Source organism: Plecotus auritus (genome assembly GCF_963455305.1).
Source record: "Plecotus auritus genome assembly, chromosome: 3".
Taxonomy (NCBI): domain Eukaryota; kingdom Metazoa; phylum Chordata; class Mammalia; order Chiroptera; family Vespertilionidae; genus Plecotus; species Plecotus auritus.
Genome location: NC_137772.1, coordinates 91691943 through 91836121, shown reverse-complemented (window position 1 = coordinate 91836121; position 144179 = coordinate 91691943). Strand labels below are relative to the sequence as shown.

The 144179-nt window shown below is 43.7% G+C and overlaps 1 protein-coding gene across 1 annotated transcript; it reads left to right on the top strand.

Annotated features, from left to right (window-relative positions):
- Positions 1 to 49306: 49306 nt before the first annotated feature.
- Positions 49307 to 133558, top strand: SIAH3 (siah E3 ubiquitin protein ligase family member 3). The gene is made up of 2 exons (XM_080659288.1): positions 49307 to 49571; positions 132701 to 133558. The coding sequence occupies exons 1-2, from the start codon at positions 49437 to 49439 to the stop codon at positions 133367 to 133369; spliced, it is 804 nt and encodes a 267-aa protein (XP_080515414.1). The 5' UTR covers positions 49307 to 49436; the 3' UTR covers positions 133370 to 133558.
- The last annotated feature ends 10621 nt before the right edge of the window (positions 133559 to 144179 follow it).

Sequence of the window (144179 nt, the reverse complement as noted above, 5' to 3'; positions counted from 1 at the left end):
ATTGCTGCTGTTGGCCCTGTTGATGGTTGCCATGGGAGAATGCTGGCATGGGATGGCTAGTCTCCTCATTTGTTTATAAGAAGGCAGAAATTCAGATTTTGATGTGAAAGCTCCATTTTAAAAAAATTTTAAATAATTTTTGTTGATTTCAGAGAGGAAGGGAGAGGAAGAGAGATATAGAAACATCAATGATCAGAGAGAATCAGTGATTGGCAGCCTCCTGCACGTCCTCCGACTAGGGATGGAGCTCACAGCCCAGGCATGTGCCCCTACCGAGAACTGAACCATGACCTCCTGTTCATAGGTCAATGCTCAATCACTAAGCCACACCGGCCAGCTGAAACCTCCATTTTTAAAATGTTGGAAATAAATTAATTTTTTAAAAAATACAGCTAGTGCCAAACCAAACTATATGTTCCTATGGCTGCTAGTTTGAAACCTCGAGTTTTACTTCACACCTTAAGAGATGGCAATGTATGTTACGTCTAAATATGTATTTTATGTTTAAATGCCCTAGCCAATAGACTCTTGAGCATCAAGAATATTTCGCCTGAAGAAAAGGATAGTGGCTTCTTCCTAATTAGATTTTTGGGTCATACCTGTAAGAGGTTTGCAGGGTTTATAAAGCCTTCTTTGTCGCTGTTTACTAGTACCCCACCTGAATCAGACGTGTTCCCAACGATTTTTTTCCTCCTTTTGTTGTAATATTCTTAATGACGCATTCTGATTTTTCCCTCTGTTTTGTGCACATGCAATTATGACACTTTAAAAATAGGAGAGCATGGGGTTTCAAAAAAAAAAATCTTTTGGGAGGGTGAACAAATGGAAAGGCCGCCTTTAATTTTGTTAACATCCCAGTTACATGGTGGCAACCCTTGTGATGATTTCAATGCCTTGCAGTGCAAAACCTGGTTTTTGTTCCAGGGACAGGGACCAAGCCTGACTGACTCAATCCTTGCTCAACGGAGGAAGAGTTGATCTGAAAGCTCATGTTTTCCACTGGCCAGCAGAGGTCACTATTTCAAGGTCATTAGAGGGAAAATGTCTACAGTTCACAGGACTTCTCTGTCTGGAGGTTTTATTCATGGTACTGGTGGGAGATTTTTTTATTCATACCTTTTGGTATTTTCCAATGTTCTCTAAAAATCAGTTATTTTTATAGATTATGTTTAGAAGTGTTGATGGCTTCAGTGGGCTTCTGTAGATCATTGCTTATGGAAAGATAACACAGCCATTTACTGAGCTCCCAAGAGGTGCTGGGCTCTGCGCTCCACACTCTACACACATCATCTTTAATAGCCACCTGTCTTCCAGGCTGTTGTGAAGTTTACCTCAGTTTTCTGGAAGAGGAGCCGGAGGCGAGAAGTGAGATGCTAGTGGAGATGGGAGTCAGATGCAGGGAGATCTATCTTCAGAGCTGGCTCTTAAGTTTTTGCAGAGCTATATGTTTTCTCAAATAAAAAATATTTTAGCAGTTTGAAACAACAATCACTTGAAATGTAGAGAGACTTATGTAAAAATTACATATAATTTTTAAAATCCTCACCTGAGGATGTGTGTGTGTGTGTGTGTGTGTTTATTTTAGAGAGAGAGAGAGGGAAAGAAAGAGAAACATCGATGTGAGAGAGAAACATCAATCAGTTGCCTCCCACACATGCCCCAATGGGGGGATCAAACCGCAACCTAGGTATGTGCCCTGAGCAGAAATCAAACCTGTAACCTTTTGGTGTATGGGACGACGCTCCAACCAACTGAGCCACCAGACCAGGGCAAGGGAAGTATATATTTTTGAATGAAATCTTAGAACTAGCTTGCTGGTTTTCCTTTTTACAAATTTCAGCCTGTTATTTGCTAGAAGAAGATAGACTTGACTTCTTGGTCTTCTTTGAAAATGGGAACTGTAATGTTCTCTCAGGCTTTGCTCCTTCTCCACATGCAAACAAATATTAATAATACAGTATTTCCAAAATGTGTCAAGATTAAGACCTATTTATGCAAAAGTTTACTGAAAAGGTTTCTTATTTAAGTTTACTTGTCCAACTGAGAACTTCCTAACTTTGAAAAGAAATAGACTGTCTGCAAATGAAAAGATAAACCTGTTTTAGTGCACTTTTATTTGTTCACTAGAGGCCTGGTGCACGGAAATTCGTGCACTTGGGGGGATCCCTCAGCCTGGCCTCCCTCTGTGAGAGGCAACCCACAGGCTGATCAGGGGACAACACCAGCTGGTGAGTGGCCTGACCTGCCCCTCCTCCCCCCCCATAGCCCCTCCGCCACCACTGGTTGCCGCCACCCCTTTGATCCCCAATCGCTGTCTCCTCCCTCTGCCTACTGACACCCGCCTTGGCTGGCCTGGCACTGCCTGCTTGCTGGCCCCACCCCCTGCTGTTGGGTCATTTGCATATTAGGCTTTTATTATATAGGATGTTTTAAATAGCCAGAATGTTTCATAAAGCTGGAGCGTTCTGAGAGGACAGCTGTGTTCAGCACTAGGCAATCAGTGATGAGTTTGGCACCCTCCACCAACCTGGGTTCTCACTAAAGGGGTCATGTGAGAAGAGTAAGAAAAGGCTTTGTCTCTTTTGGGTTGCTATGAAAGGACATTTGGTTCTTACAAATTGGCATGGCATAGTGACGTCTATCATTCTTTTGAATTTTTCAAACTTCTGTGGTTGCTATTAGCTATACCCCATATTACCCTTTTAGATCTTCTTAATGAACTATAAGACAAAGCTGGTTTATTGTTGTTATCAACACATATTTAACTCATGTTCACAGGGATTGTAAGTAGCTCAGAGTAGTAAAACTACCTCTAGTGGGGAGAGAGACAGTGAATCTAAGTACACATTATGTGATGGTAAGTACTCTGAAGAAGTAGATAAGCAGGTGGGACTCTATTGTAGAGAGGGTGGTCAGGAAAGACCTTCCTGATAAGGTGAGGTTTGGCCAGAGGCTGGAATGAGGTAAGGGAGAGAATATGTGGATATTTGGGGAAGAATTCCAAAAAAGCAGGACTCTGAGACCAGAGGGAGCATGTCTGCTGGTGTCAAGGGATAGCAAAGTGGACAAAGTGGCTGGGAACAATGGGTGGCGGGGAATACTGAGTGGTAGCAGTGAAGGTGGTGAGAAATGGACAGTCGTCATTATTAAAGGACGACTTGATGAGAATTACAGGTGGGATGGTTGTGGGGTCTGAAAGAAAACAAGTCATTAATATTGACTCCAATTTGGCCTGAGCAGTTGGTGGAATGAAGTTGCCATTTACTGAGATAGGAAAGGAATGGTAATATGGGAGTGGGGTTGGGTAGTGAGATGAGTTAGTTATGTTTGGCTGAATATAACTGAAAAATACAAAATAATAATGGCCTAAGTAATGTAGAAATTTATTTGTTTATTTATATTTTATTTAAAAAAAGATTAAAATATGAACTGTCTCGCCCTCACCAGTTTGGCTCAGTGGACTGAAGGTCAGCCCACAGACTGAAGAGTCCCAGGTTTGATTCCAGTCAAGGGCATGTACTTGGGTTGCAGGCTTGATCCCCGGCCTCCATCCCCTAACTGGGCACATGCAGGAGGCAACCAATCGATGTGTCTCTCTCTCTATCTCTCTCCCTCCCTTCCACTTTCTCTAAAAATCAATGGGAAAATATCCTCAGGTGAGGATTAACAAAAACAAAACAAAACAAAACAAAACACACAAACAAAATGTTGTCTCAAGGTGACTCCCTGAGGTTATCAGGGATTCAGGCTCAGTCTAGCCCCTCAGGACCTTTTCTGGTCTTTATCCTCAGGACCCACCTGGGTACCTGAACTGGAGCCATCATATTTGCATTCCAGGTGACAAAAGGAAGAAAAAAAAGGAGAATAGAGTACCCATTTCCTTTTAGGGAGACTTCCTAAAAGTCCACACACTTAATTACCCTTGCATCTCACTGGCTGAAGTGTAGTTATATGGCCACATCTGGCTGCAAGGAAGTCTGAGAAATGGCTTTTCAAGGTTGTGTGTAACTCCTAAATAAAATTGGGGTTCTGTTACAAAGGTTTTGAATGAATATTAAAATAAGCCACCAGCTCTGTTCCTGAGAGTTTGGAGTTTAATTTTGGAAGAAGAACGTTCTAATCTTATCTCCGGCACTATCTAGCTGTGTGACCGAGCTGACATTCCACATCACTAAACTTCTATTTCAACAGCAATTTAAAAGAATTGGACCGAAATATTTTTAGGTCCCCTTCTAACTGTAACATTCCATGAGTCTTTGAGTTTGTCATATAGTAAGGTAAGTATAAGTCTTAGAAAAAATAAAAAAGTATTAGTAGAAAATATTATGTAAAAGGATGACTATCAAATGTCTTAAAGTTGTTTTTTTGTAATTGAAAGATTAATTTCAAATTTATTCATGAATGCAGTTCCTTTCTTCAATTTTCAGAATGCTTTCTGCATATGGGTATTGATGATTTTAATATGTGCCTGAAAAGAAGCATATGAATTTCATAATACTAATATGTATTGGATAAACTTGATACTTATTTTATAGTAAGAAAATTTTAATAAAAATGTGAATAATCAACTATTCCATTACTTAACTCTATATATACATTTGTGATGTTACAGAAGAAATGATGCTTACAGAAGACCAGAGAAAAACCAAGCAATGCCCAGAGAAATGGAGTTTTACCATTTATAACACCAGCGGGCCCAGAGGGAGATGTCTCCCAAGAGCAAAAACATGGAGGAAGCTTTTCCTATTTATATCTTTCCACACTCTTTGTCTCCCAAATAAGGGTTTTTCTGGACCTTATTTTAGATGACTAGCCTACAAGGTCAGACAGCCAAGTTTATCTTCCCTATTATTCAAGCAGCTAGAAAGCAAAGTTAATTTACAGAGTAAGGGGCCATCTAAAAATAATAGAGTTGACTCACAGAATAAGGAATCATCTAATAGCAGAGAATTTCAAACAGTAGTTTTTGCAAAAATAGGGATTAGCCTTCTGATTCTCCGCCCTCCCCCCCCTCCCCACACACACAATTCCACAAGATTTTTAGCCTTGTGGTATAACAACTATGGGATGTTATCGTGAACAGGGGTGGTGACCACTTTGTAACTGCTTCCTGCTGATAAGGGGAGATGACTAAGGGGTTAGCATCCCGTTTTCTTCCTCTCAGAGGGGTTTATGGGGAATTCTTCTGGTTTTCAGGACTATTTGAAGTTTAAAGGCATCTAGGCAAGACGAGATAAAGTGAGTCAAAAGATTTAGAAGACATGGTCTTAAGGTTATGGCTATGAGTAGTATTAACAGTGGTCCTGTCAATGGGAGAAGCCATTTTCAGACCCCCCCACCCCCATGTAGTCCAGGACTTGGATAACTTCTGTCCCCTTTTTTGAAGTTTGATTAGCTAGTTTCTTAGCCCCATCCCTTACAATACTAGACTGGTTGGCATAAAAACAGTACTCTTCTTCAAGGAACAGGCACAGCCCTTCTTTCTCTGCTGTGAGAAGGTCTCCTTAGCCTTATTTTGTTTCTTTGCTGTGTAAGAAGCAGTAAATTTATGGTGCTTTTGTGTCCCAGCAAGGGCAGATGAGTTCTTCTGGCACTAGTCTTGGGTCCCGGCGGCACTCATAAAAAATAAAATAAAAATTATTAGAAAGATAAAAACAATGATTATCCAGAAATATCAGAGCATATTGCCTTTAGGTGAAGATAAGAAAGAAAGATTAATGTAAAGGAGAATTCAGCAGGGTGTTATCTCAATTCCTTGGAGCAGGTTCATCAGCCAGATCCAGTGTCTTCTTGAGGGTGATCCGCAGAGGGTGATTCTGGTCAGAGGTCACCTTCTACTCAGGCTGGGCATCACTAGGCTGGTGGGCTGTCCTTACCTGGGCGTGGTAGATCCAGGTGTTCAGTCCTACAACCTTGAGAGCTGTGGGTGTGATTAGTATGACTGGATAGGGTCCCTTCTAAATTGGCTTAAGGGGCTCCTTTTTCTAATCTTTTGTCCAAACCTGGTCTCCAGGTTTATAAGGATGTTCCTAGAGAGATGTGTAACCGGTTAGTAACCCATCTGTGGACCTCAAAGACAGTTTGTCCAAGTCTTTGTAGTTGCTTCTGGATTTCTAAGTTTCCTATTTCCCTCAAATCTCCCTTTGGCTGAATTAAGGAAGGGGGTCTGGTATATAGAATTTCAAAGGGAGATAAAAACTACCCTGGCCCTTGGGGAATAGCATACCCGCAGTACAAGAGGCAAGGTATCTGTCCACGGTAAGGTTGTCTCTTGGCATAACTTTGCTGTAGCCTGCTTTAGAGTCCGGTTCATGCGCTCTACTTTCCCTGAACTCTGAGGCCTGTAAGCTGTATGTAGGTTCTATTTAATTCCTAAAGCCTTAGCTACCTGTTGTACTATTTCTGCTACAAAGGCTGGGCCATTATCGGACCCTATGGTCAGAGGCATTCCATACTGCAGAATTGTCCTTCAGCAATGCCTCTGTGATTTCTCTTGCCTTTTCCGTGAGAGTGGGATATGCCTTAACCTATCCTGAAAAGGTACAAATAAAGACTAGTAGGTATCTATTTCCTGTGGTAGGCCCTATTTCTGTAAAATCTACTTCTAAGTCTTCAAAGTGAGCTTGCCCACAGTGCTGAACTCCTATCGGTCCTACAGGACCCTGTTTAACGTTGTTCTGCTGAGAAACTGAAGCACACAAGGAGGGAAGACTGGCAATCTCCATAGTATCTGCCTAACAAAGCTTCTAGGGCAGTCTTCCCTAAATGAGTAAGTTCATGCTACTGGAGAACTACTTATGGGCTAACTGTTCTGGGACATAGACCCTATGATCTGGGAGTATCTACTAACCTTCCTTAGTTCTCTTGCTCCCTTCTTGCTGGGCTCATTCCTCTTCCTGAGGAGTGTATTTTGGAGGTTCAGGTAATTCAGGGGCCAACATGATCCATGATGGTGCTACTTGTTCTTTAGCAGCCAGCTTGGCCGCAACGTCAGCACATTGGTTTCCTTCTGACACTGAGTCTTGCCCTTTCTGGTGATCTTTGCAATGGATGTCGGCTATTTCCTTGGGCTCCCAAACTGCTTCTAGTAACTTTGAGATCTCATTCTGATTTTTAATTCCTTTTCCTCCAGCTTCCGTTGTAGCTTCTATTAGGGGAACAACAGAATGAGGTACTTTTACATTTAAATTTTGTCCCAGGGTAAGCTTATCTGCTTCTTTGACTAATAATGCCATGGCTGCAAGGGCCCTGAGACACGGGGGCCACCCGGAGGCAACCGGGTCAATCAGCTTGGAGAGATAGGCTACTGGTCTTTGCCAGGGACCAAGCCCCTGGGTTAGAACTCCTAGGGCTACCCTGCTGTTCTCGTGAAAGAAGAGGTTAAAGTCCCGTGTCACATCTGGTAGCCTACTGCTGGGGCCTCAGTGAGCTTTGCCTTTATGGTGATGAAGGCTTTTTCCTGCTCAGGACCCCAGTTGATGGGTGTCTTTTCTTTCCCTTTTATTTTTTTTAAATTTTTTTTGTGTAGTTTTTTTTTTAATAAATCTTTATTATTCAGATTATTACAGGTGTTCCTCTTTTTTTTCCCCCATAGCTCCCCTCCACCCGATTCCCCACCCCAACCCATGCCCTTACCCGCTGCCACTGTCTTCATCCATAGGTGTAAGATTTTTGTCCAATCTCTTCCTGCACCCCTCACACCACCTTCCCCCTGAGAATTGTCAGTCCACTCCCTTTCTATGTCCCTGATTCTATTATATTCACCAGTCCATTCTGTTCTTCAGATTTTTTATTCACTTGATTTTTAGATTCACTTGTTGGTAGGTATGTATTTGATGTCATTTTGTTGTTCATAATTTTTATCTTTACCTTTTTCTTCTTCTTCCTCTTCTTAAAGAATACCCTTCAGCATTTCATGTAATCCTGGTTTGGTGGTGATGAACTCCTTTAGCTTTTTTTTGTCTGTGAAGCTCTTTATCTGACTTTCAACTCTGAATGATAGCTTTGCTGGGTAGAGCAATCTTGGTTGTAGGTTCTTGCTGTTCATCACTTTGAATATTTCTTGCCACTCCCGTCTGGCCTGCATAGTTTCTGCCGAGAAATCAGCTGACAGTCGTATGGGTACTCCCTTGTAGGTAACTAACCGTTTTTCTCTTGCTGCTTTCAAGATTCTCTCTTTGTCTTTTGCCCTTGGCATTTTAATTATGATGTGTCTTGGTGTGGTCCTCTTTGGATTCCTCTTGTACAGGGTTCTGTGTGCTTCCTGAACTTGTAAGTCTATTTCTTTCACCAGGTAGGGAAAGTTTTCTGTCATTATTTCTTCTAATAGGTTTTCAATATTTTGTTCTCTCTCTTCTTCTGGCACCCCAAAAATTCAGATGTTGTTACGCTTAAAGTTGTCCCAGAGGCTCCTTACATTATCTTCATATTTTTGGATTCTTTTTTCTTTTTGTTTTTCTGGTTGGGTGTTTTTTGTTTCCTCATATTTCAGATCTTTGGTTTGATTCTTGGGGTATGTTGATCTACAGTTGAGTTTCTGTATATTCTTTATTTTAGACAGTGTATGCTTAATTTCTGACTGGTCCTTTTCCATTTTTTTTTTTTTTTGGCATTCTCATTAAGGTCCTTGAAGGTCTCACTAAGCTCCTCAGAGGTCTCATCAAGTTTCTTGGTGTTTTTTAGAAGATTCTTGAGTAACATTATAAATGTGGTTCTGAACTCTATGTCATCCAGTAGTTTGCTTTCCTCTATTTCTTTCATTCGTGACATGTTTCTTTGTCTCCACATTTTGCTGCTTCCCTGTGTTGATGGAGTGGCTTTGTGTGGTAGGTGACCAATAGGGGCCAGTAGCTCAGCCTCCCCAATCATCTGAGGTGGACGTTCTTGGTACACCCTTTTGTGGGCTGATTGCAGTCTTGGTGTAGTTAAGCCTTGATTGCTGTTGGTACACTGGGAGGAAATGACCTCCAGGCCAATTGGCTGTGAGGACCCGCTGTGTCTATAATGGAAGAACTGCTGCTCTGGAGACACGCTTATGGTGCAGGACTTGTTTCAGTGGGGCTTTGGTGCTCACTGAGTCTGCCTCTTGAATGTGTCACTTATGGATGTGAGGAGTTGAAATCTGGTGTCTCACACTGACCACTAGGTACACTGGTTTCTGGATCTCGAATGGGGTGCAGGTCAGCTACTGTCTGGGGTGACCCAGCAGGAGCTACAGCGAGAACTACAGTTTTCTCCTCTTTGCTTGGGGTTTGGAGGTTTTGGAGCTGTCTGACCTGGGCTGCAAGTTTGCTAGGTTAAGCTGCGATAGGGCAGGCCATTCACATGCTAAAGCTGCTGCTTGGAGCTTGTGTGGGTTTGTAGATTGTGCAGGGCGGGGTCTCAGGGCATCACTAGGCTAGGGCATGGCAAACAGCGATGGCTGCCAGTTAACCAGCTCTGCGTCTCTGACCGCATCCCTGCGTCCCGCGCCCCAGCACAGTAAACAATTATTCCTGCACTCAGTCCTGCAAGCAAGTCACCCTCACTTTCTGACCCGATGGCAGACAGTCCAGCTTCTCTCCATAGGAGTTTGGGTCCCCTGCGTATCCCCAGAAACTGGAGTTCGGAGTAATCGGGAGCTTGTCTCCATTCGGGTTGAAAAAAGCAGCGCTCCCAGTTGCCCATTGCCAGCCCGATTCGCGCGCCTCCGTACCTCAGCTTTTCAGCGCTTGTGCACCTCTCAATGCTGTTTTCTTTTTCCTTCTAGTTGTAGAACTTCCACTCAGCCATCTTTCCTGTGGTTCTGGGTGATAGACGTTTTTTCTTTTAGTTGTAGTTTTGAAATTGTTGTGCGAGGCAGCAGTTTAGGTGTTTACCTATGCCGCCATCTTAAACCCTCTCATTCTTTTCTTCCCCTTTTAAAGCTTCATAGAGAGGCCTAGCCAGGTCTGAAAACCCTGGGATCCAGATTCGACAAAACTCTGCCACCCCAGGAATTCCAGAATTTTCTGCTGGGTGCTAGGGACTGGGATGGCACATACTGCCTGCTTTCTTTCAGTCCCTAGCCTTCATTTCCCCGTGGGTGATTTGGAAGCCTAGATACTTGACTTCTTTCTGATAAATCTGTGCCTCTTTCTTAGACACCCTGTAATCTGTTTCAGTTAATAGTCTCAGGAGGGCTTGTGTTCCTGCAAATCCTTCTAGCTTCTGTAATTTTCTCCTTATATCAGGCTGGGCTTGGCCTATAAAAGCTGTATTTCCATAGTTTGAATTTCTGGGGCCTCAGGGTTAAAGGGGGTGTAGATCTGGTATGCCTCACATAGTCTCTTATAGAATGCCACTGGACCTTCATTAGGCTTCTGGAAAACCTCGGAGATTTTAGCCATATTGGTGGGCTTCTTTGCTCCGGCCCTGACCCCCTGGAGGAAAGCCAGCTGGTATCCTTCTAGCCTGATCCTTCCATCTTCTGAGTTCGGGGACCAATTGGGTTCCTCATCAGGGAAGGCTTCCCTTGCCCATCTGTCTGTATCTAATATCCCTGCCGGGGCCTGGGTCTGGAGCCACTTCTAAGCCTCTGTTACTATTCTCATGTGCTCCTCAGTGTTACAGAATGCAAATAGGAGCTGCTTACAATCCACCCAGGTGGGCTTCTGGATCTGGAAGATCGTTTCTAGGAGGTCTACCATGGCCTGAGGTTTTTCAGAATAAGCTGGGGTGTGATGTTTCCAATTCAGGATGTCACTTGTGGTAAAGGGCTGATAATAATAGACTGGCCTTCCCTCCTGCAAGGTCCCATCTTCACCAAGTACTTGGGTACCCTGAATCTCCCTGAGAGGCATCTGATGTGCCAGTTGTGGTTTGGGCCCTTGATTAGCTGAACGCAAGCGCTGTCCAACTGGCTCTGGAGAGCCCAGTTGAGGAGAGATGGAGGGGTGCGGTGTTTCCAGACTTTCTGGACCTTCCAGGTCAGATTGGGGGAGGGGGGCACTTGGTGCTGCCTGTGGCACATATGGAGGTGGTAAAACTGGCGGGACTTCCTCAGGGGTTTCCTGTAGAATAGGGGGCTGAGCTTCCTTTTGAGGGACCTGCTTCCTTTCTCCTGCCTGCTTCTGCAGTGCTACTAAAACCTTACTCTGTCCCTTCTTACACATGCAGAACTGAGCCCAAGGTAGCAAGGTTTGAGCAATTTCTAACCAGCTGTCTATGTAGCGAAACTGATCTGGTTGTCCGAGGTCTCCTGTGGCTACATTCTAGACTGCCTTTATAAGCCCCCGATCAAAAGACCCTGTGTCTGGCCAGCCCACTCTGAATTTGGGCCACTCTGACTCACATGAAGTCCTTAACCTTCCTTTTGAGAACTTTATGCCATATATATTATCTGAGAAACCCTCCTGTAATGCCTCAGCATACATTTTAAGGGCTTCTCAGCCATGCTGAGTCCCCCTCCAGCAGAGGGAAACAACCCCCACTGTGAGGAGGAATAGAAACATCAGGAACTTCAGAGAAAACTACAGACTGCCACCATATTAGTCCTCCCTCCTGGAGGCTGGGGTATGACCTGTGGAGAAAAATGACTCTAGTCAGACAGAGAAAGAAGACAAAGGAGGAGAAAGGTGTACAGGGAAATTTCTAGTGGATCGAAGTCCTGGAGGGTGCCCTAAAGGAAAATATGTTCAATCTAGTCACAGATGCCATCAGGGGTGAATGAGGAGGGGTGGAACCAAGTTATGTCCTCCAGGAGGAGCCCTAATAAACAACTGAAAATGGCAAGCCAAACAAGACATACAACCGGGTCAGCAGGGTCCATGAATAGATAATTAAAATAACACTAGTTGGATTTCCTTTTCTTTGATGTCCAGCAATTTTATTTTGCTAGGCTCAGAGCCAGAAACCTTTTGCTGCAGCCTTAGTTCCGCCTCGGCTGGCCTGAGTGGGATTGTGATTTCACAGGCAGGGGCAGGGTTTTGTAAATTTCTCCACCCTGCAGAGTTTGGCAAGTACTGCCTCTCTTTCTGCCCTTGGAAACCTCCATGCTTTTGTTCAGTGTGAAATCTCCTCTTTTAGTTTTTATCTTTCTCCCTCTCCCCCTCCCCTTGTATATTAACCATTCCCTTCATCCTTGGCAGGGAGGAGATAAGAAACCTGTAAATAACAGGTTCTTTGTTCCTTGAGACTTTTATAACTTTTTATAACTCTGTTGCAAATAGTTAACTTGAAAGACTTTTCTCTCGCTTTTCCTTACAAGCAATCTTGGAACTTAGCCAGCCTTTGTTTTAAAATTCTCTGGGCTACAACCTTCACAAACTTATACCTTTAAATCAATCCCAGAATTCCAAAATTTTAACCTAATACAGCAAAATCACAAATCAGGGAAGAGCAAACCAAAGCCCTCACTGTACAAATATAGACAGAAATTTTATTAGCTAAGCAGGATGATTCCCTCTTTGACAGAGAGCAAAAGACTCTGAGGAAAAAAAAAAAATCTCAATAGCTGCTTGAGACTCTTGCAGTCTGTCAGGATGTCCAGCCTTAAATAAATCAAATGTTTTAGCTAGACAGATGAGTTAACAAAGGTGCAGGATAACACAAAGTAGCTTTCACTTTTACACAGGCTCTCACACTTACATTTATATACCAGTCAATGAACAGATAATTATGCAGAGACAAACGAGGGCAGGGGTGGGGGATCTACTTTCATAGATCGACTTAGATACCTGCCTGCACCATACAATGGATAGGAGAGCGCATGCCCTCTCCTTCCTTACTCACACACTTCCACCCACTGTCTTCTGCCCCTAAAGGCAGGCTTGACCTTGGACTGGTCCCCTGGGGGAAAATTCAGATGTCTGGTCCAGAAAAGAGCTTTCTTACACTCACGTTCATACACTAGCCAGTCCAAGTTTTTTGCTTCTACCAAATATTTACTCAGAGTTTAAACAGTCCACCTGATTCCTGATTAATTTGCCTGAGGAAGTCATATGACTTCCAGGGAGGTGATCAAGCTCCCCCTTCCACTCACTCAGAGTGGGCCTGACTAATAGGGGCCCCTACCTTACCGATTCTGTCGACAGGTACAGAAGTGTCCATCCACTCTCTCCAGATGCCGGCCAGGTCCTGGGCTGAGGTCCGGGAGTGCCCAGAGTCCCCCCATTCAATTCTGCTAAATCAGCAGAGTGGTGCCTCCCAGGGGCCTATCTGGCACCCCCAGGCCCCAAACCCAGTCCACTCACTAGAGGCCAAAAGGCCAGCGTGTTTGGCCTTGTTCACAGTCAGGGAACCAGTGGTGTTATGGAAGAAATGATGCTTACAGAAGACTGGAGAAAAAACAAGCAACACCCAGAGAAATGGAGTTACACCGTTATTACACCAGCAAGCCCAGAGGGAGATGTCTCCCAAGAACAAAAACATGGAGGAAGCTTTTCCTATTTATATCTTTCCACCCCCTTTGTCTCCCAAATAAGGGTTTTTCCGGACCTTATGTTAGATGACTAGCCTGCAAGGTCAAACAGCTAAGTTTATCTTCCCTACTATTCAAGCAGCTAGAAAGCAAAGTTAATTTACAGAGTAAGGGGCCATCTAAAAATAATAGAGTTGACTCACAGTATAAGGAATCATCCAATAGCAGAGAATTTCAAACAGTAGTTTTTACAAAAATAGGGATTAGCCTTCTCACTGTTAGCCTCACTTACCAACTTTTGACCTGTTCAACCAATTTAGTACATGTATTCAAATCACAAACTACAGAATATCTTTATGCACATAGAAAATCTATGGCCTTCAAGAAGTCTGCATTTTATTAATTGGGAATATAATAAGTACACAAATAGGCCTGTACAAAGGCAGAAAACAGTTTTCTGAGGGGGCGTCATGTGTTTTCTGTTTGGGAGGGAAGCAGGCTATACAGAAAAGGGGTCATTTGTGGTGGCCTTGGAAATCTGGATGGGCCTGCCTGGGTGTGGTCAGCTACAAAGGCATTCTAGATAAAAGGAAATGAAGCATCAACCTATAGGGAATGTTCCAGTTCAAGAGAGAAGGATGTGGGGCCATGATGGAAAGATCATGGTATTTAGGTCAAGTAGACCTGGTGCTAAATCCTGAATGTACCACTTGCTAGCTGAGACCTTGGGCAAGTCACTTAAGCTTTTAGGGTCTCATATTCCTCATCTGTAATAGGAGACAAGACTACCCTCTTCATAGGGTTATTGTCTTATTGAATGTACATATGTAGTATCATCTGCAATAATTTATATACAGGAACCTGCCACAGGGCATGATACTCTGTGCTTCCATAAATAATAGGCCCCTTCTCCTATATTGGTAACTGCTATTGTCCCTCATCGCTTTTTACACTGTCAAATATTAATGCTTTTATGAGCAACAATTTTATCTGCATTTTATATTGTCTGATTCTGTTTCCCTACAAATACAGTGATATGCTGAAAAACAACTAAAGTTTCTATGGAAAAGCAATTGAGTAGTATAGAGAATGAGGTAAAGGTATAACTTAGTGACGGGGTAATTGTGGCATATTTGCTTCCAGGAGCCACCATGAAGGATGAGAAATGCCTTGGTCCATCCAGGGGAAGTTACAAACTCTAAACTGCTATTCTTGCAGACATACAGCCTTTCTCTTCCCCTCCCCTTCCTCCCCACCTTCCCCACCCCAGTACTCAGGCTTGTCACCTTTACTTCCTAAGGAAAGCTGCACTTCAGCCTCTTCTCTCCATTGCCAGCAACCTTGGCTCCTCAGCACCTTTCTTCAGCACTTCGGACTGAAGTTCAGCTTTACTTAGAAAGTAGGAGGGAGGGGTCAGACAGGAGTCAGGGAGACCCAGATGGGAAGGAAACTGGCCCAGTGATTCAGACAAGAGATGATGAGGCGTGGCGAGGAACATGGCTATGAAGAGGAGAGAAGCACTCACACAATGTACTTAGGAAGTAGGAAGCATAGGCCTTGGAGTCAGAAGGTGAATGGAGGGAGAGAAAGAAGCCTAGGACAACCCCAGCTTGGTGGTGTCATCATTCATGTAAGAGAAAACACAGGATAAGGAGGGGAGAAAGGAGGAGAAGGAAAAAATTAGTTTAGTAGAACTTGGCTTCCCAAGCCACTTAACAGTTTCTATTTCTAAAGAAGGTCTGATTAACCAGAAGCTTCATTTAGAAGATACTCTACTTTTAAGAATAATCAATCTCTCCCAATCCTTTACTCCTGGCAGCTATTAATCTATTCTCTAAGTTCTGTCTTTTTTTTACTGAATGTCACAGAAATGGGATCATACAGTACGTAGTCTTCTGAGTCTGGCTTCTTGTATTTAGCTTAATGTATTTGATTCATTTATGTTGTTATATATATCCATAGTTCATTCTATATTATTACTGAGTGGATTTACCAGACTATTCATTCTGCAGTTGAGGGACTTTGGGTTTATTATTTTGGAGGATTACAGATAATTCTTAATTTTTGATGAAGTCCAGTTTAACAAATTTTTTCTCTTATGGGTTGTGTTTTTTGCATCATATCTAATTTCTCTTTGCCTAACCTGAAGTCACAAAGATTTTCTTCTGGAAGTTGTAGCTTGGCATATTGATCCATTTTGAGTTAATTTTTGTAGCGTGTGTGCAGTATAACTGAGTTTCATTTTTTATATACATATGTGCAGTTGTTCCAGCATCTCTCATTTTCTGGTTGGTTTGATCTTTTTCCACCTTCTCATTGAGTCTCCATGAATTGCTTTTGTACCTATGACAAAATGTATTGGCCATATGTGGGTTCCATAGAATGTGGAATATTTTATTTCACTGAAGTTCCTTTCTATTCCTAGTTCAAGCTGGTTTTTATTCTCTAATCATACAGTGTTTTATCTAAAACACTTTAGTTGGCCCTTTTTGACTGTGTTCCATATTGGAATAGAAAGGCACTCTCTTCACTAGAAAAGGGACATCTACAAAAACAAAAACAAAACAAAACCTACAGCTAACATTACACATTTATACTACACTTAGTGGTAAAGATTGAATGCTTTCCCCATAAGATCAATAGCAAAGCAAGAATATCTGTTTTCACTCTTCCAATTCAACGTCTTAACTAGAAGTCTTAACAAGTGCAGTAAGATAAGAAAAGAAAGGCATACTGGATGGAAAGGAAGAAATAAAAACTCTCCTGACATGAAAACATGATCATCTATGTAGAAAATCCATGGAATCTACCAAAAAAGAAAAAAAGAGCCTCCTAGACCTTATAAACGAGTTTATCATTTGTTGTAGGCAACAAGATTAATATACAAAATCCACTGTTTATACTTTCTAGCTATAAACACGCTCTCCTCTCATGGAGAGACCAGCACAGCAGGTAACGACGGTGGGGGGGGGGGGAATTATAAAATGATACAGTAATTACTTTACAAAGCAGAGGGGTCTCTGGGCTAAGGCCAGAGGATGAGAGAAGCCCTTGCCTGCTGGACAAGATGCAGAAGAACTAGGATTGCCAAGGCTCACAGCCTGATGTAAAAGGGTGAGTGTAAGACAAGGGTGGACGTGCAAAAAGTGACCAAGGTGGATGTTGTCCTGCTGGCTCACTAACAACCAGCTTCCTCTGCCTACATCTTTTTCTCAGTTAAAGGATAAAGAATTGAGCACAGGACCCAGGAGGCAGACACTCCACAGGGCAATGGCTGGCTTGCTAATGTGCCTGCCTCACTGTCTGGTTCCTGTGGGCTCAACAAATATTTGTTGTTTGAACTCATATCTGTCCCTCTGGTTGCTACCTGCCCGGCCTGGAGCAGGCCACTTTTCCTTGATGTCTGCTTCTTTTCATTGCAGAGACCCCCGTTGGAGTCCCCTTGTCACTTCCCCAGACCTCTGCTGGAAGCGTGGCAGAAGTGATGTTTGCACAGCCTCATCTCTCAGAAGCACGACTCTCTGTAAATACAGTTTTATTATTAGAAGACGATGAATTTTTAAAAAGTCAATTCTGGCCTTTTCCTCATGACAGAGTGTAACTCATGTCTGCTCTTTCTTCATCAGAAACCTTGCAGGCCTCAGCTCTGTGCTGAGGATATGCCTTTAGGTAGCAGTTAAGGCCACAGATGCCCAAGGGGAGCCAGGGAGGTCCAGTGATGATGGAACACAGCCGCCCAACTCCTGGGGATGTTCAGGAATATAGGACAAGCATGGCTTCTCAAGAGAAGACAGAAATCTGTATTTTATGTAAAGTCTCCTGGTTTTAAATATTGTCCCCAAATTCAAAAATTGAAAAAAAGAACACTGTGAAGGTGTAACATGACGCTTCTGTTATCTGAGTTTACCTCCACCCCCTGCCCGCCACCTGGCTTCTGACCTATGGTAGCTTTGTCCTAACGTCCGCTTTCAGCAGCTGAACCCTATTGCCAGGAGGAGCCCAGATCTCAAGGAAGTGAGCCTGGGTCACCCGGGGAGGTGACGATATCTGTGCTGGGCAAGATATTTTAAACTATGGGTCCTTAACATTTTCAGCTTTACACTGAGCTTTCCCTTAATGTTTCCAGTCAGAGGGCTTGCCCTGATAAGGTGTATGCTCTACAGCACTGACCTAGCCAAACATGAAGGCTATGCTATCACATAGGTCTTGGTTCAAACCCAGATTCTGTTGCCTATTGGCTGTGTGATGTGGGCAAGTCACTGAACCTCTCTGGACTTCATCTGCAAGAGAGAAATGGTCATAAATCCTATTTCAGAGGATGACTGTGAGAGATTGCAAGAAAAACATCAAGCGCTCTCTCTGACAGAGTGAAATGCAGACACAGCGTTTCCTTCCCATCCATGTCTCCCACCCCCAACATATAACTCAGGGGATGTGGAAAACCCTGTGGGCAACTGCTGGGGACAGGAAAATAAGGAAAAAGACCAGAGTCAGCCAGCATTTGGGGCATGTCCTCCATTCTCAGCAGGTTGCTGATCTAAGTGGGAAACACACACCTAATTGGCCTCCTTTACTGATGGGATGAAATAAGCTTGCCAGGACAGGGGTTGGGGCATGGAGAACTCAACCCTTGGCATTTATCCTCGGAATCTGCATGAGTATAACGTGATTCTTTCTCTTAAACAGAATTTATTTTCCTTCCTCCTCCTGGGCTTGTACTGGAGAGCTTGGCGTGACTCTCTCCAAGGCACTTATTACTCCATCCCATCTCTCAGTTTTCTGTGAGAGGCTCTTCCCTCTCCCATGTCAGCTGGTGGAGGTGGGTTGGGCTGTAGACACAGTCTTCATCTCACTTGTAGCTCCCGTTTCCCCCATCAACTTGTCAGGTACCTGCCAAATGTTGCTAAAACAAACTGAAAACCCTGTTGATTCAGAGGTGGGCCAAGGAGCCAGGTATGCAAATTCTCTGCTAATTCCATTCTAGCTCTTGTCCATGGCTAGTTTTTACATTATTTTCCACTTTGAAATTCCAATGATATCAACTATTGACTTCATCATAAGATTGTTGTCTGTCTCATCCATAACATTGCAGAGCAGAGCCTGTGCCACCACATAGGCCATTACAGATTCGTACAACTTCAGACATGGACTGTGAGGAATAGGAACTGGGCCTTTTTTTTTTTAATTGAAGTAAAATGTACATAACATAAAATTAACCATTTTAAAGTGTACATTTAGTATGCTCACATTGTTATGCAACCACCGCTTGTATTTAGTTACATTTTCATCATCCAAAAGAAAATCCTGTATCCATCAAACTATACTTCCTTTCTCCCCAGACCCTAGCAACCACCATTCTGCATTCGGTCTCTATAGATTTACTTATTCTGGATATTTCATGTAAGTGGAATCATATAATATGTGACTGTTTGTATCTGGCTGCTTTATTTAACACAGTGTTTTCAAGGTTCATCTATATTGCAGTGTATATCAAAACTTTAGTCCTTTTTGTAGTTGAATAATATTCTACATTTTGTCTATCCATTGAAGAACATTTGATTTGTTTCCAATTTTGGCTATGGTGAATAATGCCACTATGAACATTTGTGGGGGACTGGGTCTATTTCACCATTGTATTGTCAGTTCAGTAGGCCTATAATGAATATTTATTAAATAGTTGAGTTAATGGTAAATAAAAAATGCTTGTGAAAAAATATGCCTTTGTAATACATTTGTGCTTGACAAATGTCATGGGTGCTGACAGTGATGAGAATATGGACAATAATAATGCAGAAGAAACTGAGCATGTTCCGCTGGTGCTGGTTCTGGTAGTAACATCGTGCTTCACAGATTCGGAGATGAATTTGTTATGGCAAGATGAGCTACCTTAAAGACAAAAGGCCTGTGTTTTTGATGTGTCTCAGCTCCTGCAAAAGTCCAGAAAAAGAAAAGGAAAATGGTCTAAGATTTAAAAAGAACTTTGCATTTGCCTCATGCCTGCGCCCAAGGTGTAGTGGAATACTGCCCAGAGAGCAGAGCTGTGACATGCTGGGAGGCTGGGGGGTAGAGACAGGCCTAATGCCAGGTGATGGGCATCGGGCTGCTCTTCTGAAGGAAGGCAGCAAGCTGACCTGGAGCTGAAGAGAAGAAGCTGTGAAGAGAATACTGACAGGCCCTGGAAAAAAGACTGTGGTTGCACATCAAAGAACAATCACACTGTGGGAAGACAAATTAGTCATACATTGGCCTTTCCAATGACACATGAACAAATTGTTAGTAACTATTTTCAAGGTGTTTGTGTGAATATGAAGTATGTCTTGGTTTATGACACATTTTGAACTGTTATGAATTACACAGTTGTGTTGTTACAGTGCCACTTTTTAGTTGTGGGGTATGGGGAGTTTGAACTAACCAATGATCCCTAATTCATGCATCATTCATTTATTCATTTACTAGAGGCCCGGTGCACGAAATTCATGTGTGTGTGTGTGTGTGTGTGTGTGTGTGTGTGTGTGTGTGTCCCTCAGCCCAGCCTGCACCCTCTCCAATCTGGGATCCCTCAAGGGATGTCCGACTGCCCGTTTAGGCCCCATCCTGGTAGGATCAGGCCTAAACGGGCAGTTGGACATCTCTCTCACAATCCAGGACTGCTGGCTCCCAACTGCTCAACTGCCTGCCTTCCTGATTGCCCCTAACTGCTTCTGCCTGCCAGCCTAATCACCCTCTAACCACTCCCCTGCCAGCCTGATTGATGCCTAACTACTCCCCTGCCAGCCTGATTGCCCCTAACTGCCCTCCCCTGCAGGCCTGGTTCCTCCCAACTGCCCTCCCCTGCAGACCTGGTCCCCCCCAACTGCCCTTCCCTGCAGGCCCAGTCACCCCCAACTTCCCTCCTCTGCAGGCCTGGTCACCCCTAACTGCCCTCCCTTGCAGGCCTGGTCCCTCCCAACTGCCCTCCCCTGCTGGCCATCTTGTGTCCAAATGGGGGCATCCATCTTTGACCATGTGGGGGCAGCGATCGTGTGTGTTGGAGTGATGATCAATTTGCATATTACTCTTTTATTATAGGATAGAGGCCTGGTGCACGGGTGGGGGCCAGCTGGTTTGCCCTGAAGGGTGTCCCGGATCAGGGTGGGGGTTCCCTTGGGGCATGGGGCAGCCTGGGTGAGGGGTCTGTGGTGGTTTGAAAGCCAGCCACATCCCCCAGCAACCCAAGTGGAGGCCCTGGTATCTGGGATTTATTTATCTTCTATAATTGAAACTTTGTAGCCTTGAGCAGAGGCCAGGGCAGGCCAGGCTGGGCGGGAAGCTTGGCTTCCTCCATCACCGGGGGCAATCCAAGCCTCTTGCTTGCTCCAGCTTTGTGGCCGCCGCCATATTTGTTGGGTTAATTTGCATACTCGCTCCTGATTGGCTGGTGGGCGTGACTTGTGGGCATAGCGGAGGTATGGTCAATTTGCATGTTTCTCTTTTATTAGATAGGACGGGATAATGACTAAGTGCAAGGCACTATGCTTGGTAGTGCAGGATGACTAAGAGGAGCTCATAGTCAATGGAGAGGTACAAATTGGTCTTAAAGATTGAATAGGAATTTACCAGGATAGGCATGGGCTGGGGAGGGGAAGGCATAGGACTGAAAATCAAACTTTGAGGAACATGAAAAAATATAACACAGGGACAAGGTTTTTTAAAGTTCAGATAATTTAAAATTTTATTTTCTATAGGCAGGAATTTTAGAGGAGGTCCTAGGGGAGGATCTCAACAGAATATTCTTTAGATTTCCAGGTGTGCTATTTAGTATGCTGGTGTATAAAAATGAGCGTATAGTGGAGTTAGGAGTCAATTGCTGCTTAGTTTCACCTTTATCTTGGATCAGTCTTGCTCTAATTGTTTTTTGTTGTTGTTGTCTATCTCCCTGAGTAAGGTGATTTAAGCCACCTGCTCTTAGGTGTCTTTGGTTAGGGAGGGTAGATAGAGTCTTGTGATTTATCAGCTGGCTATAAATTGCTCAGCCAGTCAGGATGTTTGTTCAGTCATTTGTCTCAATTTTCTCATTCCACTTTCCAGGGAATTTTCTTAGTAAATTACTAACCTGCATCAAAATTATACATTCCAAATCTCATGGTTGTTTACATTTGTATTCAGAGAGAGAGAGAGAGAGAGAGAGAGAAAAGAAAAAGAAGGGAGGGAGGGGGGGTGAGGGGAGGGAAAAGAGGAAGAAAGAAAAACACACATGCAATCATTGAGACCTCTTGAATATTATCTTAATCCTTTATTAAAACCCAATTCCAGTTTTCACACTTTGAAATGTTCTATCTTCTTTTATTTCCCTTTATTGAGCCCGTTACCTCTTCCCTAACTTTCATGTTAAGGACTTTTCTATGAGAAATAAATCTGCTTTTAAGTGTTTGACCTTGAGCCCAGAAGATGGAGGAAGGACAGAGGAAAATAAGCACAGCCTGATAAAAAAACAAACAACAACAAAAACAAACAAACAAACAAAAAACAAACACAAACCTACATCTGAGGCTGGGAGAGACACCTCATTACATCTTTGCTACCTTTGAGTTTTCTTGCTGGACTTTCATCGCCTAGGCCAGCGTCATCAGATAGGCACCCAAAGCAAAACCCAGTGTCAGTCTGTGGCTGAAAGTGGCCACACCAATTTGGAATTCTCTTTTAAGGATTTTATCCTGCCTGTATATGATCAGGGTTGCCATGGTAACGCTCCAGGGGCATTTTCAACTAGACAGAGACATTCCAACACTTGGAGAGAGTTGGTTAAGAAAATCTATCTTGACAAATAGTTGGCATTTTAATTTGCCAGAGTTAGAAACTCTGCCAGCAGCTCTGAGTGACCCTTTGAGCAGCAGAATGCAAGTGATGAAAGTAATCTGTAACGTCTGTAATCAGACGCACAAGGGGAGGGCAGGCCTGGGAGGTCTCTCCCCAAGAAAGAGGCCTAGCCAGCTAAAACCCTGTAAGTGCCCTTAAGATCAGAAGTCAGTGGGGTTGATACCTCCTGAAAAGGGAGACCAGCATTGTCTTTTATCACTCTCACACTCATTTACCCTCTCCATCTTCCCCCCAAATCTTCCTGCCATTCAGGTTCTCTTCCTCTTGGGCGATAGATCCTAATGGATTTTGGATTCATTTGAACATGGAGCTGAATCCCAGCTGTGTGACCTTGTTACTTAACCACTCTGGGCCACAATCTCCTAATCTGGTAAACAGAGATAGCATGGTGGAGGCTACTTGTAAACAGTAAATGGAATGATATCATAAACAGCTTAGCACAAAAGAGCACAGAGCTATCCCGTAAACGCTGGTTCCTTCCCCTCATAACTTTTTTTTTCTTTAGATTTCTGTGGATGTTTGGCTAAAGTTAAAGAGTTTGATGGTAGTCACTGTTCAAATGGAGGAGAGACTCTCACAGGATAAAGGCACAATATCCCAAGAGAGTTAGAATGGGACAAACAGAAATACCAATTAGTCAACAAAATCTTGCTATGACCACTTCTAGTGAGTCCTGCGGCAGGGGTAGGAGCAAGTGCAAAAGCATCCCCAACAGCACTACAGTGTAATGTACTTAATGCCACTGCACTATCACTAAAAGTGCTTCAATTAAGATGGTAAATTTCATGCTACGTGTATTTTGCCACAATTTATTTTAAATGTTTTAAGTGATTTCTTGCTTTTATTCCAGTTAGAAAACAATACAATTAGTCCATTAAACTAAGAAATAAATCCGTTTAGTATTTTTTCTTTTTTATTACTCACAACAATTACATTCTTAACCCAGATAAACTCTGTAAAGAGAAAAGGTGCCATAAATTTCAAAAAGCCAATGAGAGAACAAGAAGCTATTAAATCCCTAAGATCACAAACCTCTTTTCAAATCCCCTTGAACTAGGATCTTAGGCACACACAGCACAGGCTACCTTTACAACTTAGCATTTGGGTTTCCATCTCAATGTCTGCATGTGTTACTCCTGAATGTAATTTCATCTGCATGGAATTGCAGTCATTAAACAACTGTGTCACTGATGCAGTAGGATTTTGTCAGAGCTGGAGAACATTGAGGGCGTTTGCCTTCCCATGCTACCCAGGCACCCATTGCAGGGGCCACAGATCCCTCCAAAGAAGGTTGCTTCTCATCCACAGGGCGGGCTCCTGTGAAGTGCGGGGCGGGGCAAAGTCCTGTTGTAAAGGTGGCTCCAAGGGTGGCTGCATTCCATCACCACGTAAAATGGCCAGTGCAGTAAATTATTTAATGAGTCTTCCACTGCAGGGTTCCGGCTTTTGTTTTCTTCAAATGAAGAGCGCGCGAGAGATGCAATGTCGGTGAAACTCTGCTTGATGTTTTTCAAGTGGAGTTTCATTCCCAGCTCTACCCCCGGAGAAAAGCACGCAGTCCTAGAACTTGGGAGCTGAAGAAGAGCTTTCCAGGGAGCTGGCAGTCACAGAGGGGCTGCTGCTGTTCTGGGAATGGGGGACCAGAACCGTGGTCGGCAAACTGCGGCTCGCGAGCCACATGCGGCTCTTTGGCCCCTTGAGTGTGGCTCTTCCACAAAATACCACGGCCTGGTGGAGTCTATTTTGAAGAAGTGGCGTTAGAAGAAGTTTAAGTTTAAAAAATTTGGCTCTCAAAAGAAATTTCAATCATTGTACTGTTGATATTTGGCTCTGGTGACTAATGAGTTTGCCAACCACTGGACCAGAAGTGTGAGGCCAAACTCACGCGGCAGGAAGGGACAGTAAACACAGACCCTGAGTGGGCAAGGATGAGCCTGCTCCTGCCCACTGGCTCGCAGACTCCCTGAACGAGGGGAAGGAAATAGTATTTCTCGAAGTCTTTACACCCGTTTTCTAAGAGTCTGGCGTCCTTGGCCACGTGCTTCCCAGTCCCTTACTGCAGTGGTCCACACGGTTCCAGTTCTGGGGTCAGACTGTGATGATGGGAGAGATCAGCCGAAAGGATAGAAGACGGAGGCACATGGACTCTTTTGGTGTCTTCCAGGGTGGTGACAGCCAACGAAAATAACCATGTGACAGTTTTTACAAACAGAAAGGCGAGTGCTTGATGAGCTTGATCTTTCTGAGCCCTCACATCAACCCTGTGCAGTAAGTACCGCTCTGCCCATCTCACACAAATGGAAAATGGCTCCGAGCGAGTAAACAACTTAAGGTAAGTTAACCCAGATGGTAAAATGCGAAGCCAGGACTCCAGATCCCTCCCCGCTCCCATCAACCCGCAAGCTCCATTCGGGAACCTCCGGAGAAGGGACCACAGCACCACCGGGGACAGAGGGTTTTAGTTCAGGTGGAGCAAGGGGGCTGGGAAGCAGCAGGAAATGCAGCGCTGCCAGGAATCCTCAGTGGAGGCCACGTCCTGGGGGCTTTGACTACTCGGGTGAGACTTACTGCCTGTGTTTAATCATTAACAGGGAGACACTGCGGGTGTATAGCGCTCTGCTACAGCCATTGTTGTCATTGTATTAGGAATAGATAGTAGCGCTTTGCTTTATCAATACAAGCAGGTCTGACCAGAATCAAAACTGTGAAGTGAAATTAATCCTTGGTCACCTTTTATTTCTACCCTCCATGCCCAAAAACTCATTTGGTGGGAAAACCTGATAGGAAGTCAAGGGAACTTAATGAAGGACTTTATCTTAGTATGAAGGCTCCTCCATTTTCTACTCAAGTTCACATGTTTAATGATGCAGGTCCGGCTATGGTGCAGTGCTGTTGGTCAAACACTAGTAGAGAACTTGCTGTGAAGGTATTTTGAAGATGTAATTAACGCCTGCAACCAGCTGACTTTAAATAAAGGCCATTACCCTCAGTTGTGTGTGTGTGCCTCAGTATTAGTCTGCTAGGGCTGCCATAACAAAATATCACAGACTGGGCGGCTTCAACAGCAGAAATGCATTCCCTACACCTCCGGAGGCTGAAAGTCCAAGGTTAAGGCACCAACAGGTTTGGTTCCTCCTGAGGCTTCTCTCCTTGGCCTGCAGATAGATGCCTTCTCTTGTCCTTTCCTGGCCTTTTCTCTGTGTACCCTCCCTGGTGTCACTTCCTCCAGTTGGATTAGGATCCTACCTTGTGACTTCATTTTACCTTAAATACCTCCTTAGAGATCCTATCTCCAAAAACAGTCATACTGGGGGTTAGGACATGAACATATGCATTTTGAGAGAATACAGTTTATTCCATCATAGCCTCATCCAATCATTTGAAAGCCTTCAGAGCAAAACCAGGTTTCTCGGAGATCAAGGAATTCTGACTCAAGATGGTGACAGAAATCCTGCCTGAGTTTCTAGCCTACTGTCCTACTCTACAGGTTTTGGACTTGTTAGCCTCCACATCATGTAAGCCAATTCCTTAAATCAAATCGCGGTATATAATAAAGTACACATATTCTAGTCAGTACCATGCACACCTATCTTTTGGACTCTGCATCAGGGCTCTAAAGAGTGAGAGACTGTGAGAGACAAGGCAAAGTCAATGAGTGGGAAGAGACATCTAAGCATGGTCAGGGGTGGAAAGCATAAGTGAGGTGGAAGGCTGTGAAGGTCCCAGCATCTGGTGCCTGGGTGGGAGGCAAGGATCTGCCCAGAAGGAGGCAAAGGGCACTGTCCAGAAGACGTGGTCCTGGAATGAATTGTGCCTCCCTCATAGTGATGTCAGTGCAGCTGTGGGCCAAGGCCAAGGGCCAAGGAGGCAGAGGAGCACAGCCTGGAGATGCAGGGGCATGAGGAAGAACACCTGAACTGGGAAAGAATGGTCAGGCTTCCCAGACACACAGGTCCGCTTCAAATTCTAACTTCAGCATGTTGCTTGCTATAGGACTCTAGATGTGTTCTTTATTTTCTCTGACCTTCACCTCATCATTAAGTGGGAGTAATCACATCTCATAAGGCTAATGTGAAGATTCAGGAGACAATACTAGTACATGTAATGCAGAAAGCACTGAGCTCTGTGCATGGCAGATAACAAGTGCTCAACAAATGTGAGCATCCTTTCATCCTTTCTTCTGCTCCAGGTTGCTTGGAGCCCCCCACCCCCATACACACACCCACACACACTCACTCACACACACACACACACACACACACACACACACACACTTACACACACATAGCAATGAGAAAATCCTCAGTTTTATAAAAGTACCATCTTTTTAAAAAATATATTTTTATTGATTTCAGAGAGGAAGGGAGAGGGAGAGAGATAAAAACATCAATGATGAGAGAGAATCATTGATTGGCTGCCTCCTGCATGCTCCCTACTGGGGATTGAGCCTGCAGCTTGGGCATGTGCCCTGACCAGGAATTGAACATTACCTTGTAGGTCACCGCTCAGCCACCGAGCCACACCAGCCAGGCAATACCATTCTGATCTTACAAGTCCTTAGACTAGTATTTTTCAACTTTTTCAATCACAACCCACAATAAAAAATACATTTGAACAAAATCACATGTGGGATGGAGGAAATGGGTGCAAGCATTGGGCTCCATCTCATCAGGCTGAACGTGAAGGAACAACCTCAAACCCAACATCCTTCCCATGAGTATTCCGAGAAACTCCTTGGCAGGCATGCCAAGGAAATGAGGGAGAAGGTTCGCGGCAGCACTGTTTATAAACACCAAACTGGAACCATCCCCATCCCCACCAGCCCTGGGGCAGTTCAGATACTGTGCTGGGGTCAGAGAAAGAAAGCCACACAGCATTGAAAATGAATGAACCACAGCTGTACACCCAACAGGAATAAATCTCACAAACAAAACACTGTGGAGAGGAATAGCCTGAGGGAAAGAAGCAAATCCTGGAAGAACTGTTATAAAGAGCTCAAAGGCAGGCCAAACTAAGCTCTACTTTCCTGATATATGGGGGGGCGGGGGGCTGGGTGGAATTATAAAGAAAGCAAGAGGTGATAATCGTAACAGTCAGGAGAGTGGTTGCCTCTCGAGGGAGGAAGATAATGAGGTGAGGCAGGTCTCACAGATGGTTTCTAAGGTATGAGCTCTGTTGTCCACTGTAGTTGTGGGAATTCAGGTTTGGGCTTTATTAGTCTTTGAAATATATGAATTGAATATATGCTTCTGGGAGTTTAAATTATTTCACAATAAAAATAAAGGTTAAAAAATAAGCAGAAGTACATTTTATGCCCCACCCCAGCACACACATTTATATGTGTGTGTGTGTGTACACTAAAACAAAATTTCACCTTTATTACATGAGGTGCACTTGTATGTTTATTCTATTCTATTTGGTTCAATTCTAGCTTTTAAATATAGTTGTTAGCTACTAAACTGATTTCAGAACCCATTGATGGATCGTGACCTATAGTTTAAGAGTGCTGACTCCACCTTGCCTAGATCAGAAAGGCTATTTGAAATATTTGGCAAAGCCCAATAAGGCAGAGATAGCCCTTATTCTTGGAAGGGATTAACCACGTTTGATAAGCCATTTGCATTTCAACGGCAGAGCTTTCCTCCAGGAAGCATGATCAGTAAGTGATTGCTGGTTACTGTACTGTAGAATCAGGCACCCGGAGGAAGGCCAGATGCAACCGTTTGGGAGCTGTGTTTCGGGGGTGAAATAAGTGTTTTCAAGAGACAAACCAGAAGGCAGGGATGGGTGAGTGGGTGGGTGGAGAGAGATTAACCAAAGAATTTATATGCATAACCTATGGACACAGACAACAGTGTGGTGAAGGCCTCGGGGGACGGGGTGAGGGGTGGAGGAGGTCAACGATAAAGATAAATTTCATAAAAAAAGAGAAGAAGATGCAATGGGAACTATTCACAGGGCAGCAGGGAGTGAGAATTGTAGGGGGAGGAGTGCTGAGATGAAAATGGAGCTGGAACAGAGTACCCCATGGAAGAGTAATTTGTTCAGGGGCTGTCCCGTTGTGGGCAAACTGCATGGAGAGAGCGCCCTGTCACTGGCCAGATTACAGAGAGGCAGCAGAAACAATCACTAGACAACCAGCGAACACTCCTTTGGTGTCTAAGTTACTTAGACCCTTCTTCTCCAGGGCCTCAAGCATTAGTGCCGCTTTTAAAGTTGAGCGTGATGCGGGAAGAAATTCCCATCCGTGTGAATCACACATTTTCACTAAGGAGACCAGGTCTCTGTGCTGCCCTCTGTCTTTCCTGTAGGCACCCAAGTTCAGCAACTGGTGACTCCCAGACAGGCCAGAGCAGAAGCTTATGGGACGCTACCTCCAGGGTCCCCAGCCCATTTAGCAAAAACCCATATGGGGACTTCAGATGGCCTCTCTCTTGGGCTGGTCCAAGAGAATGACCAGAGGGCAGGCTCTGGCTGCTTTGAGAAGTTTGGGACTCACTCCATTCAATCTTAGAAAAAAAAGTAGACGGAGCATCCAGATGTTGCCTCCGAGAGAGGTCAGAGCTAAGTGCTGCCCTGTTCCCACACTGGACCACAAAAAGGTAGAGCAGAGCTTCTGACAATACCTGGCTGGTAGTCAGAACTTCGGCATGAGCTGCCAGGAGTCTAAGAAATCATTTGGGCTCCAGGTGATCTCAGCAGCGATACCGGGACAGCCGGAGTCCCACCTAATTATAGGGGTTGGGATTGTTGTAGAACAAGGGCAACCAGAAAAATGAAAAAGAATAAATGACAGAACTCTTGCATTCCTCTGTGGGGTTTTTATTTACAATCAATGAAATTTTATAGCCAGAATAATAAAACTTAGGTGCCCAGGTCCCTTTTCATTCCCAGGTAGGGAGGAGGGTTGTTCTGCAACAGCATGGGTGCTCTAACCTTTGTCTCCTATGTGCACAGGACAAGACTGTCCCCAGGTGCAGTTGCTTCGTACGTCCCAGGGCCCCCCTTTCCCATCAGGGGAAGTAGCATCGCAGGACACGAGGACCCTTCGAGCCTCTGAAAGAGTCCACAAAAACAGATCTGCTGAGATGACATGAAATGTCTCCTCTTTGTCCCCAGGAAACGGTCAATGCTTCTTTATGTTATAAATAGGTGGCTACAATATTGCAGCTCTGTGTGTGTGTCTGTGTGCCTCTGCTTGTGTGCACATGTGTATGTCCACAAAGTGAAGAGAGAAAGCAAGCTTCTGAGAAAGACCAGAAAGGAAAAGGAAGCGTCTGTTAAGCAAATGTTGACATATAATCAGGAGCCAAGTCTCACCTTGCAGAGGTCAGGTTTTCCCTAAGGGGTCCTTTCCCCAACAGCTGGGGCTCTTGGCTACTAGCCCAGTCCCTTACTACTAACCTACTTTATATAGAAGACTTATGTGTACATTTTTAGGTAGCCTCTAAAAAGAAAACCAGGGTTTGAGAAGATAAATATGCCATAAGAGTTTTATGAAACAAAGGCAATGTTTCACACTAAGTATGCACTTCTTGATAATAACAGAAATTAAGCTGCTGTAGAGTTTTCCTACCCTATTTGTAAATGTGCCCCGAGGGTAAGAAGGCATGAGCACAACCAATAAGTCTAATAATTGAATAATAAATAAGCATTGAATCAGGACTGTGTGAGGGAGTAATGCCAACAGGCTGGAGCAGCGCCTCCCTGAGCGACACAAAGGCAGGTTGAGACAGATCAAAGAGGAATTATTAGGACAACACTCTATAGATTTTCCGACCTTGGCATTTGTCCAGGACATGCGGCCGCAAACAAACACACTCCTGAATGCACACACCTCATACACACCACCGACCTGCTTGCAGCTCTAAATGAGCCTGCTGAAACGTGGTGGTTTGAGTGTGGGCTTAAGACAGCCACTGGCAGCTGCTGGGCAATTGCCTGGAGTACTTAGATGATCACAAAATTGGATGGCTCCTGATTTCAGCATCAATCAGCTTCTTTCCCAGGGGGTAAAAAAATGTGTGTGGTGGGGGGCAGGGAATTAGGTTATTGAGTTGGAAGAATTAGCATAATGGAAGGAAATGAGGAGCTACATAGAGTGTATGAATTCATTGCCATATATAATTCACTCCTAGAAATATTTTTTTTTCTTTATGATTCCTGGCAGATTTGGCCCAATGATTTGGAGCATGTCTGAGGCTCCATTTAAGTCTGAAGTAAGGGAAAGTAGTTGCTTCAGGGAAGAGACTTATGGACATGACTAGGGAAGAAATGGCTGATGTGTATGATGAAATATGTAGTTCATACTTTTTGCCAGAACTCAAGGAAGGAGTGCTACCTAATTGGAGGGTAGCTCCCTCTCTCAGGAACTTCCATCAGGGACACCATTGCCACCTTTAGTAAAAACACTCAGAGCTTGCCCCTGGCCAGGCCCCTTTGGACCATGGGAGAGGGAAAGGGGCATGGGGACAGCAAACTGTTGTATATTCCATTAATATTGTTAGCCTGTCCTTCAAAGTAATCACAAAATACTAGGATAACATTAGAAATGGAAGCTATGCCCTAACCGGTTTGGCTCAATGGATAGAGCGTTGGCCTGCGGACTGAAGGGTCCTAGGTTCGATTCCGGTCATGGGCATGTACCTTGGTTGCGGGCACATCCCCAGTAGGAGGTGTGCAGGAGGCAGCTGATGGATGTTTCTAACTCTCTATCCCTCTCCCTTCCTCTCTGTAAAAAAATCAATGAAATATATCTTTTTTTAAAAAAAGAAATGGAAGCTATAACCTCTGTTTCAGTCTACAATGTAAAACTAAATAATGAAAAAACAGTTCTGTGGATGTGCATATATTGATCTAACAATTCTCTGTGTTCATTTTACACACTTGGCACAGTGTCCTGTATACAGGGTGTTTGGTAAAGGTTGTGGCTGATGATTGGAGGAGGAGGAGGAGGAGAAAGAGGAAAAGAGAGAGGAGGAGGAGGAAGAGGATGATAATGTGGCCTTGGAATGGTTTGGTTCACTCTCTTGTGTAAAAGGGATGGATTAAATGATCTATACTAGTCCTTGTAATCTATGAAAAAACACATTACTTTCCCATTCAATCCAAAAGTCTATAAATAAGAGTACTATATTTCTCAGTGTTGTGTACCTAATAGTTAAATAATAAATACCCATGGACTGACCCATTTAATAGATTGTAAATGGAAAGACTAAGCCTGTTTCACCATCAGACAGCTTGTTAACAGTGGAGTGCAAAGAGAAATTGAGCAGGCAGCATCCCAGATGGAGAGCAGCAACTTGAATAATGAGCCCTTCAGATTTCATGGCTAAGTTCACTTTTTCTGCTGGCAAGAGAAGAGTAAGAGAGCATCAAAGTGGTTATGTCAGGGATATCAGAGCCAGCTCCTTTCTTGAGAACGGAAAATCACATACATCCATTGAACCATTAGGAGCTTGAAAAATTGGCTTTTGTTTTTCTTTAAGAGAACTTGTTCTCTCTGTCACTAGTGCTTGCTATTCATTCATTCCCTCATCCAATGATTTTTTTTTCTTTACTGAACATCTGCTAAGTACTGTATATTGTCAATGCCATGCCAATTGGAAAACTGTCAGTGCCCTCAGGGAGCTTGCAATCTAGTAAGAGTCTAAGAAGTATTTGTGTATTACTACCTACCATACAAGCAGGATAAGGTAAATGCCCTGAGAGAGTTGCAGGTAAAGACCAGCAGTGCTCCAAGGTGGCAGAGCTGTGGCAAGAGAAGGACCTACATCTCCATTGTTGCATGAGCATGGGGAGAGGAAAAAACTCAATCAAAATGCCAGCTACCTAGTCTCCTAAAGACGATCTGATGTTGCAAATACAGGGGCAGCATGGTGGCCTTCCTACCCTCAGTCCTTCTCCCCACATCGTGACTATTTGCTGGCTCTTTGGCCTTCTACTTTGTGTTTCAGGATCTAGAAGCCTGAGACTTCCTCACATGGTTTTAACCTTTGTGCAGCCAGGAGACTAAATCTCTGATTATAGGTCAGCAGTCCAAGAGAAGAAGAGGCTACACCATTAGATGCTTACATTTCTGCAGTATCCAATCTGAAAAGTGCTGGCTGTTATCTGCACTATGAGCACTCAGGGTGAAACATCTCAGCATTATCAAGAAATAGCATCATTTCAAGCCCTGCCATTACATTCACTAAAAATAACAGATCTCATGGTCTGCCAAGAGGAAGAAAAATAACCCTACTCACGGAAACACACACACACACACACACACACACACACACACACACACACCTGTCAGGTTTCTCAGTGCTGCTTTTGTTTATATTACTGATTCTGGTTTTCACCATTAACCCCAGAATCTTCTTGATGAATTTAGGTTGACAAACCTCAATGAGATACAGTCTTTATGATAATCTGGGGCCCAGGGCCTCTTACGGAACTAAATGTCTGCTTTACCTTGCTCTGGTTCATGATCTAGACTCTTCAGAAAGAGCTATCTACTGTTGACATCTGCTAGGATTTTCTTTTTTACAGGAGAGAGAAAATCAATCTCAGCAGTTATGATCAACATTGATGTTAAAATACCAGTGGAGAGAGAAAATAACAGTGATAATGCTTAGAACAATTTTTCTCCCCAGGTATCCTGATGGGCCTCAAGAATACACAGCACCCACCCTTCTAATCAAAGTTGGGAAGATTATAAAATAACAAATAATAACTGAGAAAGGTATTTTTCTCCTTATTTTTAAAATTATACAGGTAATCTTATGCTCAATGTAGAAAAATATAAAACACAGATAAGTAACAAGAGATAAAACAAACAACCAAAATTTTCCTGCCCAGAGAAAATCACTGTAAATATTTTGGTGTATATGCATTGCTAGAGATTGAATATTTGGGTCCCCCAACACCCACTCAAATTCGTATGTTAATTAACCTTTAATATGATGGTATTTGGAGGTGAGGTCTTTAGGAGGTGATTGGGCCCTGCTCTCATGAATGGACTTGTGCCATAAAAGAGGCTCCAGGAGATAGTGAAAAACTGCCATCTCTGAATCAGGAAGTGGGTCCTCACCAGACACCAATATGCCCACACCTTGATTTTGGACTTTTCAACCTCCAGAACTATCCTATATAATAAAAGCTTAGTATGCTAAGTGTCTGGTCGTCTGGTCATCCGTTCAACCAATCAAAGCGTAACATGCACTGACCACCAGGGGGCAGACAGCCTACCAGTCGCTATGACGTGCACTGACCACCAGGGGGCAGACGCTCCAAACGGTAGGTTAGCTTGCTGCTGAGGTCCAGCGGATCGGGACTGAGCGAGCAGGGCTGGACATGCCCTGGAGCCCTCCCGCAGTCCGTCCCTAGGTGGCCAACCTCCCGCGTCCCTTCCCACCCCAATCGTGCACAGGTGGGGTCCCTTGGCCTGGCCTGCACCCTCTCATAATCCGAGACGCCTCAGGGGATGTCGGAGAGCTGGTTTCGGCCTGATCCCACAGGCCAGGCGGAGGGACACTACTGGTGCACAAATTAGTGCATCGGGCCTTTAGTGAGAAATAAATTTCTGTTGTTTAGAAGCCACCTTGTCTATAGAATGCTATTATAGAGACCAAACCAGACTAAAAATATTTCACTAATATGTGCTTATTCTTTAATGGAATTAATACTATATTTAATATTTTGTAACCTACTTTTCCCCTTAATATATCATGATTATCTTTATATATTTATTTGTACATACACACACATACATTATTATTTTTAATGGTTAAATAATGTTCTATCAAATTAAAATGACAATGAGGTATCACCTCACACCTGCCAGAATGGCTACCATTAGCAAATCAACAAACAAGTGCTGGCGAAGATGTGGGGAAAAGGCAACCCTAGTACACTGCTGGTGGGAATGCAGACTGGTGCAGCCACTATAGAAAACATTATGGAGTTTCCTCAAAAAATTAAAAATGGAACTCCCATTTGACCCAGTCATCTCACGTCTAGAAATATATACTAAGAAACCTGAAATACCAATCAGAAAGTATGTATGCACCGCTATGTTCATAGCAGCACAATTTACAATAGCTAAGATCTGGAAACAGCTCACATGCCCATCAGTAGATGAGTGGATAAAAAAGCTGTGGTTCATTTACACCATGAAATACTATGCAGCAGCAAAAGAGAAGACTCTCTCACACTTTGAGACGGAGTGAAGGGACCTAGAGAATATTATGCTAAGTGAAATAAGCCAGTCAGAGAAAGGTAAGTATCCCATGATTTCACTCATATGTGGGATCTAATGAACAAAAACTGATGAACAAAATAGATCCAAAGACATAGAAGCATGGAACAGACTGTGCAATCTCAAAGGGAAGGAAGAGATGGGTGGGTGGGATGAGATCAAACAAAATCTTGCCTAACCCATGGACATAGACAATAGTGTAGACAAGGCCTGGGGTGGGAGTGCGGGCTAGAAGGGGTCAATGGGGAAAAAAAAGGGGGACATCTGAAATACTTTCAACAATAAAGATTAATAATAATAATAATAATAATAATAATATTCTAGTCTCAAAACAGGCTACAATTTATTCAATCCTGTACATCTTTTAGGACATTCAGGTTGCTTGCAGCTTTTCATTATTAAAAGTAGACCCTAATGAATATCCTTATACCTGCATTTTGCATACTTATCTTTGTTAGGATAAACTCTTTATAGTGGAATTGCTAGGTACATATACAGCTTTGTGGCATTTGTTATACATTTCCAAACTGTACTATAGGACACTGTACTGATTTACACCTTTAGCAACAGTGTCTAAGCCTCTTCCCGAAACCCAAGAGAGGCGCCTTTTCAAATCCTGTGATCATCTTTGCCTCTGGACTCCCTTCCAGGACATGCTCCTTCCCTGACAGCCACACTAGAAAGAGCTCGGTACCACGTGTGTGCACCAAAGAAAGAAAGATGGGCAGGCAGCCATAAACGGGAGAAATCACTGAGATGGGCTGTCAAGACATAGTGAATTTTTGCTGAAGAGAAAGAAAGAGAGAAAAGAGCAAAGTGTCAGCCTCAAAGATAGACAGCCCATTTTTCTTATTCCTTCCTTTCTATTTAAAAAACAGCAATATTTTCTGTTTATACTGCATTGTTCTTCTAAACAAGTTAGATTACCCCAACAAGGTTTCGGCTTTCAATCCTTTTCCAGATTTGAGTATAATAGATACCTCTGCGCTTTCACATAGATTGCTGTAGCACATCCTCTGCACTCCGTTGTTTGCACAGGTATGATGATCTACTTCTCTGCAGGTTAGGACACTTGCCTAAATGGCAGGGTAGCATGCTGAACCTCTGGTCCTCAGTCTAATGTGCCCTTTAAATATTTTCCTCTTTCTCATAATATTGAAAAAAATTAGAATAAAGATATTTTAGCCACAGGATCTGTGATAGAAATTGCTTTTTTGACAAATTACGTTGTGCTTTTTCTTTTTCTTTTTCTTTTTTAAAATATATTTTATTGATTTTTTACAGAGAGGAAGGGAGAGGGATGGAGAGCTAGAAACATCGATGAGAGAGAAACATCGATCAGCTGCCTCCTGCACGCCCCCTACTGGGGATGTGCCCGCAACCAAGGTACATGCCCTTGGCTGGAATCGAACCTGGGACCCTTCAGTCCGCAGGCCAATGCTCTGTCCACTGAGCCGAACCGGCCAGGACGGTTGTGCTTTCTCTTACTTTCTCCTATACAAGGGTGCAGCACAAATAAAACAAAACTGAAATCTGGTCCCAGCGACTCCACAGATGTGGTGCCAGTAACTGCATTAGTAGAAACCAATTGGCTGTGTGGGTGACTCCGTGGGGTCACCGTGACTGACTTGTGAAGAAGGACCAATGTTTGGGCAGTGCTCCAAGGGGCCCTGTAAAAATTAATTGTATCTTTCAACTGGGCTAGGCCACAGTACTCAGTACTTGGCTAGGTCATGGTACTAGATATTTCTATGAAAACATTTTTTTCTGATGAGCTTAACATTTAAATGAGCAGACTTGAGTGATGCAAATTACCCTGCATATTGTAGACCTCATCTAATCAGTTAGAGGCAATAATAGAAAAAGACTAATATCTCCTGAGGGAGAGGAAATTCTGCCTCCAGACTGCCATGGACTTGAACTGTAGCATAAACTCTCTCTGGAGGCCCCCAGCCTGCTGGCCTGCCCTCCAGATTTTGAACTTTCCAGCCCCCATAATTATATGAGTCAATTTCTTAAAATAAATTCCCTCTCTCTCTTTGCTCCCTCCACCCTCTCTGTTTCTACCTTATCTGGTGTAATTTTCAAGTCCAAGAAGCAAGCACAGGTAAATTCCATTTTTCCCATTTTTCAAAAACATCTTCAAATACCAGTCATGTTCTAGGTGCTTGCCAAATTCACAACCCAGCATTCGGAGCTTGGCTTTAGCACCCCCCTTGACAGAGGAGGAGCTCAGGCCTGGGACAACTGGCTACCTGCCTCCAGCCTTGCAAATGTGGCTCCAGCTCAATAGGATGAGAAACTCTAGGTGGTAAGCCTGAGCTTTAGCTCCGGGTCCACCTGACTTGCCTGACTCCCAAGTTCAGGCCTTTGACCTCTGTGCCATCCGGCCTTGTTGTAAAAGTGGTTTGGCATTTGGAAAACAAAATTCAAATTAGGGACAAGCAGGGCTCTAAATTCTCTTTACTTCTAAGCAGGTGGAAACTACCCAGAAACTGTTTGAGCTTCTGAACACATGAAAAGAGGTTTGATGGGGGAAGGGGTCTTTCCCTGAGTCAGTGTGTCGGAGCTCTTAATTTCTCCAGATTGAGAATGATTTGGATGCTTAACATCTCCCACTGGTTAGTTCCATATCTCTGTCTTCATCTTCAGCTCCCATCCCTTTCCAAGACCTGTTAGACATGGAGCTGGGCGCCAGCTCTGATTAAGCAGCCCCTGACTTAATTCTCCCCAGGCTCCCTGTGGTCCTAAGAGGCTGCCTTCTGGGCAGGTAGTCTGTTGGCTCTGCCCCTTAAGCGAAAATATCTCTAGCACACTCTCTGCTCTTCCCCTTCCCTCCTCGATGCCACATTCCCCTCCTTTCATCACCTTCCTTTGCAGATAAAAAGGTCTGGAGGCTGGAGCCACGGGGAGGGAAGGAGGAGGAGGAAGACCAATCCTGTCCCTTTCCTCTCATCCTCCCACTCAAGTCCAGGCACAGTACAAACATAAGCATCTTTCAGCCATGTGAATGGGTGAGGGGCTGCAGTAACTGTCACAAGAAAGCATCCATGTGTTTTGACACTCAGGGATTGAAGCTATCAGAAAGATCTCCTCACTGCTGTTTGGAGCCATGGAAGGGAAAGTGACCACATGACACGAGGCCCTGAGCTCCTATTTGGTTCTAGGTGGATATAATATGAAAAACACCATTTGCCTTTCATTGATGACACTTCAAGTGTTATGGAAGTATGTACACTCAGACAATATCTGATACTTTAGTATTCTTTCCTATTTTCCTAGGAAATATTTACAGAATCATTCTGCCTCTTTATTTCTACTGGTTCCCCCTCCCCCTACCCTCTATAATGCCAGAAGCAGCTGCTGTTGCCTTGGCAACATTACAGAATAAACTTGTTGCTCTTGGACCATCTGTACCCAACCTGGGCTATGTTGAGGCTGTTTGTTTCCTTTTCCTGTTTTCATCCACCAAAGTCAGACTTCATTATTCAGATGCATGAGGGTTAATAGAATTTGTCTACCCATCACAGAGTCAGAAGGGCTGGGTCATGCCTTTGGGTTCTGGTCTTTCTTGTAGAATCCTTAGTAAAATATATGCCTGTTACTAGAGAGATGGGACACACAATCCAATGAAATCAGTCAGTGTTCTTGTAGGAAACAAAATGTCAATGGACAGAAGCACAGGGCCACCATGTGAAAAACAACAGCAGTTTTTAAATAATCTGCTTTTTCATGACTATAGACATATTTTTACTAATTTATCTATTTACTCTTATTCCAAAAGGGATATAATGCAGTGAATATAAAAATAATATTTGCATATTAAAACAGGTTTGGGAAATATAAAATATATTAAAATTACCAATAATTCTGCTGTCTATAGATAGACATTGTTATTATTTTTGTATTTTTTTCTTTTATGCTGTATGTTTCTTTAAAAATAAGGTGGATTTGTTTTATAAATACAATTTTTAAAATATGTTTTTACTGATTTTAGAGAGAGAGGAAGGAAAACAGAGAGAGCGAGAAACATTGATATGAGAGAGAAACATCAATCAGTTGCCTTCTACATGCTCTCAAACCAGGGATCAAACTGGAAACCTTTTGGTGCATGGGAAGATGCTCAACCAACTGAGTCACACTGATCAGGGCTATAAATACAATTATATATCCCTATTTTCCTAATTTAATATACACTGGACATGTTTGCATGCTATAAAAATTATTTGAAACATGATTTTTCCCTCTCACTTTCTCTCTCTTCTCTCCCCCATCCTCCCGTCTCTCTTTCCAATGTATTTATTTATTGAAGAACCTGATCATTTTTCCTGTAGAATTTCTTATAACCAGGCTTTTTCTAATGAATCTCCATGTTGTCATTTATCATGTTCCCCTGTCTCCTATATTTCCTAAAAATTGGTAGCTAAATCTAGAAGTTTGATCTGACTTCATGTTTGTTACTTTAGCAAGAATGCTTTGTAAACACTGTTGTAGACTTCCCAGGATGTACACAATACCAATTATACCGAGGTACAGTTCATGAAGAAAAGTAGAATAAGTGCCCAATTTATTCCCTTTATTTGCCAGTATCAACATGATGAATTAAGTGCCAAGCATGATCCAAAGTGGACTAATTAGTTTTTCTAGCACCATTATGAATGCATGGGTTTAATATTAGATGTGTTTTAATCCATTGCAGTTTGTTGGGGAGTAAGTTTATCCTTGACCCTACTTGCTGCACCAATTGTTGGAGTATTCACTCCTTGAATACAGCTCCACTACACAACTGTTGGGTCCGAGTCCCTCTGCCAGGGGCTGGACCTCCTTGGACACTGGGTAAGGGACAGAGAAGACATAAGAAGTCGTAGATGTATAAGAGAGTCTTTATTGTAGTCCAAGTAACCATGCTACCAAGTAGCCATCAGACAAAGCACTCTAGTCCAGTGGTCGGCAAACTGCGGCTCGCGAGCTGCTGTTTGCTGCTTTCTTGACTAACGACTTTGCCGACCACTGGTCTAGTGCTTGCTAATACAGTAGCAAACACAAGAACCATCCTAGCAAAAACAGCCAGCACCAGCTGGTCAGTAATACAACTTCCCTACAACACAGCTCCCAAAATAGGAGCTATACAAACATAGTAGCAGCAGCGCACCAGCTGGTCAGCAACATACCTTATACTAACTTAGACAAGAGAGACTCTATGCCAAATAGTGACCTCAGTATTTGGGCTACGGAAAGGCACACCTGCACAGTGTATAGATTGCTGCGTCCTTGCCTTTGCACCTGCGTATAGCAAATTAGCCTTAAAACACACTGATTAGGATTCCTACACTCAGAGTGGCCTTGAACATCAGGTGTACTCTATACAGGGCCACCACACAGTTGTTATTCTTTTTTAAAAATATATATTTTTTTATTTACTTCAGAGAGGAAGTGAGAGGGAGAGAGAGATAGAAACATCAATGATGAGAGAGAATCATGGATTGGCTGCCTCCTGCACACCCCACACTGGGGATCAAGCCCGCAACCTGGGCATGTGCCCTGACCTAGAATCGAACCATGACCTTCTGGTTCATAGGTCGCTGTGCAACCACTGAGCCATGCTGGCCAGGCAGTTGTTATTCTTAATCATGCTCCAATTGCCCTGTCTTCAGCCAGTGAGAGCCTCTTCACATTGCTTTCAATTCCTTTCTAGTATTCTATTTATTGCATCCTTACTTTCTGGTGTGATGAGGTATTCCAGATTCATCTTAAACATTTTCTGCTCCAGACCTAGAACTAGTCATTTCTTCAAGGAGATCTAGTTTGTTTTTTTATATAGAAACCACAATCTCTGTTTTAAGGTACTTATGTTTCAAGGTCTTTCCTGTCTGTGAACAGAATTAAGAAACTGCTTTTGCACTCCTCCTCCTCCTCTTCATAGTCATCCTCCTTCTCTTCCTCCTCTGCCTGCTCCCTAAAATGAAATACACCATTGCAATTATTGCCATTTGCATTCACCAATGCAATACCTGAGGTTCCTTTTTCTTTTCTTTTTTTAAAATATATTTTTATTGATTTTTTACAGAGAGGAAAGGAGAGGGATAAAGAGTTAGAAACATCGATGAGAGAGAAACATTGATCAGCTGCCTCCTGCACACTCCCTACTGGGGATGTGCTTGCAACCAAGGCACATGCCCTTGACTGGAATAGAACCTGGGACCCTTCAGTCTGCAGGCCAACGCTCTATCCACTGAGCAAAACTGGTTAGGGCTAGGCTCCTTTTTTCTTACATCAATTACACCAACATAATTACTCATTTTCTTCATCAACAATACACATATATCAAATTTCCCTAAAAGTTAATGGTTTAAAGAAATGAAAAACACTAATTACATCACAGTTTCTCAGGATCAGGAAATCAGAAGCCGCTTAGTTGTGCAGTTCTGGGTCAGAGTGTCCCATGAGATTGCAGACAATATGTCAGCTAGGGCGGTAGTCATGTGAAGGTATGACTGGGGCTGGAGATCTGCTTCCAAGGAGGCCTACTTACCTGGCTACCAAGTTGATGCTTGATGTTGACAGAAGACTTCAGTTGCTCTTAGAGGATTGTGTGAGGGTCCTTGAAATGTGGTTTCTAGCTTTTAACAAAGTAAGTAACTCAAGAGAGCAAGGTATAAATGGCAGTATTTTTATCTAGCCTCAAAAACCACACATTGTCATGTCTATCAGGTTCTGTTATTATAAGCAATTCACTTTGTCTGGGAGGAGAATTAGCCTCCATCCATTTAAAGGGGAATGTCAAAGAATGTCAAGCTTATTTATTTCCACTCTCTGGCTGCAACTTATTTATATTGCAAATGTGAAATAAACTCATCCCTTCCAAAGAATCCCCCAAAATCTCATTCTTTAATGGCATCAGCTTGAAGTCCAGGATCTTCGTTACCTACATCAGGTTACGATGTGGAGGAGACTCCTCTGATGTCTTAGAATAGAGCTCCTTGAGTGTAGTTCCTCACAATCTGAACACCTATGGTTTAAAGAGAAAAGTTATGTGTTACCTGCACACACACTTAACATACAATGGTGGGACAAGCATAGGGTAACTACTATAAACCACCCCCACCCCATTCAAAAGAGGAAAACTGAAGACACAAAGGAGCCTCCAACCATAGTAAAACCCATCAGGGCAAATGCTGAAGATTCCTTGACTAAAACACAAGGCCTAAAAATGAGTCTTCATAGCTCTCAGCTTCAGCCTCTGAGCTCTTGGTCATTCTTTCTTTTTCTTTTTTGTGAAAGGCAACCCTTGTTTTTTGCTGAATAGTTTTCTTAACTTGCTTCTTGCCTACAGAAGCTTTATGATCCAAAGGCCTCTTGTCATTTTATATTGACTCCGCCCCTTCCAATTCAAACATGTGGCATTTCTGCCTATTTAATTCTCTTAAAAACTTCATGGATCTTCTGTAATTCTTGTTAAGCCCACTGAGATGAAACCATATTCAACAAACTCTTTCAAAATAAGCCTTTATTTACCTTGGGCTTCTACTAGCAGTCTTTTCAACCTCATCAAAATTACAACTAAAATATAGAACAACCATCATTCAGAACCATCTGAAATCGGGCTGAATGGAAGTCCTACAACTAGAGAAGTAAAGAAGAAAGTACATAGGTAAGAGGGGCAGAGGCACAGAATGGGCTGGTTGACACTCATGTGTGGTGTGTTTTTTTTCTCAATCCTAAGGGATATCTCTGCTGCAGAGGCCTCTTGTGAGAAGCAAGGGGTCACAGCCCCACACCAGACCCCCAGCCTAAGATTCTAGAGATGGGAAGAGAAATAACCATAATTTCGAGTTGTAAAAACCAGCGGGGATTGTGGCTGAGTGATTTGGAAGCTGCTGTAGACCCAGGCAGTTCTTCCTAAAGGGCCAGTGCACCGACATAACAGGACTCATTCCCTCTGAGCACCAGTGCTGGGGTAGCTGCTTGGGGTGGGGTTGGGGGGATCCAAGGACATACAGAAAGGAACTGGATTGTCTGGCATTAAAGTAGGAACTTGGGGGTGGTTTTGTTGCAGATAGGGGTGCTCACATGGGTCATTGTTCCTATGCTGAGACCTCCCTTGTAGCAGAGCTGGCAGCCATATCTGAGTCTCCATCAGCCTGGCTCACACTGTTTGTTACACCCTGGTGATTCCCTGAGACCCCAACTCATCCAATTTGCAGTCCCACCCAAGCTGTTTGCAGCATTTTTTTCCATATGAATGGCCTGTCCCAGCTCAGGCTTCAGACTTTCCTAAAATCTCTCAAACAAGCAGCAGCTAGCACCAGCATGCCCCATACCTATCAATAAGAGGCCCAAGACCCAGCACTAGTACCAGCATGCCTTGCTTCACAGCTTGGCCTCTCCAAGGCACTTCTAAGCCCAATAAAAGTAGCAGCCATCTACAGATCTCTCTGTAACTCCTGCTGGGTGGTCCCAGGCAGTGGCTGACTTTGCACCTCTTGGGAGGCCCCAGAGCCAGTGCACCCAGTGGATAACTTCAGACCATACCAGATTACAAATCTACACATCCACAAGTGACACACTCAAGGAGAAGACTCAGTGAGCACCAAAGCCCCACTGAAGCAAGTCCTGCTCCATAGGGGTGTCTTCTGCACAGCAGCTTTTCCATTGTATTTCAGCTGTTCCTCACAGCCAATTAACCTAGAGGTCATTTCCTTTCAGTGACACTAACAATAATCAAGGCTCAACTACAACAAGACTGTACACACAGGAGTGCACCTAGAGTGCCCAGCTCAGGTGACTGGAAAGGCTGAGCCACTGGGCCCTACAGGACACCTACTACACAAGGCCACTCTACCAATTCCAGGAAACATAGCAGCTCTACCTAATACATAGAAACAAACACAGTGAAGCAGCCAAAATGTGAAGACAAAGAAACATGTCACAAATGAAAAAACAGAAGAAAACTCCAGAAAAATAACTGAATGAAATGGAAGCAAGCAAACTACTAGATACAGAGTTCAAAAGAATGTTTATAAGGTAGCTTAAGGATATTAATGAGATCTTCAAGAGACATAGTGAGACTTTCAAGGATCTTAGTGAGAATTTCAAGTACTGTAGTGAGAACATCAAAGATATGAAAAAGGACTAGTCAGAAATTAAGCATACACTAAGTGAAATAAAGGATAATTTACAGGGATTCAACAATAAAGTAGAGGGTGCTGAGAATCAAATCAGTGATATAGAATATGAGGAAGCAAAAAACACCCAATCAGAAGAGCAAAAAGAAAAAAAAATCCAAAAATATGAAGATAGTGTAAGGAGTCTCTGGGGCAACTTCAAGCGTACCAACATCCACATTATGGGAGTGCCAGAAGGAGAAGAGAGAGTGCAAAATATTGAAAACCTATTTGAAGAAATAATTACAGAAAACTCTCCCTACTGGTGAAAGAAATAGATTTACAAGTCCAGGAAGCTCAGAGAGTCCCAAACAAGAGGAACCCAAAGAGGCCCACACCAAGACACATCATAATTAAAATGCCAAGAGTTAAAGACAAAGAGAGAATCTTAAAAGCAGCAAGAGAAAAGCAGTTAGTTATCTACAAGGGAGTGTCCATAATGTTATCAGCTGATTTCTTAGCAAAAACACTTCAGACCAGGAGAGATTGGCATGCAATATTCAATGTAATAAAAAGCCAGGACCAACAACCAAGAGTACTTTATCCAACAGGGCTATCATTTAAATTGAAGGTGAAATAAAGAACTTCCCAGACCAAAAAAAATCTAAAGGAGTTCATTACCACCAAACCAGTATTGAAAGAAATGCTAAAGGGCTTGCTTTAAGAAGAGAGAGAGAGAGAGAGAGAGAGAGAGAGAGAGAGAGAGAGAGAGAGAGAAGGGGAGAGGAACATAGGTATAAAGAATAAAATGTCAATTAATAAGTACCTACAAATAATAGTCTTAAATGTAAACAAATTAAATGGTCTAATCAAAAGACATAGGGGAGCTAAATGGATAATAAAACATGACCCATATATATGCTGTCTACAAGAGAACCACCTCAGAACAAAAAGACATACACAGAATGAAAGTAAAGTGATGAAAAAATATTTCATGCAAATGGAAGCAAACAAAAAAGAACCTGGGGTAGCAATATTTATACCTGACAAAATAGACTTGAAAACAAAGGACATAAAAGAGACAAAGAAGGTCACTACATAATAATAAAGAAATCAATCCAACAAGAGGATATAACCTTTTCCCTTGACAGTGTGGCTCAGTTGATTGGAGTGTTGTCCCATACACCAAAGATGGCAGATTCAATTCCTGGTCAGGGCACATACTCTGTTTGGGGGTTCAATCCCCAGTTTGGGTGCATGTAGGTGGCAGCTTATTGATGTTTCTTTCTCACATCAGGTATGTATCTATCTATCTATCCATCCATCATCTATCTACTTACCTATCTATCTATTATCTCCCTTCCTCTCTTTAAAATCAATATTTTTTTAAAAAAGAGGATATAACCCTTGTAAATATCTATGTATCCAACACAGGAGCACCTAAGTATATAAAGAAAATCTTTTCTTCCCCCATGCCAATTATCAGTCTTTTTATTTTTATTTTATTTTTTATTCTGGTGTTTTAGGTGTTGTTTTTTTTTAATCTTTATTGTTTAAAGTATTATATAGGTCCTCCTTTTCCCCCATTAACCTCTTCCAGCTCACTCCTGTCCTCACCCCCCTCACCCCCAGGCCCTCACCACCCCATTGTCCGTGTCCACAGGTTATGCATATATGCATACAAGTTCATTGGTCTCTTCCCACCCATCCTCCCCTGCCTTCCCTCTGAGGTTCAACAGTCTGTTCATGCTTCTATGGTGTTGGAAAAATTGGACAGATACAACCAAAAAAGGAAACTAGGCCATCAACTTACACCTTACACAAGAATAAAAACCACAAAAATCCTAGAAGAAAACATAGGCAGTAAAAACTGAGACATCTATCATAGCAATATTTTTGCTCATATTTCCTCAGGCAAGGGAAACAAAAAAAAAAGTAAACAAATGAGACTAAATCAAACTAAAAAGCTTTTGCACAGCAAAGGATACATCAACAAAATGAAAAGGGAATCGCCCTAACCGGTTTGGCTCAGTGGATAGAGCGTCAGCCTGAGGACTCAGGGGTCCCAGGTTCGATTCCAGTCAAGGGCATGTACCCTGGTTGTGGGCACATCCCCAGTAGGGGGTGTGCAGGAGGCAGCTGATCGATGTTTCTCTCTCATTGATGTTTCTAACTCTCTATCCCTCTCTCTTCCTCTGTGTAAAAAAATCAATAAAATATATTTAAAAAAAAAAAAATGAAAAGGGAATCACCAATGAATGGGAGAACATATTTGCCTACGGTACATCTGATAAGGGATTTATCTCCAAAATACGTAAATAACTTATGCAATGCAACACCAGGAAGACAAACAACCCAATTAAAAAATGGGCAAAAGACCTGAATAGACACTTCTCCAAAGAGGACATACAGATGGCCAATAGACATATGAAAAAAATGCTCAGCATCGCTAATCATTAGAGAGATACAAATTAAAAGGACAATGAGGTATCACCTCACACCTGCCAGAAAGGCTATCATCAACAAATCAACAAACAACAAGTGCTGGCGAGGATGTGGAGGGAAGGGAACACTAGTGCACTACTGGTGGGAATACAGACTAATGCAGCCACTGTGGAAAACAGTATCGAGTTTCCTCAAAAAATTAAATATGGAACTGCCATCTGACCCAGTGATCCCACTTCTGGGAATACATCCTACAAATCCTGAAACATCAATCAGAAAGAATATATGCACCCCTACGTTCACAGCAGCATAATTTACAATAGCTAAGATCTGGAAACATCCCAAGTGCCCATCAGTAGATGAGTGAATGAAAAAACTGTTGTACATTTACACAATACTACTTGGCTGTAAAAATGAAGGAAATCTTACCCTTTGGGACAACATGGATGGAACTGGAGATTATTATACTAATTATTATACTAAGTAAAATAAGCCAGTCAGAGAAAGACAAATACCATATGATCTCACTTATATATGGAATTTAATGAACAAAATAAACTGATGAACAAAATAGAAACAGAGCCATGGATACATGGAACAGACTGACTGCTATCAGAGGGCAGGAATGTGGGAGGACTGGATGAAAGAAAGTGAAGGGAGTAGCCAAAAAGCATATGTATAAGACATAGACAGAGACAACAGTATGGTGATAGCCCGAGGGAAAAGGGTAGGGGCTCAGTAGAGGTGGGCAAAGGGGTGAGGAATGGGGGCTGAAAGAGACTTTGCTTGGGGTTAATGGGTACAGGATGCAGCATGCAGTTGATGTTTTATTGAGTTGTACACTTGAAACTTGTATGGTTTTTTAAACCAGTGTCATCCCATTAAATTCAATTAATAAAATATTTTTTAAAAGAGACTGACATAGAGCAGTTTTGAATACAGAGTTAGAGCAAGGAGTCAAGTCTGAGACCAAGGTAACAAAACCACAATAGCAGGTCTGTGGCATTATTCTCACCACTGATGTCAAAATACACTCCTTAGCCCTTTGACCCTCACTCCCAGGCCAGGTCACTAGGTGATATCAGGAACACTAACCTTTAAGAACATAGCAGGAGCCAAGTTCACTCTTGTCATGCCCTCTGCTTCCATGACCCTGGATGACAGCATGAATATCAGTGGGAGGAAATATTTCATGGAGCAAAAAGAAAAAACATACTGCCAAATAATCACCCTTCCACCAAGGTGCTCATTGGACTCAAGTTATTTCAAGGCACTGTGCTGGGTATTTCTAGATACATCGTCTTAGTCTTCACAATGACCTTGGAAAAAACAAATTTCTATTATTCTCTTGTGATACGTGTGGAAACCAAGCTTTAAAAGGGTTAAGAAACCTGTCTAAGGCTGCACAAAGGGAGAAACAAAAACACAATAGTTCCATTCTAACAAAGGATGGAGAAGAGGGAAGTTTGGACCTTTATGAATTATTAGATATGTTTTTAAGAAATCTATGAAGTTGCAATCTTACTTGTATCTTTTAAAAAAAGTAAGGCAATTAAAAAACGTTGAATTTTTTTTTCAGCTGAACACTAAAATACTGATTGTTCTGGAAAATAAAAGCTTTAGAGAGAGATGCTGGTATTGTGGGCCAGCAACCTTGTTTACAAACTGTTTAATGACTAGGTGCAGGGACTCATATCCTATAAATGTATCATATTGATCAGATCCTAATCAGTTAAAAAATTGTCATCTTCTAGGTTTGTGCCAGTGCAATTATTTTAGAAAGTACCAGGTTTCCATTTTAATTGGTGCCTGGCTTATTTGTCTCTTAAGACATTTGGTTTGGTTTAAAATTAAATTAAAACTAATACCTGGGCTTCGAGCTGGTTTCAGTAAACCCGTTCATTTTTTTTCCCTATATCTTAATGTGTTGTTGATTTAATTGCCTGACCAGGTCACAGAATAGGTGTCCCACATGTATGTACTAGTACACTTTCATATATTACAACCCAAGCTCTATAGCCAGAGCAGAGTGAGAGCCATTCTGGAAGGAGCAATGGGCTCACAACTCTGGATGCAATTCAGGCGCAAGGCCCATGCTCACCCAGGCACACTGGATTTGGGCTGACTTTTAATAGAAAAACAACCAAAGAAGAGGGGAGACACAACACTCAACCCTCCTGCTGTAGTCGGGAAGGCTGCCTATTCCCTGAAACTATAACTCCTCCAGTGCTGCTAGGAGCCTTTCTTCCAGAACATGCGAGTGGGCTTACTCCCCCTCCCCCAGCCCCAGTCGGAAGAGAGAGCAGTGCAGTCTGAGGACTAGAATGCCCTCTGCCTGCTCGGCCCAGAAACGTGCTGCTGGCATTCGCAGGCACACGCAAATGATGTGGTATGTGTGCTCTTACTTTCTATTTTAACGTATCCAGCAATTTAGTGGTTAATTAGCAATTGGCTGCCCACCAATATGCAAATGAATGACAAGCAAAGTCCCTCTGCATCTGTAATTATTTTGCTGATTTACAAGCCACTTTCCTCTCTGTGTAGGTTTTCTGTGGTGTGCATTCATGCATCAGGGATTTCATTATTTTTAGAAGCATACTCAGTGCATTTTTATGCTTTAATATCTTCAGGCTTCAGTAATTACAGTATTATGGATATATATATATATATATATATATATATATATATAGTCTGTTTTCCTTGTGTGGAATTCTTTTTTTCTTTCCTTTTTATAAAGAGTGGAGAGTAAGATTTTTTCAAGGGGCTGAAACTCGAATTGCAGAGAGGGTCAGAACGCAAGATTAAAAGATGTATGTTTCTTCCCCTGCCAAATCCTTATCTGGAATCAGAGGAGTCTTGTAATATTTGATTTTTTTCCCAAGCAGCTCTGGTGAGTCGAGCCACGATCAGCGTTATCCATCTGCCTACTTTGGAACAGGCTGTTTTACTATTTAGAGGTTGAAACGCTTTACGTTTTTGCCAGCCCATTAAGAAAGGCTCTTATGTTAAATTAAGTCAATTAATAAATGGAGACACATTAAGCAATCAATTTTGTCAGCCGATCTCCCCAGCATTATGTATGGTTGGCTGTAATCACAAGATAAATGCAATGTGCTGATCTATGGTAATGTTCAATAATACATTCTCCGCCAGGCTCAATTCATCAGGGAGTTTCAGTAGGGGAGGCATTTGTTATTGGCTGTCTCTGCACCTCAAGGATAACACTTCTGTCCTTTTGATTGGCCGCCTCACTGCTGCAAGATTCTAACCATCTTGTTTTGATGATGAATATGAAGGCTCGCTAAGCCGGTCTGGAGCGGAGTGTCTCAGCGGCTGCGCTCCTTCCAGAGCCCAAGGACTTACAGCTGCGTCGCTGCCTTCCTGTGCCAACGACCCCCCAAAAGTTGTGATGCTTTTCTTTACCCAGTGCTTTGGAGCTGTGTTAGATCTCATTCACCTCCGCTTTCAGCACTACAAGGCTAAACGGGTGTTCTCCGCCGCTGGCCAACTTGTCTGCGTCGTAAACCCCACGCACAACCTGAAGGTGAGCTGCTCTCTATGGTTCAATATTCACGCCGCTAGGGTTCAAGTCCTTTCTCCTCCCGCGCGTGCACGGAGTGACCCTCCCGCGCGTGCACGGAGCTCCTGGCTAAGGCTCTTTCGCTGGTGCCAGGACCGTGTTTGGGACTCAGAGGTTGACTCGCTCATTCTGTGCTGTCGTGGCGGTTTGCTTTCCCGCCTGACTGGCCAGGACAGCTGGAGTGATGGTCTAGTTTCCTTCCCCCAAGCGTCAGCCCAAGAGTTTGATGGGGGTCAGAAGTGGAGGTGGCGGAGGGATTAGGGGGCGTCCCCGCCCCCCTCTCTCAGATATTTGTAGGCAAATGTTCAGCAGACAGGGTTGAAAAGTTACCCAAATTGCAGCCTGTCCCATGTGTTTGCAAAAGCAGGCAAGCACATGGATTTTGGAAGCCCCCTCGGGCTGCCACGGAAGTAACAGGGCAGAAACACCCAGCCAAGGACCTGGGGGTCGGCAAGGGAGGCTCTATGTTCCTTGTGCTCAGACTCGGCTTGAGTGAGTGAGCATATGTGTGAATGAGAGGGGCGGGGGGGAGTGTCAGGAGTTTGTGTTTGCTTCCTGCGAGCTAGATACCTCACCCCAACCCCCCTCCCCGCCCCCTTGCACCGAGGACAGGAGGAGGCAGACTTGCTTCAGTTGTACAATAATGAGACTGCTCCGAGCTGCTGTCTGAGTCACCGCAGGCGGCTGCGGGTGCTGTGCTGCCTGCGGCCGCCCGGCTGCGCGTCTGGCGCCACTGCCTCTGCATTTGTGCCTTCAGGTCAATGCTCTTTAGAAGAACAGCCAAAATATGGGATCCTGGAGGACCGCACCACATCCCGGCCAAGAATGATGGGGAAATGAATCAAGAGCCACTAGCTAGGAAGATGGGAAAGCAGGGCAGTAGTGGAGGAGCAGAGCGGGGTGAGGGGCGGGGGGTAGCTGAACTCCCGAAATATGAAACAGCCATCATGACTCTGTGCTAAAATAAATGATGGACTCATTGGGAGTTGCTTTCCTGTCCTCACTATGCCCAGGGCTGAGAGATAGGGGGAAGGGCACCTCTGTAGGAAGAATGTGCTGGAATAAACTCTATGGGGATAGAGCTGTTATTCTGACCACTGACTGATCTTGGGCAGGAAGGGAGTTGCTTGTTGCTCATCACTTTATAAACTCCTAGAAAGAGTTAGACTCTTCTCGGTCGGATCACTGCAAGTCAATGCTGGTGGGTGCCTCCAACACCCCCCCCCCCCCCCCCCGCCGCCCCAATTTCTGCAAGTCCCTAGAAGGGACAGCTGCCTGGAGCCCCTGGGGCCATTGTCACGGCCACTCCTGGGTGGAGGGGTGATGGCTTGCTCTGGACCCTATGATGAACTGGCATTCTGCGGTACCCAAGCTGTGGCTAACACTGTCTCACGCAACCTCTCCCTCTCTTGTCCCCCTGCTCTCTCTTGCTTTCTATCTCTCTCTTTCTCCTCATTTCACTATTTCTTTTATGGCTTAGTTTTATAAATGAGAATTCACCACTAGTCATCCCTGGCAAAGCAAGTGTATGGTGTACATATTAAAATATGATTCTGAATTCCATTTCATGGCCACTTTTGAGACTACATTCAAAACTCCCATTATTTTGTCACTTTACATTGGTTTGTTCCCTGTGGCAAGACATTTTGTTTACTCCTGTTTTGCATTTCAATATATCTGAAAATTTTTTATGAGATTTAGCATTCCCAAAGTTTGGATTTCTATGGCTCATTGCCTACTGCTGATGGTGGAGGAGCAGAGGGGCGCTCAGATCTTGGTGTGGGGTGGGTGCAATGCATTTGCGTATATTTTTCAGTGATGTGTGCCTGGATATTGACAAGTAGTTCTGCTGCCTGAGTCCAGGAGTACAGAGTCAGGAGGTCATGGGTCAGCTCTGATGAGCTGTGTGACCTCAGGTCTCATCCTCTCTGAGCCTTTCAAAATGAACATACAAATACCTATGCTGCCTCCTCCATGGCTCTGTGAGGCTGAAAAGAGATACTAGAGGTGGATGTGCTTTATAACACTCTCCTTAAAAAAAAAATTATGTTATTGCACATAATATGTAAGGATTCATTAGGAACTTCAAAAGTTGTCACTTAAAGCCTTTAGCCAACTTAGAAACGCTATAAGCAGTAACATAAAAATAGGTGACATATGCTTTTAGAGGCTATTTTCCATGGCTCATTTTTTCAAATACATTCTCATTTGGCTTTCCACTTTCCATAAAAAACTACTTAAGAGATTGGCTCAGATGAGCTTCACTGCAGGTAAGCAAAGCAAGTTGAGTGCCGCTAATGCAACCAGAGGGTGCAGCAGAACAAACGAGATTCACAGAGGCTGTGCCAGGCAGAGGCACCTCTGCAGCCCAGGCAGCCTCCGTGGAGATGCAGATAACACCTTGTGCTCCTCCACCATCCAGGTGGTGCATCAGGTAAATCTTACCTGCTTCTCAAACCTGAGGGCTAACAGTCATTTGCAGAGCTTTTAAAGGACCAATTCCACAGGAGCATTGCGGCTCCCATCACTTATATTAAAAAATACATAAAACCTCAAAAGAAAAGTGCTCCTTGTAAGCATTAATTTCCATAGACAGACCACAGAAATATGCCTAGGATATAATAAGCTGCAACCCATATGGGGAAAAATTCTTTCAAAGAAAAAAAAAAGCTGTGGCAATGTTCACCCAGAATAGCTATTGATCTGTGGTGCTTCCCACACTCTGTAGGACACTGGTACCTGGGTTGGTGACTAAGGGCACAGAGACTGCAACCTTACTTTCAGGTGGCATGCAGCTACCTAAGAGGGCTGGGAAGACTGTGTTTTTTGCTTTGTTTTCTTTTGTGGAAACATTTTTGCACTTCGTCCTTCCCTGGGATTTCCTGATAATGCTGACAGTATTTTAGGACCTGAGGCAAGTGCTGAGTTATAATAAAAATTCACTTTCTGAGCAGAGAAAAATGTGCTTGTATAGGTCACCTTCATTCTCAATCTTATTATGGCAATTACTTAGTAACCTGGGATTCCTTCAAAGCTGGTATCTTTCCTTCTAAATGGAAGGCAGAAGACTTCCCAGGAATGCAGACACCCTAGTTAAAGTCATTAAGCCCCTTCATCCCACCTAATTAAAAGAGATGTTTAGTGTAGCTGACCTAGAATATGAGGGGCCTCTGCTTTAAGCAAGTCCTAGGCAGGGCAAGGATCTATAGCAGAGCTGCCTCTGTAGAGTGCAAACGACACTGTCTGTCTGTCTGTCTGTCTGTCTGTCTGTCTGTCTGTTTGTCTCTGCCTGTAAGGAGGGCTCTTTGCACAGACGATGCCTCCACTTCTCCTTCCTACGCTATGAAAGTGACCAGTGCCAAGAAGCCAGTGTTCTTGGCTGGCGGCCCCCTGCTTCTTCATTCACAGAGATTACTGAAGTGCAGCCAGCGAGCCCAGGCTGGCACCAGTGAGGGCTCTGACTCTTGGTCTAGATTCAGCACTCCTTTCTCCCTCATGTCTTTTTCTTGTTTCCAAATCCAAAGTGCCTTTCTCTCCTAGCTCCTCTCCCGTCCACCCTAGCTGCTTCTATAATGCCTGCCCTGGGCAGCCCTCCCTCTTCCTCCCCATCTCCAGAGGTGCCCTTGGAGGGGTGGACTGGACGCAGGCTTCCTGAGTTCCTGAACCTAGGCTTCTCCAGGGAAGGATCTGTAGTGGCGGCACAGCCCCTCTGGGGTGGGTCCACAGCCCTTCCCAAGCAGATAGAAGCTGAGCTGAGGCCGGCTGGGCAACTTCCTCCTCTTAACCACAGCCGCTGATAAACCAGTTCCTGAAAGAAGACTAGTTAGACACTTTCTGAGAAACTTGCAAGAGGCCCTTGTTAGTGTCAGTATCATTGCTGAGACCCCTCCCCACCGCCCCCCATTCCCTCCCAGCATCCAGAAGTGAGGGCTTAACCCCCTCACCTCTACTGGGAGGCAATTCACGCCTCTATTCAGCCTCCCCAGAGTTCTTCTCTATTGTATGTAACCAGTTAACCTTGGGTTTACCCAAAGGCACACACAATGGTGGGAGGGGCATATGGGACAATAATGACTTTTAAGTGCCTGACAGATACTAAATAGAAAACTAGGGCATTTTTAGTACCATAACTTGAAGCAATCACACGACTTTTATTCTAAGACCAACCTATGTGGATGAAGTATGTTGAGTGATGTGGGGGATGGATGGGGGGTTGGGGGTGGGGGGTGCATGGAGGAGGAGGAGGATCATCGAAGGAGGGAGCCAAGAAGAAAAGTGTGGCAAAGCCAAACATTGCCCCTACTTTTATGGAATAATCTTTGGAAGTCCCATGGGCCTTAGGGCTTTCACTAACTCTGCTTGATACAGCACACCAGGCAGCCAAATGAGAGCTAAAGACCTGGGCATTGTTTTTAGAAATTTAGAGGCGGCCTTTGGAGTGTGCAGCCTGAATATCTTATTAAAGCAGTTAAAGGCTCTGACAAGATTGTTTAATCCTGTAGTTACTCAGTTCTTATTGATATAGCCACCTCGGAGAGCCCCATTCTGAGTTCTTTAGAAATAATACCACCTTCCTTCTGCTGTCCAGGCTTGAGCCTCCTCACAGCTCATTAGCACCTTCCAGGCAGGAAGGATAAGGGAGGGGCTGGAGCTAGTGGTGCTCACTCCAGGAGCTTAACTCTAAAGGCTTCCCCTGCAGCCTCTTCCAGCCCTTTGGTTTCTGTGAATATTGTATGATATTCTACTCTGTGGGCACAGAGCAATCATGGGGCTTTTCTGGTTAATAGTAATTGCAAATGAGACTCTTGAGTCACATAACTGGATGCCCTGAGTCCCACACAGTCATTTGAACTGCTAGTAAAGGCGTTGCAGAGAAAGCTGAAGCTGGCACTAAGATGAGGTAAGTCAATAACCTCTGTACCACATTTACCCAGCAGCCCCAAAGCAAAATATTTTTTAAATTCAGTTCATTGGGGTGACATTGGTCAGCATGAACACATAGGTTTCAGGTATAGGTTCCTATATTACAAGATCTGTATATTGTACCATGTGCCCACGACCCAAAGTCAAATGTTCTCCTGTCACCTTATACTAGAACCCCCTTCTCCCCCACCCTCTTCCCGCTGGCGTCACCACACTGCAGTTTGTGTTCATGAATTTCAGTTTTATATGAGTGAAATCATATAGTTCTTTGCTTGTTCTGACTGACTTATTTCACTTAACATAATGTTCTCAAGGTGCATCCATGTTGTTGCAAATGGCATTATTTCATCCTTTCTTATGGCTGAGTAGTATCCCATTGTGTAAATACTAGAGGTCTGTTGCACAAAATTCGTGCACAGGGTGTGTGTGTGTCCCTCAGCCTAGCCTGCACCCTCTCCGATCTGGGACCCCTCAGGGATCGGGCCTAAATGGGCAGCCGGACATCCCTCTCACAATCCAGGACTGCTGGCTCCCAACTGCTCGCCTGCCTGCCTGCCTGATTGCCCCTAACTGCTTCTGCCTGCCAGCCTGATCACCCCCTAATCACTCCCCTGCCAGCCTGATGGACACCTAACTGCTCCCCTGCTGGCCCAAATACCCCTAACTGCCCTCCCCTGCAGGCCTGGTTGCCTCCCACTGCCCTCCCCTGCTGGCCATCTTGTGGCAGCCATCTTGTGTCCACATGGGGGGTGGCCATCTTTGACCACATGGGGGTGGCCATCTTGTGTGTTGGAGTGATGGTCAATTTGCATATTACCTCTTTATTATATAGGATACCACATCTTCTTTATCCAGTCCTCTATCTTGGGACACTTTCTTTGTTTTCATGGCTTGGCCACCATGAATAATGCTGCAATGAACATAGAGATATATATATAATTGGGAATACATGATTTTGAGTTTTTTTGGGGGGGTATATATCCAGAAGAGAAATTGCTGGCTCATATGGTAACTCTATTCTTAATTTTTTGAGGAATCACCAGACTGCTTTCCATAGTGGTTGTTCCAGTCTACATTCCCACCAGTGAATGAGGGTTCCCTTTTTTCCACAACCTCTCCAACACTTGTTGTTGCTTGTCTTGTTGATAATGGCCACTCTACCAGGTGTGAGGTGGTATCTCATTGTGGTTTTATTTATTTATTTACGTATTTATTTATTTATTTATTTAAACAGCTTTATTGAGACATATTTACATACAAAAAAATCACCATTTAAAGTGTACAATCAGTGGTTTTTAACGTATTCACAGATATGACAATGTTCTAGTTTCAGAACATTTTCATCACCGCCAAAAAGAAAGCTCTTACCCTTTAGCAGTCAATCCTTGTTTTTCCTGTCATTCTGCCCCATGCACCACCATTCTACTTTCTGTCTCTGTGGATTTGCCTATTCAGAGTATGTCATATAAATGGAATTATACAATATGTGGCCCTTTTATGTTTGGCTTTTTCACTTATCATTTTTTTTATTTATTGTTTAAAGTATTACATATGTCTCTTTTCCCCCCCCCATTGACCCCTCCCTGGCCACTCCCACCCCCTAGCACATACCTCCAGTCCCCCAGTGTCTGTGTCCATTGGTTATGCTTATATGCATGCATATAAGTCCTTTAGTTGATCTCTTACCCCCTCCCCCCCACACACACAACCTCCCCTGCATTCCCTCTGAGGTTTGACGGTCTGTTTGATGCTTCCCTGTCTCTGGATCTATTTTTGTTCATCAATTTATGTTGTTCATTATATTCCAGAAATGAGTGAGATCCTGTGATATTTATCTTTCTCCAACTGGCTTATTTCACTCAGCATAATGCTCTCCAGCTCTATCCATGTTGTTGCAAATGGTAGGAGTTCCTTTTTACAGCAGCATAGTATTCCATTGTGTAGATATACCATAATTTTTTAATACACTCATCTGCTGATGGGCACTTAGGCTGTTTCCAAATCTTAGCTATTGTCAATTGTGCTGCTGTGAACATAGGGGTGCATATATCCTTTCTGATTGGTGTTTCTAGTTTCTTGGGATATATTCCTAGAAGTGGGATTGCTGGGTCAAATGGGAGTTCCATTTTTAGTTTTTTGAGGAAACTCCATACTGTTCACAGTGGCTGCACCAGTCTGCATTCCCACCAGCAGTGCACGAGGGTTCCTTTTTCTCCGCATTCTCGCCAGCACTTGTTTTTTGTTAATTTGTTGATGGTAGCCATTCTGAGAGGTGTGAGATGGTCATTGTTGATTTGCATCTCTTGGATGATTAGTGACTTTGAGCATGTTTTCACATGTCTCTTGGCCTTCTGAATGTCCTCTTTCAAAAAGTGTCTATTTAGGTCCTTTGCCCATTTTTTATTGGATTGTTTATCTTCCTTTTGTTAAGTTGTGTGAGTTCCCTATAAATTTTGAAGATTAAACCCTTATCAGAGATAGCATTGGCAAATATGTTCTCCCATGCAGTGGGCTTTCTTGTTGTTTTGTTGATGGTTTCTTTTGCTGTGCAGAAGCTTTTTATTTTGTCATTGTAGTTTTGATTTGCATTTCCCTAATCGCCAGTGAGGTTGAACATCTTTTTATATATCTGTTGGCTGTTATTATGTCTTCTTGGGAGAGGTGTATTTTCAGGTCCTCTGCCCACTTTTTTTTTTTTTGCAGTTTTTTTTTATTATTATTATTAAGGTATTACATATGTGTCCTTATCCCCCTCCCCCACCCCCTCCTGCCCACTTTTTGATTGGGTTGTTTGTTTGTTTGTTGTTGAGTTTTATGAGTTCTTATACATTCTGGTAATTAAGCCTTTGTCAGAGCTACTGTTTGCAAATATCATCTCCCATCTGGTTGGCTGCTTCTTTGTTTTGTTGTCAGTTTCTTTTGCTGTGCAGAAAGAAACTTTTTAGTTTGGTATAGTTCCATTCATTTATTTTTGACTTTACTTCCCTTATCTTTGGTGTCAAATTCCTAAAAGTTCTCTGCAACCAAGGCCCATAAGTTTGGTACCTATATTTTCTTCTATGTAACTTACTGTTTTGAGTCTTATTTTCAGGTCTTTGATCCATTTTGAATTAATTTTTGTACATTGGGGATAAACTGTAATCCAGTTTCATTCATTTGCATGTGGCTTTCCAGTTTTTCTAGTACCATGTATTGAAGAGACTATCTTTACTTCATTGTGTGTTTCTGGCTCCTTTGTTGAAAATATCTGTCCATATAAATATGGTTTTACATCTGGGCCTTCTATTCTGTTCCATTGCTCTGTGTGTCTGTTTCTCTGCCAAAACCATGCTTTTTTGATTATCATAGCTCTGTAGTATAATTTGAAGTCAAGTAACATGATAACTCCAACATCGTTCTTTTTTTCTCAGGATTGCTTTGGCTATTTGGGGTCTTTTGTGGTTCCATAGAAATCTGATGATTTCTCATTCTATTTCTTTAAAAAATGACATTGGGATTTTGATGGGGATTACATTCCCAAAGCAAATTTTATGGAATTCCTTTAACCATGGTTCCTCAAGCTTCAGGGACTGTTTGGAAGAAATTAGAAAGCAGATACTGAGAGCTTTCTTTGAAATGCACAGAGAGGTCAGAGTTATTTGAGTGGCTTCTTTGGGGGTAAGGCTGAATACTTTTCTAGCAATTAACAGTAAGAAAAAAAATTAACTGTCTGTGAACATATTTTACTCTTAGCAAAGTCATCTTGACTCGACCAGCTCTGTTCCCTAAGGGAAAATTTGACCTGTTTAGACACTGATGTCACATGGAAGGGGTCAATCTAGAGAATGGAGACCTGTCCCCCCACGAGGGTCTGTGGCTGAGGGAATGATGGGGAGAATGTCAGAACTGGGGGGTTAAATCTTATTTTACAGTCGAGGGAATTGAGTCCAGAGAGGGGAAGTGACTTGTGTCAGTCTCCTATGGCTGCTATAACAAATTACCACACACTGAGTTGCTTCAAACCAGAGAAACATATTTTCCCACAGTCCAGGAGGCTAGCAGTCCAAAATCAAGGTGACAACAGGGCCACGCTCCCTCCAAGGCTCTAGGGAAGAATCTGCTCCTTGCCTCATCCAGCTTCTGGTGGCTCCATGTGTTCTTTGTCTTGTAGACACATCACACCAGTCTCTGTCTCTGTGGTCTCTTCTTTTCTCTGTGCATCTATCTCATAAGAATACACTAGAGGCCCAGTGCACGAAATTCATGCATGGGGGTGGGGAGAGTGTCCCTCAGCCCAGCCTGCACCCTCTCCAATCTGGGACCCCTCGAGGGATGTCCGACTGCCCGTTTAGGGCAGTGGGATCGGGCCTAAATGGGCAGTCGGACATACCTCTCACAATCCAGGACTGCTGGCTCTCAACTGCTCATCTGCCTGCCTTCCTGATTGCCCCTACCCGCTTCTGCCTGCAAGCCTGATCACCCCCTAACCACTCCCCTGCCAGCCTGATTGATGCCTAACTTTTTTGCCCCTAACTGCCCTCCCCTGCAGGCCTGGTCACCCCCAACTGCCCTCCCCTGCTGGCCTGGTCCCTTCCCAACTGCCCTCCCCTGCAGGCCTGCTCGCCCCCAACTTCCCTCCTTTGCCAGCTTGGTCACCCCTAACTGCCCTCCCCTGCAGGCTTGATCACCCCCAACTGCCCTCCCTTGGAGACCTGGTCCCTCCCAACTGCCCTCCCTTGCTGGCCATCTTGTGGTGGCCATCTTGTGTCCACATGGGGGCAGGATCTTTGACCACATGGGGGCAGCCATCTTGTGTGTTGGAGGGATGGTCAATCTGCATATTAATCTTTTATTAGATAGGATGTGAATGCATTTAGGGCCCACCTGGATAATCCAAGATAAACTCCTCCTCTCAAGGATCTTAATGTAGTAACACCTTTAGTCATATAAAATAATATTCACTCTTGCCATACAAGGTAATATGCACATGTTCCAGACATTAAGATATGATCCATTGTTTTGGAGGGCCACCATTCAACCCAGGACTTTTGCAAAGTTATTTCCTGACGGAATTGGAACCAAAATTTAGGCCTTCTAGTGACAGACCTACATTCCCTGCACTGTCCTCGGATGCCTTCAGATCAGCCCTAACTAGATGGCCCCTGCATTGGTACATTCTGTGGGAGCAAAAAAAAATCACAGGAACTCTTCTGGTGTCCCATCAGTCTGCCCTGGGCCAGCAGGATGACCCCATGGGCTGTACCCCACACTCAACCATTTCCTTTTCACCAGACCCACATTTTCTTAGCAAATTGGAACCTCTACATTACCATTCCCCATTATTTCTCCACCTCTCTCATAAATCTTCTTTCCTTTTTTTTCAAACTCTTTTAAAAATAATACAATTTACATGGATGCATACACATCATATATTGAAAATCAGATGATAACAAGATACATAGTGTCAAAAGCATAGTGCTTTATATTTGCCCCTGGTGTATATTTTATTTTATTTATTTATTTTAATTTTATTTTTCAATTACAGTTGACATTCAATGTTATTTATATTAGTTTCAGCTGTCTTGGTGCATATTTTCTAAATCCACCAGCTCAACCGGGAGGGAAGCAGTGGGTGCAGGGGAAAACTGGGGCTCTGGGAGAGACTGTCCTGAATTCCAGTCCAGGCTGTGCCACCTGCTGACGTGTGACTTTGAACAAATGACTGGGCCTCTCAGAGGCTCCATGTCCTCATCTATAAAAAGGAGACAATAATGCCCACATTTTATGGTGGCTGTGAGGATTAAATGAGCTCACACAAGGAAAATGTCTGCCGTAGAGGAGAGTCTGTAAAGAGCAGTTATTGTCAACAAGGTCATTACAATGAAAGTGGCTCCTCAGAAGCTGGTGTCCACTCCTCAGGATCCCCTCTGGCTGTCTTTCTCTACCGCCTGCCTCCTTCTCTGCGAGCCCAGTGCTTGCTGTTCCTTGGTATGTAAATTGCCCTTGGCCTTGAAAAGAATTTTGAATAGAACAATGTCTTACTTTATATAAAAGTCGGATTTGTCCTTAAAAAACCCTAAACTCTGCTTGGGTTCTGAGCCCAGCAGCCCATTGGGTCTCAGGAGAACAGGGTGTCTGTGTTGGGACAGCAGCTGAAGAGTGGGGTCCCCTGTCATTCACAGGCAGGAGCCAGCCATGCAGATCAGTCCCTTTCCCCACCCAGCCTGAAACTTGTCCCTCATGACTTATGCATGATTTCTTTTCATTAGCAGCAGCTGAGTGAGCACACGGGTAGGACTCTGTGAGGGGGCTCTGATCCGGAGGCTGTGGATCTGAGGCCCAGTGACACCACTGAGATTCAGCAGGGAGGGTGGATGTTGGTGGATTAAAACCACATGCTTCCTGGAAGACTGGATATTTCTTTCTGCCCTTCAGTTCTTTCTACCTTGAAAAGTAGCTTTGATCTGAGTGGGGTAGAGATGAAGTGAGCGCCAGTGCTCAATGGAGGCTGCAGTCCTTGGAATCGAAGGAGGGTGAGAGAGACACCCTGACCTTTCTAAGCCAAGAAAATTCCTGGATCCCACTATCATCAGAGAATTTTACAAAGTACCAGGCTAGGCCATGGGCCTGAGTCCCCTGCTCTCTAATCTGAGTTGTTTCTACATTCACACACACACACACACACACACACACACACACACACACACACACACACACTTTATGGTAATTCTGAGAAGCCAACCTCTTTGGACCCTAAGTGATCTCTGAATAGCAGTGCAAGATCACAGGATGCTAAGCCCAGTGGAGGGGGGAGCCTGATCCCCAGCACTGAGGAAGGAAGACTGGAAATGAACAAGAAGACCCTTCTCCTCCACCCAGTCTGTGATGGGTCACTCCAGTCTCAGGACAGAGGCAAGGGAGGAAGTAGGCCTGGAAAAAAAGAGCACCATTCTAGTTGAAGTTCGAGTATGGGTTTTGGAGTCAGACAGATCTGGGTTTGAATCCAATGCTGTCATGTTCCTTGAGTAATGCCTTTGACCTCCCTGAGCCTGCACTTCTTCAACTGTATAATGATTGTTGTGAAGATGAAATACTATGTGAAGTCACCAAAGTCAAATGCTTAGCATAGCACCTAGCACATAATAAATACTCCATAAATGGTAGTCACCAGTACTATTAAGTGGAGCCCCTTAGAGATATTACCTGATGCACAAGATGTGGCCAAGGTTCTTTGGACCAGGTTGTATGGGTGACGAAATATTTCTATTCTAATTGGATGTTGGGGACAAGGGAGGGAACAGACCAGTTATTGAATGACCATGATTTTGAAGCATATATGTTCAAGCTAAGATAACCAGAGTGATGCTCTAGTTCTAGGTTGTGTTCTAACAGATGAGGTCCAAAGGGATGAATCGACTTGCCCAAGGTCACAGGGATGAGGGGCAGAATCCATTGCTTCATCTGTATCACCACTCTGCTGGGGGCTGGGGCATTGGTTAGGGACACTGCCTTTATAGCATGACCCATGGCAGTTCTGGACATCTTCACTGGGGGCCCTTGTGCTCAGGAACTTGCCAGAGTGTAAACCATTGGGGCAACAGTGGGCATTCAAAGGACAAATATTCCTTGAGTCTCTAGTGCTGGCAAAGACTGGGATGAGGCTCCAAGTGAAGTCACCAAAGCCACAAAGTTAAAACCCCAGACTTTTGAATAACAGGATGGATCAAGTTCTGCTACAAAATACTACGTTTTTATCTTGACCATGGGCCCAGGATGAAAGAGCCATCAGAAAATGGATTTGAAACTATCCTACCATTTTTAGCCAAAGAACAAGGTCCTTGTGCGTAATTTAGAAGTGTGGTCTACTGGAAATGTCAGTTTTCCTTGCAAGATGCTGTATCTCAATCATTTATCGGTCCTGTAATGTATATTTAATCACAAATCTATGATTAGTAGGGAGCTGTGTGTTGCAGGGCTGTCTCCAGCTGCAGCATCAGGAACTCCAGCCAGGAAAGAGTGGCCTGTGGACAGGATAGGGCGGGCCTCCCAGGACAAAACCAGAGGGTGTCCTCTGTGGATGAAAAAAGCCATTGCAAATGGTATTTGGAGAAAGAAGATGGGGTTAGCTTGGCATTTGCAAGGTCCCACAGAGATGGAACCATTGCAGATCAATAACAGATTTTACAAAAAGCTGGCCAGCAAGTCTAGCCATCTGCCCAGCTTTGTAGTCAGCCCCTCAGCCCCTCAGCTCTAACTCCTACAACCTGGTCAAGGATGTGCTGGGAAGTCTGAGGCAAGAAGCTACTCTAACCTCAGGTTCCCTTTTTATAAATAGGCGTATATTGGGACTTATACTAAGGTAAGCTGACTACACATCTTGAAACCTTCCAACAATAGTTTTCTAATGTCTCAGTTATGCACACAATAATAATAATGATGATAAGAACAACTGCAAAATGACTACCCTTTACTGAAAGGCATGCTATGTGCAGGAACTGTGTTAAATGCTATGCACTTGACTCCCTCTAGGAAGTGGTATATTATTATCATTCCCATTATACAGAATATCAAAGCAGCTCAATGTCACACAGCTCTTTGTGGCAGAATCTTTTAAATTAAAATTCTGTGCCTTTAAGCACGTATTGGTATGTCATCCCTTAGTGTTCTCTTCTCACAACAAACAAGTGAGCCAACTTGCTTGGCTGTAGGTCTAATACTGAGTGTATTATATTTCATTTAAAAATACTGATCTGGGATTCTGTCTTATTCACCTTTGTGTATATATACATCAAATACTAGATGCTCTAGCTGCTGGTGGATGACCCTGGGAGGCATGTTCTAGGCTTCTCTGAGCTGCCTGTGAAATCAAGCCCTGTGGTCTACAGCAGGGACGCTGTTCTCTCCTCCTGCTTCCTGGAATCACCTCACAAATAAACTCCTACATCCAAGTCCTTATCTCAGGCTCTACCTGAGGGAAACCAATGAAGACTACATATGTGTATGTTTTTCATTAGCTAATGTTTATTGAGAACTTGCTAAGTGCTAAGTGCCAAGTGCTGTGCTAAGTAATTTACCTCATTTAATTGCCTGTTTAAAAAATCCTCAGAACCATGCCATCAGTGTATCCCCACATTGCCCAGGAGGAAGCTGAGGCACAGAGAGATTAAGTAATTTCTGTAAGGATACGTTCAGTGAGTGGTGGCGTTTCCCTGGTGTTTTTAACCTCTGTGTTATGCTGTCTCTCCCTCTTCATCACAGGATTGGTTGTCTAGAAGCTTCTACAAAGAGCCCAACTGTCCAAATTCAGGCTCAATAAAAATTATGATTTGCATACAATACTTGACAGAAATCTTTGCAACAACTTTACCTAAATGCCCAACTCAAAATTATCCTGCAGAAAAGGAAATTTGTGACCTATGACTTTTTTAAAAAGTGGGTTACATGGTTTGACAAGTGGACAGACCCTCTGAAACTAGCAGTGACCTCTAAATCTGAGACATGTGATTGGCTTGTTTCTCAATGACAATGGGAGCTAGTTGAGGATATCAGAAATGCAAATGCTCTCTAAGCATTGGAACAGCATTAAACAGGTCACTTTTTCTTTGAGAAAAGAAAAAAAGAAAGAAATCTTTTTATACTAAAGCAAAAATGTCCTTTAAGAGAACATGGCTCTTACCATGTCACACCTGTTCTCTGAGAGATGCATAGGCGTTTGAAATTTCCCTTCTCATTAGCAGCCATACTTTTGTGTAAATTAATTTTTTTAAAGCAAAGGGGAAAATTTTTTGATGACTATTTTCTACCTAATTTAATTCAGCCTCTACCTTGATTTCTAGTAAACCCTTCCCCTAATGCCCTTCAAACATTTTCTTTTCCCAAAACTGCTGTGGGAAGAACTGAGTGAGGGAGGCGTCAAGGGGAGAGGGGAGCTTATTGGAGGGAAGTGGAATGATGTTTGTGAGGTTTGTTTCTGGTGCGCAAGCTGGAGAAACTCGGGCCAGGGTTTATACTGACATCAGAGAATGTCTGAACACTCAGCCAGGAGCTGTGGCGGGAAGTCACCAAAGTAAAGCCTGGAGTTAAGACTCATCCAGCAGTCCTAACATCTGGAAAACCTCACACAGAGCTGCAGAGGGCTCACAGGGGACACTGAAGTGGAAGGAATGAGAGGAATTCTGTGAGGGAAGTACCTCAGACATGGGTAATGTGCCATCACCATCATTCCCAGTCTCCCATGACACCTGCTCATCCCAGTGCCCCTGGGTGCTGGCATGGAGAGCAACAGGGCAGGTGCTCGCACCATGGGCACCTCTGCTGTGCCCGTGCTCTGCCTGGCATTCCCACAAGCAGGAGAGCTGAAGAGCACATTAAGTAGCTGCCTCATTGAAGCCAAAGTGATATATCTGTTTATGGTAATTAAGTAAATGCCAATTGGACTCTTCTCAGTGTGCTTACTGAAGCAAGTGCCAGATACACAAGGCTCTCCAAGAATCTGAGGGAAATTAGAAGCAGAAAGGAGAGCTCCCAGGCACTTACTAACCAAACACTGAAAATACTTGGCTGAGGAAGTTTTCTCAGAACCACGAGGCTAAGCTTTTATCTGCAGTCTGGCACAGTCCTGTGGGGTCTGGAACAGTCATTTAACCTTGGCTTGTCTGTCAGATGAGAAGGTGACTGCTTTCTGCCTCTCTCTGAGGTGACCTTGGTGTGCAGCGATGGGTCTGTTTACCTACGTGCTGCCTCTTTTCAAAATGGATTTGAGGCAGTTTGCCACAAATGATGGAGTGAAAAGGTAAACAAAATGGAAGTAAAATGGAGTATGCAAGTAGATTAATTGTATAGGCTTAACCCATTTATCATGGGTGACAGAAATTTAGCAAAAAAGTGAAACTCCATGTATGTGCTTTAAACACCCCTCAATGTACTGGGAAGATCATGACCTTTGGGCTGAAATGTGGCTTCTAATTTAGTTGTATTTATAAGTCTGTGACCCTTGACAAGTTACTTAACCACTCTGAGTTTCATTTTCTTTGTCTATAATAAATAGATAATGTGAAGTTAAGGAGGCATAAATGAGACAAATATATGCAAAAGCTCCTAGACCAGAGCCAGGCACATAGTAGGGCCCTTGTAAATACTGATTTCTTTTCTTTTTTAAATCACTCTTTCCCTTCTTCTCTCTGCTTTCATTTTTTTTTTTTCATTTGTTTTCCATCTCAAATAAGAAAGTCTTCAGGAAACACTGCTGGCATTATTTGATTAGTGGGTTAAAGGGGAATCTCTGGGTATAAGAAAGACTTTGAAATTATGAAAGAAAGAGAACCCTGTCTTTCAGAGAAGGGACACATTTTTTCAGATGGGGAATGACTTATCCAAAGCCAGCAGATGAGTCTGAAATTTGCTGCATCTTTTTTTGTTGTTGTTCTCTGGGTGTGGATTTAATAAGATAGATTCCTTCATATACCTCAAATCTCCCAAAGGGATCTGGGAGGAGAAAGGGGAAAGTTGGGAGGACAGGGCCACTGTTATGGAGGGCCAGGGCACAACACCAAACAGATGTGATGCTTTTCAACAACAGCAGGAGGGCGGGCTAATCTAGGAGGTGCTAGAACCTGCATTCTCTAACCATTAGAAAATAAATATGACAAGGACCCAAGATGGCAGCCTGGTAGATGGAAGGTATGCTCTCCTCCTCTCAGGACCAAAATGGAATTACAACTAAAATATAGAATAATCAAGCCGAATAATCAACCAAAGACTAGCATAACAGAAGTCTTATAACCAAGGATTTACAGAAGAATACACAGTGAGAACAGTAGGAGGGCAGAGACACAAAAACAGCTGCCTCACTCTCATGGGTAGCAGCTGAGATCCTGGAGGGATAGTTTAGCTGCAAAGGTTCCCCTGAGGAGTGTGGTATCTCAGCCCCACGGTAGGCTTCGTAGACCAGAGCACCAGAGCCAGGAAGAGGCACCCACATAACATCTGGCTGTGAAAATCAGCAGGGATTCTGTCAGCCAGAGAGAGACAGGAGTCTGCTAGAGACACAGGACCACACACAAAATCTCCTTTGAGCCTAACAGGCAGCTGGCAGGAGGAGGCAGGCAGAGGTGAATCTCAGGTGAGTAGGGCCTTTTGCTGATCTGCCCCTGGAATCAGTGCTGGTGGAAGCCAGCCTTGTAGCCACTCATCCTGGGCTCCCAGGGAGGGAAGGTAGAGTGGACTGGAGTTGTGTGAGGAGAGACTGAGGTTTGTGGCTCTGGGGAGAGAGCTGAAGGGACAGCTGCCAGGATCCCATGCTGAATCCCTATCATACACCACAGATGCCATCTTTCTTAGATGGAACACTTCCTTCCTGACAGCATCAGCCTGGAGGAATGCAATAGCCCCACCCTCTGGAGTCCTTGTTGCCCCACCTTGAGGAGTTCATAACCTGCAGAGGAGTCAGCTGCCTGAGCAGCGGTGTGGAGGTCCGGGAAGACTCATGGGTAGTCAGTGACTGAGTTGTGTAGCTCTGGGGTGAGGCCACTTCTCCTTCTTTCTCTATAACCTGACTGGCCCTCCTCCTCACAGGTCCAGTATTCCCTACCCTCCTGACTCCTGGAAGCCCCATCCTGCTGAGCTTGGGCTCCTGGTAGAATCTGGACAGACTGAGTTGTGTGGCTCTAGGATGAGGGTAACTTTTCCCTGATTGGTGCATAGCCTTCCCTTCAAATGGACAAATCCTGGTTTGCGGACATCTGGCAGGTAGCAGCTAGAGTTGGTATATACAGGGATTTTGGCTAAGTGGTCACAGACCCAGCACTGAGATTGAACCTGTATCAATCTGGGGAATATCACTTGCCCCCTACTTGATGACTCACTAAGAACCTTCCTCATGCACCTCAAGTACTGCTAGAGACTCTTTCATTGATTGAGCCTAACATGCAGCTGGCAAGAGGAGGCAGGCACAGGTAAATCTCAGGTGAGTAGGGCCTTTTGCTGACCTGCCCCCAGAATCGGTGCTGGTGGAAGCCAGCCTTGGTGCACAGCTTAGTCCTTCCCACATGCACCCAGGCCCAGCAGAGACAGACACAAACTATGGTTCTCTTTATAGGTCCAAACATGTTGCCCAGGGCCAGACACACTGATGTCTGATACTGACCTTCATCAGAGTCAAGCAATTTACCAGTTATAGATTTCCAAAAAATTGTTATAAGGATACTCAAGGAAAATAGTGGAAACTACAACAGCATGAAAAAGTACATAGACAGCATAAAAGAAACAGTCAGAAATGAAGAACACAAAATCTGAAATGAAGAATGCACTAGAAGGCCCTGGCTGGGTGTTTCAGTTGGTTGGAGCATTGTCCCATACACCAAAAGTTTGTGTGCTTGATTCCCAGTCAAGGCACATACCTAGGTGGAGGGTTTAAGCCCAGGTTGGAACATGTATGAGAGACAACCAATCAGTGTTTCTCTCTCACATCAATGTGTTCCTCTCCCCCTCTCCCCCTTTCTCTATCTAAACATATCCTCAGATGAGGATTAAAAAAGAATACACTAGAAGGAATAAGCAGTAGGTTGGATGAAGTAGAAAATCAAATCAGTGATTTGGAAGATAAGGTAGCAGAAAACATCCAATCAGAGCAGCAAAAATAAAAAATAATTTTTTAAAAATGAGGATAGTTTAAGGAATTTTGGAACAACATGAAGCATAACAACATCTGCATCATAGGAGTACCAGAAAGAGAAGAGAAAGAGCAAGAGTTTGAAAACCTATTTGAAGATATAATGACTGAAAACTTCCCTAACCTGGTGAAGGAAAAAGACACACAAGTCCAGGAAGTGCAGAGAGTCACAAAAAAGATGAACCCAAAGAGGCTCACACCAAGACACATCATAATTAACATTGCAAAGGTTAAAGACAAAGAGAGAGTCTTAAAAAGCAGCAAGAGAAAGATAGTTACCTACAAGGGAGCTCCCATATGACCAGCTGATTTCTCAACAGAAACACTTCAGGCCAGATGGGAATGGCATGAAATATTCAAAGTGATGAAAAGCATGGATGTATAACCAAAACCACTTTACCCAGCAAGGCTATAGTTTAAAATGGTAAGAGAAATAAAGAGCTTCCAGACAAGAAAAAGCTAAAAGAGTTCATTACAAACAAACCAGTATTACAAGAAATGTTAAGGGGTCTTCTTGAAGAAGAGGAAAGTAAAAAGGAGGAGGAAGAGGAGGAGGAGCAAGAAGAAGAAGAGGAGATAGAGGAATATAATAATGAATAATAAAATGGCAATAAATACATACCTATCAATAATCACATTAAATGTAAATGTCTTAAATGTGCCAATCAAAAGATATAGGTTAGATAAATGGATAAGAAAACAAGACCCATATATATGCTATCTACAAGAGACCTACCTCAGAATGAAAGACACATAGATTAAAAGTAAAGGGATGGAAAAATATTTTATGTAAATGAAAGGAAAAGAAAGAAGCTGGAATAGCAATACTTATATCATACAAAATACACATTAAGACAAAGGCTATACTAACAGACAAAGAAGGGAACTACATAATGATAAAGGGATCAATCCAATAGGAGGACACAACCTTTGTAAACATTTATGCAACCAACATACGAGCACCTAAATATGTAAAGCAAATCTTGATGAACATAAAGAGAGAGATTGACAGTAATAGAAGGTGATTTTAACACCCATCAACATCAATGGGTAAATCTTCCAGACAGAAAATTAACAAGGAAACAGTGGGCTTAAATGATACAGTAGATCAGATGGATTTAATTGATATCTTCAGAGCAAAAGCAGCAGAGTATACATTCTTTTCAAGTATACAGGGAACATTTTCTAAAATAGACCACATGTTAGGATAATAAAATAAATCTCAATAAATTTAAAAAGATTAAAATCATATTAAGCATCTTTTCTAACCATAATAGTATGAAACTAGAAAATAAATCACAAGAAAAAAAGTGAAAAAATATAGAGACATGGGGGTTAAATAGCATGTTACTAACCAATTAATGAGTTAACAACAATATCAAGAAATAAATCAAAAGATACCTTGAAACAAATGAAAATGAGACTATAATAACTCTCTGGAACACAACAGTCCTAAGAGGGGAAAAAAAATCTCAAATAAACAATCTATCTATACTTAAAGGAACTTGAAAAAGAACAGTATAGTCCAGAGTAGAAGAAAGGAAATAATAAAGATGAATGCAGAAATAAATAAAATAGGGTCTGAAAACATACAAAACATCAATGAAACCAAAAGCTGGTTCTTTGTAAAGAGAAAAAAGATTGACAGCCCTAGCTAGTTTAGCACAGTGGTTAGAGTGTTGACCCATGGATTGAAGGGTTGTGGGTTCGATTCTGGTCAAGGGTATATACCTTGGTTGCAGACTTCATCCTCGGCCCCAGTCTGGGTGTGTGCGAGAGGCAACCTATTGATGTGTCTTTTTCACATTGAAGTTTCCATGTTTCTCTCTTTGTGTCTTTTCCCCTGCCTTCCACTCTCTCTAAAAATCAATGGAAAAAACATCCTAGGATGAGGATTAACAAAAACAAACAAACAAAAAAACCCAAAAAGATTGACAAACCTTTAACAAGACTCACAAAGAAAAAAAGAGGGAGGACCCAAATAAATAAAATCAGAAATGAAAGTAACAACTGCCATCAAGGATTTAAAAAATATTATGAACAACTATATGCCAACAAATTAGACAATCTGAGTGAAATGGATAAATTCCTAGAAACATACAATATTCCAACACTTAATCAGGAAGAATCAGAATACCTGAATAGACTGATTACAAGTACTATAATGAAATTGAAACAGTAATAAAAAAAACACCTCCCAATAAACAAAATCCTGGAACAAATGGCTTCACAGGTGAATTTTACCAAACATTCAAAAAACTAACACATATTCTTATCAAATTATTCCAAAAAATTCATGAGGAGGAAGAATCCCAAGATCATTTTATGAGGATAGCAGTATCATAATCCAAAACCAGATAAAAACACTATAAACAAAGAAAATTATAGGCCAACTAGAGGCCTGGTACATGAATTTGTGCATGGGTGAGGTCCAGCCGGCCCACCTCGATCAGCCCCAATTGGTCCAGGCTGGCAGGGAGGAGGGGACATGGGAGGTTAGCCAGCTGGCCCCGCCCACTGGTCTAACTCTTGGTGGAACTCCCAGTTGAAAGAACAATTTGCATATTAGCCTTTTATTATATAGGATATCCCTGATGAACACAGATGCTAAAATTCTCAAAAAATATTAACAAACAAGATCCAGCAATAAATTAAAAAGATCATACAACATGATGAATTTATTTTGGAAATGCCAGGTTGGTACAATACTAGTATCTGAAAATCAGTAAATGTAATACACCACATAAACAAAATGGAGTATAAAATCACATGATCATATCAATAGATTCAGAAAAGGCATCTGATAAAATTCAGCACCCATTTATGATAAATACTTTCAGCAAGTTGGGATAGATGATCATACCTCAACGTGATAAAGGCAATATGTGGTAAACACACAGCCAATATCATTTTTTTTTTTTTTTGGTATTTATTTATTTATTTATTTATTTATTTATTTTAAATAAATCTTTATTCAGATTATTACAATTATTTCTCCTTTTTCCCCCCATAGCTCCCCTCCACCCATTTCCCACCCCACCTTCTGCCCTTACCTCCCCCACACTGTCCTCATCTATAGGTGTATGATTTTTGTCCATTCTCTTCATGAACCCCCCATACCCCTTTCCCCCTGAGAATTATCAGTCCACTCCCTTTCTATGCCCCTGATTCTATTATATTCACCAGATTATTCTGTTCCTCAGGTTTTTAATTCACTTGATTTTTAAGTTCGCTTGTTGATAGATATGTATTTGTTGTTCATAATTTTTCTCTTTACTTTTTTCTTCTTCCTCTTCTTTAAGAATACCTTTCAGCATTTCATATAATACTGGTTTGGTGGTGATGAACTCCTTCAGCTTTTTCTTATCTGTGAAGCTTTTTATCTGCCCTTCAATTCTGAATGATAGCTTTGCTGGGTAGAGTAATCTTGGTTGTAGGTTCTTGCTATTCATCACATTGAAAATTTCTTGCCACTCCCGTCTGGCCTGCATAGTTTCTGTTGAGAAGTCAGCTGACAGTTGTATGGGTGCTCCCTTGTAGGTAATTAACTGTTTTTCTCTTGCTGCTTTTAATATTCTCTCTTTGTCTTTTGCTCTTGGCATTTTAATTATGATGTGTCTTGGTGTGGTCCTCTTTGGATTCCTTTTGTTTGGGGTTCTGTGGGCTTCCTGGACTTGTAAGTCTATTTCTTTCACCAGGTGGGGGAAGTTTTCGGTCATTATTTCTTCAAATAGGTTTTCAGTATCTTGCTCTCTCTCTTCTTCTGGAACCCCCATAATTCTGATGTTGGTACGCTTGAAGTTGTCCCAGAGTCTTCTTACATTATCTTCAACTTTTTGTATTTTTTTTTTTTTGCTTTTTGCTTTTTCGGTTGAGTGTTTTTTGCTTCTTTGTATTTCAATTCTTTGACTTGATTCTTGTGTTCCTCTATTCTGTTTCTGGGTCTCTGTATAATATTTTTTATTTCAGTCAGTGTATGTTTAATTTCTAGTTGGTCCTTTTTCATATCTTCGAGGGTCTCGTTATATTTATCGGCCTTTTCTAGGATATTCTTAAAAAGTCTTATAACCGTGGTTTTGAATTCTATATCCAGTCGTTTGTTTTCCTCCATTTCTTTCGTTTGTGATCTGATTCTTTGACCCCGCATTTTCACTGATTCCCTGAGTTGGTAAGGTAGATATTTGTGCTAGGTTTCCAATATGGCCCAGTGGGTCTGCTTCCCCAGTTAACCTGAGGTGGACACTCTTGGTGCACCCCTTTGTGGACTGTGTGTACAGCCTTGTTGTAATTAAGTCTTGATTGTTGTTGGTATCACTGGGAAGAATTGACCTCCGGGCCAGTTGGCTGTAAGGATCAGCTGTGTCTATGCTGGGAGAAGTCCGGTGCTGGAGACAGCCTTATAGGATTAGACTTGCCAAATTGCAATAGCCTCTGTGCTCAGCTTGGATGGGGTGGAGTCTCAGTCTTGGCTTCCTGTCAGCCTTGCCCTTGCGCGCATGTGCGCTTTCAGTCCTCCGCCTTCCCCAGCTCGAGTCTCCGCCTGAGAGTCCAGACTCCTCCCACAAGAGCGTGGGTCCCCAGGGGCTCGCCTGGAACTGGGGTTCACTGCAGTCAGAACTGGGGCTCAGTGCCGTCAGGAGCCTCTGACTCCCTTCCACTAGGGAAAGCCTGTGGCAACCTCCGCAGCCTTTGTGCGCACTGGCACGCGCGCGCTTTCAGTCCTCTGCCTTCCCCGGCTCCCGAGTCTCCGCCCGAGAGTTCAGACTCCCCCCACAAGAGCGTGGGTCCCCAGGGGCTCGCCTGGAACTGGGGTTCACTGCAGTCAGAACTGGGGCTCAGTGCAGTCAGGATCCTCTGACTCCCTTCCACTAGGGAAAGCCTGTGGCAACCTCCGCAGCCTTTGTGCGCACTGGCCCGCGTGCGCCTTCAGACTTCTGCCTTTCCCAGCTCGAGTCTCCGCCCGAGAGTCCAGACTCCCCCCCGTAAGAGCGTGGGTCCCCAGGGGTTCGCCCGGAACTGGGGTTCAGTGCAGTCAGAACTGGGGTTCAGTGCGGTCGGAGGCTTCCTTCCCCCTTCCGCCAGAGAAAGTCAGCCAGGCTCTCAGCCGCCCTTCCTCTCTGCGTGCACAAAGCCCCTTTGCCGTACCTCCAATTCTCTGTGAGCTTTTCTCTTTCCTTCTAGTTGTAGAATTTTCACTCAGCCAGCTTTCCTGTGGTTCTGGATGGTGTCCGTTCTGTCTTTTAGTTGTAGTTTTGAAATTGTTGTGCGAGGCAGCAGTTTAGGTGTTTACCTATGCCGCCATCTTGGTTTCTCCCAGCCAATATCATATTTAATGAGCAAAAACTAAAGATGTTTCCCTTAAGATCAAGAACAAGACAGGGATGTCCACTTTCATCACTCTTATTCAACATAGTACTGAAAGTCCTAGCCACAGTAACCAGACAAGAAGAAAAAACAAAAGGTATCCAAATTGGAAAAGAAGAAGTAAAAATGTCACTATTTGCAGTTGACATGATACTGTATATAGAGAACCCTAAAAATTCTACCAAAAAACTGCTTGAACTGATAAATGAATTAAGTAAAGTAGCAGGGAAAAAAAATATCCAGAAATTAGTTGCATTTTTTTGTTGTTGTTGTTAATCCTCACCCAAAGATATTTTTCTTTTTTCTTTTCTTTTTTTTTTAAAATATATTTTATTGATTTTTTACAGAGAGGAAGGGAGAGGGATAGAGAGTTAGAAACATCGATGAGAGAGAAACATCGATCAGCTGCCTCCTGCACACCCCCTACTGGGGATGTGCCTGCAACCAAGGTACATGCCCTTGACCGGAATCGAACCCGGGACCCTTCAGTCAGCAGGCCGACGCTCTATCCACTGAGCCAAACCGGTTTTGGCCAAAGATATTTTTCCATTGATTTTTAGAGAGAGTGGAAGGGAGGGAAAGAGACAGAGAGAGAGAAACATCTCAATTGATTGCCTCCAGCACGTGCCCCAACCAGGGCCTGTGATCAAACCTGCAACTGAGTTATGTGTCTTTGACTGGAATTGAACCCGGGATCCTTCAGTCCAAGGGCTGACACTCTATCCACTGAGCCAAACCAACTAGGGCAGATTACATTTTTATCTATACTAATAAAAGCCTACGTGGCCCTCCCACCCTCACATCATCACAAGATGGCCGCCCCCATGTCATCACAAGATGGCCACCACAAGATGGCCGACCCCACATCATCACAAGATGGCTGCCCCCACACTGTCACAAGATGGCTGGCAGGGGAGGGCAGTTGGGGATGACCAGGCCAACAGGGGAGGGCAGTTGGGGGTGACCAGGCCTGCAGAAGAGGGCAGTTAGGGGTGACCAGGCTGGCAGGGGAGGGCAGCTAGGGGCAACCAGGCTGGCAGGGGAGGGCAGTTGGGGGTGATCAGGCTGGCAGGGGAGGGCAGTTGGGTGTGACCAGGCCTGCAGGGGAGGGCAGTTGGGGGCAACCAGGCCAGCAGGGGAGGGCAGTTGGGGGCAATTGGTCCAGCAGGGGAGGGCAGTTGTGGGCAATCTGGCCGGCAGGGAGGACAGTTGTGGGCGATCAGGTCAGCAGGGGAGCAGTTAGTCATCAAACAGGCTGGCAGGGGAGCAGTTAGGGGGCAACCAGGCAGGCAGGCAGGCAAGTGGTTAGGAGCCGGCAGACCCGGATTGTGACGAACAAAACCACAATGAGATATCACCTGTCAGAATGGCTATCATCAATAAATCACAAACAAGATTTGTCAAGGATGTGGAGAAAAGGGTACCCTCATGCACTGTTGGTGGGAATGCAGATTGGTGCAGTCACTGTGGAAAATAGTATAGTGCTTTCTCAAAAAATAAAAAATGTAGCTGCTTTATGACCCAGCAATTCTACTTCTAGGAATATACCTGAAAAAACCCGAAACACTGAATCAAAAGATCATATGCACTCCTATGTTCATTGCAGTGTTATTTGCAACTAGAGGCCCGGTACACAGATTCGTGTACTGGTGGGGTGCCTTGTCCTGGCCTGCACCCTCTCGCAATCCAGGACCCCTCAGGGGATGTCAGACTGCCAGTTTCAGCCTGATCCCCACAGGCCAGGCTGAGGGACCCCACTGGTGCACGAATCCATACACCGGGCCTCTGGTATGCATATAAGCTCTTTGGTTAATCTCTTCCTGCCCTCCCTCCTTCCCTCTGAGATTCATCAGTCTGTTTCATGTTTCCATGCCTGTGCATTGAGCATCTGCCCCCATGGTGGTCAGTGCACATCATAGCTACTGGTCAAATGGTAGGACAGTTGGATGGTTGCTTAGGCTTTTATATAGATAGATAGATAGCCAAGATTTGGAAGCAGCCCAAGTGCCCATCAGTAGATGAGTGAATAATAAAGCTGTGGTACATTTGCACCATGGAATACTACACAGCTGTAAAAAAGAAGGAAATCTTACTCCTTGCAGGATGGACCTGGAGGGTATTAAGCTAAGCAAAATAAGCCAGTCAAAGAAAGACAAGTATCACATGATCTCACTTATATGTGGAATCTAACAAACAAAATAAGCTAACAAACAGAATAGAAACAAACTCATAGATACAAAAAACAGACTGACAGCTGTCAGAGGGGAAGGGAGTTGGAGGTTGGGTGGAAAAGGTGAAGGGATTAAGCAAAAAAAAAAAAAAAATCAAACCTTATAGACACAGTTAACAGTAGGGCAATTACCAGAGGGAACCGGGGCGGGGTGGGGTGGGGTGGAGGAGGTAGAAAAGGCTAAAAAGAAGATAGATGGTGATGGAAGGAGACTTGACTTGGGGTAGTGAACACACAATACAATATACAATATATAGATGATGCATTATAGAATTGTACACTTGAAATCTATAATATTTTATTAACCAAAGTGATCCCAATAAATGTCATAATTTTTTAAAAAGAAAATAAATATGACAAATGCAATTTCCTCTTACTCTCTGAGGTCACATGGGTATGTCCAAGCAGGCAGGATGTGGTGTCTACAAAGTGGCCACTGACAACTGGTTGGCATTAGGGACAGGCGGCAGTAGGAAGCAGCCCACATGGTCTCGGCTGTGAATTCTGTCTTAGTAACCCCTCTTTTGTGTGAGAATCAGGCCCTCCTCATTCTGCCTCACTGATCCCTTTATAGATTTAGTCACAACCCTCAGACTCTCTCTCTCTATGCAGTTAGTTGTATACTAAAGGCCTGGTGCACAAAATTCGTGCACTCAGGGGGTCCCTCAGCCTGGCCTGTGCCCTCTCGCAGTCCGGGAGCCCTCGGGGGATGTCTGTCAGTCGGACATCCTTAGCGCTGCCACAGAGGGGGGAGAGGCTCCCACCACTACCACCACTGCACTCGCCAGCCATGAGCCCAGCTCAGGGCTTCTGGCTGAGCAGCACTCCCTTTGCATGGAGCGTCTGCCCCCTGGTGGTCAGTGCACATCACAGCGACTGGTTGTTCTGCCGTTGGGTCTATTTGCATATTAGCCTTTTATTATATAGGATCTGTGTCTCCGACACAGTCTCTTAAGGGCTCTGTGTCCCCAGACCTATTGTACATGACTGGCACATAGTATGTGCTTAGTAAATGTGGATCTAGTTAATAACTGGAAGACTCAGGACCATGAGAACAAGGCAAGGAAGTGGGAGAACCAAGAGTGTTGTCAAGACGGAGGCTCTAGAACACTGAAAGAGACGGAGCCTGTCTTGGGAAGCCTGCTCTTTGCTAGAAATTCTCTATGAGGAATATAGTCATGTTACAAATACAGAGCTAGACAAGCAGTGAGACTTCGTCTCAGACCCCCAGAGCCCTCCTGTCTGAGGACAGTGTTGGATATCTGAGCCTGGACTAGGTCTGGCTCATGGTTGGGGTCAATGAGACAAGAAAGTGTAGTGTGTTATCAAGTGTTGGACTCAGGGCCATACTGCTATGTTCAACTACTGCCACTATCAGTCCTGTGACTTTAGATTTGCAACTTAGCTTTTTCATGTCTCAGTTTTCCCACCTGTAAGAATCTACTAGTCCTATCGAATAAAGAGGGAATATGCAAATTGAGTGTTACACCATCACAAAGATGGCAGCACCCATAGCCACAAGATGGAAGTGCCCAGTCCCCTCAGCCCCGCCAGAGTCCCACAGTCCTTTCAGCCAGCGGGGGGGGGGGGGGGGGGGGGGGGCAGGGAGGAGGAGGCAGGTGCACAGTGTGGCTGGCCCTGCCCTCAGCCCCCTAGGGCCGGCCTGAGGTGCAGGCAAGCCTCAGATGTCAGCTGCCCAGCTGCCCAGGGCCGCCCGAGGCTCAGGTAACCAGGGCAGGCTGAGGCTTGCACTGCCGGCAGTGGCAGCAGCAGAGGTGTGATGGGGGCGTTACCTTACCCTGATCGCCAGGTTGCCTCCTGCCCCTGAGGGCTCCCGGACTGTGAGAGGGGGCAGGCCAGGCTGAGGGACGCCCCCTCCAGTGCATGAATTTTCATGCACTGGGCCTCTAGTCCTATCTAATAAAATAGAAACATGCAAATTGACCGTACCTCCGTTATGCCCACAAGCCTCGTCCACCAGCCAATCAGGATCGAGTATGCAAATTAACCCAACCAAGATGGCGGTTAATTTGCATATTCAGGCACAGAGTGAAGACTGAAGACAGCGTAGAAGGAAGCCAAGCGCTGCAGAAGGGAGTGAAGCTGCTGAGAAGCAAGTGGGGAGGTGGCGAAGGGAGGGAAGCAGGCGGGGCTGCAGAGAAGGGAGGGAAGCAGGCGGGGCTGTGGAGTTGGGAGGGAAGCAGGTGGGGCGGCGGAGAAGGCCGCAGGAAGCCCTATTCTTGCAGGAATCTTCCTGCAACGGGCCTCTAGTGTATATATAAAACCCTAATATACAAATAGACTGAATGGTGGAACAACCAAACAATCGAACAACCGGTCACTATGATGTGCGCTGATCACCAGGGGGCACGTGCAGAACATGGCAGCTGTCGGTAGCAGGAGGCAAAGTGCAGAACATGGCGGGCATCAGCTGCAATGGGATGGTAGAGCATGTGAGCAGGTGCGCCAGACCAAGATGGGGCACCGGTTGCTGTCACCGGGGCGAGCCTCTGGTGGTTACTGAAAATTCTTTGCTCCTGCGTGCTGCGGTCCCACCTGGTGCTCACACCTGCTGCCAGTGCTGGCCTCTCTCATGCCCACAGCTGCTCGCACCTGCTGCTGGCGCCAGCCCCAATCACTCCGTGCCATCAGGAGACTGGGGGCCGTGGCAGGAGGGGCCGGGTGGGGGCACAAAGGATGGGTCAAGACCCACCCCTGTGCCCACTGCAGCCTTGTGGCCCACAGTTCCTTTCAAGGTGCATGAATTCATGCACTGGGCCCCTAGTGGTATAATAATAGCAACAACTTCCTAGGTTTGTTGTAAGGACTAATTGAGTTAATATAGTAGATTGCTTGAAACAGTGGTTGGCACAGAGTAAATGCTACATGGATGCTAGTGATTATTATTGCTGCTGCTTTTATTATCATTACCAGATGTGAGGCACACTTAGTCCATAGGTCCTGACAGTGATGCAGGGACAGGTGAAAGAGGAATCTAGTGGTCCTGGCTTTTATCGACTGTACTGGTAATATTTAGCTGCTCTAACTTTAACTGGTTAGGAATTGATCATCTGAAGATTCGTTCTCTCTATCCTGTTGAGAAATGTTTTAAGTTCCACTTTTTGAGAGCCTGGGGAGCAGTCACTCCCACAAGGTGCCAAAGCTTGGCTTTTTAAGAAACATGGGTTTGGGGTTGGTTTGCTGGTGCATTCAAATGAATCAGGGCTTTGTGGCTGAGGGGCTGGGGAATCAATCTTCCTCTTTCCATCTTTCGAGTCTGTGTTGTGGACTCTCAGACCTAAAGGGGACAAAAGAACATTAAAAAGCCCCTGTAGTTGTTAAAGGAAAGTTCCTGTTTATTTTCTACTTTTATAGTATTTTCCATTTTATATAAAGATACACACACAGCAAAGATTGTGTCAGTCATTTCTTGGCCCTGCTTGCATTCAGTACTTGCTCTTGAGCAGCTTTCTTTGCTTTTTCCATCTTGACAAGTTCCTTCTATTGTTTCATGCATCCCTCACACCGTGTCTGCTATTTTTCCCAGATTTCAGGTGTATTTACTGAGTACATTTCCAAAGCTTATTCCAAAAGCTTCTGTTCCTCTGTGTCCAAGGCCTGGAATCTGCATGGACCTTCAGCTCGTTCTGCAGGGCTTGCAGCGTCTGCTTGAGGCATGGCTCCATGCTCCTTTTAAACGTATCAACGCACTTGCTGTGTGCCAGATACACTGTTCCAATTACAAGTATTAATCCACTTAGTCATCAAAATAACCCCTGTGAAATAGAGCAGTTATTGCCACCACTTTATGATGAGGAATGAGGATGAGCTGTGTGCTCACAGACACAGCCGTGAGTGGTGAGCTGGGATCTTGAGTGGACTCAGGAGTTGGCCAGAGCTCCTCCTATGTCTTCTCGTGCCACCTGTCCAGGAACCCTAAGTTTGGGTAAATGCACAAGAAAGTAAGCAGGCCTCTCCAGCCCAGGTGGGTGGAGCTGCCTGCCTGTCCCGGAGTGTCCCCGTCAGAGCAGCCCTGCCTTCCCTGCTGGAAGGAAAAGGGAATCCCACAACCCCACCAGATTCCTAGGGCTGACTCCAGCAGCCCAGCTTTGGAAGGAAGGTTTTGTTACACACAGACACTGAGCGGAGAACCCCAGGGGACAGTCCCCATGAGGACGGGACAAGGACACTGTCTCAGCCATGGGTCCTGAGCTCCCAGGGAACTCTATAACCTGAGAGCCCTCCACCTCCTCTCTCCCGGTTTTCCAGTACCTCCAGATGGTCCCCAGTCTCAGAATACAGGGGGCTTGGGGCCTGGGGCTTTCTCCCTTTTCTCGAAGCAAAAGGAAGACGCCCCGGGGGCCTGTTGATGTCAGTGAACAGGTCTGTGATTGCCCAGCCTTCACTATTGGACAGCATTTTCTCTCCCCTGATGGAGATAAATGTTGATAACTCAATGATAATGAAAACATTGTAAAGTGCCAAGCACAGCATGTTTAGTTACAAAAGCCAGGAATAATTGCTTCAGCCTTGCTGCTAAGAAAACCAGCTGTAGAGTCCAGGATAATTCTAGTAAGAAATTGGCATTCAGGGATTAATTGTTTAGAATATAATGACTGCTACAACCCAAACTAATGAGAACAGAAGGCAGTTTCCAATGTGAATTTCAGGAATGAAACAGGCTTCACCAGGCTGGCTGGTACAGAAAAAAAGAGAATGAAGGGTCTTTATTTTATTTTATTTTTTTACCTTAGTACTGATTGGGCAAAAAAATAAGAAAGCATTTTGCAAGAACAGGTTTTGAGGAGGCTAGCCAAAAGTCTGTGCAGACGCCTCAAGAAAACGTTTGGCTCATTATGAAAAGCCTGGCTGAGGTCTGCCCAGAGGCCCTGTGCTGGTTTGGGTAGCAAGGCAGGGGTGGGTTATCACCTGCTGGGGAAGAGGGGCGTAGCTGGGCAGACTGCTCCCTGACACTTCAGCTCTGACCTTCACCTCTCCTTGCTGAATCTGTCCCCTCCTGCAGAACCTGGATGGAGTGTAGAACTAACCCTGCCAACCTCAATGACTTACTGTATCACATGAGAAAATATCTGGCAAAGTGTTCCGTGATCTTAAATCCCAATGTGGGTGGAGAGTATTATTTGGATAAATTAACCCCTTTCTCATCCTTTAATTTGTTTGCTTAGCCCTGCCCTGCTCTAAAAAGAACTCAAGGCAACAAGCCTATTTTTTCCCCTAATTTCTTACAGAGGTCTGGACACACTTTAGAATAACTGTCATGGCAGGCAGTGGTTCAAGACCAAAGCAGACCCAGGGTGGTTTGCTTGTTCCACTAGACAGCAGCCTGAGGGCCCTGGAGGGAGGAGAACCCTTGCCAGGTCTTCAGAGCACTGAATGGGCTATGGATAATGGGCCAGAGAGAAAGAAGATGGAGTAACCCATTAATTCATGTGTCTGTTATTGAGCTTCTGTTATGAGTGCATATTTATTTATCAAGGGCCTGCTATGAAGAGTGGCACTTTAATGGAAAGACTTAAAAAAACCCTCAAAAGTTACGTACTTAACCAGTACCTCATGGGAGAGGTCCCAAGTTTTATACGTTTCCCAGTTTTTATCCAGTTTCTTCCCACTGGTACCCCTACTTTCTAGCTGACATTGATGATATAGGTATTGAACAGGATCCCCCTGAATTCTTTCAACTAATTGGGAGGCATGCTCCTCAAAGTCCCCCTCCGCCCTACAAATGAGGACTCCCCAGATTACCTGCTAGACTTGTGTGGTCTTAGTAGGTTCTGAGAATGGATTTAGACCTGATGCTCTTAGGATAAAGGCAAAGTCCATGGAAAACTGCAAGCATTGGCAGAACTTGGAAAACTTGTGCACTATTGGTGAGAATATGAAAATGATGTAGCTGTTATACAAAACAGTATGGAGTTTGCTAAAAAAATTTAACATAGAATTACTATGATTAGGAGACAGAGGCAAAGGGTGTTTATGAGAACGGGAAGGGAACAATTACATCAATAGAAAGAAGGCGTTTCTATTGGTGCCAGTAACGTAACCATGTTAATTGTGATGTTAATTCTAAACAATGTTTCTAATTTTCAGCCCATAGTCAGCAGTCCAGTAATCATAATATCCGCTTTCTTGTTATCTTTGCAAGCAGTTCTTTGGGAAACAAGGTTGTGTAGGCCCAGTCCAGAAGTTATTTTGCCTGTTTTAACATTCCAAAAATTTGAGGCATAGGACATGCAAGGCAGCTTCTTTGCATGGCATGGCAGTTCCCGCTCTATTTTAAAGTGGCTCCGTTTATATTATTGTTTACAAAACTTCGAAATGTATGCACTTTTTTAAGGTACAGTTTTTCTAAATGCAACAAAATGCAAACCTCTCCTCCCTTCTAAAGATTCTGTCAATACCACTTGTGTTCACAGACTGACTTCTTTTAAACCACACTTGGTCTAGGTGTCGACTTCCTGCCTGGGAAGCAGGTTTCCCTTCACCAACAGGCATTACAATGACCTGGATTCAGTCCTAAGGGGACTAGAGCATACCGCTGAAACTGGCTTTATTGAAAAAGACCTTTATTGCCCTCATGGTGGACTTCAACTCGGCCCCCAAAGAGGCCTGGTCCTGGCTGCATTTGATTCCTTGTGGTAAAGTCCTGGCTCTAATCTCATTCCACCCAGAAGCTCAGCAGAGATGGAGAACAGATTTTGACTTCTTATATTAGTTGACCTGGGACAGTAGTTTTTGAGTCTCACTGAAATATTAAATATTCCTTCCTTATTATACTTCTGTTAAATTACGCTGTTTTCTTAATTCAACCTCAAAAGAAGAAGTGGGCTTTGACAAAGAGTCCTAGGAGCTTTAAGGGGAGCATTTGTACATCCATCCTGTACCTAGTGCCCACCAAGAACAAGTGACCATCTCCGCACTGTGAGAGAAGTAAAGAGCATCTCCGCTCTCAAACAGCTCAACTTTCAGACAAGGCCATCCATCCACCTATCCATCCACCTATCCATCCGTCTATCCATCCATCTATCCATCCGTCTATCCATCTGTCTATCCATCCGTCTACCCATCCACCTATCCATCCGTCTATCCATCCATCTATCCATCCATCTATCCATCCACCTATCCATCCATCTATCCATCCGTCTATCCATCTGTCTATCCATCCGTCTACCCATCCACCTATCCATCCACCTATCCATCCACCTATCCATCCGTCTATCCATCCATCTATCCACCCATCTATCCATCCATCTATCCATCTGTCTATCCATCCGTCTACCCATCCACCTATCCATCCACCTATCCATCCGTCTATCCATCCATCTATCCATCCGTCTATCCATCTGTCTATCCATCCGTCTACCCATCCACCTATCCATCCACCTATCCATCCACCTATCCATCCGTCTATCCATCCATCTATCCACCCATCTATCCATCCATCTATCCATCCATCTATCCATCCATCTATCCATCTGTCTATCCATCCGTCTACCCATCCACCTATCCATCCACCTATCCACCCGTCTATCCATCCATCTTTCCATCCGTTCGTCAATTCAAATACTCACTGAGCAACTACTGTATGCCAAGTACTGTGCTAGGCTCTGAGGATGCACCAGTGAATGAAAAATCCACCCCTGATCCCACAGGGTTTACAATCTAGTCTAGGGAAGAAGAAAAAACCATACATAAATATGTCAGATAGTAGTAAGTGCTTTTCAGAGAATTCAAACAAGCTTCGGTGGGCTGGGTCATCCAGGAAAGCCTTCTCTAAGTAAGTGCACGTGAGCTCTATCTGAATGAAAAGAATGGTTCTGGAGCCAGCCCTGCAGGGCTCAGGGAAAACCCCTTCTAGGCAGAGGGTGAGGAGAAACCAAAAGGCAAAGCCACAGGTCTAGGGTGTTGAGGGCTGAGGGTTCTGGGTTTTGCCTACCTGTGTGGGAGCCTCTGGAGGAAACCTGGATCTTAGAGGATGAGTCCAGGTAGCAAGGAGGGAGCAGAAGGAAGGGCCATCCTATGGACAAAGAGGGATAATGGCAAAGGCCCTGGGCTTGAGTGTGTGGCTGCAGCAGGTGTGACATGGGAGATGGAGGTGTGTCCAGACACAAAGGATCTTTGAGAAGGCCCTGCCCTAGACCCTTGGGAACACCTTGGTGGGGCAGTGAATGGAGACAGGTGAGGACCACTGGGGTGGGGGACTACAGGCTGGCAGGATACCCGTTAGAGGCACTGTGATATCTAGAAAAGAAATGGCAGGACCCACACTGCAGAGGGGGCTGAGTGGTAGGAATCAGAGTTGATCTGGGAGAGAAGTAGGAAGTAGAAGCATGATTTCATTTTTGGATGCTCCTCAGGGCCTGCCTGGTACCTCACCTATGACAGGTGTGCACTAAAGTTTGCAGAATGAATGAACAAGTGATGAGTCAGCTCAGAGGCCCAGGGAAGCCATGAGAGGGAAAATGTTCAGCAAGAAAAAGTGCTGTGCTGCCTCCAAAGTCACTTCTTGCCCTGAGATGCTTCATAAAGGCACTGACTCATTTCCCTCCCTTACCTTCGGCAGGAAGGTGAGCAGGGAGAAGTGGGTAATCTGGAGCACTGATTTTCAAAGGTGAGAGGGTCCATTCAGATATAAGGCTCTCCACCTTGAGGTGATGCTAAGTACATCCTCCTCCTTAGCTGAGAGCTGGGCTCCTGGCTTTGGCAAAATCCATTTCCCTTCCTGTGTGTCATGGTGAGGAGTGTGGTGGGAAGCTTGGCATAGAGGCCAGACCCCTTCCCTGCATTCCTATTTATTAGTGCGATGCTCCAGGAGTCGAAATAATGATTTAAAAGCTCCAATTTTGTTATATTCTGAAGCCTGTCTGCCATCAGGCTGATTGTAATGAGATTTGGGAGGGAGCTGGCTCTTAGCTGCAGTCAATTCATCTCTGGGAGAGAGTGCTACCATCAAACACCCAGGAATTATTAGCACTTAGAGAGGGCAGCTGGAGCGACCTATTACTGTGAGATGCCTGGGAGTCCTGAAGTGTGAGGTGCAATTATATTTCTTATTTATTCCCCCCGCTTTATGTTTAAGGGTGAAGAAAAGATGGGTCAGTAAGATCTCATGATGATCAATAAATACATGAAGCACCTCTAAAACTGTTACACCACCTCACCTTTGCATAGCATTCGGCACTCATAAATGTGAACACATTGGGGCACATTGGGCTTCTCACTTGCCTCTCAGCCCAGCCGTGGAGACCATAGAAGACGATCTGATGTTCTGCTTTTGCTTTTTATAAAGGAGGAACCTAAGGCACAGAGAGAATAAGTCCCTTCTCTAATAAGTGGTGGGGCTGGACTGAAGGCTGGGTTGTCCGATTCCAGTGCACTTTTACAAGTGTGTCGCACCACTTCATTTATGTGCCTGCTCTGTGCCATGCAGTCTGGGGCCCAGAGAAATTTAGCACATGGCGTGCTTTCTACCAATGCTTCCCAAGGCTGCCTGCACCCTGGACTCATCAAGAAGCTTTAAAAAAGTTTAAAAGGCTGGAACCTGGGTCCCAGCCCCAGAGATTTGCTTTAATTAGATCAGGTCAGGCCCAAACCTTTCAGCTTCTAGAGATGGGAGCGAGAAGAAAGGAAATGGTAAGAATATGATGGTTCCTCTGTTAACACTTGTGATAGCAATGCTCTATAGACAGGTGCCCAGCCTGCTGCTGGGCCTGATCACATTTCATCCTGCTAACATCCCTTTGAAACGAGGAACATATTGAACTTTTAGGGAACTTAGTATGGAAAAGTGAAACCAATAAAGAGGTGGGAGCTAACAGGAACTGACTTCCAAACCAAGCTCTGCCAATGTTTATTTGTGCAATTTTGAACAAGGCACCTAAAGCCCTTTAAATCAAATTTACCTACTTTGTAAAACGGGATGTAAAAATTTGCCCTAACTTCCTGTGAAGATCAAATGAAAGGAAGTGTATCTTGAAATTGGTTGGGTTTACTAGGTGAGCCATAAACACATCATCCCAGTGATTCTACAGAGGAGAAAACGGAGGCTCAGATCTGGTAAGCAATTTGCCTAAGGTCACAGGTCACAGCCCAGGACTTCCTGGGACAGACACCCTTCTTTTGATACAAATCAGCACCACCCCCAATAGGACAAAACCAACAGGTGCGTAGGTTCCTAGCACCTGTGTACCCTGTGGGCATTTGCCCCTTCGGCCTCTGCCTTGAAGGAAGGACAGGAGAATGCTCACTGGAGGGGAGCTGGAGTGGTTTCCTAGTGTCTGCAGATCAAGTTTGCCACCCAAATGTTTCCCGTGGTCTGGTCGGGGAATCACAGAATAGACCAAGCTCTCTAGGGCCCAGAGCATACATTCTGATAATTGGAGAATTTTAAAGCTGGAAGGCATATCCGTTGTAGATTTCACAAAAGAAAAGGAAATTGGAAAAACCCCAGGGGTAGAATGAGACTTAAGGTTTCTAAAGCAGTGGCTATAAAAAGGCCTGCCTGGGAAACTGGGGCAGCTCACCTTGCCGACGGGAGTTCTGAGGACCCGCTGAAACAGTGGGCAAGTGCTTTCAACACTCCCAGGGAAGAAGGTCCTCCACGCTGGCTACATGTTAGAATCTCCTGGGGGAGGCTTCACAAGCTCCAGAAGTGGGGACCAGGGAGCCGGCACCATACACGGATTAGGTCAGCATTTTGGGTGTGGGCCCGAGCAGTAAAAGCTCCCCAGGCAATTTCAATTACACAGTTAAAGCTGAAAGACCGCCATTCTTAAGCATCCTGCAAATATGAGCTATGATTATGTCAGTATGCAAGTAGGCGCAGGACTATTATGGAATAGGGTGCCCACTGTCTACTGAGACTCAAGTAAGAGCTAACAGCTTTAATGTTTAGCAGAAGGGTCCAGTTACACCTAAGGAGGACCTGTCTAGCCAGAGGGGCATTAAAAGAGGCCCTATGTTTGCTTCTCTGGTGACCCAAACATAGACTTCCAGGGATGACCATGTGCCCTCTGGTCTTTGTTTGTTCTTTAATAAAGGAAATAAATAGAACCACTCATAGCTAATGTTTAAGGCTGGGGCTGGAGGTCATGGGGCAGCTTTAAAAGCAGTTCTTCTTCCTGTTACAGAACAAGAAGGGGTTTTTATCTTCCAGACTTGCTGCATACCCAGCTTCTTCACAGTAAACATTTGTCACCTGTACTGAGGATATTGAGTTTTTAAAAAGTAACATGTTTCTGATTATATAAATAATACATATTCACTTTCAAAATTTGGAAATCAACGATATTCAAAATTTAAATCACCATAATCTCATGGCCCAGCGGCAATCATTAGTTCTTTAGCCCAGTGTCTTTTCACATGAGCCAATATGCTGCCTACTATATGGGAAAAAATAATGAAGGATTACTGGGGAAATAAGAAATCTCTGTTGGAGTTGAAGAACAAGTCTCCAAATCACATTGCAGAAGGGTTGCAAATTTCCTGCTCATTGTTCTCAAATTATGAGAGCAGGATATTTTACAGGTCTGAGTTGAGACTCCAGTGTCTTCAGAAAGTGCCTTGTCACAGCAGCTGGGCGAGTCTCAGGCCTGAGGAGCTTGGACCCGTAGCTCCAGGAACCAGACTTCTCTTAGGTGCCCTGAGTCGCTAGCAGCCGAGAACTCGTGCACCAAGAGCAGAGGCATGTAGTCTGAGCTAGTAACACACAGGTCTGATGCATTCCCTGTGGTGGCTGTGGATGGCCCTCATATATCACTGCCAGCTCTTCCCCAGGCCCCGGGCCCTGCTTCATGGAAGGTGGTGCTGAAAGGTAACCAGGAATCAATGTGGCCTGGGAAAGAGAACCTCCAGATATTTCACAGTGAGCATTTGTTCTTACCCTCTCTCCATACCCAGTTTGCTGAGCAGTAGACCCCCCATCACTGCCTTTCTGCCCCACTTCATTGATTATCAACCCAATAATGACCAGGCATTTCCTGGGGCCATATCTAGGTGATGGTGTAATTACGCGGGGTGCAAAGCTATTGAAATAACCCGTGCTCATAATTCACATCTTCGTTATAGTTAATTAGAACAACGGTTAAAATTAAATGATTTTCCACTTTAAAGTCTAATTATTCAAATGGACCTGACATTTTTTGACTGCCTACTACATGTCAGGCACTGTACTAGGTCCTGGGGTAATATGGTTCTAGGAACTGATGGTTTAGTTGGGGAGACAAGAAACCAAATAAATCTAATACACCATGATTGGGCTATTAGTGTCTGTATTCATTTCCTAGGGGCATATTACAAAGTACCACAAACTAGAGGGCTTAGCAACAGAAATTATTATCTCAAAGTTCTGGAGGTTGGAAGTCCCAAATCAAGGTGTAGGTAGGGTTGGCTCCTTCTTCAGGTGGGGAGGGAGGATCTCTGTCCTCTCTAACAGCTTCCGGTGGCCTCAGGAGTTCCTTGGCTGGTCGGTGGCATTCTCCCTGTATCTTCACATCCTCTTTCCTCTGTTTATGTTTGTTTCTGTGTTCAAATTTCCTCCTTTGGTAAGAACACCACTGATATTGGATTATGGTCCACCCTAACGATCTCTTTTTCACCTGATCAGCTGCAAAGACCCGATTTCCAAATTAGGTCACATTCCCAGGCACTGAGGATTAGGACTTCAACATCTTTTGGGGGAACATAATTCAAGCCATAAGGTAGCCGTACATATGTACAAAGCACAGATCAAAGGAACAGCAGGTCCTGGTGGGAGAGTCTGGGTTGGCTAGGTGGGGGAGAAAGAGGGAGAAGCATGTGCAAAGGCTCAGTGGGCTAGGATTAGCCTCCTAGAAAACTGAGCCAGCAGCAACAGGACAGAAACAAGCCCCACAGCTGAGCTGTTCCCTAGTGATGTCACTCCAAAGACCCCAGAATCTGGGATGGGGTGGGGGCAGAAAAACCCCAGGGAACCAGAGATCTGGGAAGAAGCAGCCCAGGCAGAGAGTCTGTTCTCTGCAGGAGGTTATTTAGGATGTTCGCAGAGAAGGGGAGGGAGGTGGTGGGAGCCAAGGAATGTTGCGGCTCAGCAGCCCTTGGAACTGCTCACTCCGTAGGAAGACAACCTTGCAAAGTGCTTGCGTGAGCAAGTTACCACTGTGGGCGACGGGGGCACAGTCACCCTGGAAACCCATGGGAAATGTGGAACACACCTCAGAATTATTCCCTCAGGAAGGAAGAAACTGGGTATTTCCCCCCAATTTCTTCCCATCCTTTGTCAAAGCTGCCCTGGGCCAGAGTCTCGGGCACTTGGGGTCGGAAGGCATCGGAGTATCTGGGAAGGGTAGTGCCAGGGGGATGCAGCACCCGCTGCAATGTGTGAACCAAGCATGCATTGCAGGAGGTGTCAGCAGCTGCACAGAGGTTGAGAGTATGGGTTTGGGGCTCCGACAGACCTTGTCATATTCTCATCTCTAAAATGGAAGAAGCACTGCTGCCTGACTCATAGGCTAGTTGGGAGGAGTAAATATACATATAAATATAAACCAATGTATATATTAAATATTAATATATCATACATATTAAAGTGCTTACAATGATCAAGACACTACTTTAAGTGCATTATGTAAATAACTCATTTAAACCTTAGTAATAGTAAAAGGCCAATGGTATCATTATTCCTATATCGCCTATGAGGAAATTAAGGCACTGGCTAGTAAGTAGCAGAAATGGGATTTGGTTGCCTAGTACAAATTCTTAATCAGGATGCAGTACTGCCTCTTTGCAATGAAATAATATTGCCTGATTCGCTGAAATAATTACCCAGTTGGTAATAAGTGCTCAATATATTATTGATCATTGCTGCTACCTTTAAGCACATGTAGTGCACAGCAAACACTCCTTCCCCGTGGTCCTTGTTCTCTGAGCCATCTTCTGCAGCCACACTGATTGGCTACCCCAGCCCAGGTGAAGAGCAGTTAAGTGCCACGCAAAGTGAAGGGAGCCCCTTGCTGATGCACGTGGTGTCAGAGCAGCCCCACGAGCCTTCACCTTGCCTGGAGGTGAAGGTGCGCAGGTGGAGCAAGCATGATTAAAGGTGCAGCAGAAGTGCTTCTGTCATGAGGGCCGTTGACATTCACGTTTGGATGAATGTCATTCCTCAGGTTTTATAAGTCGACTGTTCTAGTTCATCACAAGACTTTTAAAAATATATGCATACACATCATTTTCTAGTCCACATGTTAGTGAAAGTAAGTGGCTATCAACCTCTCTTTTTTTACTGGGACATTAACAGGGTTCACTGGATAAACCTCACTTCATGGTTTTCATTCCAGTCTAGTCATCAGGATCTGAAGGTGAAGAGGCCAGCAGAAACAGGGCACCAGGTTGCCTGACTGCAGGGCCCACCCCTGATAGCCTTTGTGAAAGAAGAGAGGGCTCCTGGAGGTGTACAGTGTAATGGCACAGAACAGAAGCACAAACTAGAAGCAGCTTCCCCTTCAGCTCCTTCTGGTCTCAGTCCAGGTCCAGCAAAGTGGTTAAAGGGCTCAGCCTGGCTACCTGGCCTTTAGTCTTGCCTCCACCCTTTCCCCCCTCGCCCCTCCCCCATGTGAACTGGGACAGTGCAGCTGAGGGTCTCTGCCTGTGTCCTCATCTCTAGAATAGAGTTGATGATGATTCCTAACACGTGGCTTTGCTGTGAGCATTAAATGAGATGATGCATGTAATGTGCTCAATGGGGGCCTGACTCCTAGAAAACGTTAAATAAATATTATCTGTTGGCATTTTTATCCATACTCCCATATCATCTTAATGGCCCCTGCAGTTGTGTGAGAGATGAAAAAAAACAGCTCCCAGGAAATTAATCGACTCATCTGGACTCTAGAGTCTTATTACAGGTTGGCGCAAGAACGGGTTTTAGGGTTGTTGTTTTTCTCCAGAAGCCTCTGAATTCTTAGTGTGACCACTTGTAATTAGCGGGAAAAGCCAAAAAGCTTGGTCTTTCCTGGTGGATAACATGCAATGTTTTCAAATGAATGTGGCAACCTAAAGGTGCCAGGGATTATCTCAGTCAGGGTTCTCCAGAAAACAGAACCAATAGAACCGACCAACCTACCGACCTATAGAAAAGGGGGAGAGCCTGGCCAGTGTGGGTCAGTGGTTGAGCATTGACCTATGAACCAGGAGTTATGGTTCAATTCCCGGTAAGGGCACATGCCTGGGTTGTGAGCTTGATCCCCAGTGTGGGGTGTGCAGGAGGCAGCCAATCGATGTTTCTCTCATCACTGATGTTTCTATCTCTTTCTTCCTCTCTGAAATCAATAAAAATCCTATCTAAGAAAGAGGGAAAATGCTAATTGACTGCCACGCCCTCAAATATGGTGGCACCCACAGCCACAAGATGGCGGCGCCCAGTCCCCTCAGCCCCCCAGCCGCCCAGGACCAGCCCAAGGTGCAGGCAAGCCTTGGATGGTGGCTGCCCAGCTGCCCAGGGCCGGCTGAGGCTTGCACTGCCAGCAGTGGCAGCAGTAGAGGTGTGATGGGGGCATTGCTTTCCCCTGATCGCCGGGTCGCCTCCTGCCCCTGAGGGCTCCTGGACTGTGAGAGGGGGCAGGCCAGGCTGAGGGATCCCCCTCCAGTGCATCATGCACTGGGCCTCTAGAATATTAAAAAAAAGAGAGTGAACTTGATTTATATGTAGAAAGAAGAGAGAGATTTATTTTAAGGACTTGGCTTATGTGATTGTGGGAACTGGCAGGCCAAAATCTACAGGGTAGGCCAGCAGGCTGGAAACCTAGGGAAAGGTTGGTATTGCAGCTTGAGTCTAAAGGCAGTCTGCAGGCAGAATACCCTCTTCCTCAGGGGAGGTCAGTCTGTTTTCTCTTAAGACCTTCAACTGATCGTATGAGGCCCATCAGCATTATGGAGGGCAATCTGTTCTACTCAAAGTCTACTGATTTAAATGTTAATATCATCTAAAATATACCTTCACAGAAACTTCTGGATTGGTGTTTGACAAAATATCTGAGTACTTTGGTCTAACCAAGTTGACACATAAAATTAACTATCATATCCCAGAAGATATAATGCATCAGTATAGCCGATTTCCAGCAAGCTCCACATTGACAAGTATTTTTTTCCTGCTGGATCTTTGTGGGCAAATAAACTCATGACTTACCCCAGCAGCCTAGAATGATATGAGCAGCATGGGGCTTGGGGTAAGAGCCGAGTTTTGTGCAACATGTCAGCATGCCTGCTGCTCTGTTTCTCTTTGCTTGCCCAGTTCTTGCCATTCTCTGAATGGCCAATTCTGGGTTGCCTTCCTCAATACCCCAAGATGGTGCTGGTTTTTCTGTTCAATATCCTCTGGCACCCAGTGCCTTCCCCATGCCGTGGCACTTCTCATGTGCAATGTAATCTATATATATATAAGGCTAATATGCTAAGTGTCCCTCAGCCCATCCAACCGGTTGCTATGATGTGCACTGACCACCAGGGGCCAGATGGTCAATGCAGGAGCTGCTGTGATGCGCACTGGCCATTTGCAAAGAAATGACAGCGCAGACCTGGTGCTGACAAAGCAACACTCAGCTTCCCCCAAGTGGGACACAGGCCCCACAACCACCCCAGAGCAACAGCCCACCAAGTTGCAGCCAATGCTACCATGGCGCAAAATGCGGCCCACAGCCCAGCCCAGCCCAGAAACAGTCACTGTGGGCACAGAGTAATGATGTCAGGTAGCAACACCTGGCTTCCTTTCCCTAGCGACTAGCCTCCTTCCAGTTTCTTCAGCCCAGGAACACGACTTGCTTTATAGCCAGGTGCAAACATTTCACACTTTAACCAAATGTCTGTGAAGCATTTTCCCGTGCCTCATCTCATTTGATCCTCACAGAAGTCCTGGAGTAGATAGATAGAAGACTCCATGGAATCCTATTTTCTTTTCATTAGCCAGAAAATGGAGATTTAGAAAGCTTAGAAACTTGACCTGGCTGAAAAGAAGTAAGAAATGGTGGACCTTAAAAATGACTTCAGGTTTTCTAACTATGCAGAATATAGTCAAACACTGCTGCAGTTAAATATTTTACCCTTTGTTCTCCCTGTGTGATCTACAATAATAATGTGCTTCATGTTGATATTTACTGCTGTGTTGCTGACAATTACCTGAAAGTAAAGTGGGGTGCTTCACTGGGCTGAAAAAAGTTTAGCTACATCAGAAAGCAGGCGTAATTAAGCAAGTTTATTCTATATATTAAAAGGCCAAGTTGACTCTTGCATGCACAATACGTATAAAGCTCTCACTGGTGCCAATCGCATGCGTGTGTTTCGATCTGTTATTGTTGATCATGAATTTGGTTGACACTTCTATTATAAAGGGCAAATAGCAATATTAAAATATTTCTTCTAATCAATTTCCTTTCAATGTGCACAAATTTGTGCACAAGGCCACTAGTTGTTTAATAACTTGTCAGTTCCTCCCACTGAACTCTCAGCATCTTGGGGACTACGCTCCAAACACACTATTAAATGGATGGAAGAGTGTTATGGTCTGCATGTTTGTGTCCCCCAAAATTTATATATTGAAACCTCAACTTTTAATGGGATGATATTAGGAGGTGGAGCCTTTGGGAGGTGGTTTTGTTTATATGAGATTATGAGGGCAGAGCCCCCATGATGGCAGTAGTGCCTTTATAAGAAGAGAATGAGACTGGGCTCCCTCTGTCCTGTGAGGATACAACAGGAAGACGGCCATCTGCAGACCTGGAAGAGGGCTCTCACTAGATACCAGGTCTGCTGGCACCTTGACCTTGGACTTCCCATCCTTCAAAACTGGGAGAAATAAATTGTTGTTTAAACCACCCTTCTATGGTATTCTGTTATAGCAGCTTGAACTGACTGAGAAAGATGAGTGAATGAAAGCGTGAATGACTCTGCAAGGCTAGGCAGAAGGGCTCGTCGTCACAAAGCTGGCCAAAGAGGCTCAGATGCAAGACCCCAGGAACAATGTTCTCCAGTGTCTTAGTCTGTTTGGCTGCTAATTCAAAGTACCACAGACTGCTCATCTCATAAAGAGTCATTTATCATTCAGTTCTGGAGGATAGAAGCCCAGAATCATGTGTCAACAGGATTGGTTGAGGGCCCTTTGCTGGGTCATGTATCTTCACATGGCAGAAGGGGCAGGGAGTTCTCTGGAGCCTCCTCCATAAGGCACCAATCCCATACATGACGGTTCCAACCTAATGATTTAAGCACCTCTAAAGACCCACCTTCTAATACCATCACATTGGGCTTTAAGCTTTCAACATACGAACTTGGGAGGACACAAACATTCAGACCATGGCATCCAGGTTCCCCAGCACCAAGCCCAGGGCTTTTCCTCTTGCTCACTACACTGTGGAAGTCAAGCAGCCTCCTTCCACCCTTGCCTTCTCCCCTTCTCGGATGCATGAGAGCATCATAAAGAGCTGAGGCCAGCCATGTGCCAGGACCCGGTCCTGGGGCAGGCTCACCACACTCCCACTGCTTCTGGCCAATTTGCTTCTGAGTGTGGATAGTGCCGACAGAAAGGGCTGGATAACCTCCACTTCCCAACAGCTCCCATGGGAGCCCAGGAAGCCTGAGTGGCCTCAGTTAGCTGGCTTCCTTCTTCTCCTTAGGACTGACTGTGGCCTCCCATTTCTAGCATTTGAGCCTGCAGAGACGCCCAAAACTTTCTCTAATGGTGTTAACTCCCTGTGTGTGTCATCAGAAAAGCTTTTGTGTCACTAGAGCATCAGGAAATACTAGGAAAGTCCTGCTTATGCTGGCACTTCAGGCCTGTTCTTTGCACTCAGTGAAAGCTGCCTCACCTGGTTGCTCTTTAGTGTGTGTGTGTGTGTGTGTGTGTGTGTGTGTGTGTGTGTGTGTGTGACAAAAAAGTATGGCCTTGAGTAAGCTGTACCCCAGGCTACTAGTGATTCTGTCATGATAATGATCAGTATAATCATTATAATATCAGCCACCTGCTGCTCCAGAATGACTGTGAGGATTAATGGAATGCTGTTAACAAAGTGCCATGAGTCCTGGGGAAAGCTCTTCGGGAGGCAGTTTTTAAACTCTTTCAGGTGAAAAAGAAAAGCATAACCTAGGAATGGGACTACATCCTGGTCACCACCTTGCCATGCCCTAGCCGTGAGGCTTAGGCCACTTGTGCAATCTCTCTGATTCTAGTTCCTTGTCCCTAAAATGGTACACTGGGCTTGTCTGTCCTCTCTCCTGAGGTTGGGTGAGGACAAGAAGAGATCATGTAAGAGAACGCCGAAGAAAACTAGCAAAGCTTGGAACCTAGTCCCAAGTGTGGCCCTGCACTATCAACCCTCAGGCCAAGTTTCTGCATCAGCCTGAGGTTCCACTGGCAGCTCCTCTTCAGAAGTCCCTGCATCTGCTCCAGCATGACTCACTTTTCTCTCCTCCATCTACACCAGTGCTGACAGGTCTCCTTTGGATGAGTGGCTCTGGGCTAAAAGGAGTGCAGGGGGAGAGTCTGGTCCCTGTTCTCTAAATGTGTCCTAAGCACCCATGCCCAGGGGACTCATGCCTCCCCGTCAGCCACTGAGGCACCTCAGAAAGTTCAGGTGGAGACTTCCCACAGGAGTCCAGCTCAGGCCTGAACCCTTCTCACAGCAGAACAGGTTAACAGTTCTCTGGCTCTCCAGAGACAGAATCACCTTCCCTTTAGAAAACGCTCTCTCCAAAATGACCTCTGAGCCCTACGTCAGTAGAGGTTGATAGACACGAAGAACAGAAGTTAAACCCAAGAGTAGCAAACTCCAGGAAGGGACAGTCCTGGGGCCACTGGAAAGAGAAATTGGAGCAGGTGACCAGGAAAGCAGTCGTCTCCTGTCCCACACCATAGCTTCATAGCCTAAGATCCTGGTTTCCTGAGATGTAAAGAAAATGTCAGCCATAAGGTTTCATTTGGAGGGCATTAAAAGTGCTTTTCCAGGTTGTCTATTTGTCCTAAAATTACAGAGTTTTCAAGATCTAGTTAGGCTGAAAACATTCATTTTCCCCAGGAAATGTTTATTGTCTCCACCATGGCCAAAGTAGCAACTACTACCACCTTCATCCCCTCCAAGTAGTCCTGCCTCACTAAGTTCACATAATATCATCATCATCAACCACCACCAACACTGATTAGGAGCTGCTCTGTCCCAGGCAATGTGCTAATCTCTCTTTTAATTCTTGAAATCATCCTAAGAAGTTCTCTTATTGTCCTAATTTTATAGATGAAGCTCAAAGAGGTTAAGTAACTTTTCCCAGGTTGCACAGCAAATGAGCAGCTGAACCAGAACTCAACCCCAAGTCTCCAAAAGTCATGCTCTTAACTTCTTCCCCATTTTGCCTCTCTTGGGTATAACAGAATAATTCCTCAACCATATTTCCACTGAAGCCAACAAGAAGGATGTGGGCATGCAAGCTGCGTATTCTCTTTCTTTCTGACTCTGTGCCTGATGTCTGGAAATTCTGTCCCAGGCCCTTCCAGGCACTGCATGCTCAGGCCCATGATCAAACTAAGGGTCTGTGGAGACACAAACACAGGATTCACGGGAAGCTTGTCACTTCACGTCTCCAGAGCTGCTTGGAATTAAATTGGTAGTGACAATGCACAGCCAAATCTTAGGAATAGAATTTGTTCAAAGTAATCATTCTTGTAGAGTTGATTATCAATTCCAGACTCCATCAGTCACCTGAGTATAGCAGCATGTTGTTTCTCAGGAGTTTGCCTCTGACTCCAAGCCCAGAGTAGAGAAATCAATGAGCTCCAGGCAAATGCTGGGCTAAAATTCAGTGGTGCATTGGTTCCTGTCACAGCGTTTTTCTATTTCCAGAGAGTGATTTGCTCCAATTCCAGGACATATCAATACCCCGTGTCTAGCCACCAAACACCAGCTGCTGGTAGCAGGTTTGAAAAATGCCTCCTGGATTTTAAGTATCCAGAGTGGTTTGCAGCAGCACTACATCAGCCGGACAACGTATAGCAGAGTCAAGATTTATGTGAGTTCTTGGTGCAAACCATTCCTCACCCCGGCACTGTGTGAAAGCTGACTCCCATGGAAAGCGAAGTTCATCCATCCATTCTAGGCATTATGAAGCATCCTGATGCATTCGGGATAGGGCTGCACCTGCTTTCCTCACCTCCCTGGAAGATGGAGGAAGGGCTGAAGGAGCAACCAGAGGAACCCAGTGTCTCCTAGGGGAGGACACAGACCTTAGTTTCCAGGGAGGGCCCAGAACGTTGGCTGTGGGCCATTCTGATCAAAGCTGACTTCCCAACTACCTTTGCTGAATTGTGCCTTCAACAGGTTACCCCAGTACTCTACATTGGTTTAGGAACTTTGAGTGCTGTGGATTAAGATTGGCACAGCCTGGCAGGCATAGCTCGGTGGTTGAGCATCGACCTATAAACCAGGAGGCCATGGTTCAATTTCTGGTCAGGGCACATGCCTGGGTTGTAGGTTCAATCCCCAGTGTAGGGCATTCAGGAGGCAGTCAATCAATGGTTCTTTCTCATCGTTGATGTTTCTATCTCTCTTTCCCTCTCTGGAAAAAAAAAAAAAAAAGACTGGCACAAATAGGGAGCCCATGGCTGGGTGAAAGCCCTGGGCTTGGGCTGCTGATAGGAAAAATTCTAAATGGAAGTGCTTTTTGCTCTGGTTTTGTTTTGTGTTCTCTCTCTCTCTCTCTCTCTCTCTCTCTCTCTCTCTCTCTCTCTCTCTCTCACACACACACACACACAAACACACACACACACACAAATTCGTTTTAAAATAGCATTTATTTTTTAATTATAAAACCAGTATGTGCTCTATAAGTATGCTTGTAAAATACAGAAAATCACTAAGAAAAAAATGGATATAATCCCACCCAAAGATAACCATGATTAGTACTCTGGTGTTTGTGCTTCCAGCAAATATTTAATTCAATGTGTTTTATTGTATTTTTTATAAGAAGAACATTAAATATCATTATGCATATATAGTTTTATCTTGATCTATTTTTTAATTACTATATTGTAAACATTATTACTAGGCCAGTCTGGAGATAGGACCTTCTTGCATAAGTACTTTGGGCACTTTCAGCCAGTATTCCTTGATTTGAGTCTTGACCAGGCTAGAGAAAAATGGTCCCAATTACTGATACTCTTGTCTGAAACTTCCTTGCAGTCATAAAGCAGCTGATTTCGCCCATGAGTGGAATTCATGCCTGGCAATTTCTCCATGAGGCACAGCTCTCAATCTTCAGTGGGCATATACAATTTATCTGGGGCACTCGTTACAACATCCAGAGATTCTCATTCTGCGGATCTGCAGGCACACACACAAAAAAGTGTCTAGTACTTGTAATGATTTTCAAACCGCAGTCTATAAATTTCCAGTGTAGCCTTAAGCATGGAATGGAAATTATGGAGTCCATTTAAAGGTCTCAGTTCTATAGAGCCTCCAACATCCCCACTCCCCCCACCCTTCTCCCAGCAGCTCAGTCAATTTCCTTAAGGAGCAGCCACTGAAAGGTCAAAGGTTATGCAGGACAGCCTCAGGATTTATGTCCATTTCCAGACTCATGACCCTCATCAACTTCTTTTATGAGTAAGGACCAGAAAAGGGCCATCAATATTCTTACAATAGGATTAGAAGCCCATTCATTCACCATGTAAGACATGTCAGTGAAGGCAAGCAGTGGGTACTGTAGCTTTAGAGGTTCCTTGCTCAACTAAGCTCTTTCAGATAAGAAATGGGTACAAGTCTTAAACATATCCCTAATTTGAGGTGTGTAATAAAAGCAACATTCTTTTCTCCATAACTGAATTAATATGTATTTAGGGTTTCCATTCCATCAAGAGTGAAAATTTAATCTTAGCCAAGTTGAAGATTCCCTACTTTTGCCCAGAGTTGTGTCCAAATTTTGAGAGCCTATGAAGTGATGTCCTGCTAGATGTGTGACAATCAGTTGTCTGGGGGGAAAGTATGCATGTACATATGTACATAAGTTTATTATAAATTTTACTAATATAAAGGATGTGTGACACAATTTCAAAAAAATAATAAAATATACAATATTTTTAATTTTAAATTCCATGTAGCCACACCAAACGCCTTCACTGGTTTTGCTTGTACCCATAGCCAACTTATGGTGACAATGCAGCTATCATTTGACAAAATTGGATTACAATGAGATGTCACCATATCATTTATGAATGTGTATAATTTCCATATGAATGTTGGTTGATATTTTCTTTCATGTTAACAGGATAGAAGTGAAACAGTAGAAGTAAATGTCAGAATATCATTCATTAATGACATGAATGACTTCTTGGCTGAATCAAATAATTTTAGAATATTAAATTAATATATACTCAATTTTTAGTGCTATTTAACACAAAGTAACAGCTATATACATGACACACTTTTACGTTTAATTTGCCTTTTTAACATTTCTCCATCACTTTCTTCAGTCTACTCTATATAATACAAATAAACAAAGAAACCAACAAACAAACAGGAAATCTAGCCCTGATTTTCAGCATTTGCCAATTTCCATGGTATAAATACTTGCACCATGGCTAATTTCAAGCTACCATTGTGACATTGTACATAAAGTTGGGAAAGGGATGCTTACCAGTATTTAGTATTTTTTCCATATATAAAAATACAAATACAGATTTATAGATATGTAAATAACCTCAAGAACACATATAATAGTAAAATAATTAGGAAGCCTTAAGTTTACTTACCTTTGTTTTTTGTTGTTGTTTTGCTGTTAATCCTCACTGAAGAATATTCTTTCCATTGATTTTTAGAGAGTAGGGGAGGGGAGAGAGAGATTGAGAGAGATCTCAATGTGAGAGAGGCACATAGACTGGTTGCCTCCCTCACGTACCCTGACTGGGGCCAGGGATCAAACCTGTAACTCAGGTAGATGCCCTGGACCAGGAATCAAACCTGCAATTCTATGGTGCACAGGCTAGTGCTCTAACCACTGAGAACATTGGCCAGGGCTATTTACTAGTACCTTTATTTTTAATATAACTTATCAATTGTCAGCTTACATAATTTAATTTTGATAGTGGCTGTGTTTAATAATCAGTTCACTAAATTTCTGAAATGTTAACAAGTAGCTCTGAGGGCTGGTACACACTGCGCCTATGTATTGTCAGTGGTTGGATTTGGTGGGCATTCTTTCTAGCTATTGTCATCGATCCATATTGAAACCCATTAAAGAGTTCTTGCTGCCATCTGGTCTCTTGTCATTAGTCCAAGCAGGTCGCTGCTGTGTCCTGACTTCTCCACACAATACTGTCTCTCAGCTCACTTCTCTCCCTCTCTCGATGAATAGGGGTTCAGATTTTAAAACTCATTAGGGAGATTCTATTCTTTAACGATATGCAATGCTTATTTGCTGCTCCACTAAATTTATTAAATAGACCCATAGTCTATATTTGGACTCTGCTGTTCCATTGATCTGCTTGTTTTTTTTTACACACCAGAATCACACTGTTTTAAATACTGTAACTTTATTCTGTGTTTTACAATGTGGTCAGCTAGTCTTTTTCACTACTATTCAGTTTTCAGTAACATTCTGACTGTACTTATATATTTTTTAATATAAATGTGTTAAACCAACTTGTTTAATTTTTAACCTATTAGCATATTTATTGTGATCCTGTTAAATTTATGGAATGCCAACATATTTATAATATTGAGCCATCCTTTTCATGAATAGATTGTAATTTTTATTTATTCAATTATTTGTGTTCTTCAGCAGCAATTTATACATTTATTCTTATAGCTTGTGAATGTTTCTTATAAAATTTATTAATAGATATTGTTCTTAATGTTTATAATTTGTGTGTGAATATATAAAAATTATTATTTATACTTATGCAATTTGTGCTTTACTGAGTTTTTTAATTTTTATAATAATTTCCCAGTTGATCCTCCCCTTTCCAAATTTTTATATCCCTATTTCTTTCTCCTATCAAATTAAATTGGCTGTTTTCTGTGAAATATTAAATAATAATGGTACAGTGAACATTCTTGACTTGTTCCAGACATCATTTGCCCATTATAAATGATATCAGCCAACTTGTTAAGAAAGTTTCTTTCTAGTTCTCTTTTTTATAACAGTTTTATTGAGGTATAGTTCACACGCCTTTTAAAGTATATAATTTAGTTGGTTTTTATATCTTCACAGAGTTGTGAAACCATCACCACTATCTATTTTTAGAACATTTCCATCATCCCCAAAAAGAAACCCTATATTCAGTAGCAAGCACTCCCATTATCTCCTCCCCCTGCCCCTGGCAACCTCGAAGGTGCTTTCTGTTCCTGTGGATTTGCCTTCTCTGCATATCTATACATATAAAGAGGTAATATGCTAATTTGTCTGTTATGGTATCCCAGTCACGACCAGTCTGTGGGCGGGGATGGGGGCGGGGACTTCTGCCCCCAGTGCTAATGTCACTCTGCTAATGTCACACTGTGTCCCCGCTGAGGTGCCCTGGCTAGGGATGTGACACTGCCTGCATGCATCCCCGTTAGTGCTGATGTGATGTTGTGGGGTGTGTGGGGGGGGAGACTGGGCTTGACAGGGGACCTCAGGCCACGCCCTCTGCCCTGTGGGGCTTGATGGGGGTCCTCAGGCCATACCCCCTGCCCCAGCACCAGCCAGGACACCTCAGGCTGTGCCTCCTGCCCTGCAGGGCTTGACAGGGGACCTCAGGCTGCACCCCACTGCCCCAGTGCTGGGCCCAGGGACCTGAGACTGTGCCCCCCGTCCGGAGGGGCTTGATGGGGGTGGGGTCGGCCAGGTCTGGGTCTCACCCAATGGGGGTGGAGCCGGCCGGGTCTGGGTCCCCTGTGTTTTCGAAGTGTATGTGGGTGGTGGGTGGGGACTTGACTTTAGGTCCCACGGCGCACCCCAGACTCTGACAGGAGGGAGATTTTATATACATTTTACTAATTTTCTTTCATCTCTGACGCTTCTATTATAGAGAAAGGGCAAATAGCAATATTAAAATATTTCTTCTAATTAATTCCCTTTTAATGTGCATGAATTTTGTGCTTTGGGCCACTAGTTTCATATAAGTGAAGTCATACAATTTATGTGTTTTGTGACTGGATTCTTTCACTTAGCATAGTGCTTTCAGGTTTTATCCATGTTATAATACATATCAATATTTCATTCTTTCTTGTTGCCAAATAATATCCCATTGAATGGATATACATAGTACGTTTTGTTCATATATTTATTAGTTTAAGGATGTTTGTCCACGCCCCCCCCACTACTTCCCCCCTTTGGCTTCGACTATTATTAACAATACTGCTATGAACATAAAACTAAAACTTTTTGTGAGAATATAAGTTTTTACTAGAGGCTCAATGCACGAAATTCGTGCAAGAGTAGGCCCTTGCAGCCTGGGTGGCTGCCTTGGCCCTCGCAACCGCTGCTTCCTCCAGAAGGTCATCTGGAAGGTCATCCAGATGGTTGTTCCACTGTTCGGCAGTTCAGTTGATTTGCATATTTCTCTTGGGTATGTACCTAGGAGTGGGCCATAGGATAACTCTATGTTTAATCATCTGAGAAACTGCCACAATGTCTTCCACAGCAGCTGCACCATTTTACATTTCCACTAGCAGGGTATGAGGGTTTCAATCTCCTCATATCTTCATCAACATTTGTTATCTATCTTTTTTACTTTAGCCATACTAGTGTGTGAAGTAGTATACGATTGTGATTTTGAATTGTATTTCCCTAATTGAACATCTTTTCATGTTCTTTTTTTTAATTTCTTTTTATTAAGGTATTATATGTGTACATATCTTACCATTGCGCCCCCCCCCCCCACCCCACTCCCATACCTTTTCATGTTCTTATTGGCCATTTATTTTTTAAATATTTTTTTAATTTTTCAATTACATTTGACATATGGTATTATATTAGTTTCAGGTGTACAACATAGTGATTAGACATTTATACAACATACAAAGTGATCATCATCCTGATAAATCTAGTACCTATCTGACACCATACATAGTTATCACAATATTATTGACTATATTCCCTATCCTACAATTTACATCCAATTACTATTTTTTTAAATTGGCAATTTGCACATCTTAATCTCTTTCTCTTTTATAATCATCCCCCAAACTTCCTCTCTCTGGCAAGCATTAAAATGTTCTGTATATCTATGAGGTTTTATTTCCTACTTGTTCATTTATTTTGTTCTTTATGTTCTACATGTAAATGAAATAATATGGTATTTATCTTTCTCTGTCTGACTTATTTTTCTTAGCATAATATCCTCTAGCTTTATCCATGTTGTTGCAAATGGAAAGATTTCATTCCTTTCTCTGGCTGAATAATATTCCATTGTATATATGTATCATATCTTCTTTATCCATTCATCTATCAATGGACAGTTAGGTTGTTTTTATATCTTGACTATTTAAAATAAAACTGCAGTAAACATAGTGGTGCATATGTCTGTTAGAATAATGTTTGGGGTTTCTTTGGATAAGTATCCAGAAGTGGAATTGCTGGGTCATATGGTAGTTTTATTTTTAATTTTTGAAGAACTTCCATATTGTTTCCATAGTGGCTGCACCAATTTACAATCCTGTCAATCATGCACATGGGTTCTCATTTCTCCACATTCTCACTAACATTTGTTGTTTTTTGTTTTATTGACTATAGCAATTTTGACAGTTGTGAGATGATATCTCATTGTGGTTTCAATTTGCGTTTCCCTGAAGATTAGGGATGTTGAGTATATCTTCATATGTCTGTTGGCCATCTGAATGTCCTCTTTGGAGAAATGTCAATGCAGGCGCTCTGCCCATTTTTGTTGTTGCTGTTGTTGTTAAATTGTATGAGTTTCTTGTATATTTTATATATTAACCCTTTAATGGATGCATCATTGGCAAATATCTTCTCCCATTCAGTAGGTTGCCTTTCCATTTTATTGATGGTTACCTTCCCTGTGTAAAAACTCTTTAGTTTGATGTGGTTCCATTTGTTAATGTTTTCCTTTTGCTTCTCTTGCCTGAAGAGATATCCAAAAACATTACTAAGAGCAAGGTCAGAGAGTTTACTGCCTACGTTTTATTCTAGGAGTTTTTTTAATTTTTATTTTGAATCTTACATTTAAGTCTTTAATTCATTTTGAGTTTATTCTTGTATATGATGTAAGAAAGTGATCCAGTTTCATTCTTTTGCATGTGTCTGTCTAGTTTTACCAACACCATTTATTGAAAAGACTGCCTTTACCTCATTGTATATTCTTGCCTCTTTTGTCATAGATTACTTGATCATATAGGTGAGAATTTATTTCTGGGTTCTCTATTCTGTTCCATTGATCTATGTGTCTGTTTTTATGCCAGTACCATGCTATTTTGATTCCTGGAGCCTTTTAGTATAGTTTGGTATCAGGTACCATGATATCTCCAACTTTGTTCTTCTTTTTCAAGATGGACTTGGCTCTTTGGGGGTTTTTTTTTGTAGTTTCATATGAATTTTAGGATCATTTGTTCTAGTTCTGTGAAAAATGCCATTGGTATTTTTATATGCATCACATTGAATTGGTAGCCTGCTTTGGGTAATATGGATATTTTAATGATGTTAATTTTCCTATTTATGAGTATAGTATATCCTTCCATTTATTTATATCTTTTTCAGTTTCTTTCTTTAATATCTTATAGTTTTATAAGTATAAGTCTTTTACTTAGTTAAATTTATTCCTATATTTTTTATGCAATTGTAAGTAAAATTGCTTTCTTAATTTCTCTTTCTGATAGTTCATTATTGGTGTATAAAGTGTAACTAATTTATGAGTAGTAATTTTGTATCCTGCTAGTTTACTGAATTCATGTAGCAGTTTTAATAGATTTTGGGTAGAGTCTTTATATTTATACAATATCAGGTCATCTTTAAATAATGGCAGTTTTAGTTCTTCCTTTCCAATTTGGATACCTTTTATTTCTTTTTTCTTGTGTGATAACTGTGGCTAGAACTTCTAATACTACACTGAGTGGCCAGATTATTATGATCTCTGAACGCATAATAATCTGGCCACTCAGTGTATGTGTGTGTGTGTGTGTGTGTGTGTGTGTGTGTGTGTATTAGAGGTCCGGTGCATGAATTTGTGCATGGGTAGGGTCTGGCCAGCCAGGCCAGGGGGAGGGGACATGGGTGGTTGGCCAGCCTGCCTGCTGGTCAAACTCCTGGTCGAGGGGACAATTTGCATATTAGCCTTTTATTATATAGGATATACACTGAGTGGCCAGATTATTATGCATTCAGAGATCATAATAATCTGGCCACTCAGTGTATATTGAATAAAAGTGAAAGTGTGCATCTTGTCTTATTTCTGATCTTAAGAAAAATGTTCTTCTTTTCCTCAATGAGTATGATGTTAACCGTGGGTTTGCCATATATGGCCTCTATTGTGTTAAAAAGTGTAATATTTCCTTATACTTTTTTTTCTGTGGTGTAGTTGTCACTCTTCTCTTTCATTTCTGATTTTATTTGTTTCTCTCTCTCTCTCTCTCTCTCTCTCTCTCTCTCTCTCTCTGCGTGTGTGTGTGTGTGTGTGTGTGTGTGTGTGTGTGTGTGTTTGATGAGTCTGCTTAAAGGTTTATTAATTTTTTTATCCTTTCAAAGTACCAGCTCTTAGTTTCATGGAACTTTTGTATTTTTTAGACTATTTCATTTATTTCCACTTGGGCTTTGTCTCCTATTCTTTTTCTAGTTTCTTTAGGTGTAAGGATAGATTGTTTGAGATTTTTCTTGTTTCTTGAGGCAGGCCTGAATTGCTATGAATTTTCTTCTTAGAACTATTTTGACAGTGTTCCATAGATTTTTGTGGTCATTGTGCTTTTATTTTCATTTGTTTCAAGTTATCTTTTGATTTTTTTCTTGATCTTGTTAACCCATTCATTGTTTAGTAGCATGTGTTTGTGCTTATTTCAGTTTTATTTTTGTAATTGATTTGTAGTTTCATACCATTGTGATCAGAGAAGATTCTTGATTTGGTTTTAATCTTCTCAAGTTTGTTGAGACTTATTTATGGCCTAACATGTTGTCTATCTTAGAAAATGTTCCATGTGCACTTGGAAAGAATGTATAATCTGCTGTTTGGGGGTAAAATGTTCTAAAGATAACAATTAAATTCATCTGGTCTAATGTCATTTAAGGCCACTGTTTTCTTGTTGATTTTCTGTTTGGATGATCTATTCATTGATGACAATAGGGTGTTAAATTTCCCTATTATGACTGTATGGTTGTCCATATCTCCCTTATGTCCATCAATATTTGCTTTATATATTTAAGTGCTCCTATCTTGGGTCCATCTATATTTACAAGGGCTATGTCCTCTTGTTGGATTAGTCCTTTCATCATTATGAAATGTCTGTTTTTGTGTGTTTTATTATAGCTTTTGTTTTAAAGTCTATTTTGTTTGATACAAGTATTGTTACCCCAGCTTTTATTTTTCATTCCACTTACATGAAATATCTTTTCTAACCTTTTACTTTCAGTTTGTATGCAACTTTCAATCTGAAGTAGGTCTCTTGTACACAGTATATGTATAGGTCTTGTGTTCTTATCCATTCAGCCACCCTATCTCTTTTGATTAGATCATTTAATCAATTCATATTTAAACTAAATTATTGGTAGGTCTGTAGTTATTACAAGTTCATTATATTTTTTAGCTTTTTCTGCTTCTTAAAGAAGTCCCTTTTACATTTCTTATAATACTGGTTTGGATGTAATAAACTCCTTTATTTTTTTCTTGTCTGGGAAACACTTTATATCTCCTTTGATTCTAAATGATAGCCTTGCTGGGTAGAGTAGTTTTTGTTATAAGTCTTGCTTTTCAATACTTTGAATATTTTGTGCCAATCTCTCTGGCCTACAAAGTTTCTGTTGAGAAATCAGCTTATAGTACTATTGGAGTCCCTTTGTACATAAATAACTGCTTTTCTCTTGCTGCTTTTAAGATTCTTTCTTTGTCTTTAACCTTAGCCATTTTAATTATGATGTGTCTTGGTGTGGGCTTCTTTGGGTTCATTTATTTGGGAGTCTCTATGCTTCCTGGACTTTTATTTCTATTTCCTTCACCAGATAAAAAACGTTTTATGTTATTATTTCATCATATAAGTTTCCAATCCCTTGCTATCTCTTTTTTTCTTCTGGTTCCCCTATGATGTGAATGTTGGTTCAGTTGGTGTTGTCCTAGAGGTCCCTTAAACTTTGCTCATTTTTAAAATTCTTTTTTCTTTTTGCTGTAATGATTGGGTGCTTTCCATTATGTTGTTTTCCAAATCACTGATTTTTATCCTCCACTCCATCTAATCTACTATTGATTCCCTTTAATGTATTCTTCATTTCAGTTATTGTATTTCTCATTTCTGACTGGTTCATTTTTATGTCTTCTGTCTCCATTTTTATGTTTCCTATCTCTTTGTTAAAGTTCTTACTGAGTTTATCTACTCTTCCCTTAAGTTCATTAAGCATCCTTATAACCAATGTTTTGAACTCTTCATCTGGTAGACTTCTTGTCTCCATTTTGTTTAGTTCTTTTTCTGAAGTTATGTCCTTTTTTTTTGATTTTTGTTTTTGTTTTTGTTTTCACTTGGGACATGTCTCTTTGTCTTCTCCCTGTGTTTGTTCCTATTTATTAGGCAAATCTGGTATTGGCATCTCCTGGTATTGGCAGAGTTGGCTTATGTAGTAGGTGGCATATGGGGCCCAGTGGCACAGTCTCCTTTGTCATCTGATCCAGGTGTCTCAAGCATGACCTTTGTGTGGGTTGTGTATATCCTCCTATTGTAGATGAGCCTTTGTTTCTGTTGTGATGTCAGGAGAGACCAACCCTCAGGGATGACTGGTTGGGAGGGATGGTCATGACTGTAGAGGATGAGCTGTTGTGCAGGGGCTGACCCCAAGAAGCAGTGTTCCCTTTAGCGGGCTCTAGTACCTGCCGAGTCTGTCTTTTGTGTGTGTCATTTGTGGAGATGGTTGGGTGGTGCTCTGGTGTGGTCTGAAACCGGCTACTGGATACGTTGGTCTGAAGGCTCTTGGGAGTGTCTTGGTACAGGTCAGAGACAACCACTGCACGTGCTCAGCCTGCATCCACCCGGTGGGAGCTACAAAGTGATCAGCAGATGGTTGCCACCTGTGCTGGGCTTGGAGGTGCCTGGGAGAGGCTCAGCTGCAAACTGAGACCAGCTGCCACTGGTGCCAGGCTTAGGCCACTTAGTAAGAGGTACAGAGCCTGCTGAGGCACGACACTGTTTACTGCGGTTTGTGAACCTATGAGAGATTTCAAGCAAGTCTCTAGCACAATGTGAGACAGGCTGTTTGTGTGGAAAAGCCTCTGGAAGTGGCTTGTGCTGGCCCACAAGTTGAATGTGTGGGGATCTCAGGGAATCAGCAGAGTTGGGCAAATGGTGTTAGCCAGTTTGATGAAAACTCAGACTTGGCCTCAGCCTGAACCTGCAGGCTGGGTAGGGGGAAGAGCTCAACAAAGAAAGAGAGGTGTCTGTCAGCATTCCTGTCCATAAAGAGCTGTCTCATTCAGCCACAATGCCTACTGGTTCTCACAGACAGAAGTTAGAGGACTTCTCTTCCCAGCACTGAAGCCCTGCACTGGGGAACTCTGTGTGGGGCTAGGACCCCTCTCTTCTCAAGAGGACGACTGCAGTTGAGATATCCTTTCTATTTACTATCTGCCACACAGTAGGTGAGGCAACCCCTCCCCTCCATTCCACATCGCCACCCCTCCTACCAGTCTCTACATGGCTTCTTCTGCATATCCTTAGTTATGGGATTTCTGTTCAACTAGTGTGTACTTGGTTCTCAATGATGGTTGTTCTGTAATTATTTGTAATTTTGATGTGCTCATGGGAAGAGGTAAGCACATCATTTACCTACTCCTCATCTATGTATATTCTTTTGAGAAATACCTATTTAAATATTTTACCTTTTTAAAAAATATTTTTTTATTGATTTTTAGAGAGAGAGAGGAGAGAGAGAAGAAACATTAAGATCAGCTGCCTCCTGCATGCCCCCTACCAGGGATGGAGCCCACAACCCAGGCATGTGACCATACTGATAGGGAATCAAACCTGAACCTTTTGGTGTACAGGATGATGATCCAACCAACTGAGCCATCTGGCCAGGGCTATGTAATTCTTTTTTATCTATTTATGTATTGAATCATATTAATAGCTTTATAAATATTAAATCATCCTTGCATTCCTGATATGATCACTTCTTAGCCAAAGGATTATTATTCTTTCTATATGCTGCTGCTGAATTTTATTTGCTACTATTTTATTTAAAATTTTACATTGGTATTCGTAAGTGATATTGGTCTATAGTTTTCTTTTTGTGTTATCTTTATTAAATTTTATTATTAATATTATAATGGTTTTCTAAAAATAAGACCTCCTTTTGATCTTCTTAACAATTTAAGTAGGGTGTGGATCATCTGTTTGTAAAGATCTGGTAACAGTTGTGGTAAAGAATTTCTCAGTGAAACTAGTGGTTGCATCTTGGGAAGGTTGTGGGAGAGGAACAACAGTTTTCTCTATTACTTCCTAGCAATTGATATGTTTAAATTTTCTATCTCTTCTGAGATTACTTTTGTTAATTCATCTATTCTAGAAAAACTAGACATATATTTGCATAGGCTGAAGCAAAATAGTTTCACGATTTCTACAAATTTCCTCCCTCTGAGCTGTCCTTTAATAATTACTCAAATTGTGTCTTTGGCTAAAGAAGACCTCTTTGCATCTCCCACTTTTGCACATTAGCCTCAGTGGAACGATTTAAATGTGAAACAAGTTCCCATTCAGGACACTTGGCATAGGTTCCACCTAGTCACTAGCTCATTTCCTCTACTTCTTGCCTTGCTCACTAAGAGTGATTTCCTGGACAAACATGGGTAAGTAGCTTAGTCCTAAATTTGAATAAGGTCTGTAGTTAGTTAAGCGTATTGCACCAATTTTATTTTCCTGGTTTTTAATAATTGAATGATAGTTAAACAGGTTGTTAGCATTAGATGAAGCTGTATTAACAATACATGCATTGTTTTTTCAACCTTTCTCTAAACCTAAAATTAGTTCAAAATAAAAATATAATTTTAAAAATACCTAATATGTTACACAAAACTTGAATGTACAACTTTACAGCTAACAATAGAGTATTTTCAATGTAAAAGGCGTCTTTGCTTTTTAGAAATAGATTGTTTTAATTAAATGTACTTGCAGCGATATTAATAGTAATAATGAACTCACTTAAGTAACATAAAGTTATTCTATTTTTTTAAATGTAGTATATAAGTCATTCTATTTGTAAAAATTCCCACCATAATTTACTTTATGTTTTCAGTATGCAACTGTATGTATCTCTACAAAGGAGTTGTATGTGATTAGCTTTAAATATGCATTTTGTAACTGCTACTAATTCTATATCCCTCTTTACATCCCACTCCATCTATCTGGCAATTTTTTGGTAAGAAATTTGTTTATGTCAACCTCTCCTTCACCCCTTAAATTGTTTTAATGGACCACTAAAGTCTTCATGACAAGACCCAAATTTTCTTGGAGGACATCCATAGCTAATTACTTCTTCTGTGTCATTTCTCATCATTCCCACCTACCTGACCACCTTGACCTCCCAGGATTGCTGAACTATTTGTAGCCTTCAACTCTGTTGCACAGGTTTTTGCTTTTTGCCTATCTGAATGTCCTTTCCCTCTCTCCACAACCTACTCTTTAACAAGACAATCCCCATTTGTCTTCCAAGGCTTAGCTCAGTTATCACCTCCTCCATAAACTTTTCCTGGCCAGATTTCTCTCCTTGCCCCCTCTTTGCTCCCACAGCACCCTAACCTTAATTCTGCCATAGCACTGACCACACCTGTATTGTAGTTCTCTGTTTTCCAGCCTATTCTCCATTACACTGTGCTCTCTTTAGGGGGAAGACACTAGGTCTTATTTATTATTTTATCAAGTTCTATCACAGTTTCTGGCACATGGGAGATGGTTGATAAAGTTAGATGAATAAGTGAAAGAATAAAACTAAACCCATACACTCAAGCTCCAGGCATACTAACAGAGCATTACCTGATCACCCACTGCATACCCACCAGTGACCTGAATAAGGTGGAGTTGTAAAAAGTGCAGTCCTCACTTTCAAACTATGTAGAAGATTAAATCACTCCTGCCCACATCCTACTAAGCTGGCTTTATGGTCCATGGCTGCTTCAATCCAGAACTCTTGTTCAACCTTCTTTAGCTTGCCAAATGCATATGAATCTGGCATGGCAATGTACTGGGTGCAGAACTGGAACTAGCTGGGTGCTTTCATGAGGCTCACCACGGCCTCATGTTACAAAATATTGCATTATCCCGGAGCATTTCCACTGCCTGCCACACAACATGAACTGTGGCTCCTGATGACAGAAAATGTGTCTCCCCCATAATCTAGTGTTTGAATGCCTTTGCTGAGAATTAGCTTAATCCAGAAGCTTTTCCCACTCTCCTTTCTGCCCTAGGACCATGCTCCGAGATCCAAAAGAAGCATTCACTCAGTAGTTCCTCCTTGTTTCACCCACCTCACTCTACAACCTCGCCACCCCAGTCGTCAGGTCGGGGCTCACTGGCTGGAAAAAAACAAAAACAAAACCAAAACTGGACTCCTGTTACCCTACCACTGTATTGAATTTTCTTACTCTTTGTACTAATTTTCTAGTTGATTCTCTTAGGTAATATCTCAGTCTCTTTGAAAAACATCTCCCCTCCTGCTACTTGCCTCTTCCAAGGTCAGCCTGGACAGGCAGAATCTGCATCAAAATAGCCTTGCTGTCAACATCTTCAGACCAAGGCCTGGAATATGGAAAATGTGAATCAGCAAATGCTATTGACCTTACCTATATTAAAAATTACATGAGACACTTTTTAAAATGCTAGTGATGGTTCAGGCTAATAGTTCTTGACTGGAGAGATGGAATAAAAATGAATACTATTATATGTTATTAACTATCTGCTGAGCGCCTGTGGGAAAGGCTCTATATACACATACTTCCACTGTAATTCTTAGCCACTCCAATTAGAAGCCATATCATGTCCAGTGGAGCTTATGTATCATGGTCATATATCCAGGATACTGGACCAATCAAAAGTGTTGTGATATCTCTTCCCACCCCCACCCCAGTCTTGCTTTTGAAGTACTCGGTAATCTGGTTACACTGTTCCTACCCGGCCTTATTTATCATTATTCTGCCGAGGCTTCACCAGTCCATGAAAAGACTAGTTCCTTGCCATGCTCAAGCTGCTCCCCATCCTCCAGAAGTGTTCTCCTCTCCCTCCACTACCCTGCTCTCATCCGTGATTTCTGGCCCATTTCAAGGCTCACAGCCCCCTGTCCCCCCTGCACAAGCCTTTTCCTACAACTCAAGCCATTTGATATTGAAAGGAAGGCAGCTTGCTTCACTCCATGCACTCTTTTACTTCAGAAACACACAGCTTCACACATGGCAGGTGCTGGTGAGCTTCCTGGTGGACAAAATAGCAATGTCAATGGTCAATAGGTCACAGTGTCCAGCATAGTCTAGTTGCCCTATGGGCATATGCTGATTGGCAAGGATGGGTAGGGAGGGTGTGGGGAATGAGCCTACAATCAAAAGTGAATACTGGCAGAATCTGCCTTTCTTATGGGATAGCTATGGAAGTGAGGTCCCATTCCCCTCCCCACATGGACAGAGCGCCAGGAGAGGTCACCGACAAAGACAATGTTGTATCTCATTATCAATTCAGTCCTCGTGGAAACCCTTGCCAGGGCCCTTAATTTCTTGTGTTAAAACAACAAATGAGGTGACCCCAGTACAATCTCTAATAGGTAGCATGGGTCAACAATTATTCATTTATACTAGTGCTTTTTGCATGACGGGCTGAGATGAAAATTTGTCCTCTTCCTGGCAAGAGCTATAAATTAGTTTTATGCTACTGTTAAACCCAGAGGCAAAAAAGGGGGGGAAGGGATTGGAAGTGGGGGAGGATCAGCAAATAAGACCTGACTGCTTACAGCCACAAAGCTACTTCTTGTACCACATGCATCAGGAGGAGGGGGCAACAGAGGACAATGAAATTGGGCCACAAAAGAAATTGATGCAGAGACTCCGAAATGAGACAGTGAACTCTTTGAGGATCTGAACTGCATCTTATTTTTCTTTCCATCCCCACTATCTGGCAGGTTTGCCAGATAAACTTACTAATAAATGATTGGATACATATAACAATTATGTCTCTTTTAACCAGATAGGAATGAAACCAATTATGCCACATTCATGTAAGTTCTCCAAGACTAAAGAAGCCAGGAAAACCAGCAATGTTAACCTACACTTTTTCACGTGTATTGTTCTGTAAGTTATTAAGTGGGGGGAAAGCAGTTTATAAAACTATATATATATATATATAATATTTAGGTATTTATGGTCAAAAGGCACTGAAAAAACACACACCAAAATGTTAATAGTGCTACTGTCAGAATAGTGGCATTCTTCGTTTTCTTTATATTATGCAGAATTTTCTAAAAATTTTGTGATGAGAATACATTTCCTTCTAATCAGAAAAAAAATGTTTTAAAAATTTTTACATCATCAGCTCATAGTTATCTGTGCTAGAAAAAGAGAACAGTGGTGTAGATCATCTAGAATTTGGGGTAAATCACCCATGCCTGACTTTGGGATATGCCACATGCATTTTTCCCCAGAAGACTTATCTTCCTAATTATGTTTTGCTCTATACTTAATAGTAGGATTAGTTCTAAGTCCCTGAGCTCCCTTGCCAGCTAATGAGCTGAACTGGATAGCAGGGAAAAGTCAGTTTGGAATGAAATGAAGTATGAGCTGCAGATAATCCACAGGCAGATCATTGAGCTCTGGCTGCACACACAGGGGAGGCAGGAAGCTCTGGTGGCTCAGTTCCTGTGTTCTAAAGCCAGCTCCTAAGGATCAAAACATAGTGTCTTGGAAAAGACCCCCATCCCTTCTGCACCCTAGTTTTCCTGCGTGCAAACTGCAAGTGGTAATAGTCTCCGCCTCCTGGAGCCTGGAGGATTCCATGAGATGATGCGTGTAATGTGCTTGTCAGAGGCCCTCAGCAGGTGTCAGTCAGGACAATTATGTTCATGCCCTTCCACGATTTGTATTCACATAATACTTTCTTCCAGACTGTTTGAAACACATTTGACCTCTTCCTCATATCCCCTGGGAGAGGAGCAGGAACCATCATTCTCATTTCACAGTCATGGAAACCCAGGCCTGGAAAAGTAAAACGAGTTGCCCTTGGTTTTGTAAGGCGTGGAAGTTCTGTGACCACATCTCAGTTCTTCATGAATCTTCATTGCCATCTTTCCCACCCCCCTCCCCACCACACGCAGTGGGGTTCGACTATCTATACCTGTTTCTTTTCTTAGCTCAGGAAATGTGAGTTTTAACCTGAAGCCTATACATAGAGACTTGTGAAGATTAGCAGGGGAGTTACTGTTAAGTGCTGGGCCAAGATCAAATGCAATGGAAGTGCCAAGTTTCAGTCATGGGGAGAAATTGGAGAGACTTTGTTCATTCTGAGTCCTTGTCATGAGGCTGGTGCATTAGCAGGGTTGGGATTGAGGACCTGCCATTTCTGTGTTTTATGGAGGAAGGCTTCCTTCCAAAATACTCCGATATTAGGTTCATGGAAGAAGTTTTGGCAGCTGTGGAATAGGGAAAGGTATGAGGAGGGGGATAAAGTCCTTCCAAACTCCCCTTCCTTTACAGGTAATTTATACAGAAATCAGACCCTTAAAGTGGGTCTAGTCCTTTCATCACCTCCTGTCTAAGGCACCTTCCTTCTCCTTTCTCTCCTCCTGCTGGGATTGACATTCAGAGAAGAAAAACAGAAAGGACGGGGAGTTTGTACTCAGGCCTCTGTAAGACTCTGGTCAGGATACCATCCTGATCACTCTCCTACAAATCCCTCCCAGACCCCTGAGAGCATTTTCTGCCCCTGCTGGAAATGTCAGGTCTGTGATGATCGGGACCACTTTTGCATTATTCACTATTTAAGCCCCAGCATTGCTCAATATGTATTTGTTGAATTAATGAGTGAGTGAATGGATTTACTATGTAACAGCAGAATGGTAACAAAGAGGGTGTTTTTTGTTTGTTTATGTATTGTTACTATTTAAAACTAAGAGAATGAAGCTACTTCTAAATTCTGAACTTGAAAACTGAATTAAACTAACTACCGTGTTTCCCTGAAAATAAGACGGTGTCTTATATTAATTTTTGCCCCCAAAGACACGCTAGGTCTTATTTTCAGGGGATGTCTTATTTTTCCATGAAGAAGAATACGGTACACATTTATTGTTAAATGAAAATAAAGGAAATTTATTACCTGTATACGATACAGTAGTACGGTAGTTGTCAACACAAACCAGACAAACTGTGAAACCTACAGTATCAAGAATTTACTCATTTATTCAATGACAATCATGTCATCATTTTCTGGAACATCATCATAACAATCCAATTCCTGAATTTCCTGGTGAATTTCTTGTGACTCCATTTCTTTCAGAATCAGTGGACCAAATCTCTCATGTTTAGCAATAGCACTGTCTTCAAATGAGTACTTCTTGTCAAGGTAGCCTGCTCGCAGTGCATTTGCAATGCAACTGTCAGTGATTTTCTCCCATGAATTCTTCACCCAAGTCACAACTTCTTGGAGTTTAGGTTTTACAAAGTTTCCATGCTGATTTCTCTCCATTCTATTTTCAATGTAGTCATTAATTTCCATGCGCAAATTGTCTTTGAATGGCTTGTTTATTGCAATATCAAGAGTCTGGAGATAGGCCGTCATTCCTGCGGGAATCATTATCTGATCTATTTTTCTTTCGTGAAGAAATGTCTTCATGTCTTTAGCGCGGTGAGTGCTGGCTGCATCCCAGACTAGCAGACCTCTTTGGCTCCCTCGCATAACAAGCAGCAGCATTAAATCGACCCACTTCCTTATAACTGCTTGTGTGGCCCAGGCTTTTTCAGTTTCAGGAATAAAAATGCCCAAAACACGTTCAATCTTTTCCTTCTTGCCCTTAGAAATGATTAAAGGTGGGATTTTAGTGCCATCCAGACGAATTGCCAAAATACAGGAAACACGTGCACTTTCGTAAGCAGTGGAGGGAATGTACGCTAAGGAGGCACCCCGCTGTTCAATTGTTGTTTGAGATGATTGGCCCATAAACACTGCAGTTTCATCCATAGCAATCATGTTGGAAAGATTGTATTTAGAGAAGTCAGCATCATCAATAAAGGACTTGAATGCAAGTGCTTGCTTAATAACTTGAGTATCTTCCAACCTAAACAATGTTGTAGATCTTCTTAAAGACAGTTCACTTCGCTGAAGGAAATTATCCAGCCAGTGTTGTGATGCTTTGAAGTCTTCGGGGGCTATGTCAAACTGTGGTGCCATTGCAAGGGCAAATTCTTGAATCTGAGCCCTATTCACAACCAAAGCCTTTGCTCTCCTGTCAACAACCCATTCACAGATCAGGTCTTCCAGCTCGGAAAATAATGGTTGCCGACCTGATCCACACTTGCGCTTTTTAGCATTTCTCTTGTCCACTTGTTCAATGAGGTTACCATACTCTGCTCGCCATTTTCGGACCAATCGGATACTCAACATCTTCTCTTTGCAGAAAGCAGTAAGATTTTGGCCCCAAGAGTCTTCCACGATTCCTTTCTTGTACTTTACGGAGTAGCTTTTTCTTTTTGCGCTCATTTCTAGGGGTAAAAAAAAAAGGAATTGGGGTATCAAGGTGGGAGGAGGGGGATCACTCAAAATGACACAGGGGGGGTCAGAGGGGGGAATCAAAATGGCACAGGAGAATCAGAGGGGCATTACCATTTTAGTAACCCTTTTTGATCCCCCTGTGTCATTTTGATTGCCCCCTCTGATCCTCCTGTGTCATTTTAAGTGATCCCCCTCCCCCCACCCCTGTGCCACTGAACACCTTCACCAGACATCCCCCCTACCCCTTTATCAGACATTTACCCCCTGGGGCCTGCCTGTTGACTGTCACTGGGCTTGCTGGGGCCTGGATCTGGGCTGGAGCAGGGTCTGCCACTGACTGAGAACCTTCATTCATCATGAAGGCGGCCGTGAGCATCAGGTAGTGTCACCAGAGACAGACCAGCACTCACCACCTTCACCGCGTCCTGTCCGCTCTAATCCTCCTGTTCTTCTACACGCATCTGCGAAAGTCTCCTCCTCTCTCCCGCCCCGTGCTCACCGCTCACTCCGACCTCCGCTCCACCTCCACACAGCAGTGATGTCAGGACTCCGCGTAACATCTCTGGTTGCTAGACGCCAGTCGGGGCGGCCCTAGCGACCAGTTTACGGTAAATTAATTTTCATTCTGAGACAGAGCCTGGGGGCCTTATTTTCGGGGGATGCCTTATATTTCACTCAGAAGGAAACCTGTAAGTAGGTCTTATTTTCGGAGGATGTTTTATTTTCAGGGAAACACGGTAGTAAGAGATTACAGAAAGTGGAGAATTTATTACTTAAAGCTAAGCTCTTGCCCTAGCCAGTTTTGCTCAGTGGTTGGAGCATCAGCCCTCTGAATGAAGAGTCCTGGTTTTTATTTTGGTCAAGGTCATGTACCTCAGTTGCAGGTTCAATCCTCGCCCTGGTTGGGGCCCACGTGGGAGCCAACCAATCGATGTGTCTCTCTCACATCAATGTTTCTCTCTCTGTCTTTCCTCTTTCCTTCTACTCTCTCTAAAAGTCAATGGAAAAATATCCTCAGGTGAGGATTAACAAAAATAAATAAGTAAAGCCCTGACTGGTTTGGCTCAGTGGATAGAGCGTCGGCCTGCGGACTGAAGGGTCCCAGGTTCGATTCCGGTCAAGGGCATGTACCTTGGTTGCGGGCACATCCCCAGTGGGGTTGTGCAGGAGGCAGCTGATCGATGTTTCTCTCTCATCGATGTTTCTGGCTCTCTATCCCTCTCCCTTCCTCTCTGTAAAAAAAATCAATAAAATATATTTTAAAATAAAATAAAATAAATAAATAAATAAGTAAAAATAAAGCTAATATCTCTCCTAAAAAAATGAATTTAAATACTGTGCAGGGGTGGGGGAAGAAGATAAACCAACTTTCCATTCTGTATTTAAAATTCCCTCAGAGCCATGCTTCCCCCACCCCTCCCATGAGGTTGGTCTGTGTTCAAAGCTCTGCCTGGGCACGAGGACTCCATATGACTGACAAGTTGATATCTTGCAGAATGGGGTAGCCCTCTGTTATGAAAGGACTTTGAAACCCACAAGGATAGAGGCAATAAAAGAATCAGAGAGGTAAGAGAGATGTCTGAGGTTATTAAGAATCGTATATCTGATTCCAAAAGGGATACATAGGAGGAGGTAAGTGGGCGGGGAATATCTGTTGAGCCCCTTGATCCTAAAAATGTGGTCTGTGAACCAGCAGCTTGGGCATCTTGAGAGCTGGGTTAGGGACGCAGAGTCGCGGCCCCAGCCTAGACCTGTTGAATCAGTCTGCCTTTTCACAAGATGTCCAGGTAATGCGTGTGCACACTGCCATGTCTGAGTCTCCCAGGCCCAGCCTTCTCTCAGTGGAGAAGAGCAAAAAGAGTTTTGCTGTTTGTGAAATTCCAAGGTCACAATGGGAGAGAGACACAAGTGCAGGGCATAAAATCCGGTGCTTTAGATTAGTTGAAACTTTTTTTGTGTCTTCTCTCCTACAACACTCTAGAGCATGGGGAACAACAGGGAGAGGAAGCAAGGCCATCCCCTGCTGCCTTCCCAGAAGTGACCCAAGCTGCAGGCATTGTGTGGGCTCAACCATCCTGGCCTGCAGACGTCTGAGTCTGGGACGTTAATCTCCTTCCCCTTGGGCCAGTTTGAGATGCTTGTAGAAAGTGAGCATCCTCCAAAAGTGGAAACGTAGCCATGGTGAATTCTGAAAAGAAATACAATTATTGACACAATTTCAATTGCCTTGAAGTACATTGCGCTAATTATCTTAGCACACACTAATAAACGTGTTCCTTAGAGACACACAGTGGCTGTAATAACTTAAAGATGAATATTGGATGAATGAGTTATTAGGGACTGGCCAGACTACTAACCTCCCAAGCCCAAGGGGTAGCAATTCTCCTGCCTTTCTATATCTCCTCCTCACCCCAAAGCCTAAGATTTTTATTAAATATGTACCCAGTGACTGGGGAAGCTTTAGAGTCAATAAAACACCTGCCCCCACCTCACTTATGGGGATTTGCTGAGAGCTGTCAGCAGCTTTTCACGGTGGGGCTGTAGAGAAAGAAGGAGCTATTTATTCAGCCAGACGTGCACCAAAGTCAGGGGTTAGCCTCCTCTAATCCCTTCGTATGCTGCGGTACTAGTGTCAGTCCTCAGCCCCTAATCTAGTCTCAGAAGGGAGCCTTCTGCCTCTAGAACCCGGGGGCTAGGCCTGCACCTTTCTAGGCAAAGCTGTGGATACTTCACTGCCTTTCATCTGGTTTTCAGGCCCAGCGTCTCCCGCGGAGTGTCAGCCGCAACCCCTTCTAAGCCCACATGACTCACTCTCCCTGGATACCCAAGACCTGTCCCTGTTGTGATTCTCATTCCCAGCCTCCAGTGCCCCTAGTTACTGGCATCACAGCAACTAGATCACTAGGTGGTCAAATGAGCACATGTGAAAACAAAAGCCAAGGCTTTCTAGTGTTCATAAGTCTCATACAATATGCCCATTTAATAGTGATCTGGAGGTAATGGCCACACCACACCCACTTCCTCTTTCTTTCTTTCTTTTTTGTGTATAGCATGCAGTAAAGAGCACAGATCTTTAGTGTATTGTTCCATGGATATACAGATCTGTTTATATGTATATACATATCTATATCTATGTATGTAGGTATATCCATGTAGCCAACGAGCTAAATCAAGAGTTAAAATAGTTCTGGTCCCTCAGAGACTCCATCTTGTCTCTTCCCAGTCAATATGCCCCACACAAAGATAACCACTGTGCAAACATCTTCATCATTGCATGTTTTTGAATTTCATAAAAATAGAATTATTAGTGATGTATTCTTCTGTGTCTAGCTTTTCTTATTGAACATGTTTTTGAAAGTTATCCATGTGGCTGTGTGCAGTAGTAGTTCATTCTCTTGTTATAGGTGTGTAGCATTTCATTGTATGACTACACCACAAAGTATCCATCTGAAGAACATTTAGGTGTTTTTCCCATTTTTGGTTATTATGAGCTAATCCTCCTATAAATATTCATGTATGTGTGTGGTTTTTTTAAATTTTAAAATGCCCATTTTGTCAGGTGTTGAATGCAACTATAAAGAGTCTGAGATTTCATTCTATTTGCAAGCTCACCTCAGTTTCATGGATGATAGTGGATGACATAAGACTCCTGGGTCAGAGATGAAGGGCAGTTTGTTACCTACAGCAATAGCAGTAGCCAGAGTATTTGCATTTTTGCACTCATTCCTTGGAACCCAATTCACACAGAGTATTACAGATAGAGCTGGATGATGCCTGCACATACAATAGGTTGCATTCAGCAGGCCCATGGTTCCAGCAGTCAGAGGCTCTGAGAAAACTACTAGGTCAGAGTTAGGGGGAGAAGGAATGGGAATAGTCACATCAACATTCCAGTGGGATGTATACTTTACTCAGGTCCTCTAAGATCAAAAAATTTAAGTCCCAGAGGAATTTATTCATTCATTCCATATAAAAGATTTATTGAGCTTTTCATGGTACCAGACATAGCCAAGTTCCTATTCCCAAGAAACTTACATTGCAGTAGGGAAGACAGTACACAGAATAATATATATATTATTCAGTAGTCCCCCCTTATCCATGGTTTCACTCTCTACAGTTTCAGTTACCCATGGTCAGCCACAGTCTGAAATTATTAAGTGGAAAATTCCAGGTATTTTGAAAGAGGTAGAAAAAGACCATATTCACATAACTTTTATTATAATATAGTATTATGGCCAGGGCCATAGTATGTTATTGTGTTAATCTCTTACTGTGCCTAATTTTTAAATTAAACTCTATCATAGGTATATATGTACAGTCAGAACTCAGTTCTTGAACATCTCCCATCTCAACCAAGTTGTTCATGGAAAAATGTCTCTGTTTTCAAACAAAACTTTGGTTCTCGACTCAACCACTCTGTCATGCTGATACCTGTATGATCAGTCATATGTCTCTCAGGTGACAAACAAAGGAGAGAATGTGCAAGTATAAGTCAGTTTATTGCTAAATCTCATGTTGTTAACATCTCAGGAAATTGTTCTGTGAATATTTTCATGTCTTTTTGCTTTTGTTGCTGCTTATTATTATTAAACTAGGGGCCCAGTGCACAGATTTGTGCACCATTGGGGTCCCTTGCCTGGCAGTCCGACATCCCCCAAGGGTTCCCGGAGGGCGAGAGGGCACTCTGCAAAGTTGCTGTTGCTCAGCAGCTCCTGCATTGAGCATCTGCCTCCTGCTGATCAGTGTGCATCATAGCTACTGGCTGGTCAGCCAGTTGGCCAGTTGGCCTGTCAGCTGGTCGGCCTGTCGCTTAGGCTTTTATATATATAAATATGTACAATAAGTCACCATGGGTCCTAAGAAGGTTAGTGATTACAGCAAAGTGAAAAAGAAAAGTTGTGAGACTGATGACAGAGCTTAGAAACAAAATAATTGCAAAGTATGATAGAGGTGTTCACGTGTCTGATATAGATACCAAGAATGGCATGGCAAAATTGACAATTAGCACAATTTTAAAACATAAAGAGGCCATCAAGAGAGCTGATGCTGCTAAGGGTGTGAAAGTGCTCACAAAATAACGATCACAGGTAATTGAGAAAGGATGAAATAGGGAATCATCTGAGGGTCTGGAACAGATTAATTCAATTTACATTATTTCTAATGGGAAAAAATTATTTGGTTTTTTAACAAATCGCTTCTCAGGCAGCCGTCAGGAATGAGTTAAGTTAGAGAATGGAGGTTTCCATTGGTATAGGAAAAGCATCTATATATATAAAAAGGCAGTGACTGTGACGACTGAAACGAATGTTGAACCTGTCACAGTGTGGTGCTAGCATAGATAGATGCATAGACACAGGTAAAGTCTATGAGTGAACTAAGAATGAACAAGACAAATGCTTGCCTCCACAGAGCTCACACTATAATAAGGTTAGGTCAGGGATAAGAATTCAAAATTGCCACCAGCACAGATCTGAGGTGCCACTTCTTAGAGCTGCCAGAGATACACCTGGTAGTGGACTGGGAGTGTGACTGAAGGGCTGGCACTGACGTGAAGGTGGGGCCATTCTGGATTTCCCAGAGGAGCAAATGGCTGCTTAGGAGGTGGAGCTTTTGACACTGACAGGCATAGAAACCGACCAATCAGGACAAAATCTGGATGAACTGTGAGGAGTCAATGGCTGCCTAGGAGGCGGAGCTTTTGACGCTGACTGGCATAGAAACCAACCAATCAGAACCAAATCTGGGTGAACTGCGAGGAGCCAATGGCTGCCTAGGAGGTGGAGCTTTTGACACTGACTGGCATAGAAACCGACCAATCTGAACCTAATCTGGGTGAACTTCGAAGGCAGAACCTAAGGTGGGGGCTGAGGAGGGGTTTTAAGGGCAACAGCTGTTTGGTGTAAGGTGTAAGAAAGTGGTTCAATTTTTTAATAACCAGTTTGGCAATATAGTGCATATTGCTGGCTATCAGTCCAGATATAGGGGTTATGTATTTTTGTCTGCCAAGAGCATCTCCTCCTGCTGAAAAAGGCTCCCCCCCACACCATTTAAGCAATCCTATCCTATATAATTTATCTATACTAATAAAAGGGTAATATGCTAATTAGACTGGGTTGACCGGCCATCTTCCGGACTTCCGACTTCCTTCCAGACAAAGCCATGGTGGTGGGGGCAAAGGCAGAGGCAGTTAGGGGTGATCAGTCCAGCAGGGGAGAGTAGTTAGGGGCAAGATCAGGCCGGCAGGGGAGGGCAGTTGGGGGCAACCAGGCCAGCAGGGGAGGGCAGTTGGGGGTGACCAGGCTGGCAGGGGAGGGCAGTTGGGGGCAAACTGGCCTGCAGGGGAGGGCAGTTGGGGGCAACCAGGTCAGCAGGGGAGGGCAGTTGGGGGCATTAGGCAGGCAGGCAGGTGAGTGGTTAGGAGCCAGTGGTCCTGGATTCCAAGAGGGATGTCAGGACTAAACCGACAGTCGGACATCCCCCAAGGGATCCCAGGTTAGAGAGGGTGCAGGCCCAGGCTGAGGGACACCCCTCCTATGCATGAATTTTGGGCACTGAGCCTCTAGTCTATATATATAAAAGCCTATGCGACTATTATGACCAAACAACCAGAATGACCAGAATGACCAGTTGATCAGTCACTATGATGTGAACTGACCACCAGGGGGCAGACGCTCAATACAGGAGCTGCCCCCGGTGGTCAGTGCACTCCACAGCCAACCTCCCCTGGCTGGCCAACCTCCTGCGGTCCCTCCCTCTGGCCTGCATGCCCCGACCACCTGATCAGGGTTGTGCCCCGGGCTGGGATGGGGAACTGGGGGGGGGGGGGGGGGGGGGGGCGGGGTGGCAGCTCCCTTCTCGGGGCCAGCGGCCAATCTCCAACAATACTTTCCCCCGACCTTCCCAGCTGGCAGGCCCCAATCGACCTGCCACCTGCCCGTTATGGTGGCAGTGAGGGAAGGAGGAGACGGGGAGGCAGGGAACCACTCGGTGGCGGGGTGCCAGCAGTGGCGTCAGCATCCGGCGTCCGTTCCTTCCACGCCTGGCTTGGTGACCATCGCCTCCTCTCCCAACCCCACCAGGGCCTTCAGGCCCCAATCAGCTCAGCCCCTATTGGCCTGGCCCTGTTCGGCCTTGTTTGCCAGCCAGGCCTAGGGACTCCACCCATGCAGGAATTCCGTGCACCGGGCCTCTAGTAGTATATATAGGGTTCAGTACTATCTGTGGTTTCAGGCATGGGGTTCTTGGAACATATCCCAGATAGATAATAAAGAGGAACTAACTTTAGTACTGATAGATGCTATGAAGTGAAACAAAACAGGGTAAAGGGATTGGCAGGCTTTGTTTTTTTAATAGGTAAGTGAAGGACAGCCTCAGATTGAAGGTAATTCAGGGCAAAGACATGAAGAGAATGTGAGAAGGAGTCATGTGGGTACCTGCTAGTGTTTTAAGCAGAGGGAACTGACAATGCAAAGGCTCTATGGCAGGTGTAGACAGTGTGTTCAAAGAATAGCAAGTGGTCAATATGCTTAGAGCAGAATGAGTGAGGGAGTGTGGGTGAAAAAAACAGGAGGCCAGAGAATTAGCCAGGGGCCAGAGTATATTGGTTCTTAATGGCCATAATATAGCATTTGGGTTTCATTCTGAATGTGATGGAAAACCATTAAAATATTTAGTAAGAAAAGGTAAAAATGGACACAGGAAGACTCATGTATTAGTTTCTTAAGGCTGCCATACAAATTACCACAAACTTGGTGCCTTGAAATAACAGAAATTTATTCTCACACAGTTCTAGAGGCCAAAATCCCAAAATCAAGGTGTTGGCATGTCCAATATGACTTGTTCTTGTTCTTGTTCTGGTGGCTCCTGGCATTACATGGCTTATGGCCATATCACTCCAATTTCTACCACTGTCTTCACATAGCCTTTTCCTCTGTGTCTGTGTCTTCTCCTCTTCTGTCTCTTTAGAACACTTGTCACTGGGTGTAGGGCCCATCTGGAGGCTATCAAAGTAGTCAAGAACAGTGATGAGAATGAGTTGCTCTTGGTAGTCACAGTCATATGCTAAGAAGTGGTTAAATTGTGTTGGGGTGACAAGTCAATAGGAAGGAGTCAATTTATTCAGCCTGTCCACAATATTTCTTGGGTACCTACCATGTTCCAAGTGCTGCTGACACTAGGGATACAGGGGGAAAGAAATAGATGTGATGCTCACCCACCTGGGGCTCAGATCGTGGTCCAGGAGAAAAACTGGGCATTGAATAAGTGTGTTGCATATTATGAAATAAACATGTAACAGACATACCTGACCTAGTCAGAGTGAGAAACAGACTAGCTTGATTTATAAGATGACCAGCTTGATCAGGAGGCGTTTCAGACCATAGGACCAGCATCTGTGTAGACATCTGTATGGATCCATTATTACAGTATGTTACCCATGGACCCTGTTTTTAAAAAGTTTTGTCCACCAAAATTTTTATTTTTCTCTTTTATCAGTAATACTCATTTCTCTCTTTTATAATTAATAAATACCTATATGGCCCAAAACTCAAGGCATCTCTGTGTTTGCTAACCAATATCTCCTTGTTCAATTCACATAATTTTGATCAGCAGTAAAGAAACTGTGTATGCAGTGATATATTAGAGCCAAGATTTTGATACCCTTAGAGATGACATGAGACCAGCAGAAGTCCTTGACTCAGTGGACAGATACAGCAATACTAAGGGAATAAGCTTCCGGGCCCATTCCTAGAGTAAAGAATCTCTCTGAAATAGTTTAACCAATCTTCATAGCTTGAAAACTATAAATTTCATCAAAGAGAAATTTCTAGCACCTATTGTGCTAATAAGAAACTGCTGGTTGCACTCTGTGCAAAAAGAAAACAAAACATAAAAAACCTGGATGTGAGGGTGATCTGCCTACGACATCTGTCACCCCATTGGTCGCCAGGGCTGATTCCACTGATATGGCTGGCTAAGCCGGTGTCCATTTCCTCCCTCACCGCTCCATGTGCGTCCCTCCTCAAGCTGTGGAAGAGGACTACCTTCCCACTAGAAGAGAGAACCATCTTTGGTCAAGGGTATGAGTAGCTGCACTCCCCTGCTAGAACCTCCAAACAAGCTCTCAATGTAGGAGATGTAGGTGTTGCATGTGGCAGTTTGCTTTTCGCATGAAACAAAGAAACCAACCTAATTTCCCCAATGAAAACCTCTGCGGTAATGTTAATTAGCAGCATCTGATGTAGATCAGAAATATGGATGCTAATTCAGGCAATTGTCATCATTATCTCTGGAATGTGGCCTTTCTAATCAAATAGGTGATCACCTCAAAGTGTGAATTCCTGATTAGGGAATTGATAACCCCTACAGTGTAGGTTAAAAATGTACACATTTATATCACATTCTCTCCTCTAAAGTAGTTTAAATAAAATTATAGATATCATCTTGCTGTCCACATGAAGACCTCATCCATCTGTGAACCAAGTATAACTAAGTTTGAGAGAAAGGAGTGCAAGATACACTTTCTAATGAGGATGTTCTATCCCAGGTGATAAAAGCCATTGTTTTCTATCTCACCTTAACTTGTTTCTTAACTGTTTGGAAGCATTCAGACTCCTGGGTTTTGTGGGCACACGTACAATCACGTTAGGTTTTGAGAAAGAGAGGTGGGGGCCTATCCACTGTTGCCCACTCCAGGAAAGTGGAGTGAGCAGCACTCGGCCTTCAGCCTTAGCTGTACCTCCCAGAAACATTGAGGATTTTTCTAACACTACAAAGTGGAGCCTGAGAGCAGTTACAATTATTCTCTCTTCTCAGTCGACCTGATTCTCAATTTGGTTCAGGCCTTGACTTTATCCCACTTCTCAGCCCTGAAATGGTACCCACATACTTGCTCTTCCTCTCTGCGTGTAAAATGCATCCATACCATCGCTGCCTTTCCCCTTTCTCCCAGCACTGAAAACCCCAGTTAATTAACTCTCACAAATAAGGCCCTAGCAAACTCAGAGCAAATGTCCTTCATTTGACATTGGGTACAAAATCCTCCTTCAGCTGGAATGCGTTAGCATGGCCATGTTGCTGGAAATAAGGGGAAAGCTGTCCACTAAATATTGGGAGCAGACGCTGGAGAAAAGGTCACGTGATTTTCCAGGGCAGGTTTCGCCTTTGGATGCCAGGATTTGGATAGATAGCCATTACCAACCTTGGGAGTGTGGCTGATCAAATTAAGGAAGTGTTTTTAAATTCAATTACACCCTCAGTGGAAATGGTCTCACTAATGCTTGGGGAAAGAATTATATGCAGTCCATAAAGCCTAACATTTTTAAACCCAATTTTGCACAATGCTCTAAAGGTTAATTCAAGATCTTTCTTCCAAATGGGAAGGAAGGCATCTGTGGACTGACTGAGGTTTATCAGCCTGTAAGAGTTCATTAGTTTTAATTAGCGTAATCACTAATGTTGCACTAACAGTTTAGTGAAGGAAAGTAATTACTCACACATCTACTGTATTAGATGGAAAGATTAGAATTCACTTTCCAAAACGATTAGCATTTTGCCAATTAAAAGAATTCCTTCTCCCTACCAGCAGCCCTGTGACCTCGCTCACACAAAGATCATTTAAATGAAACGTATTTAGCATCAGAAAATGGAGCAGGAAGAAATGAAGAATAAGGCTGTTTTTATTCTTAGCATCTTCCTGGGGCACAGCAAGCACCGGGTTCTCCATGAGTTTATAATGTCTCGCTCTATTTGCACAGTCATTGACTTCTGTCACTTTAGATTACACCCCCGGTGCTTTGCTACCCGGCAGCAATTAAAAAATGAAAAGTCTAGTGGAAGTTGAGGCCTAACAGAAGCAATGGGACAGCCTAGGTGCAATGCCCTTTGCCAGGGTCCAATGATTGAACCAGTGTGGGGATTTGGTGGCTGGCCCCATCCTGAGCACCAGCTTAGAGCAGGCCCTGCTGGGGCTGCCTGCAGGAGCTCCCTAAAGCATGAAGTTATATCTCTTGGGCCCTCCTACTGACTTCTACCAGGACTGGGTGCCACCTTGGTGCCTCAGCTCAGGTTACAATTCTTGGGCAAAATGGTCCGACTGCTCTCTGGCACCATGGCCCAGCTCCTCTTCATCCCCACCAGGCCCTCCATTTACTAATTACATGGAATTTGTCTTTTCTTAACTATCCCATGTTCTTTTAAACCAGGCTCCTTCTAACCTGCTATTCATCTTGTCAGCAAACCCTTTGCCTGTTCTGTTAGAGCATGCATCACACATGCTTTGCCCAGTGTAAATGTCACTTTGCACTGACTAGAATAGCTACCTCCCCTATTTGCAGTCAGAGCCCCCACTGCATCCTGAATTTTTGTATTCTATTCTATGATATAAAATTACATTGAGCTACTGGGGCAGGAACAAGGATCTTATTCTGCTCAGCATTCTCAGCCTGTTGCAAATGGTAGGTGGTGTATACACATTTGTCAAGTGGCCAAGTGAATTATAGGTAGGAATTCTACCCCTCCCACCTCCTCCCTCAACCTCATCAAATCTCAGCCTATGAGGGCCAGCTTGGTCAGATCAGCAAACATCACAGAGGAAGGAATGGATACATTTGCATAACAGGTGGGCATTCCCTCTACACCTGAGCACCTCACCCAGCACCACTTCCAAAGGGAGCCGACCTTTGCTGAGGGCATCTCTGGGCTCTGCTTGGGTTCGGCCAATGGGAAACCCTGGCAAGAATTTGGAGGCTGGGAAGAAAGGGAGATCTAGGTATTTCTTTCCCACTCCTCCTTGCTTTGATTTCACATCTCAAAGGTTAGCTACACAGAACAGGATGGAGAAGATGGAAAAGGGATTTGGAAAAGGACATGTTGAAAATAATTCACCCAGAGATTGTTTCTGAGATGGGAATTTCAGAATGTTTGTCATCCTGGCTCAGCTTTGGGAGAGGAGCCCCCGGGCCCAGTGCACTGTTGGGGTCTCCAGACCCCCATGTTGGCCTGTTCCCAGCCCAGAATACTGCCCAGGGGCAAAGATCAGCTCACCAGGATAGACACAAGTAGGCATGGACTGAGGCAGAAGGCTGCGGAGTCTTTACCCAAAAGCACCTCTATATGGAAATGCTCTCTTGATGTAATACTTGATGTGGTTTTAAAGCTGTTTAATAGGCATTATTTCATTTGATTCCCTAATAACCCTTTGAGATAAATATTTTGCTGATGGGGAAAGTGACTTAGTCAACACTGCTGGACAAGCAAACTGTGAAAAAAAATAAACAACAACCAGAGTCTACTTATATTCAGGCTGTGATCTTCCTGGTCTATGATCTATATCACCTTTAACTGATCTGGGCTCCATTCCCAGCTGCACCCCTTATAAGCTGTGTGACCTTGGTCATGTGACTCAATCTCTCTGTATATCAGTTTCTTCATCAATAAAACAAACACAATATGCTTCTTTCCTGATTGTTGTAAAGACTAAGTGTGAGCCCTAGCCAGTTTGGCTCAGTGTATAGAGCATCGGCCTGCAGACTGAAGGGTCCCAGGTTCAATTCCGGTCAAGGGCATGTACCTTGGTTGCGGGCACATCCCTAGTGCGGAGGAGGGGGGGGAGGGTGCAGGAGGCAGCTGATTGATGTTGCTCTCTCATCGATGTTTCTAACTCTCTATCCTTCTCCCTTCCTCTCTGTAAAAAATCAATAAAATATATATATATATAAAAAGATTAAGTGTGAGAGAGGGGTCTCTCAAAGGCTGGGAGAGGAGGCTACATTTGGGGCTTTCCATGGAAAGCCAAGACCACACCTTCTGCAGGGCCTGAATCTGGTGGAAGGACATGGGAGGGGCCTTCACACCTGGCTAATGGAGTGTGTGATCCCTGGGCTTGTACAATCACAACCAATAGGAGGAACCTCTGTCCCCCACCCTCACCCACTGACTAAATGGTACATGCCACCTGCAGGCAGGTGGGAACTAAGCTAGATTTTTATTTATTTTTATTATTTTATTTTTTATTACAGTTTACATTCAGTACTGTTTTATAATAGTATTAGATGTACAACACAGTAGATAGACATTCATATAGGTCACCAATGTTCAACCGGTATGCCGCAAGAATTTTTAAAACATGCAATACCTGACTATTTAGTCAGGGGCACTGACCTCTTTTTCCTTATATTGTCAAATTTAAAAAAAATGAAAATAGCCAACACAACACTAGCCATCCAGTATGAATGAATCAAAATTATACCTATTGTTTTTGTTAGATTGGCAAAAATATATGTTTTTGTGTGCTGCAGAATTTTAGTAATTAGTTATGTGTGTGCCATGAGACAAAAATGGCTGGTACAGGTTACAAAGTGTTCCCTCCGATAATTCAAGTGCCCACCTGGCTCCATCGATAGTTATTACAATATTATTAACTATATTCCCTATTCTTCATTTATTTTTTAATGTTTTTAATTGATTTTAGAGAGAGAGGAAGGGAGAGGGAGAGAGAGAACCATTGCTTGGTTGCCTCCTGTATGCACCCTGACCAGGGATTGCCCTGACTGGGAAGTGAACCAGCAATTTTTCAGTGCATGCAACAGTGATCAGCCAACTGAGCCACATTGACCAGGGCTCTATTCTCTATTCTTTACCTTACATCCCCATGCCTATTTTGTAACCATTTAGAAATACCATTTAGTACTTCTTAATCCCATCACCTTATTTTACCCTGCCCCCCCAACACCCCTCCCCTTAGGCATCCATCAGTTTGTTCTCTGTATCTATAAGTCTGTTTCAATTTTGTTTGTTCATTTATTTTGTTCTTTAGCTTACACATGTAAGTGATATCATATGGTATTTGTCTTTCTCTGTCTGGCAGAACCAAGCCAAATTTCATTTTATTTTTTTCTAAAGAAGGAAATCGGTCTTTCCCATGAAAAATTAAATGAAATAATTATGCAAAAAAAATCTACTTTCCATAGTTATTAACACTTAGTAAATACTACATACTATTTCCTCCCCTATATTTAACACTAACGGGTAAGTGTTAGGAGGATTCTTGGACACAGCCTGCTCCTTCCTGGGCCTGGTGGGTGTGCAGGTTGGTGACAGCAGACTGCCCCGTAGCTGCCACCCAGGGACAGGGCAGGAGCACCGTAGCTCACTCTCTGGGTCGGCGGCATTCCCAGGGAAGACGCAGAAACTGGCAGCTGGGCGAACCACTGGAGGCAGGGCTAGCCGGCCCCCACTTGCCTATAGGTCACCTCTACCACCAGGGTGGCCATCCCAGCACACCGTGTGTGTGTGTGTGTGTGTGTGTGTGTGTGTGTGTGTGTGTGTGTCCCCTGCATGCCCTAATGAAAGGGAAGCTAGCTAGGCCTCAGCTGTTAGCCACACTCTGGGTCCAGGGAGACAAACGTGGGCAGCAGTGGTGGTGAGTGTGAAAAAGACCTATGCGCTCGTCCTCTATACACCAAAGCCAGGTGAGGGGCAAGTGCACAAAGGCACCTGAAGTCCAGGGAGAGCTTGGAGAGCTAGGGCAGAAGGACACTCTCTCCCTCAGGGCACCCAGGGAAAGGCTGCCATGTGACGGCCTCCAGCTTGGAGCGCCCGCCCCTAGAGCTGCAACCTCCATTCAGCAGCCTAGGTCCTGCAGGCTAATTAAGTTAATAAAAAAGAACTAAAAGAATGGAGGAGGGAGCTGGAGGAGGGGTGGGGGATGCTGCTGTGCTCAGAGTTAGGAAGTGTGAAAAATGAATCTGTCTTTCAATTACCAGCTTTGTAACCCCAGGCACATTACTACAGGAAGCCTGTTTCTTCACCTGGAAAATATGAATCACAGTCCTTGTGTCACAGGGAGGACCCTTGTGGAAACCACAATTATCATATGCACACTAATGTCTGGCACTACCCACACCAAGAAACATGCTATTTATTTCGCTCATGGCTGTGCTCCTAGCCTCCGCAGGGTCTGGCCATCGCAGGTGCTCAATAAATGTTTACTCAGACCTGAGCAGAAGGTACCGTCACAGCTCCCGGGGTTTTAAGGGCATTTTGGGGGACACTACTATGAGGAACAAAAGGTTAGGAGAGCCTGAGGGTGGAGGCTGCCTGGTGGTGAGAGCCTGGGAAGCTGCTCCAAGCAGTGAACCTGGAACAGAGCAGAAGTGTGCCTGGGGGCAAAGTCCCAGGGGTCCCAGGAGTCCCAGGCGAGGCTTCCTCTCTGGGGACCTTGCCCAGTTGCATATGACCAGCTCTGCGTCCCACCAGTTACCTTGGAATCCATGAGAAGGGCACCCAAAACAGCACAACCCCTGATACCACTGGAAGGACAAATGGGAACTTGCCAACATTTTGTTTTAAAAATACTAGCAATAATAAAGTAGGGGGCAATAATCCATTGACCTCCAGTGCCTGCACATAACTATCGACAGTATCAAAAAAGCAAAAGAAAGAGTTTTTTGTTTGTTTTCTACAACTAATGACCATCATACTGCATGTTCAGGAGAAAATTTCCTATTTGTTTGAGTATCTTATTAAAGAATCAGAAAGGCATAACTAGTGCATTTTTTGGACTGAGTTTGCAGAATCTGAATCACGCAAAGCATTCACTGTGTCCCTCATTTTTCTTTCTAAACTTTTAAAAATGTTCCATTAGATTTGGAAAATGTCTTCTTGTAGGAGGAATCTTTTGAAGGACCTTCTATTTTTCAATTGGGTAAATTTAGGTTTTATACTGAAATGAAACGACAAAAAGGACTTAACAATATTTCAGCATCTAAATTTGGCAAAACATTCAAAACAATTTTGTCTCAAAATATTTGTCAAAACAGATAACAAGTGTTGGCAAGGATGCAGAGAAATTGGAATTCCCTTCCGTGCTGATGGGAGTGTAAAATGGTGCTGCCCCTTTGGGTAACAGTCCAGCAGCTCTCATTTTTTAAGAAATAAAGTTTTCTCTCCCTGCACCGGAGAGTCTGCTTGTAACACGTTGAACACCAGGGAGTCTCAGCCAGGCTGGGAGACTGACCTCACCCCAACTAACAGCCTTCTCTTTGTCCGATAGTATGTGTCCAGCTGTCGCGCCGTCACTCAGAGTGCACCAGAGCAAGGCGGCTGCCCCCATCACCACCTGGCCCACCACCACCGTCACCACCATGCCCACCGCCACCTCCGCCACCACGCCCACCCGCACCACATCCACCACCAGCAGGAGGAGCTGTGTGCCACCCAGGTGACGCCCTGCACGTGCCCCCTGTTCTCCTGCCAGTGGGAAGGCCACCTGGAGGTGGTGGTGCCCCACCTGCGGCAGACGCACAGAGTGGATATCCTGCAGGGAGCTGAGATCGTCTTCCTGGCCACGGACATGCACCTCCCCGCCCCGGCTGACTGGATCATCGTGCACTCTTGCCTCGGCCACCACTTTCTGCTGGTGCTCAGGAAACAGGAGAGGCATGAAGGGCACCCCCAGTTCTTTGCCACCATGATGCTGATTGGGACCCCCACCCAGGCCGACTGCTTCACCTACCGCCTGGAGCTCAACAGAAACCATCGGCGTCTCAAATGGGAGGCCACCCCCAGGTCTGTCCTCGAGTGTGTGGACTCGGTGATCACTGATGGGGACTGCCTCGTCCTCAACACCTCACTGGCGCAGCTCTTCTCCGACAACGGCAGCCTTGCCATCGGAATCGCCATCTCTGCAACAGAGGTCTGCTCCTCAGAAGCCGAGATGTGAAGTGAGAGGCCACCCCTCCTCCAAGAAACTCTGCTTGTGCCCTTCAGATCTACAAATTCCAGGACTCCACACTCCTTTTTATTCTTCTTCCCTCCCTCCCTCCCTCCCTTCTTTTTTTGTCTCAGGTACTTAGTGGTATCTGGTATTTGTCTGCCTTGGGCATTATATTATGTAAACATCCTGTGATTCAAGATCTTGGTGTAATGTTTGTCCTGATTAGTTGGAATAGTTTTACAGATCATTTTTAATTAATTAAATCAGAATGATTATTATCACCCCTGCCGCCCCTACAACCTCTCCCCCCCCACCCCCCACCCCAATTCCCTTCTCCATGGCTTCCAAAATGAGCAAAATTCACCAAGACCACAAAGCAGACTGTTGGGGTTGAAAAGAGACTTGGTATCCAAATCATTTCTTCCTTCTCTTTTCAGTCTATTTCAGGGCGAGCTAACTCTGAAGTGTGTGAGAACAGCTGGTTGGGAAGGGGACCTGGCCAGTTCAGAGATATATTTCAGACCAAGCAGACAACCTCAGGGTCAGAGCTATGCTGCTGGAGGTGAGGGACGGTGTCTCCTCAGAAGGCCAGGCAGGGCCCAGGGCTGGAGGCACCATCACACAATGAGTCTTCTGGTTGGTCCCAGGGCTCAGGGGAGGGGGCAGACAGTGAGCCCTCTTTGGCAGGCTGCTGTGGGCTTGCTCTTGGCCTGTGCCATCCTTTCCTGCTCTGGAATCAAAGTCCTCACATTTCTGGTGCTTTCTTGAAAACCTCTTTGCCCCCCTCTGAGCAAGTAGTAAAAATCGATGGGCAAGATGTGGGGAAAGAGAAGCAGCTGAAAAAACACGGATAAAATTAATCTCCCACCTCTGGGAGGGTGTTCTCTCCTCAGAGAGTTTTATTATCAAATTAAAAATCCATCAGTCCTTTCACTAGCGTGGAGCACTTTTGTATCACGCAAAGAACCCACTGTACTCGTGGTACCCTATAAACCAGAACCACAACTCACCATCAGATACGAGGAGCTTGGAGTCTGTGCCCAGATCCTTGAACCTGAAGGGCTGGCCCAGGTCCTCATACACCAGGAAGGGTCCTCTTTCCCTTCTTTACTTTCCCAATTGCTCTGAGGGCCCCATTCAGCACACAGATGTTATCACTGGTCAAGTGAATGAAAATCCATGTTGCCTCTACCTAGATGGCTTTCTCTTATTTGGTTGTTAGAACAATTTGTCAACATCTTATTGAAATCTGTCATATATTTGAAGAAAATAGCATGTTTAGTCAACTTGGTCTCTTCTGTTCAAGATGGAATGTCTGTCATCTTTCCCCGCAGGCCCTCTTCTCCCTTTTTTTTTGTCATTTTTGCTCTTCCCTTGGCCACTCTCCAGTCACTGAGGAAGCATGGTGCCAAACCCCACACAATGCTCATCAGAACCGAGTGGGCCTTTCACTAACCAATGCTGCTCTCTGCCTCACTCCCTCACCCCAGCCCCTTGGCTGGATCCTGGCGGGCCTCCAAGTGAGCATTTAGTTTCAGGCAGCTTGCCCTGGCTGGCCACCAGCAATCTTTTCCCCGCCAAAAATCATCATCCCTGAAACACAACACCCTTCCCTTAATGACCAGGTAATCCTCTAGCCACCTGTGTCACCAGCCCACACCACAAGCACCTGAAGGGTGGTGCCAGTCAATAGAAGATTTAATAACAAAGTCCCTTCTAGTCACACAGTGATTGCTAGGACCCTGGGGCTGAGGTTTCCTTCTTTTAGAGCCATAAGGGGCCAATAAATATTGTGTCACTGACTGAGATAAGCATCAGATTACAACCTCCTTTCTCTTAGCGTAGTCAGAACATCCGACCAGGGCACCAGCTGCCCCCCTCAGACCATACAGATGGTCAAGAATGGAAGCAAACTGGGGCCAGTTGATCAGCACTGGAGACTGGCTCACCTGGCGCCTTGCTTTCTCCCCAGGCCCTCGCCTGGAACCTAAGACCTCCTTGGCTGCAAGTCTGCTCCCTGTGGAAGCCACAGGTCCTCCCGGGTTTCTGCTACTCAACCGCTTTTATAGCATTTGTGTAGCATCACAGGTGCCCAGATAAATAAACAAACAAAACCTCAATTAGAGCATAATTAGTGTTCATGGAGCCTTAGGACTCCTGCAAACATTACCTCTGCCTTCTTGTTGTGCCAAGTTACCTGAGCCAAACTGGGAATAACTTCACATTATTGCTATTGCTCACAAGACTGTATTATGAATAAGTAATCCTAGCTAGGAACCGATGTTTTTTATTACTAGAAACTTTTAGCATAAAGGGTAGAAATGCGTTATTTTTGTCCATCTATGGTGCTGTCAAGAAGGCCTCTCCATATCCACATGTGAAGAATGGAAGCAAAAGGAGCCAACTGAAAACAATGAACAGAGACAGAGATTGGTTCCAAGAAAAGGGACAGAGATTGGTACCAACAATAGAGACAGAGATTGGTACAAACTAAGCACATTGTGTTGAGCTTTACAGTCATAAAGGGCTCCCTCATTTGAGTCTCAGGTTAATCCTCATTAGTTTCCTCAGTATACTAAAAAAATAAAGGTTCAGAGACATTAAATGACCTTTCCAAAGTCACATATCAAGTGGTTGGGACCACGACCAGAACCCGGTAAATCAACCGCAAAGGTTGGGGTTCCTTCAATAGGAAGTCTGACCCAAAATATTCAGCAATGTTCCCACCTCATTAGTGGACTCTGGACCTGAGGGTCAACTGGGTCTTGGTCCTGGGATACTTGGGGAAACAGACAGATTTGCTTTTAGAGGCATCTCAGCTTGAAGAACTGGTCAACTTGGAAGCGGGGGGCGGAGGGGGATAAAAGGGCGTTTGCGGTGTGTGGGAACCCTCATGTATCTGATCACCCACTCCAGGCTCCTCATTCTTAGACTCCCAGAGCCCTGGGAACTGGTTGCCTCATTCCATTCCATTCAGGTGCTGCCTTAATGATGCACCAAGGAGTATACTTAACAGCAAGAAGCGAGTCACCAGTATTTGAACTTTAGGCACCTGTGAGGGCAATTTTTTCAGGAGGTGTGGAGAGAAGGACATTTTTGCCCCTGCAGCTGACCCTACATAAATGGTTGTTGCAGAAATGAAGGTCAGGCTACACAAAGAAGATTGTCTTTAACAATCAATCTCTGTGCGATCTTGCACCTGAGATAGATCCTATCATTGCAATTACTGTGGACAGCTTAGAAATAGATCAGGTGAATAGTAATAGTAATACTCATGGCTACCACTTACTGAGGGTTTACTATGTGACCCAGTGGCTAACTACTTAGAGTATATTATTATCTCTTTTAATTCCCATAACAACCTTATGAAGTAAGTACATTATTGTACCCACAGGAAACTTAAGCTAAGAGAGGTGAGACACTTGATTAAGATTGCACAGCTAACAAATGGTAGAGCCGAGCCTGAAACCCAGTACCTCTAGCTCCAATGTCCAGGCTTCTGACCAATACCAACTATGTCATTTCAATGAATTCATGGACCCAAGGCTCAGAAGGATCATCTTAAAGTCTGAATGGCATAGAGGCCTTTTAGTACTTTAATACTAAATGTGCCCTTTTATTTCTCCTTTTTTTCTCTCTTTCCCCAGCCCAAGACAGAGTGGTGTGCTAAAGGTGGCTTGTATACCAGTTGTTAAATTTTTAAAAGACGTTTATGAGACAAATGTTAAACACAGCCATTATTAAAAATTAAATTGTATAAATTTGCAATTAAATAAGTTATAAAACAAAGATAATAATCAAAACTCATCACTTCCTAATTATTTCACTACTTTTTATTTTCTGTGCTCTAGAGGTTATTTCCATCTATCATATCTATATGGTGAGCATGCTATATAATGATGTCCTACAGCACATCTCCCAACTCCATATTTAGTGACATGGCTTGAAATTGACCCTGAGGGTAGTATTTATACCACGGAAATTGGCAAGTGTTATTAACTAGGCTTTTACCTCTCAGAGATCTAGTCTTTAAACAGTAACCGGCACACCACTACCTAGACAACTCTAGTATACACAGGACTTTAAATGATGAAGCAAGGTCCTGGTGGCCACACTGACAGGGGCACAGTTGACAGGCAAGCCAGTGAAACAGCAAATTCTTGGGAAAATACAAACTGTTCTACAGAAGAGACTGAGGCTTCTAAGCTGCTTCAAGAGCATTCCCTGCCCTACTCCAGACCATCTCTATTGCTGTTAGTGTGGGAAGTTTTATTCAATGACTTTCACCAGCCTATTGGCCATCCCAATCCAAAAAGTAAAACCAAGCTCTACAACACTGGTATCTACTGTTACTTGTTCTTATAGGTCATAATTCTTATCTCTACATGTAGACCAAAACCCAATCTAAATAAATATTTTATTTTTAAATTAGAGATTGGAAATATCCAACACCTGAGAAAGGGCAAAGTGAGCAGTGGTTTCAAACATCACATAAAATATGTAACCACCAAAAGAGGACCCTTACATAGCACAAAGCTGAGAGACAGGAAAGAGAATGAGTCAAGAAATGAGTCCCATGAAGAACAGAGCCCAGCTTCTTACCTTTCTACTCTGGCTACTTCACTTCATTGCAACCCCAAATGGACCCTGTTCATAGTCCATAGCCCAGAGCAGTGGTCGGCAAACTGCGGCTCTATTGACTAATGAGTTTGCCGACCACTGACCTAGACTCTCAATTCCAATAATCACAGGCTGTTGTTGTTCCTTGTGATTAAGCCCCTATAAGCAACACTCTTTCTAAATTAGGGCATGGTTCCCACTGGGATAAAAGTCACAGGAAACTGCAGACTGAGAGCCTTGAAACAGGCAGAATCTCCAAGCTCAATAGTGAATCACTTGCTCTGATCCCAGTGGTTTCAATGTAAGGCAGGGAAGAGGTGAGGCTTGTTGAAGCTTCCACTGGGATCCAATTTCTGGTGGAAAGGGAAGGGACTGTGGACTGGACATCAAAGAATTATGCTCTGATTGAAGTTCAGCTATAAATAGCATCAAGAGTAAGAGCAGAGTCACCTAGTAGATTGTTAAACCTTCAGATTATTTGTTCAAAAACTTCCTTCAAGAATTGGTGAGTTCTCCATCGTGTTAAATTGGAGAATGGCCAGTCAAGACAAACAGTGAAAAGAGGTCCAAGAGACCTGTTGCAGATAAGCATTGATTTTTTACCCCTAAGAGCAGGTTATCACATGGGTTGCCTACATGGGTTAGAGTGTCTTTTCCAATATTGTGTGGAAATATTTTGCCTTGTGTGCTAGTCTATAAATACTCCTCTCCCTTTTTTAACCTTTTTTTTTTTTAAGTTATTGAGATAAGGAAGAGAAAGTTAATCGAGAATTATTTTGCTTAACCTCAGTTGATGTATATTAATGTTAAAGTCAAGAAGAAGCAAACTGAGAATACTACTTTATCTCCACCCTGTCTCCCATGGAAAATGTCATTAAATTGCATTTGATATTGTTTCCTTGAACCCTTCAGAGTTGTTCTATGTTATTGTTGGGTTTGTTTCCTCCCCAGAGGCTACTGTGCAATATGAGAGGATAGAAATGAAATGCTACAAGGGAAAGTACAATGATCAGAAATTTGCCAGCTGCCACATTTGACTTATGTTTCATTATCTTCCTCCCCTTTTCACTTTGCCTCCATTTTAAAGTTATAATTGGATGTAGGAAAGAAAGTGCTACTGGAGGTGAATAAAAGCCCTAGCAACTAATTTGCTCCCAATACTATTTCAGCATATGGTGCGAACCACTGGATTGCAAAGAAAGAAACAGGCCATCACTCCCAGCCCCCTTCCTCCCTGTGCCCCTTATCTCAGCTGTCCCCTGCCTCTTCCAAATGACCATGTCTCTGAAATTTACTTCTAGGCTTATCAGATCAGTTGTCAAGGGAGCCTTCATGGTTTAATTCTTTAATTTCAGGCTACTGTTACTTACTGGCAAGATCAGGATTGAGCAAGAGTTCTAATCCTATTGCCTGTCAATTCCTTTTAACCTCTATCTTCTTCCTTACCTTCTTATTCCCCAGCCTGTTCCCTGCTCTCACAAAGGCTTATAGAGAATGCCTTGAATTGATCCGAGTGATCAAAACTGACCGAATGGCCAGCATGAATATTCATGAGCCAGGTTAGTTTTCAGGCCATGTCCTCTTTGGGGACAATTCTGAACCCCACAGTGTCTCAGATATTTGCCCTTCCCTTCAAAATACCCTCAAAGGTGGGTGAGGTTGCCAGTGCTAGAGACTCCACGGGAGGAAGGGAGAAACTGAGCTCCCGAAGTTTGGCAGGAGAGGGCGGACAAGTCCAGGCTCCACTCTGAAATCTAGAGTTTCAGTTCCCAGACATTACTGTACTTAAGAATTATCTGGAGAACTTGATTTCTGGGACCCAGAACCAGAGATTCTGATTCAGGAGATCTGGGGTAGAATCAGGGTTCTGATTTTTAACACTCTCCCCATGGGATTCTGCTGTGGGTGTCTGGCTGACCATTAGATTCTCAGATCCAGAGCTGAACACACTGGTGAGAAAAGGGATCACAGAAAACAAAGGAGCAGATAAAGTCACCCGAAGAAGAGAGCTGGTCCTTCTGCAATAGGGAGGAAGGCGGGAAAGGAGGTGAAGGGAGTGACCACAGTCACGTTCTGATGGAGCAGGAAATGGAGTTCCAAAAGGATAGCAGAGGTGAGCTGAGCAGGAGTTTCCTACAACCAAGCGGTAGAGAGAACTCTTCCTCATCATTTGGGATTGAGGGCAGCGGTGGGCAGAATGCCGGAGCTCAGCAGATACTACCCAGGACAAGGGCTGGCTGACAGAGGCCCCTGTGGAATGCTCCCCAGTGCTGAGTGTCACACAGTGACAAGCCTGCAGCCTGGTGTGGCTGAAGAGACTGCATAAATCTTCCCTGTGAGTACAGAAGGGGCTCATCCTGCAAATCCTTGCCAGGTGGGGATGATAATTCATATTTCAATCTCTGCCCCCAGCCCCGACAGGGAGTTACCTACCAAATCCCCAGGGAGGCATTTATTTCCCTGCAAATCTCCCCAGAATGGCTGAGCAGGCGGCATGTTTCAGGGCCCTCAGTGGGGACTGTGAATTATCAGCCCAGCAGCTCAGAGCTAAGCCTCATGTAAGCCTTGCCTGTGGGGTGAGAGAGAAGGCAATCACGAAATTAGTTTCTTATCAGCCTGAGGTAGACAAGATATACTCTGCACACCCTCTGCAAGGAGCAGGTGGGAAAAGCAGCTGCTAAGGATTAAAGTTGGAGCACTGATTACCACCCAGCTAGGAGATCATTGAATTTTCTATTCTCTCTGCCTCTTCCTGGGTTCCAATTCAAGTTTCATTAACACACAGGGGATAGACATTTCTTGATTTTTATATCTCACTTGACATACAATTCTGGGAATTGCAGATTTGAAAATAAAACGCAAATAAACAGGACATTAAGCACCCCAATGCATCAAAATGCTTTCAGATAATTTAAAAGGTGAGCTCACCACCTATCTCGTTGTCCTGCTTCCTGCAAACCATGACAGAAGGTCTAGGCCCATCAGCGAAACTCAAAGGTCTCCAGAAAGTCTGTGTCCAGTTCCTAACATCCATGTCTGCCCTGACTAAGGATGCTGTAGAAAAGACAAATCAGAAAAGCCGTTACTGCTGGGGCTGGTTTAGAGAAGAGACCACACCTGTGGGTCAGACTCAGCTGTGGAATGGGCCCTGGAGGGGAGAAAGCAGAGAACAGGCCTACTTAACACAATACTGGGCATCCAGTTCAATTTGAATTTCAGATAAACAACAGCAACAAAAAAATTTTAGTATAGCTTGTGAAAAATTTGGGCCATAGTTTACTACAAAAGTATTCCTTGTTTACCTGAAATTCAAATGGAACCGGGTATCCTGTATTTGCTAAATCTGGCAAACCTAGGAGGAAATAGTCCATAAAGTACCTTCATTTATTTTTATTTTATTTATATTTTAAAGAGAGGAAGGGGAGAGAAGGAAAGAGAGAAAGAAACATTGACTGGTTGCCTACCCTCATGCCACAGAATGGGGATCTAACCCACTACCTGGTTATATGCCCTGAGCCAGAATTGAACCCGCCACCTTCTGGTGTATGGGACCACACTCCAACCAACTATACCACGCTGGCCAGAGCAAAGTGCATTCATTTTATTATGGGTATAGGTTGATTCCCACAGCAATCACTCAGGAGGGAGGGTTCCCCCTTTCTAACTCTGCCCCCAACCTGGGGAACCAAGAGTATGTCTAATTCCCTCTGGTCACAGGGCTGGTGGGATCATGTTCCTTAGGCCCCACAGCCACACCCATGCTGGGCCTGTTTTATGGGTGGACAATGTTTGGCTGGAACTTGCCTCTGCTTTAAAACAAGACCAGATTGGCTTTAGATCGCAGAGTCTCAGGGGCACTTAGGCAGAAGGTAGTCAAGGCAATTTAGAAATAGTCCCAAGTCTCTGTGTGCCACTGAGAAGAATGCTTCAGAAGGATGTCTGGGTGCCTTTATCTTGAGTAACAAAATTTTATTGCATGCCCACTGTGTCCTGGGGTTGCTGAAGAACACAAAGGGGAGAGGAGATCAGGTCCCTTCCCCTAAGGAATTTCTCAGTGAACTCAAGGAGACAAAACAAATGTACTTACTCAAGAAACTGTCAAGCACCCAGCAGTTCCCACACAGTAGCCCTGTAGCTGGAATTGGACTTGGCAAGTAAGAAGACAATGAGCCCAAATGTACTTAGCTTAGTATTTACAGCAATAAGAACATTCTGGTTCAGGTTCCCTGAACCCCGATTCTAATAGGATGATGTAATGATGGCCAGGCATTGCTGGTGCACAAAGTAGGTGTTGCATTGAAGGAGATTAGGAGACTGATCTTATATGGGGTTGCTAGCAAACCTGCTTATCCTCTTCTCTAGGGAGAGGGAGTGTTTTGAGTTATTTTAACCCTGGATTATAAGCCAATCTTTCTGAGAAGGGAATACCTCTATCTTTACTATCCAGAAATGTAAATAAATTTGCTCTAAAAAGAGTCACAGTCTCCATGCTTATATTAACACTAGAGACCCGATGCACAAAAATTCGTGCAAGAGTAGGCCTTCCTTCCCCCGGCTGCCAGCACCAGCTTCCCTCCAGCACCCAGGACCCAGGCTTCCCTCCTCTCACCACTGGCAGGCACCTGGGACCCAGGCTGGCTTCCCCTGGGCCTCCCGCAGGCCCCCAGGACCCCAGCTGGCTTCCCCCAGGCTGCCCACAGGCACCCGGGACCCCAGCTGGCTTCCCCCAGGCCCTGGCTTCGTCAGGAAGGACGTCCAGAAGACATCCGGTCTAATTAGCATATTACCCTTTTATTATTATAGATTCCTGAAAAGATAGTTCTGAAGCAAATTGGGTTGTTCATGCTTATATGTGTAGACACATGAGAGATCCATGGACAATTGTCTACCAATGACAATCTTAATAGCATCAGGATTAAAGCTTATGTAATACAGAGTTATATAATACAGTCTTATATAATACAGAGTTAATGAAATGATTAACTGACATGGTTTGATGAAGAACTTGATGTCAGCTGATATAGTAATTAAAGAATACTTCATAGCCCTGTTCAGGTGGCTCAGTTGCTTGGAGCATTGTCCTGTGCACAGAAAGGTGGCAGGCTCGATTCTGGGTCAGGGCACATACCTAGGTTGCAGGTTCGATCCTCAGGCAGAGAGTATACAGGAGGCAACTGAACAATGTTTCTCTCTCACATTGATGTTTCTCTCTCTCTGTCTCTCTCTCCCCCCTCCCTCCCTCCTCCTCTCCTTTCTTCCTTCCCACCCTCCCTCTCCCTTCCTCTCTAAAATCAATAAAAACATAACCTTGGGTGAGGATTAAATAAGAATGCTTCATAGAGAAAAAACCTGAGATTGTTCCTGAAGAACTTGTAAATAATATCCAAGACTACCAGCCCATTTTATCTGCTAGAATAGGAATTGCCAAACAGTCTCTCTATATAAATATTAATTAATAAGTAATAAATTTTTGGGGCTTTGCAGACCATATGCCCTCTATTGAAAATATTTAGTTCTGCCATCGTAGTTTGAAAACACCCATAGACAATGCCTAAATAAATGACTATGACTGTGTTTCAATAAAACTTTATTTACAAAAACAGGCAACAGACTGGATTTGTACCACAGCCTATATTTTGTCAATTCCTGCACTAAAACTCACAACAATTAACATTCACACAGATGCAATGAGATGATCAACTGTCAGAAATGGTAGAATGGATTCATTCAAGGGGAAGAGAATTAGATGAAGAAGCAGGGAACAATGAAAAGAATAAAAGGAAATATCTAAATTATGTAATTCCCAGGGTTCTTTATAATTCTGAAATTCCATAATTGTTTAGGAACTCAGTAGAGTAACAGTAAACTATACAGGCAATTTGAGCTTTGTCCCAAATAGAAGAATGAAGTTAGAGTACTGTTAGAATCTTAATCCATGTATTCATCTCCAAGATTCTAGAAGAGGTAGAGATTCTAGAAGATCACAGAGAGCCTTACTCATGATAGCTCCTATGTTCTCTGAATCAATGATAAAGGGGACTTTGAGTGTGAGAATCAATGACCTGTCCACAATGTCGTGATTAAGGCTTCATTAATAACTAGAGGCCTGGTGCACAAAATTCATGCACTTGGGCAGGGGGAAGGGGGTCCCCTCAGCCTGGCCTGCACCCTCTCGCAGTCCGGGAGCCCTGGGGGG

Excerpts from the sequence above, each read along its gene's own strand:
- SIAH3 (XM_080659288.1), top strand. The coding sequence starts at position 49,437 with ATGCTTTTCTTTACCCAGTGCTTTGGAGCTGTGTTAGATCTCATTCAC. Across the intron at positions 49,572-132,700 it reads ACCCCACGCACAACCTGAAG|TATGTGTCCAGCTGTCGCGC; the intron begins GTGAGCTGCTCT and ends TTTGTCCGATAG.